This window comes from Lactuca virosa, chromosome 5, assembly GCF_052849685.1.
Source record: "Lactuca virosa cultivar CGN04683 chromosome 5, Lactuca_virosa_CGN04683_v6, whole genome shotgun sequence".
Taxonomy (NCBI): domain Eukaryota; kingdom Viridiplantae; phylum Streptophyta; class Magnoliopsida; order Asterales; family Asteraceae; genus Lactuca; species Lactuca virosa.
This window is the reverse complement of record NC_136430.1, coordinates 155,426,562-155,570,740: the sequence shown is the minus strand read 5'-3', so window position 1 is coordinate 155,570,740 and position 144,179 is coordinate 155,426,562.

The following is a 144,179-nucleotide window of genomic DNA, read 5'->3' as shown; positions in this document are numbered from 1 at the left end:
AAATGTTGAGGTGAACGATTCTGATACTTCTACCTCAAGTGCACAGCGGGTCAAAGTGCATGATGGGCATGAGCAGAACACAAATAATTCTTGTTTTGCTGATAATGATTCAAAAGCTCGTGATGAGGCGAACAATTCTAATGCTTCTACTTCATGTGCAGATAAAGAAGCAGTGCAAGATGGGAGTGAGCAGATCAAAATCAATTCTGAGTCTGCTAAAAGTGTTTCAAAAGCTTGTGATGATGATACTCCCACTGTGGAAAAACCCAAGACACAAAAGTCTGTTAAACAATCTGTTAAATGTTCTTGTGCTTGTGCTTGTGGAGGTCCCTTGAAACAAAATTCTTTTGGACAAGGACCAAGTCACAATCTGATTTATATGAAAATACAGACTTGTTTTAACTGTAGGACTCCCAGTCACATTGCCATAAATTGCCCACATCATTTGTATGTTCCTTACTACAAACAAGGTTGGCAGAACGCGCCAATAGGGAGATCCTCCAAAAGAAATCCTTCGAGGTCACGTTCAAACAATGGTGACTGGAATGCTAAGAAGGGCAAGAATCAAAATCCCAAGGACAGGAAGGGAATGTCTGACAAGAAGTCAAATTCAATAGATGGTTCTGTTAGACAAAGATCAATTAGTTCAAAGTCATCTCGGCGATCGATATCAAGTTCTAAAGCAAGTGATGAGGCATGCATCCGATCAAACAGGAAATGGGTTAAACCTGACTACAGATGCGTACCATAGGTTCATACTCCCAAATCATCTAATGATTCTAACATTTCTTTATCTTCTGTATCTGATAAACAATATATGTCATGGGAGAGAGTACCTTGTGTAGATGATAAAGGTCAACCCAGCTTCAAAATGGACTGGGTTCCAAAGACCAACTAATCCCGCACTCTATGTTGGAGCAGCTATGGAGGAATATCATCAGACTTCGGTTTGTTGATAATGGTTGTTCTAGGAACAAGATAGGAGACATCTCTCAACTGCACAACATTCAGAACTTTAAGTGAGGGCATGTGTCCTTTGCGGGAAAAGAAGAAAGAAAGGATCACAAATGGGGATCGTACTTAACGGCGTGTTGAATTTTGAGTTTGTTAACTTCGTTCCAGAATTGAGACACAACTAAGGATGAATTCGTTGCTGCCTCTGCTTGCTGTTATTAAGTCATCTGAATGCGTCTTCAATTGCTGAATTACGGTTTGAGTTTTGCTTCTCGATACTTCTAAGTTTTTCATAAAATGATTCGTTTTGAGGAAATTTTTTTAAATTTGCTCATTTATTTTGTTTCCTTTCTTCCTCATGCTCAAATTAAGGGGGAGAAATAAAAAAAAATTAAAAAAATACAAAATAAAAAATTACAAAAAATATGTTTTCTTTCGTAAGTATTTTTGGGAAGTGATATGAAGTCTAGTGCTAAAGGGAAATATGAGATGCATGTAATGCACTGAAGTTAAATTGTTTAGACTCTGTGTTCAATGTGCTGGTAGGCACGAAGGATTCAAAAGGACTAGACATAGATGACAATGAAAGGACTAGACAATGTTAACTCATCTGGACATAGATACTTTCATTTGGACTGACCGTACGACGCTTTGATAGATTGAGCAGTGAGATAAACAAGGGAGCCTACAAGATACATTATAGTCATAATTATCTAGAACTATGGCTCAACACTTTTTCGATGTACGGACTTATGTCCTTAATTATGGTGCTGATAGGGCGAATGGGGGTTCTGATAAAGTAGGTCTGTAGGAAATTATTTTCTTGCTTTCTATCTGTCAGTCATATGTTGCCTCCTCTGCACGATTGGAACATATTCGACCTGGAATGAAACATATGCAACTCTATTTCTATGCATCTCCTTATCTATGCTTCTCTCTATCTATCTATGTCAGTTATATGTTGTCCCCTCTGCGTGATCGGAAGATCCGACCTGGGACACAACATATGAACCTTTCTATCTCTCTATCCCTCTATCTATGTTAGTCATATGTTGTTCCCTCTGCGTGATTGGAAGACATCCGACCCGGGATACAACATATGCATCTCTATATCTATCTTCTCTCTCAAATAATTAAGCACTCACCTAAAGTAAAGAGCTCTTTGGAATTCATTGATCACTAGGGTATGTCATGAAGTGGGGAACATGTTCTAGTTAACTTAAAATTGAATTAACTAAAGGTTGTCTGTAGATCTCGATGTTGAATTTAAGTGGACAACAATATCCTTGGTCGTCGTCAGCAAAATGGTCTATTTAGGAATATAGGTGCAATGTCTTGTCACTTATGATCTGTCCAACTTGTCAATATCCTTTGCATTTAAGTGGATCACAATATTGGTGATTGACTAGAGCTAAATATTCAGGTGTGTGCTGATAAACGATATTGAATTGCTTGACAACTTTGATCCCAAAAGTTTCTGTTTTGTACATTTTGTATCTTATTTTTGTTTTTGTTAAATTTGTTCATATTTTTCCTCTATGCACAAATTTAGGGGGAGAATTAAAAAAATCAAAGAAAAAAATCATAAAATTTAAAAATACAAAAAATATGTTTATTTCTGTTTTTTATTTCTTCTTCAGAAAAATCAAAAATCCAAAAATATTTTATTTTTACTTTTGAGTGTATTTTTAATTTTATTTTTATTTCTTAGTTATTTCTATTGTGTGCTAAGTTTATTTATACTTTTATTTTTTATCTCAAAGTCTCGTTTGTCTTAAAAAGTGAATTCAAAAATCAGAGAAGACTCAAGCTGAATGTATCGGAAATTCAAAAAGAAGAAGAGACTCAAGGAGACTGTATCAGAATTTTCTGAGCAAGGAGAAGAACCTTGGACAGGAGTTGATGGTCATTTCACTTCACTCTATTTTCACAAGGAATTGAAGGATTGTAACTGTACAAAATGTCAGTTAGGAAGTTTCTTTTAAAGAACTGTCGTATTTAAGGAATTAAAAGTCTGAAACTATACAAATGTCATGACACCAGGGCGATGCACCTTGCAAGGCACGATTATCGTTGAACGTCTCGCCAAGGGCCAAGTTAACTTGTTTAACTTGAAAAACTGTATTGAGGTCTTTGATCTAGGATATACAGGGGCTAACATCAAAAAGGCCATGAGTAGTTCTCCGATACTCAACAAATCGCAGTGCGTTCCTCCGTGTTCACACAGATACTGCGAGTAGTCTCATTCTAAGCCAAGGTTAGGTCCTTGAACAACTGTGGTGAGAAGGGTCTTTATGTTTCTGTGATCCACAGGGACTTTTTAGTCATGATTACTTTTCAAGGCACAACGGTGACCGTTAAAGAATACTCATTCGAAGGAACAAGAAGTGAAGATTATTTTTCAACATTCAATCTTTCAACCCCAGAAGCAAGGTGAAGCTATACTTGAAGTTATGTGACAAATTGCATTGAAGCCTCCTCAATCAATTTGCTTCTATCTATGAACCTGCTGAAGTGATCCAGAAGAATCGGTCTCTCTATTATTTTCTCTGAAGTATTTCAAAGCTGCAAGTGCTGATTTTCAAGAACCTTTACAAGAAGCCTCTACACCCAATGTGTGTCCAAAGTCAAATTCTTAGAAGGAAGTCCAACTACTAAAGATGAAGTAATTCATGAAGAAAATTCATATGTTCATCTTGAAGTTGTAAAGAAATCGAAGATTAGAGCTGAAAGCCAAAGATCAAGGAAGACTGAAAAGGAAAGAAGGCAATAAACCAAGGGGGAGATTGTTAGGACTACATTATGGTTTCTTCTAAGTGAAAAGAAAGCTATAAACCAAGGGTGAGATTGTTAGGTCATAAATTGTGGTTTATACTTTGCTTTCATAAGATATTAGAGTTCTCGGTCTCGGACCGAAAACACCATGTTTTGGTGTTGTTTGGACCAAAATCACATGTGATTTTTGGTTAGGCTTTATATTGTTTTGTTTGGGTTTTGGGCTTCGGCCTTGTTGTTAGGTCTAGGTATAACTAGTGTTATTTAGTCCTTGTAATTGTTGTTGGATGTTCTTGGGGTCTGCCATATGCAGAGAACACGTTTTGGAGAAAACTAGAGAGAAAACGAATTGTAATCAAGTATCTTATGTACCCGACTATTCAATAATAGTGTGCATTGAAGATTAACATTTTGTTTTCTTATTCTATATTTCATCTTGATTCATTCACTTGATTGGGATTTCGCACCATCAAAGTGAATCCGATTGATACATCAAAGCGTTTTTGGGGACTTACAACATTCAGATCATGATTCCTTAAAATACATCAATGGGCAGCAAACATTGAGAACGAGGCATGCGAAGTGGGTGGAATTATTACAATCTTTTCATTTCTCTTCCAAGTACAAGGAGGACAAGAGTAATGTTGTTGATGATGCTTTATTGAGGCGATACACCTTATTGGCAACCTTAGATGTTCGTTTGTTGGGGTACAAAAGTTTGAAGGATTACTATAGGGATGATGTAGATTTTTGATAATTTTTTTGAAAAATGTGCAGGTGGCCCCAATGGGAAATTCGTGTTGCAAGATGGGTCCTCTTCAAAGGCAATTCGTGTTTGTGTGCTGAAACATGCAATCCATGAGCTACTAGTTCGTGAGGCCCATAACAGGGGATTGGCTGGGAACTTCAGAATCACAAAGACCTTGGAGGTGTTAAAGGAACATTTCTTTTGGCCTAATATGTTAGGGGACATAACTAACATTGTGGGAAAGTGTGTCACATGTAAGATGGCCAAAAGTTCATTCAATCTCGGGTTCTACTCGCCATTACCAGTTCCTGTTTGTCCTTGGGATGACGCGTCAATGGATTTTGTTGTAGCCTTGCCTCGCACTAAAAGGGGTAAAGATGCTATCATGGTGGTAGTGGAAAAAGTTTCCAAGATGACCCATTTTGTTGCTTGCTATAAGACTGCTGATGCGAGCAATGTTGTTGAGTTGTACTACAAGGAGATTGTACGATTACATGGGATCCCCAAGACCATGATTTCAGATAAGGTCTCTAAGTTCTTGAGCTACTTCTGGAACACACTTTGGAGGAAGGTGAATGATAATGCTTATAAGGTTGAACTTCCAGGAGAATATGGTGTCCATGCTACGTACAACATGGTATCGGGAAGGAGATACGTCAAAGTCTAATGGCGACAGGTAGTGACTGAGTGCACATGGTCGCAATGAATCGCAGTTCCTTGTTTTCAGATTAGGATGCGAACCTCGAAAGACTATTGGATGCTAATGATTATTAGATGCGAATGAGGTTTAGATGCGAATGAAGGTTGGTTGCGATCGTGACACCCAAAATGCTATTGGTTGCGAACAACCTTGGAAAGCAACAGACTCTTGTACACTCGGTTGCGAACCAAACATGCTCACTGTCGGATACGAAAAACTACTTATTGGGATCAATGGCACGTGGGGTTTGCAAGATAACTAATGTGAGCTAAGGGCACGAGTTTCTAGCTACTAGTTACGACTTTTTCTCCAATATTTTAGTCCCCAATAAGTCTTCAGAGGCAGTTCCTCTTAGTGGGAAGTTATTTTAGTGGGTAGTTATTTTTATTTTTGTAACGGTTAGTGGCGGCAGGCTTTAAATAGCCATTTAGCTTGCATTTGTAACCAGTCAGTTTTGGCATAATTTCAATCAAAAAACTTTGTGTTCATCGAGTTGTTGCTTCACTCAGAACCATCAATTGTGGGAGGCTTTCCTGATTTTGATAGAGCTCAAACCAATAGGTCTTGGCTTGTTTTCACCAATAAGCAATCTTATCTAGATCGCCTATCAAATCTATCTTTTAGTTCATGTTTCTGCTGCCACCATAGAAAACCCAAATCAAACACCATGTACACGCATCATAATTGGTATCACAGAACTCCTTGAGTTCGTGGGGATGATACAAGTCTGGAAGGTGATGCGTCAAAGTCCAATTGCGACGGGTTGTGACTGGGTGTGAACGGTCGCAATGACTCGTAGTACCTTGTTTTTAGATGCGGATGCGAACCCTGGAAGACTATTCGATGCGAACGATTATTGGATGCGAATGAGGGTTGGATGTGAAGGAAGCTTGGTTGCGATTTTGAAACCCAGAAGGCTATTGGTTGCAAACAACCTTGGAAAGCAACAAAATCTTGTACACTCGGTTGCGAACCAAACAAGCTCACTGTTAGATATGAAAACTACTTGTTAGGATCAATGGCACATGGCGTTTGCATGATAGCTCACGTGAGCTAAGGGCGTGTGTTTCTAGCTACTGGTTACGACTTTTTCTCTGATATTTTAGTTCCCAATAAGTCTTCAGAGGAAGTTCCTCTTAGTGGGAAGCCATTTTAGTTGATAGTTATTTTCCTTTTTGTAACTGTTAGTTGTGTCAGACTTTAAATAGCCATTTAGCTTGGATTTGTAGTCAGTAAGTTTTTAGAGAATTTCAATCAAAGAACTTTGTGTTCATCGAGTTGTTGCACTCAAAACTGTCAATTGAGGGATGCTTTCCTGGTTTTTATACAACTCAAACCAATAGGTCTTGGTTTGTTTTCACTGATAAGCAATCTATAGGTCTAGATTGCCTATCAAATCTATATTTCAATTCATTTTTCTACAGCAATCACAGAAAACCCAAATCAAAAAAACCTCGTACACGTATCAATAAGATTGAAGGAAAAGATAATTGAAGCGGTCAATAGAAGTATCGCGGTTGTCGTTAAGATCAAGCAGCCTATAGCTAGAAGTGCTACGTGCTAGAAAGTGATTATATCATATTAGAACATGAAGGAACGTATCTTCCACTCTGGAATCTGACTCAAAGAGACCTGGGTATAACCATTACATCGTACAATGAAAGGCCATTAGAACATGACCCATTAGCCTGTTGAGATAATCAAAGTAGATGGAGCAGGAGTCTCTGATGAAGATCAAATTTAGAATCAAATTTACATTAGGTGCAAGATTGAGCATCACCAATAGTCAAAAGGTCTAAGAGTTGGAAACTCTATAGAAAAGATGTAAGAATTACGTTTATTAGCTAGGATGGAAATGTAATGTGCGGAGTCATTATACAAACCCTATTTTGTTGATGATTCCGGAACGTAATCATCCTAAGGGGGAGATAATTGTAACATCCAAAATTAGGGCTACTCAATTTGACTATTATAAGCATTAAAATTGAATTTTTGATAGAAAATTATTTAGGATAAGTAATCTTAACCAACACTATAGTATATTTGACAAGGATTCTGCACATATAAAGAACGTCTAAATATGACTTCGTGAAAGGAAGTTATGATTTTTCTAATATTTCAGCATAGCAGTATACGGCTCAGAAACTGAAATTGGAATCGTTTGATTGTTAGGAAAAACAATCTAAACGAGAGTTGAAGATCTCGTCAAGGCCTATCCGTCGATAAAAAGAAAGTCGTGAATGGATATCATACGAGAGAGTTATGAATATTTAGCGGACTTTAACAGTCTAAGCTTGTTAAAATAATAATTTTAAAAATAAATTCAAAATTAGCCGACAAAGTATAAATGAAAGTTGTTAGATCTCGTCGAAAGCTACGCGTAGATATAAAACCCATCGAAAATGGAGCTCGTATGAAAAAGATATGAATTTTATAAGAAACATAATTTCTTCATGCACACCTGCACGGAATGACAGCATACGCGGCACCCACAGTCATTCCACCCATAATGCGACACGTGGCATCATGCAGAAAATGCCAAGTCATCATGTTCGACCAGGTGTGTGGCGCATAGGGGACATGGTGCGTGGTGCGCACACTTTTCAAGGCTATATAAACACCCGAGTATCAGCTCATTTCTCATCACCACTCCACCCGAATCCTCTATATCTCTTTCTACCCCTTAGCCTTGATACTCTCAAGTTCCCGACCCCTTTAGCGAAGCCCAACGGTGTCTGATAGTCGACGATTAGGAACTCACGAGTCAGAGTTTTGCCCGCTTAATTCCTAGTTTTCATCAGTGTACTCTGTAAGTTAAGCTACACTTATTTTATTTAAGTGTAACTTTTAATTATAGTCATAGTCATTATTATGAATCTATAACTAAGATTTATCAGTGATTCCAAGTCATTATACTGATTGATCTACTTACGGAGATGATGTCTAGGCTGGATTTAGTGAGGTATTTAAAGTGAGATTTCCAAAACAGTATACTATGTATACCAAATGGATCATACCTCCGATATAATCCTACCTAGTTGTTCCTTACTTGATAGATCTTGATGTAGACATTGGGATTAGTGAGGAATCTAGACTATCATTAGTCGCTAGGAATATTAGACTAAAACTTAGTGACATTCGTATCTAGGCCAGGACAGAGGAAATGTCAAGGAGCTTGGCGGAGTGTTGCCAAATTCTCCAGTCACCCACCTAAGTCAGGTGGGTGCATACTTACTTTCATCTTACACATAGATAAAAGTATTTAAATAATTAAGTGTTATGTGTGCCTATTATATGTGATTAGAACCTTCTGTGTTAGATGACATTTTAATTGTAATGTATGCAGTAGTGAAGGGTAAAGAGAAATGAAAAGAATGAAGGGAGGCCGGGAGTTTTATAGTACTATCGAAATAGTAATGTAGTTACCTAGTAGGGTATTGATAATGACCCCAGACTATTCTATACAAGTCAGGTCAAAACATGGGTAGGCACACGACCTGTAGTGTCAAATGTTTATAATCCATACATGGGCAGGTTTACAACCTGTAGGTGTTAGTATATCATACATGGGCATGCTTATAACATGTAGGTGTTAATAAATCATTATGCGGGTAGGTATACAACCTGTGGGCATCGAAAAATTGTCCACGGGCGGGTCTACGACCAGTAGGTGCTACTAAACTAAACATTGGCAGGTATGGATTTAGTGCATATTAGATAAACACTGGGAGCTATAGATTTAGTGCCTATTAGATAAACACTAGAAACTATGGATTAGTGCCTATTAGATAAACATTGACAACTATGGATTTTGTGTATATTAGATAAACATTGGCATCTATGGACTTAGTGTCTATTTGATAACCACAGGCAGATGGACCTCGTGCCTATTCCATAGGAAAAACCCTTTGGAATGAATATAGAAAGAAACCTACTTACATGTATTGTTAGGAATTTTAGGTTAGATCCTTAAGGGAGGATAAATGACAAAACGAGGGTGGGTAATCGGGTTAATTGTTTGATGATTAAACATATTAAATATTTTATTGTGGGTTGAAAACCCTATGTACTCACCAGGTTTCCCAACCTGACCCACTTAGTTTACTTGAATCGTAGGTAATTAAATAAAGATATGTGGGTAATGATTTATGTATTTGCTGAGAGATTCAAAGAGATACTTATCATCAGTATGTAGAGACTTTGTAAGTCTTCGTTTATGCTTATGTTTCTTGTATTGGTTATGGCATCCCCAGCCTCAATAAATCAATGGAAACATTTCTTTGGAAATACTTTTATGGGACCAAATTCCGCAATAATGAATAAACTCTATATTATATAAGCATAAATAAAAAGTTTTAAATAATCATGAAATTGGGGATGTCACAGTTTACTTCAAAGCTTGGGCGGTTTTTGGAATAATTTGGAAGGGTATCATTGATGGCTCTCTTTAATATTTGGGATTTACACCTTCTACGTCTTCTCATAACTTATTTCTAATAATTAAAGACTTGGAGGAGTTTTTCTAGCAATTGAAGACTTGGACGGTTTTTTCTTTTTTTTGGTTTGTTTTGATTAGTAGCTTTAATGCATTGATTAGTAGTTTAATTGCTTGTAACCACCAACTCTTTAATAAGGTTTTATATTCAAAATCCTATGCATGCATATCAATATACATGAATTTTTTAGCCAAAAGAGAACACTTGTTTTTTTCGATTGTTGCTATAATCAAAACTTGTCATTGTTAGGAGGTTTTCTTGACTTTAATACGATTTCAAACTAATAGGTATTGGTTTGTTTTCACCGGTAATCTATCCAATAGGTCTTGGGTGCTTGCTACTCTATCTTAAATTACCTAAATACCACCCTGCTCACTAAACCAAGCCCTTACATGTATCAAGAAAAGACCATGACGTGGTTATGAAGAGTGAGTAAATAAAGTAATGTACTTAGAGCTACGACGATGCGATGGAGTTTTTCACGACACGGATTGAAAGTAGATTATTATATGATTTATAACGATAGACCGCGACACGACAAGACGTTTATCATGGTGAGGTGCTTGTTGGAAAATGAATTAGAGTACATATAAATGTAAATCAAGTAATATTAAGAGAATAAATGCCATGAGTATATAAAGTACGAGAGTATGAATTGGAGTAATGATATAACTCCTAAGTTGAGAAGACATGAGAAGTGATAACTAGAAATTTTTTATTAAGATAAGAAATGATTAAATCCAAGAGAGATAAAATGAGAGAGATATTGAATAAGTTAAGATAAGAGAGAGAGAGAGAGAGAGAGAGAGAGAGAGAGAGAGAGAAAGAGAGAATGATGTAAATATAATGAGATTGAGTAATAAGAACTTTTGTTTAAGATCATGAGATTTAGATTATGGATCCATGAGAGGTGATTGGATCTCATTGTATAAAAGATCAGTATAAATGGGAATTTTGATTGAGATCATGAGATTTTCATGTAGAAGATGTATACGAGACTTACATGTTGATCTATGAGAGGTGATCAGATCATTTCATGTAGAAGATGTATGCGAGACTTACATGATGATTTTATGAAATTTGTTATTAGGTCCTAAGAGGTGACTTGGCTTAATCATTGATTATTACGAGATATGTGGATAGGTCTCCAAGAGCTGACGAGACCTAATCCCAATATGAGGTAACTGATTCGAGAACATGATATTGATACGAGTAATCTGTGTAGATGATATTGGTTTGAGTGATCAGAGTAATTGATATAATTGATTAAATAGAGTAATAGATAGATATGGATGATTGATATAAGCGATTAATATTGATATGAGTGATTTGGGTAATTGATCTGAGTAATGTATTTGATTAATTCAAACAATTGAGCTGATTAATTTGCGTAAATAATCTGAGTAACTAATCTAAGTAATATGAGAAATTAAATTGAGTAATTTATCGTTGATCTAAGTGATTAATTTTAAACGATTGATATTGATCAGAGTGATTTGAGTGATTGATCAAAATAATTTGATTTATTGATCTGGGAAATTTATGAGTATTTGAGTAGATTAGCCACACTATGAGTATTAAATAGATTGATGTGATTAAGATTAATCTAAGAGATTTGTGAACTGACAAGAGAGAAAATTTCTTAATTAAGTGTAGCAAAAAGGCCAAGAGAATGACCAATTAGAATTATTGATCAATAGTTTGAGTATTGAGTAAATGTTTAGTTATTAAGAAACGAGTGACAATATTTAAGATAAAATCTGTCACACCCTGCTAAAGCGGAAACACAAGGTACAACAACAAAATGTTCCATAGCATAAGTTAAAAGATAACACCATCCATAGTATTTAGAAAGCATTAAATTTTACAAAATTTTTGAAACAATGTTGTAAGAAATTACAGTACAATCAAAATGAACACATGCATAATGCTTCTACATGTGTGTATCCCTAAGTGCATTCTTACTGATGAGTTCCTGAAAAACATGTTAAAATGAGTGGTAAACTACCGAAATAGTTAGTGAGTTCACCGGTTTGCAAAACATTAGATATACAAAATCCAACTTTGTTTAACATGAAAGTACCAATCAAGAAAGTATACGAAAATGTGTGAGTAATTGTTACGTAAATTTTATAAGCAAAAGTATAAGTACATGCTAATGCATTGAGTCCACAACCAAGCCTAACCGAACTGCCTAATTAAGGTCTATGTCTTATCATTAACATAAGAAGTATATTGGTAATGTTCACTCACGTTTTAGTGTGAGTGAGGCTTTTCAATCTCTAATATCACTATCCTATATGACCATCAGCTCAAAAGAGTTAATAAGTTGTGTAAAGTTCTAGGGTCTAAAGTATGATAGAGTCTTAAGCATCTAACATTAGAAAACGTATAGATGTGTGTGTGTGTGTGTGTGTGTATATATATATATATATATATATATATATATATATACTAGGAACAATTTATCGAGTTCATAAAATAGTACGAACATTTTGTAAAATAAGAACATATTTTTCGCCCCAAAACATGAAAAATGTAAAAAGGGGTTGTAAATACTCACAAGAGAGAGCTTGCGGTTCGAAGCGTTGCAGTTTGACGACTATGGGATCGACTCCTACTAGCGTCCTATGGAACAATAAGATTCTAGTGAGTTTGTGTATACTAAACAATAGTCTAATAACTGTTTATTCAACTAGTTGAGTTACAAAGTGTCCAAAGTTTGTTCGGATTTTTATTGATAAGTATCGAATTTACAGTGCCTTATGTTAAAAAATTCACAAACATATGTAAATGATCTCCAAAAATTATGAAAACTTATTTTCATGGTCAAACAGAAGATATGAGACCCCAGATTTTTTTTTTTTTGTGAATGTTTATGGTTTTTTAACATTTATTCTTAATTTATGCTCAAAATATTACTAATTAAGAATAATTAGTAAACAACTGAAATAATTCATGAAATAATTTTCACAAATTCATGCTTAAAACAATCAATAATTGGCAAATAATTCTCAAAACTACCCAAAACTATTCCAAAATTTAACCAAACTTTATTTTTCAGACCTATGGGGTTGTATAAGGTTTTTGGAAAAAATATTAGAATTTTTTGATATAGGTAACATTTATTTTAAATTATGACTTGAATAATCAAGAAAATTATATAAATTAGTAAACAGCCATGAAAATTTATGACAATTTACCAATTACATTTTCTCATAGTATAATGATTCATGTAAAATGTTCAAGAATTTTGGAATAGCAAAACCCATATTTCTAAAATACCCACTATTAATGGAACAAAAATTAAAATAATTACCAAACAATATCCAAATAATCTGAAAATCTATGTAGAGAAATTATATTTTAAGAACTTTTTTTCCCTCTGAGTTTATGTTTTTAGGATATATTTTAATAAATTCCCAATATTTTCATGGATGATAAAGTCCTTTGAACATGCATCACAAGAACTTAACCCCAGAAAGTAGAGTTGTTGAAGCAACAGTTTTGTGAAAAATGTTTGAAGGTCAAAATCTTAATTTATTTTAGTGAGACCACTTGGGTTTTAAGGATAACTCAAAATAATACATTCTAGAAGAAAAATGACAATTTTTTGTTAAGAAATGAGAGAGATATGATTGTTCAAAGACGGAGGTTGAAATCTGCAAGCATGTTAAAAAGTAGAACTCATGGAAACATGGTTCAATATCCAATTTTGTCAAATAATTTCAGTTTTTTTTTCTAAGTTTGAGATAAAAAAACATTGTATTGAAAATATTCTGTAGAAAACTTGTTTCAAACCATTTGTATTGCATGCAACAAAGCTAAACAAAGTAAGGTTGCAAAAACTCTAAAAATGACCACTTTTAGTTCTTTTTATGAAATGTTTTGAAACCCAAGCTTTGAGCTCGATTTTTACATATGAAAATTTGGTTTGGAGTACATGTATGGAGTTAAAACACATCCATGATGTTCTAAAAAAATATTTTATCCATAAGAAAATTAACTTTGAAGAAGATGGAGGTGTAGAAGCTAATTTTTGAAGTTATATGCACATGCATGGCTTGAATCATGATCTTAGCGTAGTTTTGATCATGGATTTTCACCATTTTAACACATGCAACATTTGGTAGTGAAAATATACAAATATTAAGATAGAAGAAAAGATTATATGCATGGGAGGGGCATAGAATCCAGAAATGGTGAGAAAACAAGTCGAAACTAGTATCAAACTGTAGAGAATGAAGGGGAGAGTAGGGTCTTTTACTTAGAGTTTGATTTTGATCTTGAAGAACACCATAGATTTCGTGGGTTTAATGGTAGAAAATGGGGGCTAATTTCTAGATAGAGTGTGTGGTGTTTTCAGAGAGAAGAAAGAGAGAAAGTGAAATTCTATCTCCCTGGATATCCTATCTCTCTCGTCATATCTTTAGGGTTAAAACCCCCAAAATGGGCCACAAAACTCCTCAAATATAACTAAATGTATGCAAAATGGAATGGATAAGTCTCTCCCACAAAATTTTCTTCTAAGGTCGTCTTTGCTCTCTCTTATTGACATGCAAAATCTGACCTTAGGATTTTGCATAAAGGAGCAAAGTATAATGAGAGAGAGAGAGAGAGAGTATGAGGGTTGTGTTTGGCCGACTTTTTGGAGGGAGAGAGAGAGGGTTTTAAGAGTCTTTTAAAGTTACAACTTTAATAAATATGGTCTCTTAACCATTTTTATAAAAATCATCTTTAGATTTATAAAAATTCTTAGTACATTTTACAAAGTTCAAACGTGTTTTTGTCTTATAAATTTGGTTAATGAAATTTTGTGTTTAATTTAACTAACTTATAAAAAGGGTTAATGTATGATTTGATTTTTATATAATTCAAATTTATATTTCAAATAAATGAAATAAGGTTTCATAATATATGAATGTAGGATTAGACAATCCATGGATCTTATATTTTTTATTCATAATTTGAATTATGATGTGTGGATAACATTTACAACTTGTAATTAAATCATATTATGATTTAATTAATTTGACTTTTTTAAATAATTAAAATCGTTAAGCACTTTATAAGTTCCAGTTGGGCAATTAGGTTATTTAACTTATCTTTGAACTTTGATCTACCGAACATGGTTTTTGTTTTATTTTTAAGATTGAACTTTGGCACTTTATAACCTAGTTGATGTTTTTCCATATCCATGTGAAGGTTTAGTGTAAGCTAAGTCCCAACTAATTGTTCTTAGGTATCTACCGTGTCGTGAGCTAATTCTAATATAGAATCTAGAATTAGTTACATTTACACATGAAAGTTGTGAGGTTCAAGTTGGGTATTAACCGAAGTTTTGACAGATGACACAAAATCCCCCAGTTGAAAGGAATTTCGTCCCAAAATTTAAATCGTATATCATCCTCATCAGTTCTTAGTAAATAATGAGTTTTGATACAAAATATAAGTTAGTTTTTCATAAAAACCACAATGAAAGCTTTTAAAAATTAAAAGTTTATTTTTAAGTTTATAACAAAACGAAACCATCTAGGATCCATTTACAGAGGTTAGAATGATATTAAAAACAACCATATAGTGTTTTAGAAAGACAACCTTTGGAGCCTTTGAACCTACTTGGTTTTGGGGTGTTAATGAAGATAGAAAAATTAAAGAGTATAATTTTCTCTACAAGTATCCACCATCAAGATTAAAGCACTTGGAATGCTAGTTCCTTCTTGTATTCTTGAGTGTCTTAAGCCTTTAAGTACTTAACTCAAATAAGCACTAAAGGATACAACTCTAGAGGGCTTCTAATCATCAAACTAGCTTCAAAAGAGAGAGAGAGAGAGATAGAGAGAGAGAGAGAGAGTTGAAAGGAATAAAGAGGATTCGACTACTAGAAGAAAGAGTAGAAAATCTAGCCAAAAAATGCAAGCACATGCATCCTTTTTATACTCTCATGTAAGACATACATTTAGATTATAATAACATAAAGTATTGGTAGCCTTTTAAAAGCATGGGGACATAAGAAGAAAGTTGACAAGAAACCTCTTCTCTTATAAAAATGATTTTGGCCATACTTAACAAGAATAGACAAATTGTCTATCTGGTTTATTAACCATGGTATGTTAACTTATTAACTTAATCACAGTTAACCAAAGTCTCCAAAACGTTTTACATGACTTATTAAATCATACCATATTATATAATAACTAGTTATACTCTCTTTAGTTATTATTTTAACAAAAAAAATTATTCCTTAAATAAATACAAGAATTTATATTATTTATTAATGATCATATTACTAATAAATATATAAAATGTGTCAACTTGATAAAGGTGTGACCCTATAGGATCATATATTATAACATCCCAAAAACACGATAAAAATTTTCATTTTTAAATTAAAAGAAACCATTTTTTCAATCCTAACCAAACCAAATTAAGTGTCAAATGCAAATAATCCCCAAGATCAGAAGATCATAAAATCAACCAAAATATATCTTCGAAGGATGTATACGATCACCCCTTCGCCTTGCCATGGTCATAAGAAGTACCTAAAACAATAAATTGAAACTATAAGTCAAAGCTTAGTGAATTTCCCCCAAAGTACCACCATACATCATGACATATACAACATTGAATATTGGGTCCAATCAGTCATCAGACTGGAATACCCCTGGCCCAATTGGTCATCAAACTGGAGTGTCTATATACACGCGCCCACTTAGTCATCCGACTGGAATATCATCGGTTGCACTCAGTCATTGGACTGGAATACCTTTGGATCCAAGTTTCTTCACACTTCTAGGATGATCTTCTCTTCTACCTTCCTCCTTCAAGTTCAGCAAAACACACACACAAAGCACAAAATGGCCTCAAAATGGATTATGGATTGCGAGAGGGTCGAGATGGGGCTGGAGGATGATAAAAGGAAAGAGGCTTAGGACATAAGGATGTTTAAGTAGGGTCCAAACCCTAAAAATTAGTGTTTTCACCCTGGCTACATACGCCCGGCGTACCAAATGTACGCCCAACGTACGCACCTGGTGCCCAAAATTACAAAAATGCCACTATGGGCCATTTTGCAACACTTCTCACACATAAGGACTAAAATGCAATAATTTTGATACTTAGTGTTATAAATGGAAATACCTCAACATCAGGACATTACATATATTATTAGCAATATCACTTAATAATGATTCTTGGGCATATAGATTCAAGAATCTCCCGTTTGCACTATATTCATTACAGACTAACATAGACAGTAGTTGGCGTCTAGCAATAGGCTACTGCCCGTAATTACATATGAAGGGTGTTATCTTATCAACAACCAATTCTAGGAGCTCTAAATTACAGTTGTTACTAAAGGTGTGGTATCAGTTATTCATTTGTCTCAATCATCATGTTCAACATAAGATATAGATCGTCATCAATTTCATTTAGTGTTCAACTTTTAGTAATGCCTTAGATGTCTAATTCTCAATGAATAAGAGGAACAAATCCCATCTTAAATACATACGCCCATCATGTAGTTCATGTCATACCCATCGATGACCCTTATGAATGCCTTTTATAGAACAATATTAAACCATGTTAAAGCACAACAATTCCTACACTTCAAGTCCCAAGTGTGTATCTCAGGTCTAAGAATAAAAATATACAACCTTGATCAAAACATCACTCATGACTACGATCCATAAAGTGATTTTCATGCGGGTCGGGTCCAATACTTACTCTCCTAATCAAGTATCTATGAAGTTGCTAACAACTCTTGCTATTTTAATCTCCATGAAAATCAACCAAACCACTCATATTAGTCTTACCTCATAAATGCTCCCACAACTATGAACAACTATGGGAATTTAGAATAAGCTAGTCATTCAAGGATTAAACATGCTATAGAACACAATAATTATTTAATGAAAGACTTTATCCAATATATCAACTCATTATAATATATGTTGCTTGTACTGTACCAATATCCGAATACTAAATTTCAATCAAATATATCTACTTATATCAACAAGGCCCTATAGTACCAGCTTAACTTTCATGATTTGGCTAATGAAGGAGCTTTGTTAAGTAGATTTGACAAACTTGATTTGTATAAAATTTGTGAATACCTAAATGTTCAGTTACATATATATATATATATATATATATATATATATATATATATATATATATATATATATATATATATATATATATATAAATTTTATATAGAGAAAAACTATTGAGAATGTATTAGAAGCTTAAATATGACTTAGATACCAATACTTGCGTAATGGGATTGCTCATAGTCATTATGAACTATACATTAAGCATCTTAGTATGTGGTTCCCCGAACAACAATGTACTCTAACTCTAATGTGTAACTGTAATTAAAAACAACATGGAACCACTATCCATGAAACTTTCTCCTTTATTTAAAATGAGGACACACCCGATTGAGAAACATCTCAATTTATTTGTAAGTTTAGCATAAGTGTAACAACTTAAACATAGCTTCCTTTCAAATACTTCACAGATTAGGAATATTTCTTTAGTTCTCGCAAATACTTTAGAATGTTCATTTAAGTCACACCATGACTTATACTCGGATTATACAGGTATCATTCGAAATGTTCTAAGCATATGAATTATCTGGATTTCAACCAAAATCATGACATATATGATTAATCCAATTGCAACAGCATATTGAATACAATCATATTACCTAGTTCAAAACATTGTACTAGGATTTTGCTCAAAAACATGGCATGCTGTATTTGACAAGATAACCCTCTCAGAGTCCTTTATCTTAATCTCTTTAAGATCCTTGACAATTAATGCAATTTTACTTAATCCTTTAAGTTGCCATGATCTATCCATATAGATCCTTATTCCAGGATTTAGTATGTCAATCACATATAAGACTAGGAATGCTAGTGCACTCCCAGTAGCTTTATAGAAAACACAAGATTCGTCTTCATTTATAATTAAATCACATTATGTAGTTATCTTATAAGAAAGAAGATTCTTACTTTGAGATGTTAGCTTAAATCAGGAAAGATTTTCATTCATGTATGTTTTCTCCTTTGAAAACTCACTTACTCTTTTATATTCATAATACATCGAGGAAGATTAATCAAGCCCATACTTGATAATCATACATGAATGCATCTCTATGTGTTCCATTAGTTTATGATCAACTATTGAGCAAATTCAACAACAATTGAAAACTTGCTAGTTTCAAACTATGATGCATTTAGCTTATTGTTCTTTAGCTCTTAAAGTTCCATATTTCTCCCACTTAGAAAAAGAACTTTCTAAGCACTTGTCTTCTGGAATGACAGTTAGTAATATTAGTAGAAACTTCATCCTAAACAATCATTTGGGATAATCTACATAAATGCAATTAGTAGATGCTAGAGTGGTTAAACTTATTGTCTAACATAAGATCTATACTTCCATACCTTTTAGATAAGGATAAATCATTTCATCCTTAGTCTAATAAAATATTTAATCTACTTGTTTAGTTGGAATATATATATATATATATATATATATATATATATATATATATATATTCAATATATATATATATATATATATATATATATATATATATATTCAATATATATAGTTAGCATCATTCCAAAAAATTTATAAAGTAAATAGTTCTTTAAAACATCATATAATAGACTGTAAGGTCTATGTTTTAACCTCTTCAAAACTTATACTATTGACGTTCACCCAGTAGCCAGGTGACCCTATCCCACTAGATAATTCAAAGGCAACCTCGAACATCATAAGACAGATCCAAGTGACCAAGTGATCTTCTGCCACAAGAGCCATACTAATGATGATTGAGTGTTTTTGACAAAATGAGTTGTGAATCAATTCCACAACTCCTAAGATGTTCCAAGAAGAATTGGTTTACAAAACTCATTTTCTTTATCACAATGAAAGGTTAATGATGGTATCATTAAGTTGTATTTCAATCTTCACTACGAAACAATTTGAGCAAGTCAAAAGGTTTCAACAATAAAGAATAAAAGTCGTCAGTGAAATTGATTAAGCATCTATCACCAAATATGTTCATGGATTGAAAAGATTATATACATCACTTTTGTATAATTCTTTGTCAAGCCATTTTATTCTTTAACTACTAATAGATAATAAAGACACTTACGAATCATCTTCACATATTAGGATTCAAATATATCAGATGAATCAAGCTCATTTGCCTTAAAAAAATCCATCATTTTAAAGTTGGTATATGTGTTTCATATTTATATAGTTATGATGATTATGACATAGATAAGTTTAAATAAAAAATCATTTGATTTTATAGGTGTTATCTTTAGAACTATTAATTTAATGAAAACTTATAGATTTACTTCATAAATGACATTATGGGAAAATATTCTTTAACACAAAATACATCGTTTCAGAACATGAATGTGAACATCCATTAAACGATAAGTAAATCTAGATTTATTCATAAATTTACAACTATTACATGTCCCTATAAAATAGGTACAAAACATCTATTGTTTATATACAGACTATAACATCATTTGTTATATCTTCAGCACGAATTATCAATTGTTTGTAATCAGCTGATTATTTCTTCCAATCATCAGCACATAATATCAATTATTAGTGTCGCCTGAAGTATAAAATGCTCAAGTGAATGATGGAAAGAATAAATAGTTGCATCATATAGATATCTCAAGTCTTGGTCAAGTCATACTTTCTCAGCTTGATGAGATAAGAAGAGTAGTTCCTCTTTTAGTCTCCAGTGTCTTCCACAATAAAAACAACACTAATCACTTTGATTCTTTCTTTATTTCTTGGTTTACGTTGTATTTCCCTTAACTAAAGTATAGGTCTACTAGAGTGCACAATCTCTTAGATCTTCCTTTATTTATTGATTGAACAGGTTTGAAGCACCATATGCTTTTCATAATGAATATTTGCTTTACTTGATGAGACATCTGATTTGTTTTATAATTATCCAAGACTTTCTGCAAGTCAAAGTTAATTACTCAAGTATGATATGATACACATCAACATCGTCACCAGAATACTTCCATCAAAGCATCATGATTAGACTAACTGGCTTGCAGAGGTTATTCAGGTATGGGATCTTTCAATATATATAATTTCTATTTATCCTTAAGGAAGAACCTCAAGGTATTATACCGGTTATACAAATTATAACCATGAAATGTTACCGTCTCTTGAAACTCAAAAAGAGAGATTTTACAATGCGTACGTGTATTAGCAGTTATATATAGAATTTAACAAAATTTCATTTAGTATTTTCAATATTAAGTCTTTAAAATTTAATATCTTTTATTTTTTCTAAAACATTAATTTACTAAATTCTAGGATCCAAGTAACGAACCAAGTAAATGGTTAGGTGACCTTTATCTCATTCACTTAATCAAACTCGGTAGGTAGCGATTACCAACTACACAAGATATGTAACTCCTATATAATGGGATCCCAAACAACTATTGCTTATTTTGGAATGTTTGATCACATCTATGCCTCAGACCTTTCATGCTTAGGTGACTTTTATCACACAAGATCCTGATCAAGTCTTCCTACTTGAAACAACTTGTAGTATTGCAACTAACCAGTGACAAGGTGACCATTTAGTCACTAGAAACTATAAAACTACCCCGAACATCATAAGACAATCCTAGTGGTTAGGTGACCCATCACCCACTAAGACCATACAAATGATACTGAGTGTTCTTCAAAAGGATGACAATGACTTGCATTTTTAATAAAAGGTTTTATATATGTTTTACAATTATAGTTATAAAAAACATGGTCTCATGAATATTGGATGCATCCAACAATTCATGTACCCTTTTGTAAAAACTATATCACTTGTTATAAGGTTCTTTAGGTACCAAGTAAAACTTCATTTTATTTACCATTAGCCACAATCATTTATAAACCAAAATCCAATATTTTAAAGTTTAGTCATAGAGCGGTTTTAAGAACCGGTAATAGTTTTAATAAAACTTCATTTTATACTTAAGACCTGAAGTTTTGGATGAGTTCTAAAATCACAATTTTAAATATCCTTTTAACAATAAAAAATTTATGACTTCATGAATTTGTAGAATAAACTCATTTTATTTTATAACCTCAATTTTATGCATTCTATGATAAAAGTCATATTTTGATAAACCAAAACTTGGGTAATGATACTTATGTTTTAAATCTCATTTGGCATGCATAAAACATAATATCAACATGTTGCATTATGTTTAAAACACTAATATCATATATTAAGTTTCGACGTAAAATAATCACTGGTTTTATTATTTGTCGTTATAACGCTATAAACCGATTTTAGTCTTTTTAATATAATTCCTTATTTATTATAAATATCAATTTATAAACATCTTATGTTATCTTTTATATATTTTTTACTCAAACTCCAAGTGATATTATCTTATGAAAAAAATGTTATTTGACTTGTAAAAACCATTTTTCACACATAAACGTAACATACATCAACATAAAATAAACATCATAAGCATGCATTAAAATGTGTATAAACCAAGTCATGTCTAGTAATAATTTTTGTGAGACATCACAAGAATTATTAAGTCATTACGAAATGACTTAAGGAACTCTTCAAAAGGTCTTCAACCTCCCACTTGCCAAGTCAACTCTTACTTAAGCCCAAAACCAAGAGTAGAAGCTCATGGTTGGGATTATGGTTTCAAATGTTTAAGTCATCTTCAAAGTGGTCATTTCTTCATCTTGTTAAATTTAAAAAGAAATACAACTAGTTTGACTAATTTATTACAATAAATAAACAAATGGAAAAAGACATATTTATTTATTTCATCTTATGAATAAATAAATATCAACCAAACACAACACAAATGTTCAAATGGTTTGTTTATACACAAAAACATATCAAATATAATAACAAAGAACTATTTGTTTTTTCTAAGGCAACTTTTATATAACCAAAATGCATGAAAAGTTGTTATATAAAAATAAACAATTTTAAACTACAAGTTGCCCAAGAAGATAAATATGGATATTTCTTGCTTGTTTTCAAAAACCAAAGATTATCAAACAAAAAAAATCATTCTAACATATAAAAGATAGCTCTGATACCACTAATGCGTTTTGATACAAAATATAAGTTAGTTTTGATAAAAACCGCAACGAAAGCTTTTAAAAATAACAAGCTTATTTTTATGTTTATAACAGAACCAAACCATATAGGATCCGTTTATAGATGTTATAATGATATTAAAAACAACCATAAAGTGTTTTAGAAAGACAACATTTAGAGCCTTTGAACCCACTTGGTTTTGTAGGGTCGAAATATGTTGTAATCAGTCGAAGTCTGTTTAATTGTTCTCTTCGTATGTTTTGATCTCTTCGTATGTTTTGTTATGTATTTGCTAAGGTGTCTTTTGTACGAAGCTTAACGTCTAAGCCTTAGTATTTTTTGTACTTCCTGTTTCCTATAAATAGGGGCTGAGCATTGAGTAGATAGTAAGAGTTTGAGAATGATTGTAAAAGTTCACCCTTTTTACTATCGTTTTTGTACTCGTGTTCATCGAAAGTAATAAAGCTGAAACCAGATTATATTTACTTCTCGTGTTCAAATTACATTTGATTTACTCTGATTTGTTTCATACTCGATTATCACTTCTACAATTGGTATCAGAGCAGGAATCATCACTGTGATCTGATTTTCAGTTGAATCTCTAGTTTTTGAGTCGCAAGTTTGTCTCAAAAGTTTCCGCACTGTTTGATTCAGAAAATCATCTCTGATCTTCAGTTTTGATTTGATTCTGCATTTGATTTGCATAATCGAGTAACCGATTTTGAATTTCTGATCGATTTGTTCATTCAAATTCAAATTTCTTCAAGTTTTTCTGAAAAATCTCATCCGTACATTCATGGCGAATTTCAACATGAACACGATGACTTCATTATCTCATCTGTTACGATCTTCTACGAAGATTCCTATGTTGATTCCAGAGTACTATGATCAGTGGGCTGATCGAATGGAGGATTATTTGAATGGTTTGGACGAGGAGCTCTGGAGCTGCATTACTGGAAATGTTCAACCTCCACCAAATGTTCAACAAATTGGATCATCTGGAACAGCATCTGCAGTCGGCGATCAATCCACCAGGCTGAAGAACAACGAAAAGCGTTGTTTGAGAGAATTGCGAGGTGCCTTGCCACCTGTTGTTTACAATTACATCCGTGGTTGTAAAACTGCTAAAGATATCTGGAATACTCTTAAGGAAAAGTATCAGGGAAGCGAGAAAACGAACATAAACTCTGTTAAGCAATGTCTTGTGGAGTTGAAAGAATTCAGACAAAAGGAGAGTGAAACGATTGAATTTTACTATGATCGCTTTAATGAACTAATCTATTGATGCAATCGTTATGGAATCACAAGGTCTGCTATGGAGTTCAATCTCACCTTCGTGATGGGACTTCGTAAGGAATGGAGGAGTGTAATCATGATGGTGAAGAATCAACAAAGTATCGATATATCATCTCTAAATGATCTGTATAATCATCTGAAAACTCACGAAAGTGAAGTAAACGAGATGGCAGAAGAGTCGAAGCTCAATCTGGGAGGTCCATTAGCTCTTGTTTCAAAAGTACCTGAAAAAGAAGTTGTTGAAAAAGGTGATTCTGATGGTGAAGAGGGGTTTTTAATGAATTCGGATGATGAGGCAATAGCTTTTTACTCGAACAACAGAGTTAAAAAGTTTTTCAAGAAACCATTTAATCCGAAGATGAAGCAGAGTGAGGGAAAAGGAAGTTTCGTGAACAAGCTTGCAGTAGAAGAGAAGAATAAGTTTGAAAAGAAGGATGAGAAGGTTACTGAGGTCAAGAACGAGAAGAAACTGAAAGGAGATTCGGGTGTTGACTGTCATTACTGTAACGGAGCAAATCATTTGGCAAATGATTGCATGCTTCGTAAGAAAGATGAGAAAAAGAATAGGGTCAAGGATGAAGCGTATTATGTGGAGACATTGGAAGAGGTGCGTACGAAGGCAAAAAATATGTCATTGGTTGCTAGAGGTGAACAGGAGGAAGATGGCACATATCAGATCTGGTCATCCGGATCTGATGATGAAGAGATGCGTAATCCTACGCATGGTGCTATGTTTGCGAAGCTGGAGGAATATTCTGACGAAGAGGTGACTGGTCATTGCTTCATGACCAAAAGTGCTGATAAATCTCCAATGACAACCAAGGTACGTGCTATTCTTCAGTCTTTTAACATTCCTTTACAAGCTTATGATTCTGAAATAATTGCATTTGATGATAATGTTGCTTACTTTGATTCAATTGTGGTGTCTGCTAGTAACGAAGCTAAGAAACTAAACATCCAACTGCAAGAGACACAAAAATTGTTAGATACGAAACGCAGCAGGGTAGAGTATTTGGAATTACAAATCACAAATATCATGTGTGATAGGGATACGTTGAGCAGTGATGTTAAAATGTTATTAGCACAAAGAAACATTTACTGTAACTCTGCAAAACGTTTATATGCTAAATTGACTGCTTTGCATCATTCGTCTGACATAAGTAAAGAACAACATAGGAAGTTATTACCTTTTCTTGCTTTCGAAAGAGAAAAAATTGATAGCGTGTCTTATGATTGTGAGAAAACCATAGCAGAATTCGATAAAGTGCCTGATAATCGATTTGCTTATGGTATTGTTAAGATAGATGAATACTTGAATGCTGATGAACTTGTTGACATTGTGAATGATACCTTAACCAAAAATGAACAAATCAAAATTTTGAAAAGAACTGAGAATTCGAAACTTGACTCTCAATCTAATTTCGCTGATGTCGATGATAATTCTGATAGTTTTAGTGAAATCAGTGAAATTGAGGAAGAGGAAAGTGTCGATTGTTCACAGCTGTCTGTCATTAATGTCACATCTAAGTCTAAAGGAAAAGAAAAATGTAATGATTCGTTGGATAAAGTTGCCACTGACAAACCCTCAACTTCGAAAGGTTTTGATTTCGACAATGTGAGTGTCAGAGAGAGTCAAACGGATGTAGTGATGATGAGGATGAAGAACAAGTATCGAACAAATCTAAGCCTGAAAAGCCTGTTTCAAACGAAACAACCACTCCACGAATTGTTGTTGATCAAGTGTATGGAGACACTGAAAATTTCGACAAAGTTATGTCTGAAAAAGGAGCACATTATTTGGAAACAAATCAAGTGATGTATCCAAATTTCAAGTGTACAGATGATGTTGTATTTCCAAATCAAGTGTTTGTTACCACTGGAAATGTTGAAAATATCAAACCAGAGTTCAGCAAAATGGTCGAAGATGACAACAAGAAAACATAAAACGAAGGATTCTTTTCAAATCAAAGCACTGTCGAAAATAATCTAACAAAGAATTCGTATGTTTTTCAAAGACAAAAACCACAACGAAAATGGATTGAAAAACAAGCAAATACAAAAGAATGTTTGAAACAAGAAATTAAAGAAACAAATGAGAATGTGAAACTTAATTCAAACGAATTTAAGGATCGTGTTGAAAAATTTTCGAAGGAACATGGAATTTCGAAAAGACAGGCAAGAAAGAAATTTTTTTGGCAAGTTGTGTCTAATGAAAAGGAATCAAAAAAACCTACCAAGAAAGTGTTTGAAAATGAGTTGTCCAAATCTGTACAAAATAAGTTTTCAAAAATTTCGGATAAAAAGGAAATTCCCGCTCAACCAATTTCGTCTGATTCTCAAAATGATTCTGTGAAGTTTTCAAAAACAAAAACTTTTTCAACAAATGATAAACAACATAATTTTCATCCAAAAAGCCAATCAAAGTATTCAAAGCCAACAAACAATCCAAATCGATTTTCTTCAAATACAGCAAGTCGAAATTTTGATAATTCTCGTCGATTTGAAAATGTTCGAAAATTTGAGAACGTTAGAAAATTTGAAAATGTTCGAAAGTTTGCAAACCATCAAACAGTTGTGTATGCTAAATCTTTAAAAACTGCAAAATTTATACCTCAAGAACCAAATTTTCCAAATCCTTCCGAGAAGAAGAATTCGAAAGTGTCATACACAAAGGGTTCGTCAAATGTGAAGAATATCGATCATTGGCTTGAAGGACAAGGGAAGATGTTTCAATCTCGTAAGTATTCCCAACATCAAATTCACGAAGCATATGAAAAATATTTGAATGATTCTTCCAATGGAAGCTCCTCTTCCAAAGAATCCAATATTCCTGTGAAAACATGGAAACCATTTTCGAAAGCTAAACCTGTTGACAACCAACCTGAGACCAAAAAGGCGAATGTCAGTGACAAATCTAAACCTTCGAAAACTTATGTTTCTACTCCTTTACCTGATGATGTCGACTTAATTGACACTTTCAAATCAAAAGTTTGTAATTGGGTTTTAGGTTCTTCTTTTCACTTGGTTTTCAAAGCTAATAACCAAGGACCCAAACAACATTGGGTACCTAAATTCTTTCATTAATTGCAGGTTCTATGTGACGAGCAATATGATGATAAATGGTACATTAATAGTGGTTGCTCTCGTCACATGACTGGAAAGAAGGAGAATTTACGTGATTATCGAAGTTTGGAGAATGCTGGAGTAGTAAAGTTCGGAAACAATCAAAAGTGTCAGGTGAAAGGATATGGTAAAGTCACAAATGGGAAGTTCACTGTTAAGAGAGTTGCATATGTCGAAGGTCTTCAACATAACTTGATAAGTGTTTCACAACTTGTTGTGGGAACTGGCAATCAAGTGGTGTTTAACGAAGCAGGAAGCATCATTTCGAATGTTGAAACTAACGAAGTTTTGCTCAAATCCAAACGACATGGTGACATGTTTACTCTTGATATCAAACCAATCATCGGCAAACCCTTAGTGTGTTTACTTTCGAAAGCTACATCTGATGTCAGATGGTTATGGCATCGACGTTTATCACATTTAAATTTTCGAAATTTGAATAAGTTGGTGATTGATGATCTTGTTCGAGGTTTACCTGTACTAAAATTTGACAATGATACTTTATGTGCAGCTTGTGAACAAGGAAAACATCATCGCAAAGGACATCCAATTGTCATAGATTCGAAAATTGTTGAACCGCTGGAACTTCTTCATATTGACCTTTGTGGACCATCAACTGTTGAAACTCTCAACAAGAAACGGTACATTTTGGTTTTAGTTGATGATTTTTCACGATTCACTTGGGTGTATTTTCTCAGGTTAAAATCTGAAGTCGCTCAAACAATGATCGAATTTATCAAGAAAATTGAGTTGAGTCTGAAGAAGAACGTTCGAAAAATCAAAAGTGATAATGGTTCTGAGTTTAAGAACAATGTGTTGGATTCGTACTTAACGGAAAAAGGAATTTCGCATAACTTTTCTTCGCCCTATACCCCTCAGCAAAATGGTGTAGTTGAAAGGAGGAATAGGTCACTTTGCGAAGCAGCAAGAACTATGTTGACATATGCGAATCTTCCTCAATATTTATGGGCAGAAGCAGTTTCGACAGCATGTTTCACTTAAAATCGATCTTTCATTCATCCTCGTTTCAATATAACTCCGTATGAAATCATCAATAATCGAAAACCTAATGTCAAATTCTTTCATGTTTTTGGTTGCAGGTGTTTTATAATGAATCTCAAAGATAATCTTTCGAAGTTTCAAGCTACGGCTGATAAAGGAATATTTTTGGGATATTCGACAAATTCGGTTGCATACAGAGTGTTAAATAAACGAACTCGTAAAATAGAAGAAACATTTAATCTAACTTTTGATGATTATTTTGTGAAACAAGTTGAAAAACAATTTGAACAAAAACCAATTCTTAATGAATCAACTGATGAAACTGAAGAATCTAATTCATCTGACTTTGATTATGATTTAATTTTTGGTGCTCCAGACAGGGTTGTTGATGTAACGCCCGTGTTTCTAGGCTAAGCATTAATATTGACTTAATAGTCTAGGTTAACCTTTGTAACTCATTTTGAAGAAATGAAAAGGAATTATGTGAGTATTATGTGAATTATGTGTTTTATGCTTAATTATTAGGGTTTAATTAATTAAGAATAAAAATAAGCGTCGAAAATAAATATTAGATAAAGCCGATATCTATTAAGAAAGTTGTAGTAGTCGTGATAAGGATTCCGGATAGATAAAGAATACCGAAATCCGAGTTATAACGAAGAAGTTATGACCTGTTGAAGTTTCGCGACAAAACCGGCATAGTGCCGAATGACGTAAAAAGTGAGTTTTTGATAAACTACTTTTTAGCCTTATTGATCTAAACGAAAGTCGTAGTGTTCGTTAAACCGAGAGTATGTATAAAAAGAACGCCCAAATCTGACTTCGTATGAGGAAGTTATGATTTTTCTAAGTTTCAGCTTAGTAGTAGACAACTAAAAACTCGAATTTTAGATCGAGTGATTTTTAGCCGACACAACCTAAACGAGAATCGAAGGTCTCGTCAATAGTAGTACAACGGTAAAAAGAAAGACGAAAACGGACGTCGGATGAAGAAGTTGTGATTTTTTAACGGATTTCCTGTCCCGGTCAGTTAAAAATAATAATATAAAAATTAAAGTTAAAATTAGCCGACGAAGTCTAAACAAACGTTGTAAAGTGTAATTTTACCTACGCGTGCATATAAAGAACGTCAAAAACGGAGCCCGTATGCGGAAGTTATGGATTTTAGAAGATTGGGGCACAATTTTTGAGAATTTTCGCATGAATAGTGTCGGCCACGTCACCGCTCTCGCGATCAGCCTCGTGTCCGACCAGTCGACGCGTGCCGCTTCTGGATTCGAGCGAAGTCGCAGCCAACCGGAGTCTGACGCGCCTCGCCCCGTGTAGCGCCCGAACCTCGCACAGGTGGCCCTTCGCATGCGCAATGCGTGCCTTCGCCTCCTGCTGCCACGTGCCTTCACTGCCACCTCCTTCTCGGCCGACCCTCGCATCCTCGGCCTATAAAAGGGAGGCATGCGAGCCTTCTCGGGTAATTTGGAGAAATTGCCATTTTCACCCCTTTTTCAATATTTTTATTATTTTGACTTCCCCCAAAGCCCCGAGATTATTTCCAACACCCGGAACACGCCCCGAAGTACCCGAAGACCCGAAAAATTTTATCTTTTTGGTTTTGAAGCCCAACCCTCGCAGAGCCCGGTTTCTCAATAAAACTCCCGGTTTTATTAGAAACGATCGTTTTAGGAAACGAAGTGTTGTCCGATTATCGTTAAATCAAGTGAGTGTATAGTCACTTTCATCTTACACATATATATGAAGTATTTTATATAAAATACGTGCTATGTGAATATATATTGCTTAGTTATTTGAGATGAATGATTTATTCAGGTTTTTAAACTGTATATGTATTTTTATCTACAAATATGTTGGGTAAAACATGGGTAGATGAATTAGATGATGTGTGATGAAATAAAAATTAATGAGAGGTATCGATGTTTAAGATGATCTAGTCATCTAGCAGAGTATAGACAACGGCCATAGATGTCACACCCCAAAACCGGAACGGCATAAACGTTCTGGGGTGGAGGACGTCATGTACAGTATCATAACAATGCATAATAGTAAAGACAAGCAACAACATTCATTGCATTAATATAATAATTTTAATACAAGCGTGTTCTGTATAGTTTGTAAGACACCAAAAGAATGATCAAAATAAAAGACGAGTCTTGTATGTGCTCCATCTTCTCAAAAGCTTCATCGGTACCTGTCTACTGATGACCTGAGAATACAAGTTATTTTGAAAGAGTTTATCAGCATAACGCTGGTGAATTCATAAGTATTTAGTGTCGTTGCTTGTATGAAAATGTTTGTGACAACGTAGTGTAAATGTTAGTAGCTGTTTGTAAATGGTTGTACTCCCTAGACAATCCTATATTTTCTAGTGAAATGTAGCCTTCTACCAAGACCCGACTATTTGTATGTTTTTTCTTTTGTAAATGTAAGAGTTTTCCCCAGTGAAACTATCATTATGAAAATATAGTTTAAAACCTCACTCATGCAAGATGATTACAAAATAAATGTAATAGGGGAAAAATATAACGTTTTACCCAGTAGTGACACTGCTGGCTAAAAGTGATGAAAATGCAGCCTCCAGGAAAACTCGACAAGGGGTAAATGAGTATCCCATGCCTTCCCAAAGTCGGTCACACAGGCTCGCAACATATCCTCCAAGGTTTGGATAGTCCTCTCACTTTGTCCGTCGGTCTGTGGATGGTAGGCTGTACTCATGTCCAGCCTCGTTCCTAAGGAGCTTTGTAATGACTGCCAGAACCTCGAAGTGAATCTACTATCTCTATCGGAGATAATAGATATAGGAACACCATGCAGTCGTACGATCTCCCTAATGTATGTTCTTGTGAGCTTCTCTATTTTGTCAGATTCCTTGATGGGCAGGAAGTGTGCGGATTTGGTCAATCTGTCGACGATGACCCAAATGGTATCAAGTCCACCCGTTGTCTTGGGCAACTTGGTTATGAAGTCCATAGTGATCCGCTCCCACTTCCACTCAGGTATCTCCGGTTGCTGAAGTAGACCTGATGGCTTCTGGTATTCGACCTTGACCTTGGCGCAAGTAAGGCATTTACTTACGAAGGTCGCAATCTCTGCTTTCATGTTAGGCCACCAGTACGACTTTTGAAGATCCAGATACATCTTATCTGAACCCGGGTGGACGGAATATCGAGTGTTGTGCGCTTCCTTCATGACCAAGTCTCTGAAGCCACTGTGTTTCGGTGTCCAGATCCTGTCCATGAGGTATAAAGCTCCGCCACCCTTGACTTCAAAGTTCTTATCCATTCCTCACAGAGATTCACCCGCCACATTTTCAGGTTTTAAGGCTTCGAGCTGAGCTTCCTTAATTTGTGTGGACAAATGCGAATGGATAGTCATAGTTAATGACTTGGATCTTCGACCAGAATATTCTTTCCGACTTAGGGCGTCTACTACTACGTTGGCTTTACCCGGGTGATAACGAATTTCGCATTCGTAGTCATTGAGTAGTTCGACCCACCGTCGTTGTCTCATATTGAGCTTCTTCTGGTTGAATATGTGTTGTAGGCTTTTGTGGTCTGTAAAGATAGTGATTTTCGTACCATACAGGTAGTGTCTCCAGATCTTTAGGGCGAATACAACTGCTCCTAATTCGAGATCGTGTGTGGTGTAGTTGACCTCGTGTGCCTTCAGCTATCTTGATGCGTAGGCGATGACCTTACCTCGTTACATCAGAACACAGCCGATCCCCTGGTTGGATGCATCGCAGTATATACCACGAAGTCTTCTATCCCTTCGGGGGGGGGGGGGGGGGGGGGATAGTATCGGTGCGGTGCATAAGGCTTGCTTCAGCGTTTGGAACGCCTTCTCTTGTTTCTCTTCCCAGTCAAAGGTCACGCCTTTCTGGGTCAATGTCGTAAGGGGTTTAGCAATTCGAGAGAAGTTCTGTATGAACCTGCGATAGTAGCCAGCGAGGCCTAGAAATTGACGAATTTCTGTAGGCGTCTTTGGTGCTGACCAGTTCTCAATAGCTTTAATTTTGGATGGATTCACATGGATTCCTTCTTCGCTAACCACGTGTCCTAAGAATTCGACTCTTCGGATCCAAAATTCGCATTTAGAGAACTTCGCATAGAGCTTCTCTGATCGTAAGGTTCCTAGGACTTGCCGTAGATGATTGTTATGTTCCTCCTTACTTCGAGAGTAGATAAGTATGCCATCGATGAAAACGATGACGAACTGATCCAAGTAAGGACGGCATACCCTATTCATTAAGTCCATGAACACTGCGGGCGCATTGGTCAATCCGAATGGCATCACTACGAACTCGTAGTGTCCGTAACGAGTTCGAAAGGCTGTCTTCGGAACGTCCTCCTCAAGCACTCGTAACTGGTGATACCCGGATCTCAGATCAATCTTGGAAAAGTAACTCGCCCCTTGCAGCTGGTCGAATAAATCGTCTATGCGAGGAAGAGGGTAACGATTTTTGATCGTAAGTTTGTTGAGTTCCCTGTAATCGATGCACATACGGAACGATCCATCTTTCTTCTTCACGAATAAGACTGGTGCTCCCCAGGGTGAGAAACTTGGTCTTATAAAGCCCTTGCTGAGCAGTTCGTTAAGTTGACCGGACAGTTCTTGCATCTCAGCAGGTGCTAGACGATAGGGCGATTTAGCTACGGGGGTAGCCCCTGGAATTATGTCGATTCTGAATTCGACTTGGCGTTGGGGAGGTAAACCCGGTAGTTCTTCCGGAAAGACGTCGGGGAAGTCGCGTACAACGGGGAGGTCTTTTAGGTCTTTTGTTTCTCGGCTTGTGTTGACAACGTGTGCAAGGAATGCGTGATATTCCTTACGCAAGTACTTCTGGGCTTGAATACCTGAGATGATACGAAGGCTCGTGCTGGGTTTGTCTCCGTAGATCAACAAGGTTTCGTTATTCGGTAGGTTTAGGCGGACTGCCTTCTCGAAGCACAGAATATCGGTACGATGGAGGCTCAACCAGTCCATGCCCACAATGACATCGAAACTCTTGATCGCTACTGGTATGAGGTCGATTGGAAATGAATGATTATCTAGCATGAGGATACAGCCTATGTAAATCTCGTTAGAACTCTCTGTCTTTCCGTTGGCCATTTCTACGACGAAGGTTTCTTTTAGTGCTTGCGGTGATTGTTTAAGTAAGTGTTTAAATTTTTTGGTTTACGAAGCTCCTCTCTGCTCCACTATCAAATAAGATACATGCATATGAGTTATTGAGAAGGAACGTACCTGTGACTACTGTGGGGTCTGCCACGGCTTCATTGTGGCCAATAGCAAGTAGTCTTCCTGCTCCTCCCGCATTCCCAGCTTTCGGACAGTTTCTTTTGAAGTGCCCTGTCTCGCCACACCCGTAGAAGGTCTGGCTGACTCCTGCACCGGGGACCTGGGTGTTAGGTTTGGGACGCGCTCTGCAAAACCGGGCGGTATGGCCCTTCCGGTCGCAATTAGTGCAGTGCATTTCCCGGCAGGGGCCGTTATGATGGAAATTGCACTTGGCGTACTTGGGTAGGCTTCCTGCATATGGTTTGGCTGGTACAGGGGCAACAGGGGTGGTGGCAGCATGGACAGCCACAGTCTGTTGGTTCTTGGAAGAGGGTTGAGCTGATTTTCCCTTCTTTCGGTCCCAACGCTTTCTCTTGTTGTCAGCTGTTTTGGTTGGTGCGGGGGCAGCCATTGTAGTTGTTGTTGGAGTAGAAGGAACCTCGTGATCAATGAGCCTTTAGGCCAATTCCTTGGCACTGTCAAAGGTCGCAGGGTGTGATGCTAGAACGTTCCCTCGATACGGGGGCACTAAACCCCAGATGTATCTCTCGACTTTCTTGCTTTCAGTGGGGACCATGTTGGGACATAGGGTCACCAGGTCGCTGAATCTGGCCGTATAAGCCACTATGTCGGAACCCTTCATCTTAAGGTTCCACAGTTCCTCCTCGAGTTTCTGAATTTCGCCCCTCGGGTAGTACTCTTTCGCCATCAGATCCTTCAGTGTCTCCCAGCCCATAGCGTTAGCTGCTACCAGTGAGAGTGATTTGACATGGCCATTCCACCATGTCAGGGCCCTTTCGGTGAAGGTGCAAGCAGCGAACTTTATCTTGCTTTCTTCAGGGCATGAGCACATCTCGAAGATTGCTTCTGTTCTCTCGATCCATTGGGACAGTGCAATGATCCCTCCGGTTCCGTTGAAGTACGTTGGTTTGCAGCTGATGAAATCTTTATAGGTACACTCCCGTGTACGTGGGTGGATTTCACCATGGCTAGAGTTGGTGCCCGTTCCAGCTCCACTTGCACCCCCAGAATTTACTTGAGCCATGGTTGCGGTCACAGCTGCGGTTACAGCTGCCTGAAACATCACCGCATCGAACTGCAGAGGGGGTGGTGGTGGTGGAGTTTGATTCACAGGCGTGCCTCTGGTCGGACGCTTTCGAGGCGGCATCTTTTACTGAAAGTTTATAGAGATGACGATGATAGTAAGAATCAGTTGTAAGTATGATGAGTGTGTTTCATGGACTAAATCGCCATAGTCCAACTATCAGATAGAGGCATCACAATAGAGTATGGAAACACAAGGGTAAAGACTTTCCCATAGATTAGATGACTGCCAATATTACTGGTATTAATGATGTAAAATGAGTTCGGGAAAAATGACCTAACAGTAGGTCTTACATCAAACCATAAGGGAAAATGTTGGCAGCTTAGAAGTCTAGTTAGAGTACTTTTAAAAGTTAGGAATATTTTACAGACAAGTGCTCCATAGAGCACATAAAAGAAAGGCTATTCCTTATCTCAAAAGAAACGATGAGTCGACATCTTCTACCGGCGACGGGTATCCCTCGGGCGAACCCTCAGATCTACCAATTGACGTACAACCTCTTGAAGATGTCGCTCCTGCGCCCTCTGACGCACTCGGAGTTCCATGACTTCGGCTCGGGATGCAGTTAATTGGCTCTGCAGAGCCTCATTGGTTCTCCTGGTCCTTTCCATAGCCTCTTTGAGTTGACGAATACGGACCGTGTTAATGCCAGAGTTGACGTCAACTTCCATCACTCGGTCGATGGCTGCACTGATAAGTTTTGAGCATTCTAACACTCCTATGGTGTACATGCAACCCTAGAAACCTTGGATCTATGTTTGACTAAGATACATGCAAATAATTATTTTTCCAAGGTTCTTATCCTAACTAGCATGGCATGGGGTACTTGAATCAAATAAAACTAGTAGAATTACTTACCTTGTAGTAGTAGTTGATTGCTTGGAGTTTGAGAGCCTAGCACCAATAATGTGGATGCCTCAAATGGAAGTCACAAATCACCACAAACTTGGAAACTTGAGAGAATAGTCACAAACTTCTTGAAATCGGCCCTCTTAGTTTACACACATCAACTAGTGTTATTTCAAGAACCAAAGCCTCCTTTATATAGTGTGGTGGATTAGGGTTACATCCATGTAAACCCTAATACCCATGTCTTTTCATTTCCATGAGATCCATGGGTTAAAGCTCCATGGAGTATCCATGGACTTTCCATGCAAGCCTAGCCCATTCCAAATAAGCATTAGCCCACACTATATAAATACAAGAGCCCATATTTAATTAGTCATACTTTTGATCTCTAAATTAATTATAGATCAACACTAATTAAATAATATGATTTTATATTAATATATTAGAACTTATAATATATTAATAAATCATAACTTATACTATTCTCAAAAGATTATCCGTAAATTGTTCGGGTGAAGTGCAACCCAAATGGACCATGCCGGGTCGGGTCAACTACATACCAAATATAGTTATGGACTTAGACACTATCTCCAACAGTCTCCCACTTGGATAAGTCTAATAACTATAGTTGCAAGTATGACTTCAGGAACCGATCAACAATCGTAGCTCTTAAAACTCTGTTGAACTATGAAGCGCCATTTTAGATAAGTGATCATATAATCCTCTGTTCTAGATATCAGCCGGACAAATACATGGAACATGGTCTTGCTTATTGTCCAGCATTTGTTTCCCAATTTCTGATTTGTTTGACATAGAAATTAACTGAACACATCAATTTAGGTCTGACCGGGCCCGGTACATAGGTCAAAACAAAATCATCGAGGGGCCCAGATATCGATTCTAATCCTAGAAGGAACAGATAAACTTCGACTCATATGTTTGCTCTACTACTTGTTGAATTACACACAAAAGCACGGTTTATAACATCGAGTTACCAATGCGTTTTCGTACAATCAATGCATAACCAACTCATAGGCAACAAATCATATCTCTAGGCTTGAAGACTTATATGATATTACCGTCTCACGATCACTCGAGATAAATTCCATGAAGTGATACAAGTGAGCGTGGGTTGAATCCAATACTCAGAACTTATGAGCACTCATGAGTGCTGTAGCCCCGCTTTGTCTAACATCTTAGACCTCTACAAGCCAACCCATGACAATCTTGATTCATATCTACTTCCAACATATGACCGACTGTGGAGAGTTTAAATAATATGATATAAACCATAACATAATTATTCTGGAAGTCAAAACATGCAAAAAGAAATAATAGTAAACGATTGACAAGAGATAGCAACACTTTACTCATAAATAACAGCTTTTATTTATCATCAAATGTCAATTACATTTTACAAATTTCAAGATTATCTAACTACTAAAACTAATATCATCCTTCAGCCCTATGCTCCGAGCATGCTGGAGATGCTTAGCCCGAGTCAGTCCCTTCGTGAGGGGATCTGCTGGGTTCTCATCCGATGATACCCTCTTTGCCACGAGGATTCCTTCTTCTATTCGATGTCTGATGAAGTGATATTTTCTGTCAATGTGTCTGGATCTCCCATGATCTCTTGGTTCCTTGGCTAAGGCAACCGCACTATTGCTGTCACATAAAATCTCCATTGGCTCCTTTATAGCTGGTACAAATCCAAGGTCTCCGATGAAGTTCTTTAGCCATATAGCCGCCTTTGCTGCCTCGCTTGCTGCTATATACTCTGATTCACAAGTGGAATCAGCCACTGTCTCCTGCTTGGAACTTTTCCAAGTAATTGCCCCTCCGTTTAGAGTAAAGACCCAGCCCGACTGAGAGCGGAAATTATCCCTGTCAGTCTGAAAGCTAGCATCACTGTACCCTACAACTCTCAAGTCCTCACTGCCAATGAGGGTAAGGACCCAGTCCTTAGTCCTCCGTAGGTACTTGAGGATATTCTTTACCGCAGTCCAGTGTGCCTTGCCAGGGTTCCCCTGATACCTGCTAACCATGCTCAAAGCAAAGGCTACATCAGGTCGAGTACACGTCATAGCATACATGATCGATCCTACAGCTGAAGCATAAGGTATTCGACTCATTTCTGCTATCTCAGCCTCAGTACTAGGGCTTTGTGTCTTACTCAATCTGGCGTTACTCTGGATGGGTAACTCTCCTTTCTTGGAGTTATGCATGTTGAACCTTTTCAACACTTTGTCCACATAGGTGCTTTGACTAAGTCCAATTAGTCTTTTACTCTTGTTTCTCAAAATCCTTATCCCTAGGATATAGGCAGCTTCTCCAAGGTCCTTCATAGCGAAACACTTCCCAAGCCAGGACTTTACTTCCTGCAGGGTTGGGATGTCATTTCCTATGAGTAGTATGTCATCCACATACAGTACCAAAAAGCTGACTATATTCCCACTAGCCTTGACATATACACAAGATTCATCTTCGCATCTCGAAAAGCCAAACTCTTTGACTTTCTCATCGAAACAAAGATTCCATCTCCGAGGTGCTTGTTTCAATCCATAGATGGATTTCTCAAGGTTACACACTCTATTAGGATACCCTGTACTGACAAAACCCTCTGGCTGAACCATGTAAACATCTTCAGCCAACTTTCCATTAAGGAAAGCGGTTTTGACATCCATTTGCCATATTTCATAGTCATGAAATGCAGCAATGGCTAACAGAACCCTAATAGACTTAATCTTGGCCACCGGTGAAAAGGTCTCATCATATTCAACTCCCGGAGTTTGAGAGTAACCCTTTGCAACCAGTTGTGCCTTGTAAGTGTGTACATTACCATCCATGTCGGTTTTCTTCTTGAAAATCCATTTGCACCCAATTGTCTTACGACCTGGTACATTGTCAACCAAGTTCCAAACTTGATTGTCATAAATGGACTATATCTTGCTGTCCATTGCCTCTATCCATTTGGCAGACTCGGGGCCTGCCATGGCTTCCGCATAGCTGTTAGGTTCATCCAGACTTACCAATGTCTCATCACTGATAAGCGTCTCACCTTCTGCAGTAATATGGAAGCCATAATAATGCTCAGGTACATTCCTAACCCTTGTGGAACGCCTCAGAGGTTCAGACTTGTCAATTGGCTCAACAGGAGTTTCCTCCTCAGGTTGAGGGCTAGGGGTTGAGGTTCCTTCACCACTTGACTCTTGAATTTCCTCAAGGTCAATTTGCCTCCCACTGTTTCCTTGGCTTATGAATTCTCTCTCTCGAAAGACTCCTCTTCTTGCTACAAAGACCACATTATCACTGGGTCTGTAGAAGAGGTAACTGAAGGATCTCTGTAGGTAGCCGATGAAAATACACCTCTCACTTCGAGGTTCAAGCTTATCATGAGTCTCGCGTCTCACGAAAGCCTCACAACCCCAAATCTTGATGTGGTCTAGATTGGGAACTTTTCCAGTCCGCATCTCGTGAGGTGTTTTGGCAACCTTCTTTGTAGGGACTAGGTTAAGGATATGGGCGGCAGTCTCTAAAGCATACCCCCAAAATGAGATTGGTAGCGAAGCTCGACTCATCATGGAACGAACCATGTCCAACAAGGTCCGATTGCGCCTCTCAGCTACACCATTCAACTGTGGTGTCCTAGGAGGTGTCAATTGTGAGACAATCCCACATTCCTTAAGATAGTCAAGGAACTCAGTACTAAGATACTCACCACCTCGATCGGATCGAAGCAACTTAATGTTCCTGCCCAACTGATTCTCCACTTCTTGCTTAAACTCTTTGAATTTTTCAAAGGTTTCTGACTTATGCTTGATTAAGTAGACATATCCATGTCTACTAAAATCATCAGTAAAAGTCACATAGAAGCGATTAGCATCTCTTGTGGCGGTTCTGAAGGGTCCACACACATCCATGTGTATGAGGTCCAACAAACCTTCACCCCTAGCACAAGTGCCAGTAAAAGGTGACTTTGTCATTTTTCCAAGCGAACAAGTTTCACAACTATCATCTGATTTTAGGTCAAATGATTCCAAGACTCCATCCTTTTGGAGTTGGCCTATGCGTTTCTTGCTTACATGTCCAAGACGACAATGCCATAAAGATGATTTATCTAAGCTAGTGGAAGAATCAATACACAATACAATATTTCCTTGGTTATCTACAACAGATACAGTTTCATACACACCATCACAAGGTAATGCTTTAAAATAAAGAACATTATTAAAGAAAGCATCAATACCACCATTATTATTATCAAAATAAAAGGTAAAACCTTGTTTATACAATGCATGAAAGGAAATAACATTTCTTGCCATTTCTGGCGAATAATAACATTTATTCAAATCTAATGTAAACCCACTCTTGAGCAATAAGGAATAAACTCCTATCTTGGTGACAGGTGAAGCTTTCCTGTTCCCCATGATCAAGTTTATCTTTCCATGCTCCACATTCTCACTTCTTTTTAGTCCCTGCAAATCACAACATATGTGAATACCACAACCTGTATCAAGGACCCAACACTTAGAATGAGGTGAGTTATTAGACAATATAGTGTATATACCTGCATGGTTGGGTTTTACTTTCCCATCCTTCAAATCTTGCTGGTACTTTGGGCAGTTTCGCTTCCAGTGCGACTTTTCATGGCAATAGAAGCATTCAGCCTCATTAGGGTTAGCAGAAGGAGTGACAAAACCTTTCTTGGTTTTGCTTGAAGAGGAGCCTTCAAGGGTCTTACCCTTGGTACCCTTAGAAGGGTTCTTTCTCTTCTTCCCTTTGCCATGCCCGATTTCCAAGACATTGGCCGCAGTTGGAGGAGTAGAAACACCCGACTTGCCTTTAAGACTACTTTCTGCAGTCTTTAAAAGCCCTTGAAGTTTACTAAGTGTAACTTCTTCCTTGTTTATGTGGTATGTCATTCTAAATTGATCATAGCATGAAGGTAAGGAGTGCAAAATGATATATATTGCCATCTCCTGAGGAAAGTCAACATTTAGTTTCTTCAACCGATCCACAAACCTTTGTATTTTCTGCATGTGGGCCGTGATGGTCTCACCATCCTTCATTCGGGTAGTTATCATGGAGGAGATAATTTCATACCTTTCTTGACGAGCACTTTGATGGTACCGTTCCATCAAATCCATGTTCATCTCAAAAGGGTAGTGGTCCTCATAGGACGTTTGGAGCTCAGCTGTCATAGTGGCCATCATGATGCATGCTACCTTAGTAGCATCCCTTTCATGTGCCTGAAATGCAACAATATCCTCTGGAGTAGCAGTTGACTCATCAATCTCCTTTAGCTCCTTATCAAGGACATTTTCTTTGTCCTCATAACGAGTGACCATCCTGATGTTCCTGATCCAATCCATAAAGTTGGATCCATCAAAGATGACTCTCCCACAAAGATTCATGAGAGAGAAGGAGCCAGTAGGGTTTGAGCCAGAAGCATTGTTATTGGAAGACATCTGAAAAGAAGAAAGAATAGATTAGATTAGATGTAAAGATAGTCCTTAATAAAACACCCAAATGTAATATTAAGGCTAGGACCCAACACAATATTTTATAACTTAGAAGAGGGATGCCGTAATCTAAGCTATAAGATATTTGAAGGTAGGTGAATGACGATTCACCAATTTCCACCATGAAAAACGAAATATTTAATTAGGTTTTAATTGGTTTAGAAACTCCTAGATTCTTTGAGATTCATTGAACTTTTCAATGGCATGTTTCAATCTCGAGTGTGCCCTTCAAGTTTTGTGACTGGGATGCCGAGGATCACAAAACAAGGTGTGAAGTAACCATGCAAATTACTTGGTACCCTTAATGTACTACCCCTCAATCGATGTGTCGGTTAACCACACACGCTCCATCGATACTATGATAAACATTAAGTCACCCTTTGCCTACCTTGATAAGTCCAGGTTAGTGTGCCGGTTAACCACACACGCTCCACTAACGACTTAATCAAAGTGCAAAGTGTAATTTCATGGATTAGCACCTTATTCACATTTTCCTAAAGTAACTAAGATTGGGAATTTAATAAGGGTTTAGTTGCTTTAGTATATTCATTATACTTAAATAAGAATTATAGTCCTTGTCCTACCTTTTCGGCTAACGACCCTCCACCGATCAAGGAAGCGGTGGGTGAGAATGGACACCCATTAAGTTGCCATTTTATAGGCAACAACCTTATACCCCCCTTATAGACCGGCTTCGTGAACGAGGCCTACTAATGGTAAGAAGACTTTGTTCTTATACATATATATATTATTAACTCATAATATTATAAAGTATAAGGGTTGAATTTTAATAATTAAAATTCTAAGGGATGGAACTAAAGTTTTTAATATGACTTTACTTGTTCCAAAACTTGAGGGCAAGTTTTGTAAACTTTCAAAACTTTACATTTCTCATAACTTATGAATTAATTGAGTATTAAAATGAAGACTCTTCATTTTTATAACTCATGTGTTCTTATAATGGTTTTTTAATTAAAGTGTGACCTTTGGTTTTCCATAACTTGAGGACAAGTTATGGACTCCATTAAAACACATAATGATCAAGAATTAAACTACCAAGGAGGTTACAAATAATTCCTATGATCATCTAATCTCATAAGTTCAAGAACATGATTATCAATAATTTCAAGAATCATAAATAACTTATATAAAACTTGTAATTTTTTGATAAAAGCCATTGTAAATGGATTAGCATAAACATTACACCATCTAAAACAAGTTTTATAACACCAAAACAGTTTAGGGTAATGTTTTTAGTCCATTTCCAGCAGCAAAACTCGAAAATCTGGACACTGAAGCCTCTACTCGTCGAGTGTATGAACAGACTCAACGAGTAGCATGCATTTGTTCATGGACTCGTCGAGTCCCCCCAATGGACTCGGCGAGTTCATACGTGCAGTGAACAAAAAAATTCGATTTTCAAGTAATTTGCATCAAGTATCAAGTAAACAAGCCTAGGCTCTGATACCACTGATGGGTTTTGAGCATTCTAACACTCCTATGGTGTACATGCAACCCTAGAAACCTTGAATCTATGTTTGACTAAGATACATGCAAATAATTATTTTTCCAAGGTTCTTATCCTAACTAGCATGGCATGGGGTACTTGAATCAAATAAAACTAGTAGAATTACTTACCTTGTAGTAGTAGTTGATTGCTTGGAGTTTGAGAGCCTAGCACCAATAATGTGGATGCCTCAAATGGAAGTCACAAATCACCACAAACTTGGAAACTTGAGAGAATAGTCACAAACTTCTTGAAATCGGCCCTCTTAGTTTACACACATCAACTAGTGTTATTTCAAGAACCAAAGCCTCCTTTATATAGTGTGGTGGATTAGGGTTACATCCATGTAAACCCTAATACCCATGTCTTTTCATTTCCATGAGATCCATGGGTTAAAGCTCCATGGAGTATCCATGGACTTTCCATGCAAGCCTAGCCCATTCCAAATAAGCATTAGCCCACACTATATAAATACAAGAGCCCATATTTAATTAGTCATACTTTTGATCTCTAAATTAATTCTAAATTAATTATAGATCAACACTAATTAAATAATATGATTTTATATTAATATATTAGAACTTATAATATATTAATAAATCATAACTTATACTATTCTCAAAAGATTATCCGTAAATTGTTCGGGTGAAGTGCAACCCAAATGGACCATGCCGGGTCGGGTCAAGTACATACCAAATATAGTTATGGACTTAGACACTATCTCCAACATGCACGACCTTGCTCGTCATTCTGAGCAATCCTACGGACCATAATGGGTAGGACTCGGTCAGCTGATCCTCTCTCGCTTAGATTGTAAAAGCTCCGGTCCCCATTGTAAGGTATGGGTTGACCCTGTTCCTGACTCCATCTGTTCAAGTTTGTTGCCCACAAAGGTGTGAGACCTTGAAATGTTGGACGAGGCTTGAGGTTTGGAATTGGAACCTCTTGGGGCAGGTTGTTGACCTCTGGCTTGGAGTCAGATCCATCCGAAAAGCCTTCTGCGAGGTGATCATCCAAGGGGATTGGGTGATCCTCTTCTGGTTCCTCATCGAGCCATCCACCAATGCCTTGGTTGGGATAATAAGGATCGCCTGGGAGATGGAAGCCAGCCATGTGATCTACGCGAGAATGGGGAAAAGAATAGTTAATAGACGTACTAATGAAGATCCCTTTTTTTTGCACATAAGTAATTATAGTAACACAAAATACTCCTATAGTATTTTAGGTTTATGTTCTGTTCTAATGTTCTTGTTGTAGTAGTGTTGGTAAGTTTTTAGACTTGTTGCAACACCACAATCATTCTTAGGCACATGCTAGTCACTCCTCGGAAAATATAGTTGATCAGGCTATATCCCCCTAGATTTGACTATATGTCTCTAAACCAAATCGTGTTGTTCAAAAATCGTAATACTTTTCTTCTGATCTAGTATGATACTGACCCTGGTATGAATAGATGTATATATACTTGGTTAAATATTTTATTATTAAAAGTATAAATTCTTAGTCAGAGTGTTTTAATCCCGATGCGTTTATAGTTTGTATATCTTTTATGGGTTGATATACTTGATTCACTATAAACAATGCTCTGATACCAATCTGTCACACCCCAAAACCGGAACGGCGGAAACGTTCTGGGGTGGAGGACGTCATGTACAGTATCATAACAATGCATAATAGTAAAGACAAGCAACAACATCCATTGCATTAATATAATAATTTTAATACAAGCGTGTTCTGTATAGTTTGTAAGACACCAAAAGAATGATCAAAATAAAAGATGAGACTTGTATGTGCTCCATCTTCTCAAAAGCTTCATCGGTACCTGTCTACTGATGACCTGAGAATACAAGTTATTTTGAAAGAGTTTATCAGCATAACGCTGGTGAATTCATAAGTATTTAGTGTCATTGCTTGTATGAAAATGTTTGTGACAACGTAGTGTAAATGTTAGTAGCTGTTTGTAAGTGGTTGTACTCCCTAGAAAATCCTATATTTTCTAGTGAAATGTAGCCTTCTACCAAGACCCGACTATTTGTATGTTTGTTCTTTTGTAAATGTAAGAGTTTTCCCCAGTGAAACTATCATTATGAAAATATAGTTTAAAACCTCACTCACGCAAGATGATTACAAAATAAATGTAATAGGGGAAAAATATAACGTTTTACCCCAGTAGTGACACTGCTGGCTAAAAGTGATGAAAATGCAGCCTCCAGGTAGTATTAAATGTACAATACACCCTGGGGAGTCTGTTTGCCTTTAATTCTTAGTTAGTTAATTAAAGGTTGGAATGTGAACCCGTATGTAACCATGCTAATCGACGGCGGAATAACTGATGACCCTCCGGTGTCATATGTAGTGAGGTAACATTCTGTCACCCCTTGGCCTTATCGGCTGGGACTGTAGCTAGCAGTCGGGATGTGGGAGTGTCTGTCCCGTATAGATCTATACACACAATGCCCGCTCTCCCTCCAGGAGACTCTGGTTACAAAGTGATACAACAATGCAGTGGCGTATCGAGAAGTAGTATGTCACATTCTATTTATAGTATTCAAATGTTTGTGTGGTAAACCATAGTGTAGTAATGTTTTCTCTGTACTAGTGTATAGTATATCCTCTTGTGTAGTGTATAATATGTTCTCTTGTATACTGTATAGTATGTATTGTTTCTCAATGTAGTATGTATGTAGTGACTCGTAAATGTACTGACTCTTGTATGTGTCGTTGTAATAGTAATAGTGAGTAGTAATCCCTTAACTATACCTATTATAGTTAAATAGTAATGTTGTTTGTATGCCTTCGTTACACAAAGGTACTGAACTGAAGTGAAAGCTTTTGTATCCAACACATATATACGATATATAACTAAGATTTCAACGACCTTCGGACAATAACAGGTTACCCTAAGTCCACAACCAAACAAGGAACAGGAAATAAGGTGAGCTATCAGTCTTAAGTCCTTCAAATCTTACTTATATAAATATATTAGTATAGATATGAGTTTGACAATAATGTAAGTTTAAAAAGGTTTGAAAACAGTTTTAGCATCTAAAATAGTTTGATAAAGGGTTTTGAAGTGCTTGAAATTCATAAGTTTGATAGCAATTTGAAAGTAATAGAAAATCTTTCTGTTTGTTCTAGTCATTAATCACATATGATTAAAACAATGGCTAGAATGTTTCAACTTGTATCCCCCCCCCATAAAAGCATTTAAAATCATTTCAAAGGTTGATTTAGGGGTATGAACTCACCTGCAGTGAGTGATTCGGATGGAAGTGCCGGATAGGATGCTAAGAGTCAAGTGAGGACTTGAGCACACACGAATCCTATTTAACATGTAACGGCACATATATGTATCTAATTAGTGATTAAGCAACTAATTAAACAAGCGAAGACACCCTAGGACATGGAAAAACACTTTGATTCAAGTGTTAGAAGTACAAAGGGTTGCATCTAAGGGTTGTAGGACTTTGCTTTTGAGTTTACGGTCCAAGAGTAAACTCTCCATGAGTTTACGGCCTAGGGTTTGCGGCCCTAATGGGTTTACGGCCGTAAACCCATGGTAACTTCTACCATTTTGATGTTCAAGGTCCTTAGTTCAAGTTGGAAGGGTTATAGACCAAGTTTTAAGCCTTAGGAAGGAATAGTGGCACTAATGCACCACTTTGTAGAGTTTACGGCCCATGGTCATTCCCCATGAGTTTACGGCCGTAAACTCATGTGTGCTTGATTCTTTTGTTTGCTTAAGGTCCTATACTCCTCATGGAAGTGATCTAGACTTGGTTCCAAGGCTTTAGAAGGGACTAGGGCTCATAATGGCCCTTTCATTAGAGTTTACGGCCCAAGGAGATTGCCTTGGCCGTAAACACTTATAATCTTGTGTTTCTTGTTGTTTTCTAGTTGTTTAACAAGTGTATCAACCCTATAACGAGCTAAGGTAAGAGTACTTACAATATAGAAGCTTGTAAGTGTGTTTACGGCTCAAGAACACTAGTGTGTGTTCTTGGTGAAATGAAGAACACTTGAAGATCTAAGAAAATGGAGAGATTTCATGGATGAAATCATGTAAGATCGCTAGATGATGAAGGATATCAACTAATCAAGGCAAGAAACACTTACTTTCTTGAAGATCTTGAAGAAAAATCGGATGATACTTGAGAGAGAATGAGTTTCTAGGCTTGAAAATGGTAAAAAGTGAATAAAATGACTAAGTGTCATATTTATACTCCTTAGAGTTTACGGCCGTAAACTCCGTCTTTGGGCCGTAAACTCCAAACTCTTGGAGTTTTGAGACTTTATTGATGCACAATAAACTCTAGAGTATACGTCCTATAATTTCCTTTTTTGAAGGTCTAGGCTGTAGAACACTCAAACAGACTCTAAACAGCTCAAAAGTTAGCAGAAACAAGACTGACTTCTATTGAAGTGAATGGTTGTACAGAATAGAAATTTCGGGTTGTCACAATAGACTACTCTAGATAGTCCAGTGGAACGTTAGCAGACTCGTAATCTGTAGGTATGTTTGAACTATATGTTCATAAGGTGTTTTCGAACTATATCTTCATTAGGTGTTTTTGAACTATGTGTTCATCCGATAGTTCTTCTTTTTGACACTATTACGTCAAAAACGGAGCCCGTATGCGGAAGTTATGGATTTTAGAAGATTGGGGCATAATTTTCGAGAATTTTCACATGAATAGTGTCGGCCACGTCACCGCTCTCGCGATCAGCCTCGTGTCCGACCAGTCAACGTGTGCCACTTCCGGATTCGACCGAAGTCGCAGCCAACCAGAGTCCGACGCGCCTCGCCCCGTGTAGCGTCCGAACCTCGCATAGGTGGCCCTTCGCATGCGCGCCGCATGCCTTCGCCTCCTGCTGCCACGTGCCTTCGCTGCCACCTCCTTCTCGGCCGACCCTCACATCCTCGGCCTATAAAAGGGAGGTCTGCGAGCCTTCTCGGGTAATTTGGAGAAAATGCCATTTTTCACCCCTTTTTCAATATTTTTATTATTTTGACTTCCCCCGAATCCCCGGGATTATTTCCAACACCCGGAACACGCCCCGAAGTACCCGAAGACCCGAAAATTTTTATCTTTTCGGTTTTGAAGCCCAACCCTCGCAGAGCCCGGTTTCTCAATAAAAGTCCTAGTTTTATTAGAAACGATCGTTTTAGGAAATGAAGTGCTGCCCGATTATCGTTAAATCAAGTGAGTGTATAGTCATTTTCATCTTACACATAGATATGAAGTATTTTATATAAAATACATGCTATGTGAATATATATTGCTTAGTTATTTGAGATGAATGATTTATACAGGTTTTTAAACTGTATATGTATTTTTATCTACAAATATGTTGGGTAAAACATTGGTAGATGAATTAGATGATGTGTGATGAAATAAAAATTTATGAGAGGTATCGATGTTTAAGATGATCTACTCATCTAGCAGAGTATAGACAACGGCCACAGACTACTCTAGATAGTCCAGTGGAACGTTAGCAGACCCGTAATCGGTAGGTATGTTTGAACTATATGTTCATAAGGTGTTTTCGAACGATATGTTCATTAGGTGTTTTTGAACTATGTGTTCATCCGATAGTTCTTCTTTTTGACACTATTACGTGTCGGGGTACGGGAGCGTACGGGAGTACTTTATTAGTATTTTCCCTATACTTTTTATTTTGAAGAGCTTTGGAGTCTTCATTTCTTTTATGAAGTGATCGGACGAGCTTCACGAGTCAGCGTTTCCGTTCACGATGCCGGATAGGGTGAGTCTGGGGGTAAAATATCTCACGATATTCTGATCACTGCTAGGCAAAGTTCGATGCTGTATTGGGTGAGTCTGGGGGTTACATACCTCACAATATTTAGATCACTGCTAGGCAAAGTTCGATGATGGATAGGGTGAGTCTGGGGGTAAAATACATCATGATATTTAGACCACGGCTAGGCATTGATAACTAAGGTCCGTGGTAAAACTTATTCCATTCCTCTCATTTGATGTCTTTATCGATCCTCGTTTGCTGCTAGGGAATTTCCGAAGCAGTTTCGTCAGTTGGTTGTTCATATCGATCCTTTAGGCTAGATCTAGTAAGATCACTGTATAGGATCAGTATGTGGGGATCGACGTTTGTTAGTGCTTGTAGTATAAACCTTGGGCAGCGATGGATTTCGTGCCTATTCCTTAGGAAAATTCCTTAGGAATGAGTGATAGATGATTCTTAGGGTAACTCCTTAAGAAATAAAGAAGATAATGGGGTTGGGTATTTGGGTTTATTGTTTGATGTTTAAACATAATAAATTTATTTATTGTGGGTTGAAAACCCTATATGCTCACCAGGCTCCCAAGCCTTACCCACTCAGTTTATTTGTATCACAGGTATCGATACGATGTTGCTTTACACTGAGAGATTAAAAAGGGAAGTAGATCACTAGTGTAAATGAATGTAAGTTTTGTTTATGCTTATATTTTTGTATTGACAATGACATCCCAGTGGTTTAAATGAATAAAATACATTTCTTTAGAAATGATTTGATAACATATTTATCATGTTTTTTTGGGAACAAATTCCGCAACACTTTCAATCAAATGATTACTCTGGTTTTATTTTAAAAATCATAAACGAAATCGGTCTTTTCTGGCCGTGAAATTGGGGATGTCACAGTTGGTATCAGAGCATTAGTTTAAGCGAACTAGGAATTTGTAGGATTTCTAGACTTAAACTTAGAATGCTAAGCGATGATTGTGAGATAAGTGTTTGCTATATTTTAGACACGAGCACAAGTTTATTTTAGGAAAGATGCCTAAAATGTTTTATGTGTTAAATGTTTTATGTTATAGCTATAAAGATGCCTTATATGCTATTATTTGTTCGGATCTATGGTCTGTTGTCGACCGGATCTAGAAACTTTATGTGTTTAGGATTCTAAGCGTATGACTACGATATTAGAACTAGCATGTAAACGTTTAGGAGTGACAAGGAGATTTATACGTCTATCGTAAATAAAGCTTTCCTATCTTAAATTCTCGCCCAATACACCGAACGTCTGCTTGGGTGTACAAAACATTATGGTGAAGACTCGTAGAGAATTGAGTAGATGGAGGAAATGAAAAGCTTATGATAGTGAATGGTACCTATCAGAAGATATCGTAAGAGTGGTATCTTGCCTTTAGAATATGTCTGATAAAATAACGGAACGTTTAGAGGGGTACGGTACGTCTGAAGTACACCTTCGATTGCCAGGATGATGGAACGATTGGTGTAATTCTTGAAGTTGTCCCATCGTCTGGAATTTCCATCACCAACCAAGTTGAAGTAGAATTGATGGATGAAGATACGCATGGAAGAAGTCCTAGTAGAGTCTAGGAAAATTTTATGATTAAATGGACACATTCGTATGTGTTAAATTGTTTTGTGATTTTAGGACTTGGGGACTGCGAGACAATACTTGGGACGAGTATGAGTAGGTGTGAATAGTAGTAGAGATCTATACTACTGGAAGCACAGGACTCACACTTGGATCAGGGAAAGTCACAAGTTTACCAAGAAGCTAGTAATTGATTTCGTTTTTGTTCAAGTATGTCATTACCATCGTTTCGGTAATGACTAGGAAGATAATTGTTATTCCGACCCTAGAGGTCATATCGAATCGAGTCCGACTACGATGAGTTTATTACGTGGTTCAGATAACCAAGTTCAAGGTAGCATTTGACTTAAGCCAAATTGAAGTAAAGGATGATCAAAACGATCAATAGAATTATCGCGTTCGTTGTTAAAGAAGTTGGGTTAGGTTGTGTTCTGACCCAAAGGGATAAAGTGATAGCGTATGCATCGAGGCAATTCAAAGAGCATGAAAAGAACTACCCCACTCATGATCTGGAGTTGGCAGCGGTAGTATTTGCCTTAAAGATATGAAGGCACTATCTTTATGACATTAAATGCAAACTTTTCACTGATCATAAGAGTCTTCAATATCTCTTTAATCAGAAGGAATTGAACATAAGGCAACGACGCTGGCATGAGTTACTCAAGGACTACGACTGTGAGATACTTTACCACCCTGGTAAAGCAAATGTTGTTGCCGATGCTCTCAGTCGGAAGGTAAACCTTGAAAAGAAAAGGCCAAGAGCGTTGAGAATTGAAGTTGTCTCGACAATTGCGGAAAGTATAAAGAAAGCTCAAGAGGAAGCTTTAGAGAAAAATGACCGAAAGGAAGAACATTTGGGCAAAACGTTAATGTTCGGTACAAACGATCAAGGGTTGAAGGTATTCCAAGATAGGATCTGGGTACCTAAGACAGGAGGAGTAAGAGATCTTCTGATGGAAGAAGCTCACAAGACCATGTACTCGATTCATCCCGGCAGTACAAAAATGTTAAGAGGTCTAAAACCCTACTACTGGTGGCCGACGATGAAGCTCGATATTGCTAAGTGTGTGGCCGAGTGTGTAACATATGCTAGGGTTAAGGCACAACATCAGAAACCGTATGGGAGTTTAGAACCTTTGCCTATACCCATGGGTAAATGGGAAGACATCACCATGGATTTCGTGACTAAACTACCCAGAACAAAGAACGGTCACGACATGATTTAGGTGGTCGTTGATCGCTTCACTAAGAGTGCGCATTTCATAGTAGCCAACGAGAAATGGTCTATGGATAAGCTTGCGAATTCTTACGTGAAGGAAATTATGAGGCTTCACGGTGTTCCGTTAACGATTGTATCAGATCGTGACAGCCGTTTTACCTCAAGGTTTTGGAGGAGTCTATAAGAGGAATTGGGTACCAAGTTGTGTTTGAGTACAACTTACCATCCGCAAACCGATGGTCAAAGCGAACGAACAATTCAAACGTTGGAGGATATGCTGAGAGCATGTACCCTGGAATTCCAAGGTAACTAGGATGAACACTTACCTCTAGTAGAATTTTCCTATAATAATAGTTTCCACTCGAGCATCAAGATGGCACCTTATCACGCTTTGTATGGAGAAAAGTGTCGAACGCCGTCATGTTGGCAGGAAGCTGAGGAAAAGCAGTTTATGGGACCTGAAATAGTCCATCAGACTGCTGAAAAGTTGAAAGTGATTAGGAAAAGGATGTTAGCTGCTCAAGATCGTCAAAAGAGCTATGCTAACAAGAAAAGAAAACTAATATCCTTCGAAGTTGGAGATTCGGTTTTTACTTAAAGTCTCACCGTGGAAGGGACTTATAAGATTTGGAAAAAGGGGAAAATTGAGTCCAAGGTCTATTGGACCGTTTAAGGTTCTTCAGAGGATTGGGAATCAAGCTTACAAGCTAGAATTACCAGAAGAACTAGAGGGTATTCATAATACCTTTCATGTATGTTATTTGAGAAAGTTCACGGGAGATGTGCCCGACATAATTCCCATTTCTGAATTAAGGTTGGATGAAAACAAGAGGTTAATTGAAGAACCAGAGGCAATCGTTGACCGTAAGACTAAGAAGTTGCGACGCAAGAGGGTCGATTTAGTGCTTGTGCGATGGAAACATACGAATGCGCCAAATCTCACCTGGGAAACGGAGAGTGACATGATGAGTCGCTACCCGCATTTGTTTGCTGATGTATGATTCTGGGGACGGAATCATCCTAAGGGGGAGAGAATTGTAACGCCCGTGTTTCTAGGCTAGACATTAATATTGACTTAATAGTCTAGGTTAACCTTTGTAACTCATTTTGAAGAAATGAAAAGGAATTATGTTAATATTATGTGAATTATGTGTTTTATGCTTAATTATTAGGGTTTAATTAATTAAGAATAAAAATAAGCGTCGAAAATAAATATTAGATAAAGCTGATATCTATTAAGAAAGTTGTAGTAGTCGTGATAAGGATTCCAGATATATAAAGAATACCGAAATCCGAGTTATAACGAAGAAGTTATGATCTGTCGAAGTTTCGCGACAAAACCGGCACGGTGTCGAATGACGTAAAAAGTGAGTTTTTGATAAACTAATTTTTAGCCTTAGTGATCTAAACGAAAGTCGTAGTGTTCGTTAAACCAAGAGTATGTATAAAAAGAACGCCCAAATCTGACTTCGTATGAGGAAGTTATGATTTTTCTGAGTTTCAGCTTAGTAGTAGACAGCTAAAAACTCGAATTTTAGATCGAGTGATTCTTAGCCGACACAACCTAAATGAGAATCGAAGGTCTCGTCAATAGTAGTACAACGGTAAAAAGACAGACGAAAACGGACGTCGGATGAAGAAGTTATGAATTTTTAACGGATTTCCTGTCACGATCTGTTAAAAATAATAATATAAAAATTAAATTCAAAATTAGCCGACGAAGTCTAAACAAAGGTTGTAGAGCGTAATTTTACCTACGCGTGCATATAAAGAACGTCAAAAACGGAGCCCGTATGCGGAAGTTATGGATTTTAGAAGATTGGGGCACAATTTTCGAGAATTTTCACATGAATAGTGCCGGCCACGTCACCGCTCTCGCGATCAGCCTCGTGTCCGACTAGTCAACGCGTGCCACTTCCGGATTCGACCGAAGTCGCAGCCAACCGGAGTCCGACGTCCCTCGCCCCGTGTAGCGTCCGAACCTCGCACAGGTGGCCCTTCGCATGCGCGCCGCATGCCTTCGCCTCCTGCTGCCACGTGCCTTCACTATCACCTCCTTCTCGGCCGACCCTCACATCCTCGACCTATAAAAGGGAGGCCTGCGAGCCTTCTCGGGTAATTTGGAGAAACTGCCATTTTTCACCCCTTTTTCAATATTTTTATTATTTTGACTTCCCCCGAATCCCCGGGATTATTTCCAACACCCGGAACACGCCCCGAAGTACCCGAAGACCCGAAAATTTTTATCTTTTTGGTTTTGAAGCCCAACCCTCGCAGAGCCCGGTTTCTCAATAAAACTCCCAGTTTTATTAGAAACGATCGTTTTAGGAAACGAAGTGCTGCCCGATTATCGTTAAATCAAGTGAGTGTATAGTCATTTTCATCTTACACATAGATATGAAGTATTTTATATAAAATACATGCTATGTGAATATATTGCTTAGTTATTTGAGATGAATGATTTATACAGGTTTTTAAAATGTATATGTATTTTTATCTACAAATATGTTGGGTAAAACATGGGTAGATGAATTAGATGATGTGTGATGAAATAAAAATTTATGAGAGGTATCGATGTTTAAGATGATCTAGTCATCTAGCAGAGTATAGACAACGGCCACAGACTACTCTAGATAGTCCAGTGGAACGTTAGCAGACTCGTAATCGGTAGGTATGTTTGAACTATATGTTCGTAAGGTGTTTTCGAACTATATGTTCATTAGGTGTTTTTGAACTATGTGTTCATCCGATAGTTCTTCTTTTTGACACTATTACGTGTCGGGGTACGGGAGCGTACGGGAGTACTTTATTAGTATTTTCCCTATACTTTTTATTTTGAAGAGCTTTGGAGTCTTCGTTTCTTTTATGAAGTGATCGGACGAGCTTCATGAGTCAGCGTTTCCGTTCACGATGCCGGATAGGGTGAGTCTGGGGGTAAAATACCTCACGATATTCAGATTACTGCTAGGCAAAGTTCGATGCTGGATAGGGTGAGTCTGGGGGTTACATACCTCACGATATTTAGATCACTGCTAGGCAAAGTTCGATGCTGGATAGGGTGAGTCTGGGGGTAAAATACCTCACGATATTTGGACCACGGCTAGGCATTGATAACTACCCCTGACTTAATTGTCTTGTGGTTCTTTCTTTTATGAACGAAGGTTCATGGTGAAACTTATTCCATTCCTCTCATTTGATGTCTTTATCGATCCTCGTTTGCTGCTAGGGAATTTTCGAAGCAGTTTCGTCAGTTGGTTGTTCATATCGATCCTTTAGGCTAGATCTAGTAAGATCACTGTATAGGATCAGTATGTGGGTATCGACGTTTGTTAGTGCTTGTAGTATAAAGCTTGGGCAGCGATGGACTTCGTGCCTATTCCTTAGGAAAATTCCTTAGGAATGAGTGATAGATGATTCTTAGGGTAACTCCTTAAGAAATAAAGAAGATAATGGGGTTGGGTATTTAGGTTGATTGTTTGATGTTTAAACATAATAAATTTATTTATTGTGGGTTGAAAACCCTATATGCTCACCAGGCTCCCAAGCCTGACCCACTCAGTTTATTTGTATCACAGGTATCGATACGATGTTGCTTTACACTGAGAGATTAAAAAGGGAAGTAGATCACTAGTGTAAATGAATGTAAGTTTTGTTTATGCTTATGTTTTTGTATTGACAATGACATCCCAGTGGTTTAAATGAATAAAATACATTTCTTTAGAAATGATTTGATAACATATTTATCATGTTTTTCTGGGAACAAATTCCGCAACACTTTCAATCAAATGATTACTCTGGTTTTATTTTAAAAATCATAAACGAAATCGGTCTTTTTTGGCCGTGAAATTGGGGATGTCACAGTTGATGCTGAAATACATGCTGCTGATAATCGAAATCCTGAATCTTCAAAACATTCTGATGATTCGACAATCACCTCAGAGACATCTGCTAATGGCGAAAGAATGCTAGATGCTCAAGTTGAGGGGGAGCACTTGACTAATCCTTCAAATGTTGAAGGGGAGCATCCTTTCGAGGGGGAGAATAGCAATGTACATGAAAGTTTCGAGGGGGAGCATCAGGATAACAATTATGTTGAGGGCGAGCATATTGAAACAGAAACCATAAATCTTGACGAAAATGATGAATTTCATGAACTAAATGATAATTTTTCTGTTGCAGGATCCGAAAATGGAGAGATGTACGAAGATGCACCATTAGACTTTGATCCAGCATATCCACCATTGGAAAAGTGGACAAGCAATCATCCGAAAGAGCAAGTCATTGGAAATCCACATGATGGAGTTTTGACAAGAGCCCAAATTCGTGCAAAGAATTAGGTACTGAATACTCATTAAGAATTTTGCATGTTTAATGTTTTTATCTCGAAAATTGAACCAAAGACTGTTAAGGTTGCAATGGAACACTCTAATTGGGTTGTTGCAATGCAATCTGAACTAGCTGAGTTCGAGAGAAACAAGGTTTGGCGGTTAATTCCAAAGCCAAAAGATGTTTCAATTGTCGGATTAAAATGGATTTTCAAAAATAAAACCGACAAGGATGGAAATATCGTTCGAAATAAAGCACGACTAGTTGTTAAATGATATTCCCAAAAAGAAGGTATAGATTATGAAGAAACTTTTGCCCCTGTCGCAAGACTCGAGGCTGTTCGAATATTCTTGGCTTATGCAGCTCACAAAGACTTTGATGTCTATCAAATGGATGTGAAGTGTGCGTTTTTGAATGGAGAGCTGGAAGAAACTGTGTATGTGGAACAACCTCCAGGTTTCGTGAATAAAGAATATCCTTATCATGTGTATATTTTAGATAAAGCAGTATATGGGTTAAAACAAGCACCACGAGCATGGTATGCAACTCTTACCAGTTTCTTAAAACAATCGAAATTTAAACAAGGATCAGTTGACCCCACATTATTTCGAAATAAAGTTGGGAATCATCTAATGCTTGTTCGAATTTATGTCGATGATATTATTTTTGGCTCGACTGACCCTACTTTGTCTAGTGAATTCGAAAATTTGATGAAAAGCCAATTCGAAATGAGCATGATGGGTAAAATCAATAATTTTCTAGGTTTAAACATTTATCAAAGCAGAGAAGGAATTTTCATCAATCAGGAAAAATATACAAAGAATTTGCTCGAAAAGTTTGGAATGACAAACATCACGAAGTTAAGAGTACCAATGGCGGTTGGAACGAGGCTAAATCCTTCGTTAGAAACACCTGCGGTTGATCTTACTTTATACAGGAGTATGATAGGTTCATTGCTTTATCTTACTGCAAGTAGACCTGATATCATGTTTTCTGTATGTAATTGTGCTAGGTATCAAGCAAATCCTAGAGAACCACACATGACTGCAGTGAAAAACATTTTTCGTTATCTCAAGGGAACAACTTCGTTAGGATTGTGGTATCCTGCGAAATTAGGTTTTTTCATTCAGGCGTTTCCGGATGCAGGTCTGGGAGGATGTACATTGGATCGAAAGAGTACAAGTGGTGGTTGTCAATTCTTTGATGGAAAGTTAGTCAGTTGGCAGTCGAAAAAACAAACGTGTGTTTCGATTTCTACTGCTGAAGCTGAATATGTTGCAGCTGCTGCTTGCACTTCGCAAATCATTTGGATCCAGAGTCAATTGCGTGATTATGCCATTAATATGAAAAAGATTCCACTGTATTGTGATTCACAAAGTGTTATACGCATTTGTCATAATCCAGTACAACATTCGAAAACCAAACATATTGCACTTCGTTATCATTTTATTAAAGATCATGTGGAAGATGGCAACATTGAAGTTCATTTTGTAAAAACAATTGATCAGCTTGCTGATATTTTTACAAAAGCATTGGACGAAAAATCATTTGTTCGAATTTTGACAGGTTTGGGAATGATCGAGGCAAATTATGTTCCAGGACTAAATTCGAAAAAATAACAATGAAGTGTTATGCAAAAGTGTCGATTCAGAGGCAAAACCGTTTCATTCAGAGGCTGACAGTATTAACCATTCAGAGGTTACTGTTCACATTCAGCGCTTCGACACGCTTCGAATTCGACATCTAGAGCAATTTGTTTTTGGAGTACAAATTTTCGTTAGTTTGTCAAATTTTCGTTAGTTTATCACATTTTCGTTCGTTTGTCAAAATTTTCGTTAGTTGGTCACATGTTTTTCGTGAGTTAGTATCTTAGTGTTATTTTTGAAAAATTAAAAACTCCAAAAAGATTTTATTTTTGTTTTATCATTTTATTTTCGAAAAATCAAAAATTCCAAAAAGATTTTTTTTTGTAGTTCGTTCTCCTTTTCGAAAATCTTAAAAACACAAAAATATTTTCTTTCTTTTCGAAAAATCAAAAATATCAAAAAGATTTTTGTTCTTTTGTTCTTTGTCTTTTCTTCGTACAGATTTCACGAACGGTATACAAGGGTCTTGCTTGCGTTTCTATGGGAAGGTAAAATTTCGACAACTTTGTACTAGTTAGACTGTCCCTAGAAGCATGCTGCAGCATGTCGACCCAAGCCTCCATTGACTCAATGTGTGATTTTTAAAAGCCTTAATGAAATTTTTCATTCTGAAATTTTTTTCCCAATCAGGCTTCCATTCACATTAGTTTCCTGAGCTACCTTACTCTTCTCAAATGAGTTAAGAGTTATCTGTTTGGTCCAATCATAACAGAGGTACAATTATTTTCGTGAACCAATCTTTTTTATCTCAAAATTCTAACACATTTCACACACAATGACATATGTCCGAGAGGTCATCGATCAAACCAATCATGACTTAGGCATATCAAACTTCTGTGTTAATGATCTAACATCATGAGACCATGATGAAAGTGAAACCCAAATATACGAACTCATTTAAGGAATTGACGGGGAACTATATTCCAGTTTTAACGAAACAATTGTTTCAGTACCAATCCTCGATGCTTCGAATCATATTCAATTCTTTTGAGTGGTCTTGATCAAATGGTCGAAACCCACGACATTTGTTTCCCAACAGGATCCAGCTGAATCTAATTTTTTCTTTGAATTGATTTTCGTTGGAGTATCACTTATTTTCCATGCCACATAATATATCTTTCCAAAGCATACTTGTCACTGACTACACTGGTCAAACAGGTAATTTCGGTTACACTTACTCACCTTATGTTTAGGTTGATATGTAATGAAATTTTTAAGTCACCCACGAAGCCTTGAAAAGAAGCCCTTCGATACTTCTCTATAAGTATTCGATTGAAATTCACGGGAACATACACAAGCAGTTGATTATCTCTCTTGATAATTAACGAAGTAACCTTTGCCCGGGGTTTATCTGCTTTTGTGTCGAATATTTTTTTTGACATCACAGATCCAAATTTTTCGTTAAGTTTGCTTCTTATCTTATCTTTGGCACACTGCACACACGAAATCCTTGAGGTTCTGAGTACTACCAACTCAGGCTGATGATTTCGAAAGTATGGCAAATGACTTCGTCTCTAAACCCAAAGATGAAAGAGCCTTACCTCCATGCCGAAGGTTTGTGACGGTTACTTTCTCGCTGACGTATGGCCGACGAATGGTTTACACGACGTTCTATCTTCTTTCCGGGTTTCAAGGTGATGTGATGGGTACTTTTTTATGTGTGGCTACTTTATCGGGATTTTGGTGCGATTCTCAAGGTGCCACGTCGGATCTCATTTAATGCTGCTCCCGCTTCACATTCAAATTTCAGGGTTACATATAAAAGGGGATTCAAGGGTTCTTTATCAGTTTACATTTTCAAAAGAAAAATCCCCAATTTGTATCAGACATTGTTACTTGTTCTTCAAAGGCTCAAAACCCTAATCATGGCGACTCCTGCTGCTGTTGATGCTCCATCCCAGTCTACTGAAGAAGTTATTTTGCAACCAATTATGAAGATTCAGAGCACCAATTATCAAGTCGAGGGGGATGTTTCACTGTATCCAGAAGAGTTGAAGATGTTGGTTGTCACTTTGAAAAGCTCTGTTCTTTCTACTGCCATGTTCAATTCATTTGTTGTTCCTCTATCTTGGCTTTCCATAGCAGGATCTACTGCATCATACAACAAAGCTCTGGATGTTATCACGTTTAATCTGGTAAACGATAAGAAGATTCGTCTCTCCAAGAAGATGTTCTGTCAGATTCTTGAAATCCATAATTCTCCACCGTACACTGATCTTTCATTTTCTCAAATCATCTATATGTTCAATGAGATGGGTCATCAACCCCCACTCACCAAGATCAGTGATTCAAGAAGTCTGGACTTCCCACTATTTGGAATTTTTTATTTGGTATTTTCCCACGCTGCTTGACTGGTCGCAGTGTTGGATTGGCTAAAGGAAGAATGGAGGTATATGCAATGGTTGTTGGCCTTTACTATGATATTCCAGTTGATTATTCAACTCAGATGTGGAAGGAATTTCAGAAAAGTGTAGAGAACACCAATGTGGTTCAAGGAATATCATGTGCCAGATATTGGAGTTTGATTCTTCGTCATGTTTATGATAAATAAGGAATTGAAGTGCCAGCTGATGAAGATAGGGCTGAATTCTTGAAGTATCACTATCCAAAGGAGGTTACAGATGATGCTGAAGTGTTTTCAAACATTGCTAGAATCCCTGATGCAATATTACAATGTGTTGATCCAACTAACTCGGTATTAGTTGAGTATTTGAAGTCTGTTAATCCTGATGATGAAACAGGAAAGTTGTTGTCCAAAGAGGATGTTGGTCCTTCTAAGAAAACAAGAAAGTCGAAGAAGGATGCAAAGGCCACTCCTGAGAAGCCTGTGCAAGAACCCTCGCCAAAGAAGTCTAAAAAAAAAAGTCTACGACAGAGGAGCAAGTTTCGACTGTTTTGCCAAAGCCTGTTGAGCCTGTTTTTGATGAACAAGCTAAGGAAACAATTCCATCAAAGTCTGGTGTTTTTAGAAGACTAAAACAGAAAGCTCGTGGTTTACGAAAGTCTACAGACGGATCTTCTAAATTTTCTCCAACCATGGTTCATAAACCATATCTTAATCATCAAGGGATTCTTATTCGTGAGGTTCCAGCTCCTGTTTCTCCTTCATCAAAGAAACGAAGAGCTGAAGATGCGGCAAAACATATTTCCAAGAAGAAGATTAAGAAACGAAAGTTGGTTATTCAAGAGGAATCATCCGAAGGTGAGAAAGTTCCTGAAACACCCGAAGCTACTATCTCCAAACCAACATCGACTCCTGAGCAGACTAAGGTCATACCACTTGAAGTTTCGTTAACCAAGTCAGTTCCTGAGGAGGTTCGAACTTCATATATCACTACAAACGTATCTGATACGGTTGTAAATGTCAACATGGGTGAAGGAGATTCGCATACAGAGCTTCCATTATCAACCAAAGGTATTCCTGTATTATCTTACATGGATACTTCAGTTTCTTTACCTCCTTATATCATCCCTGTTTCAAACATAACAAACTCACCTACTTTTGAGCATGTTATCCAAAATCCATTTACTACACTTTTCTCATCCCAATCCACTGATCCACCCAAACCTATTGATGAACCTGAAACTGATACTGACGAAGGAGGTTTTGGAGGTACTTTTGATGATATGGAATTTGATGATGAGGAAGAAAATTTTCCAGATCATATGTTAATGTCTATGAAGCAGTTCAAGATTCTTAACAAGAAGTTGAATTCGATTATTCAATCTCAAGCAGATATGGGGGGGAAGTAATTCGGTGTCAAGTATGGAGATTGATGGTCTGCTCAAAGCTGTCGAAGCCAGAATGATTACCAAATGTTCTGGATTGATGCAAGAATCTGAATCACACCTCATGGAGAAGTTGGACCAGAATGATAAGTGTAATGAGTTACGTGTGAAGTCTCAATCTTCGAGTTTTGTGGGAGAAGTTAAAGATTTTAGACGGTTGGCTAAGGAACGACATGTATTGTTTGTTCAAGATGTGAAGAAGGTCAGGGAGGATGTTAATTTGTAAATTCGAGAACTTCGTGAAAATATGACAAAAGAAATTGAAGTGGTGCAACGTGATTATGCTTCTCTTAATCAGAAAATGGATGTTATTGTTGATATAGTCACCAAGTTTGTGAAATTATACGAAGCAATGAGTCCTCAACTTACTCAGTTGTCTACTCAAGCATCGAACAGTTTAACTGAGATCACTACTCAGTTGACTGAGTTGAAGTCTTTAATCACGAAGTCAAGTTCCTCTTCATTAATAACTTTAGAGTTTTTGTCCCAGAAGTTTATTCAGTTTGAAGCTGTTCTGCATAAACAATTAGCTCCGTTATCCAGTATTTCAAATTTATTACCAACAGATGCCCCGCCAGTTGTCACAGGGGTGCAAGGGGGAGAAATGAAGGTTGGTGATGGAGTTTCGCATGAAGAAGTGAAGGTTGTTGGAAAAGTTTTCCCAACGAAAATTTCAACAACAAAGCCAATTGTTTCAACTGCTGGTCAGGTGAGTTCGACAGTGATTACTACAAAGCCAATTGACAAAGGCATTGTGATTGGTTCTTCAGCTGAAGGTGGTAGTAGTTCAAAACCAAAGAAAGTTGTTGATCATTCTTCGAAACAAGACAAAGGGAAAACGATTGTTGTGGAGAAATCAAAAGAATAGAAGAAAGCCGAAGTTGAAGCTGAAATGGAGAAACAAAGGGTGATTCAGAGTATTATGAGACTTCGTGCGAGTGATCCACCTGGAATGAATAAGGGTGATCCAAGCAAGCATTACAATTATGAAACTATCGAAGCGAAAGTTGCATATAATCATATGTATGCTTTTCTGAAGAAGCCGAAACAAAGCTATGCTGTTGCTAACTCAGATATGAACCAACTTGATTTCCATGTGAATGAGATGATGTTCATCATGGCTCAATACAGAATTGCTGAAAAGTTTGATAATGATGATGACTATACTTATATGAAACTTAGGTTTCATGCTGTTCTTGGGAAGGTTCCGGAGGAGATATGGTCTTTGGTGAAGATAAAGAAGGTGATCAGTATTACGAAGGATGTTCTGTTCGAAGACTTGATGCAGAATTTTCGTTTTCATGTTACAAGGGCGAATGGTCAAATTTTTGATTTCTCTGTTGCTGATTTTCCATTAATGAACTTGTATGATCTTATACAAGTTGCAATGCTTTTGAAAGACAAGAATGTTTCGCATCTTCAAGGAACAGATCCAGAAGTGTTTAGACTTGGTCTTGCCCACATCAAAATATTCATAGATAATTACTATGAGTGTTTATTTCTAACTGATGTGGAGTTGGCTACTGCGAAGGGGTTGGAAGTGAAAGTCCCTATGGAAGTCACCAAGTCTCAACCTGACTTGAAGAAATTTGTTGATGGGGAAATTTGTTTGAAACCATTTGGTTTGGTGTTCGCAGGAAAGGATAAGAATGGAAAGGCCAAAAGATTCTTGTTCCAGGTAAGCGAAGTTGAAAGATATACCACATCCCAGTATACGAACTTTATTGTTCGTATGAATAACTGTTCGAAAAATAACTAAGGGGATAAGAAGGAGTTAAAGAAGATTATTTCATGGTATACGGAGATACGAAGAGTAATGTTGTTTGCTGCACAGATTCTCTCAACTTGAGAAGTTCGACTTGTTTACAAAGGGGGAGATTGTAGGGTCGAAATATGTTGTAATCAGTCAAAGTCTATTTGATTGTTCTCTTCGTATGTTTTGATCTCTTCGTATGTTTTGTTATGTATTTGCTAAGGTGTCTTTTGTACGAAGCTTAACGTCTAAGCCTTTGTATTTTTTGTACTTCATGTTTCCTATAAATAGGGGCTGAGCATTCAGTAGATAGTAAGAGTTTGAGAATGATTGTAAAAGTTCACCCTTTTTACTATCGTTTTTGTACTCGTGTTCATCGGAAGTAATAGAGCTGAAACCATATTATATTTACTTCTCGTGTTCAAATTACATTTGATTTACTCTGATTTGTTTCATACTCGATTATCACTTCGACAGGTTTTGGGGTGTTGATGAAGATAGAAAAATCAAAGCGTATGATTTTCTCTACAAGTATCCACGATCAAGATTAAAGCACTTGGAATGCTAGTTCCTTATTGTATTCTTGAGTGTCTTAAGCCTTTAAGTACTTAACTCAAATAAGCACTAAAGTAAACAAATCAAGAAGGCTTCTAATTACCAAACTAGCTTCAAAAGAGAGGGAGATGAGAGGAAGAAAAAGGATTCGGCCACTAGAAGAAAGAGTAGAAAAACTAGCCAAAAAATGCAAGAACAAGCATCCTTTTTATATTATCATGCAAGACATACCTTTAGATTATAATAACATAAAGTATTGGTAGCCTTTTAGAAGCATGGGGGACATAAGAAGAAAGTTGACAAGCAACCTCTTCTCAACGAAGGCTACCTCGAACATAATAAGACATATCCAGCTGACCAGGTGATCATTTCCTACAAGAACCATACTAATGATGAGTGAGTGTTTTTGATGGAATGAGTTGTGAATCGTTTCCATAACTCCTAAGATGTTCCAAGAAGACTTGGTTTACAAAACTCATTTTCTTTATCACAATGAAAGGTTAATGATGTTTTCATTAAGTTATATTTCAATCTTCACTATGAAACAATTTGAGCAAATCAAAAGGTTTCAACAATAAAGAATAAAGTTTATTAACCATGGTATGTTAAGTCATTAACTTAATCATAGTTAACCAAAGTGTCCAAAATTTTGTACATGACTTATTAAATCATACCATATGATATAATAACTAGTTATACCCTCTTTAATTATTCTTTTCACAAAAAAAGTTATTCTCTAAATAAATACAAGAATTGATATTATTTATTAATAATCATATTAATAATAAATATACAAAATATGTCAACTTGACAAAGGTGTGATCCTATAGGATCATATATTATTAGCAATATCACTCACTAATGAATCGGGCATATAGATTTAACAATAAAGAGTTTTAGATACTTGAACTTTATTGAATCCTCATGTGCTTACATATACTCAGGCCCACAATTTAATTCTAGCGAAATTTCAATATTGGAAATTTTACACCGCTTAAGTTGTTTGGCTTCATGGTCGGGTATTTTGGTACTATATTTGTGACTAACTATTATTTGTAATTTGACTATTGTTCGAAATTTGACTCCTACAACTTTGGTTTGATAAGGTCTCCAAATATATAGTCACTCACCTTTAATACATCTAGAAGTTAAAACAATGACTGAGGACAAATTGAATAACTTAATTATAACTAAGGAATGTGAAATTATCTGGATACGAACTGATCGCATTTTCTAAGGGAAGGATTGTTGTCGAAGTCATAAGGAATGATAGAAGTACTTATACGTTGGAAAGACCGAGCAAGAATATGGACTCCTACTCATTTATATGCAAATTTAAGATTATGAACGGAAACGAGAGGAGACTGTTATCTGCTACGTAGTATGAATTAGAGTAAGTTCATAAGGTACGTATCGGGAGTAGGCAATGAAGTTTTGTTACATCTCAAATGCAAGGACTATTCAAGAGTCGTCTACAAAATTAATTACAAAATGATCTAGGATTTTTGAAACTATAATTACTATTACGGTTACTCACAATATATAAGAACCATATTGGAAGAATATAATCAGATAGTCATTGATTCCAATGAAGGCCATGAAAGTCTATGATAAATTTAATCACATTATCTAGGTTTTATTAGAAAATTTTGAAAAAGACAAGTAACTTCAACATGATGAAAATGTGTAATAGTTCCAAGAGGATGAAAATACATATGGTGACCAACCGAAATAGTCAAGGAATAAAGAAATTTGTTATGGTTAAAGATTTAAGGGGTCAATGAGGGAACCTAATAAAAAAATAGATTACTATTTTAGAAAACTATCCCATTGTTTAAGTCAAGCCAAATACAAGGATACACGTAGTAGGAACATTCATGAAAATAAGTTTAGAAGTTAGGAATTTGTTGGAAATTGCAAATTAGATTGCTACTTTCATAAAATTATAAAAATATTGATCATTGATAATGGGTGCATCCTTAATTTAGTGATTCTAGGGCAACATTCTTTAAGATGATAGATAATCGTAGCATTTAAAACTTTTTATGTTTAAAAAGAATGGAAGAAACGTAAGAAAATTTTGACTCTTCATATATATTTTCGGGATTTAGAAAAATGATAAACATGTGGATATTTATCTTATGTATTAAATATAAGGAAAATACAAGGAAAATGCATTTTTAATAAAAAATTTAAATTTAAAACGAAAGAAAAATAAAAATAAGGATTACTAATTATGGTTGATTTCATAATAGAAACCAAATATATTTGTTAAGAGGTGTAGTTAAATTTATCAAAGTTGACCATGTCAAAATTATGCCTCATGACTATGTAAGTATTAATCGATCAGAACGAACATGTAAACTTCTAGTGTGTATGAATGTGAATATGGTACCAAGGGAAGCAAAAGAGATAAAAACAAAGTTAGACCATGTATTGTGTTATTATGGGTGTGTGAGATCCCAAACCAGATAGAGAGCGAGAAATCAAGAGCGAAAAAATGAACAAGTTTGAAAGACAACACTACCACAACCGACTGTGGTGGCTGTGACAACGTCATGAGATGGTGGTTGTACTAGGGGATTTAATCGTTGTTCACACGAACATCAAGAAAATATTTGGTTTCAACTTTGAGACAATATTTGTAAGTAAATTTAAAAACTAAGTTAAGATATATTGCGAACTTACAATTCTTGATGCATGTTGGTATTAAAATAGATATGTTCAAGTTGTAAAGTGTTTGATAAGATTTGTTAAGAAATCATGATTTATCCATTAAGTTAAACTCTATTTGTGATAAAGTTAGGAAGACTAAAACTGGTAACTGAAAATTTGACAACTATGACTTTTTGTACTAAAGTTAAATAATGGTTTACGAAGAAATTAGTTGGAATATCTTTTGTCTATGTAGAAATTGACTTAAATACATAATGTACTAATTTTAATGAATTAAAAATACTAAGGAATCAATACATTTTGTGTTAGTTAATTTGTTATTAACAGTTAGCTAAAAATGACATTTGTTAGAAGTCTTAAGTTGAGACAAGGATTTGGAATTATTATGACCATGATAAAGAAAATAGTTGAGGTTGTTGTTTGGGACAAAAAGGTTATTGCATGATAACTATGAGTTTAAAACACAAAGTAGTTGATTAAAAGAGAGGGGATGAAATTATTAATATTATTACATAATGAAAAGGGTAAAAATGCCATGTTTTTAGATATTTGTTTAAATAATTTTCGAAACATATAAATAATAGATCCACAATATTTAGAATACTGATTATAAAGTGTTGGAGGAATGTTGGTGGAAATTTTATGGTAAACACTAAGTTTTACAAGGATTTCCATTTTTAGAAATTTTTATCGATTTTTAATCTAAGAGTAGCATAAAATCACCTTAATAATATATGTTTTGAAAGCTAAGTATTAGAAATGTATTAAAACAGGTTTGGACCAGAAAGTTGTTTAAATACCATGCTAAACTTGAGAAAAACACATTTAGACAAAAGTAGATACCTATATGAGAAATACTCAATAAGTTTTAAATGGATAAGTGTTTAAATACATAACCTGAACATCATTGGTATATGTTTGAGCTTTATATTATGAAGTTTATACAACTTTATACACGAAAATAACTAAGTGTTCAAAATAGGACAACAGGATATGTCCAAAATGGTTTATAGTGTTGGGCTTTTATTCAAAAATTAGTTTCAAAAACATGTTTAGCAATGGAAGACTTGAGTATTTTGAAAAATTATAAACTATTTATAGCCAACCATGGATCTTCCTATAAAGTTTGGAAAGAAAACAAGCATCAAAGAAGAAGAAGAACATAACAACCTTTATACTCTTTGAATCCTCAAGGGGGGGCTTGGAAGTTGATGGAGAATGTTGAACCTTTGAGACACCAACAAGCTCTCAACTTGATTTAAGATGCCAGTCTTGTGAAACTCTTAAAACTCTTAATCTTATAGTTCATAACCAAAGTATGAACATCAAGAGCATTAAAGAAGCAAGTAACCTCTAAGATTTCTACAAAAACTAGAGAGAATAGGGGGGAGAGAAGAAGATTCGACCAAATTACAAAAATATGAATCCAAGATTAATGCCTTTCCTATAAATCATAATCTTTATCTAAGGGACTTAAAAGTTTAAGTCAAACATGTGAAAGATCTTGTATGCCCACGAGTCATTATAGAAGGATATTGCTAATAATATATGATCATCTAGGGTCACAGCTTATAGCAAGTTACCAGCAATTGATTATTTATTATTATAATTTGATTATTAATAAATATATCAACACTTGTATTTAATTGAAAATTTCTTATTTTATGAAAATAATATTTTACTAATTGGGATTTATTATTTATTGAAATAATATTTATTGGAGAAATAACAAATTATGAAATATTTCATAAAGTATGATTATTTATAAGTTATATTTATATCTTAATAAACTAGTTATAGTTTATTTATATAAGATGTAGTTTTATATAAAAGAGAAATTTATATATATGACTAGTTATATGCTTTATAAATATATATATATATATATATATATATATATATACACACACACACACACATCTAGGTATATAAAGTAAAAGATGGGACAAACCATGGGTTACTTTTAAGTTGTTTAAAAAGCTACACTATGATTGTAAGAGACATGTTCTTTTCTTTGTTGATTATTTGTTCCATCCATGTAAGAGACATGCTTTTACTTTCTCTTTTTGGTCTAAGGATATAAGCTAGAGTATGGAGGGTTGGAAGAAACTTCTCGCACTTTTTTTCTTCCTCTTTTTGACCTTATGGCCGAGAGCATTTTGGCCAAGATAGGGCTGCCAAAATTTTGTTTTGCAAGCCTTGTTTTTCTTCTCCCTTTCTTCCATTTGTTGTTAAAGAAAAGTATCTTTGTTGGTTTACCTTTGAAAATATATTTTGTATATATCTCAAAGTCTTATGAACAACAAATTACAAGTATATACTATCACGTTTTGATGGTTCTACTCTTGCTTTGGTGGATACTTCTAGAGAACTCTTATTTTAGAGTTTCATGCCATCTTCATCAACTTCCAACCTCCCATGAGGATCAAAGTCTTCAAAGGTTGTTATGCTTTATCTTCTATGGTTGTTATAATATTTCTAAGTCTTGCAAAATTTTCTTTTGGTGGGAATAAAACTAGTTTTATTTTGCTCAAATCTTAAGTCTTCCGTAGCAATGTTTATGATCTTGAAACAAATTCTAAATAAAAACCCAACAATTGGTATCATAGCCATTTTTGCAAGATTAGTTAGATTATCTGTTAAGTTGTTAAAATCTTTGTTTTTGGAAAACATGGATGGTTTTCTCTTTGCAGGAAAAATCCATAAATATTTCTATGACAAGTTTAAAATGTTTATAATTGTTATTTTTTGACTAAAAGTTTACATGCATCTTTTTAGTCATAAAAGTTATCTTAGAAAAACAAAGAGTTGTTTTATATAATTTTGAGTATATAAATGTGTGTGATGTACATAAACTAGCGATGAACCTTTGTGTTGTTGCATGTGTTGATTTATTATAAATGGTTGTAATTAACTATTTATTCATATGGTATCTAATTATTAAATAGATAGTTTTCATTTGTTAATTTTTGTAGGTAATAGATTAGTTTTAGAAATAATTTATTTTTACAAAAATGTAATAAGAATGAAGATGGTGGCCATTTTGAAGGTCAAAAGTTTATAAACTTGATTTTATTAACTTGTCTCTAACTTTATAAAATTATTTTAATGAACTTGCTACAAAGGTGTTGAAGCAAGTGGGAGCAGATGAAGAATTTACAAGATAAAGTTCCCTTATATACCTTTAGGAATGGAATTAATATTTTTGCGATGGCTCACAAATATATTACTAGTTTATGGATTAGTTTATGCACATATGTTTATAGCATTCGTGTGTTGTTTTATATTGATGTTGTTACTATTATGTAATGGTTGATAAATTAGTTTTCAAATGCAAAATAATATTTGAACATAAATAAACATCACAAAGGAGTTTTGTTTTAATGAAAATTTTCTTTTAACATAAGATGGTAAAAATAGATTTAAATAAACAAGCTTTATCGTTAAAACTAGTACCCGGTAAAATTTCGGGATTAAAGTTATATAAGTTTAAAATAGAGATTTATAAACTTATCGAACTCCAAACCTTATTTTATAAAAGGAAGATTAATTAAAAGTTTTACAAATGTTCTATTAGCGTTCACACATCTGACTTAATACTAGTTATTAAAATTTGATCGCGTAAATTTTATAAAAGCGGATTTTATAAAATATTATTATTAAAATGAGATTTTTACATTAAATAGGATTTTTTTTAAATATACAATGGTTTATTGGATGCATGCAATAACCATGATATAATATGTTTTTTAAACTAGAATTATAAAACATCAAAGACCCCTTGCAAACCCCAAATCTATGCAATCCTTTTTGAAGAACACTCATACATCTCTTGTATGCACTGGTGGGATAAATGATACCTAACAACTTAGTGTTATTTTTAGATGGCCGAGCTATTTTCACGATTTCTATAACCAAGTTATAGGCTAATTACACAAGTTTTTCAAATTAGATGATTTGATCAGAAAACTTTTCTGATAAACGATACCTAAGCAATAGAGTTATGAGGCATAGATGGGATCAAACATGTCTAATTAAATGTGTTATTAGAAATCCTATAAAATCTTGGAATTATATAGTAAGATATAATTGATAATCGACATCTACCGGGTTGAATGCAAATGGATGGGATAAAGGATACATAACCATTTATATGTTTTGCAACATGGATCCTAGACTTTGATAATTAATGTTTTTGGAAAGTAAAAGGGTATTAGTTATTAAAGATTAAATATTGAAAATACTAAAAGAATTTCGTTAAAATTTTGTAGATATATATAATCCACTCTCATAATCAGGAATAACATTGTCTTTAAGTGACTTGATTAAATAATAACATTCAATATATACAACTACAATGAATGAGTTCATGTTTTGAGAGACAATGTCGTGAGAGATGTGAAATTGTATACACTTAAAGGCCCAAGTCCTAAACATTTTTTTTTTGAGAAATAGACTTGAACATGATACATAGTAAAGACATCATTATTATGCTCAAGATGCAAAAAAGAATTTTATCATACTCGTGTCATTGACTATGGTCCTTATCATACTCATGATATTGACTATTATCAAACCTTTTCATAAGTAGCTATGATTAGATCAACAAGGATATTATTTACTATAACTTCATATTCTTAATATGAGATATAAAAAATAGATTTCAAGAGATATCGCTTTTCTTAATAGACATCTACTAGAAGATATCTATATAGCTTAGCCTAGAGACATCTACTCGAAGATATCTATATAGCTTAGCCTAGAAGATATCTTAATAGACATCTAATAGACATCTACTAGAAGATCTAGCACATTGGTTTGAGCTAGATGAAATGGTCTATATTCTATTTGCTTGGAAAATGATCCATCATTTATGTCATATTATGAGATACAAACTGAAACATGGTTTAGTTACTGGATGACTATGAGAACATTCTAAGAGTACTTAAGAAGAATTAAGAGAATGTATATTAAATAATTAGTTTAGAATAAAATCTTCATGTAAAGAACTACATATGATTTTGATTTCTAAAACAATGTAGATAATTATGAGTTATAATCAGATTATGACTTCATTATGGAATGAAAAGTAAGTTTAGTTGGAATGAGGTCCAAGCAAAACATAATGACACAATCTACTACAAAATAAGAATACACTACTTTAGAAGTTGAAGTCAAATATGATTGGATGAATGAGTTTATTGAAAAGCTATGTTAATTTCTGCTATTCAAGGATCACATAAAAAATTTTGTAACTTCGAGAGTATACTTAGTCAAGCTAAGAGACTCTATGTCACGAAAGAACACCAATCATATACTCCAAGATATTTAACTATACCTACAGTAAAGTGAAATATGGAGATGATAATATTTGCAAAATTCATACAAATTAAATTTAGTCAAACTCATTAATAAAGTCTTTCCTTTTAAGCTAAATATGAGTGGTCACACTTCAACTATAGGACTTTGTTATTCTAGAAATGGGATTTTGATTTGGATTTAGTATTTGGATATTGGAACATTCTAACAACAACTATTACATAATTTTTTGATATAGTGGGATATGATCACCACATCAATACTTGTTGTGTTATATATTAACATGTTTAATCCATGATTGATCTTATTATTCTAAAAGTTTTTAGTCGGTTATAATTGTGAGAACATGTAACAATTGGCAAAAATAGGAACGATTGTACGATAATATGTTTTGATTTTTAAACAATATGAATATTTTATCAAAAATGGTTGAAGAAATTTAACATGTTTTATTTAGAAAAGTTCTAGTGAAAAATAAAACAAGTGCCTAATAGTTGTGAAGGATCTAAATTTGATAATTATACGAACCAAAATGACGAAATATGGTTAACGATATTTTTAACCGGTTAAATGTCACGAAGATTATACCTTGGTCAATCAATTTTATATTTAATTGATAAAAATATAAAATGGATTATTATAAGGCATAATTAAAATGTATCTAAATGCTTATAAATAAAAGAATCAAACATAGACATTTAAGTTCAAATACATAAAAACTACATTGTTATTTTGTACCAACAATACATATGTATTATTATCTAAGAAATGACTAGTTATGGGTGCATAACATGAAGTGATACATGTAAGGAGTAATATGTCTAGTTCCATGGGATAAGATAAAAATGTAAAAATACTTAAGACAAGCGCCAAGGAAATCAATTAAGCACTTATTTCATTAAGACATTTTGCAAAGATCACTTTTTATTTCTTCTTCTAATTTTCGAGAATTCCATCTTCTCTCTCCTAAACTATAACATCTAACTAATAACTAACTACTAACTAGTTAGTTATCTAAGTTCTATGTCTAACTAACCAAGAGAGCAAGTGCCTAGGTAAATCAAATCTAATCATTTTAAGATAACATCAAATCTTAGTAAAGATTGCTTATTATCTTCTTCCCTCTTCTTCTCCTATAAATATTGAGATCTCTCTCTCTCTCTCTCTCTCTCTCTCTCTTTTCTTCTTCATATTTCTAGCAAACTCTCCATAGAAAATCTCTCATTCTTCATCATATTTCAGCCACATAAATTTCCTTCCAAACCCATCAAAACCGTGAGCAAAAAGAGGCTGTTGTCCCTTGGTTTTTCAGCCACCATTTCACCTCTTTTCACCTTCCTTTTTCTTGATATTTTCACCTCCAAATACCCCTGGAAGTTAGTTGTTATGCTACACAAAAATAAGGACTCAAAACAGTGGCTAAACCACTCTTTTCTTACCCTTTTTGCTGGGAATTTTCGTGACAACAACTAAGCCAAAACAGTGGATGTTTTCGAGCATCAAACTAACACCCAAAAGTCTTCCATTTTGCTGCCCATTTCGAGGTTCAAACTAGCCCATACGATGCTACTTTCAATCACTTAAAACCCCAAAGAAAGTTACCTTTCATCTCTCAAAAAGCTTGTGTTTTCCACCACCTTTTGGCAACATACTTTAGATCCAAGTAAAAGGTAGGTATATTCTTGATTTTTACTCTTTCCTTTTATCATAACGTCCACTAATTCTAAGTGATTTAAGACATGATAAAAGTCTAAATTAGATATAAATATATTTCTTTATGTGTTAAGACATCCAAAAGAATACTCAAATCACGGGCTTGAGTGGAACCGGAAACCGCACGAATCGTTCTCAAACCGAATAACTTTACGCAACAAAAGTGAGTTTTCTAGGACCCCTATTTTATGTTTTACAAGTTTTGGGGGAGAATACACACTAAAAAAATTCTAGTTGGATGATTTAAAGGCTTAGTTAACTGAAAATATAAGTCATGTCACAAAACATATCTAAGCTTAAATTTCAGCTTTTTACAGAAAAATTGTGGTTTGTTCAAGGACTGTTTTGACCTTCTTAAACCTTCAAAACTGTACAATATGCAAATATTTCAGGTCTATACCTTTTCAAGGACTATTCGCACACGTTCATATGATTTTTCTACAATTTATGCTGATTTTTATAAAACTGCCTATCATTTCAGAACATTTCGGACCAGTCTGTAAAAATGGACATTTTCACTCTGGTTAGAATCCACTTAAGGTCAGGGTAAAAATCATGGACAAAGTAGACTCATTTTCTAAGCTCTGAGAGTTTACGGATCCTAATTTCGACTCACGATGATTTTTCTATAATTTTTCTAAAAACAGTGACAAAATTTCCCTTTTGTTTAACCTTGATGTTTAGTCTTTCAAATGCATACACAAAGTATTGTTGTAGATAAGAGAAACACAACTCATGATATTGTTTAAATCACACACTTTAAGGGTCACAAAAATGTTAATTATAATAAGTGTTTCTAATATGATCATGTTGAAAGTCTTATGACATAAAATGATTTGAAATATGTTGGTTTTGGTCACTCACAGCCGGGGTGATGTATAAACTTTGTTTGGTCACTCACACTCGGGGTGCTGTATAAACTTTGTTTGGTCACTTACAGTCAGAGTACTGTCTAAACATTTGTTATGGATACTTACAGCTGACGTGTTGTTTAAACTCGTGTAAAGGCACTTACAGCCGATGTGCTGTTTAAACTCGTATAGGGACACATACAGCCGTCGTCTTGTTAAAACTTTGGTAGCTTTACATTATCAAGCGTTACAACCAAAAGTTTTCAAACACAAACAATTGGGACTTATAACAAGATCCCGGATAGAAAAATACTAATACAAACTAGGATGAGGTTGTATGTAGTATAAATATTGTTTGTAGATTCTTAAACCGATTAGTAGTGTTTATTTATATAAGCACCTAATATTTTGCTTCACAAAAATATGTTAACATATACTTTTATCAAAAGTATTTTAACATGGATACTCGTATCGGATTTTCAAGTATTGGTTCTCACACGAAGCATATCAGTAACATTGTTGACTATGTTTTGGACAACTTATTTTGTTAAACACTCTACGTTTTATAAGATTTCGTTTTATAAAACTCACGGAGTCAAAACCTGTGGAACTCAACAATAATTTTTGTTGACGTATTTTAAAAATGTGTATTCTCAGGTATCTAAGAAGCCGGAGGTAGGTCATCGGTTCTAAGAAAATTATAGTTCCTTTCCTTTGGGAATAAACTTGGCTTATTTTAATTTACCGTTGTATGTTTAAATTATGAAGATGTAATTTCAATTCCAAAACTTAAAGGTTTGTAAAATATTGATTCAAATATGTTAAGTATTCAATATATGTGGCTGACTGTGATCCAATTGTAAAACGTCGCAACCCTGGCGTTTTCCGCCGTCGGTCGGGGCGTGACAGAACAATTATGAAGTAACACTAACATGAATTGGATTGGTTGACTCTTACTAGATGAAAGTAGGCAAGTGGTTGTAACCAAGTTTCATATGTACTTGTCAGAGAACTAGTACTGAACGGACCCACATCAAGATGAACTCATAGATCGCAGTTATGAGTGATACTTGATTAAAAGGTATTATCTTTGTATCCTTAACACTTGAGATATATAGTGAAACTTAAGTGTATGAAGTGATGTGCTTTGTTATGATCAAATGTTGGTCCTTAACCCGGCAGTTATAAAAGCCATTTTCAGGTATGATGTAAACTATGCAAGATGCTTATGTAGTCAAGATGGGATTTATTCCTCGTATGTGTTGATAGTTAGACATCTAATGCACGTTACCCAAAGTTGAATTAAAAATGAGTGATTGCGATCAAAAGCTCATGTTCAACAGGATGTCTGTAACAAACGGAAATTTGATAAACTTACCTTAATGCATCAACTGAAGCTTAGAGCTTTTGGGAATTGGATGTTGATGAATAGCATTCTTCGTCATGTGTTATTGGGGCCAGTGAAATGTTGCTAGACGTTCAACACTGTCCGTATCAATCTATGATCAGTCTTGTGTAAGTTGGAGATTGAATGATCTTGTATGCCTAAGAGTCATTATATAATGATATTGCTAATAATATATGATCCTATAGGATCCTACCTTATAGCAAGTTACCATCAATTAATTATTTATTAGTATAATTTGATTATTAATAAATACATCAACACTTGTATTTAATTGAAAAATTATTAGTTTAGGAAAATAATATTTTACTAATTGAGAATTTATTATTTTTGGAAATAATATTTATTGGAGAAATCATAACTTATGAAATATATCATAAAGTATGATTATTTAAGTTATATTTAAATCTTAATGAACTAGTTAGAGTTTATTTATATAAAAGATAGTTTTATATAAAAGAGATATTTATATATTTTATACATATATATTAGAAATCAATTATATATATATATATATATATATATATATATATATATATATAGTTGTATAAAGTAAATGATGGGACAAAGCATGGGTTACGTTTAAGTTGTTTAATAAGCTACTTCATGCTTGTAAGAGACATGTTCTTTTCTTTGTATATTATTTGTTAAATGCATGTAAGAGACATGTTTTTACTTTTGTTTTTTTGGTCTAAGGATATAAGCTAGAGTATGGAGGATTGGAAGGAACTTCTTGCACTTCTTTTCTTCCTCCTTTTGACCTTATGGTCGAGAGCATTTTATACAAGATAGGGCTGCCAAAATTTTATTTTGCAAGCCTTGTTTTTCTTCTCCCTTTCTTCTATTTGGTGTAAAAGAAAAGTCCCTTTGTTGGTTTACCTTTGAACATATATTTGGTATATATTTCAAAAGCTTATGAACAACAAATTACAAGTGTATACTAGCATATTTTGATGGGTCTACTCAAGGTTCTAAATAACGTAAGGCGTGACTTGGCGGCAATGTCAAGTCTCAAGCTTTTCTAAGCCTTGGCGAGCCACGTCGTAGGTAAGGCGTGACATAAGGCGTAAATTTTGTATATAATTAATATTTTTATATGTATTTTCAACTATTATTCATTTTTATACACATATATGAGTTAAGGCGGTGTGTTGGTAAAGCTTGGCAGCAAGTACAAGCCTTGGAGCCATGGTGCGCCATAGCGAGGTTTTTAGAACCTTGGTTCTACTATTTCTTTGGTGGATACTTCTAGAGAACTCTTATTTTAGAGTTTCATGCCATCTTTATCAACTTCCAACGTCCCATGAGGATCAAAGTCTTCAAAGGTTGTTATGCTTTCTCTTCTATGGTTGTTTTAAACTTTCTAAGTTGTGCAAAATGATCTTTTTGTGAGAATAAAACTAGTTTTTTTTGTTCAAATCTTAAGTCTTCTGTTGCATTGATCATGTTTTTGAAACAAACTTTGAATAAAAACCCAACAACATGCACCTAAGACCTAATCCCCCCCCCCCCCCCCCCGTGCTTTAAGTCATGCCATACATTTTGATCAAACAAGTCAATAGACCATTCTTTTGTCTCCTAATGCATTTCGGCCATGCCTAATAAAAATAAGACTTGAGTTTTTTATTTTTTTAATAAACCAAGTTTATAAAATATAAACTTTGACTTTTTGGTAAAAGACAAAAGAATTTATCTAGTCCAAAATGTTGTGCATGACGTAATAATTCATACCATATGAATTATGTAATTTTACTTGCTAATGAAAATTATTATTTCCTATAAATAAATAATTTCCAATTAATTATAAGAGTTTATTGAATATTTATTACATTAAATTTATAATAAATAATAAATTGTATCAAGTTGTTGTTAGTGTGACCCTTAGGATCATATGTTAATTAGCAATATCACTTTCATATGATTCTTGAACATACTAGATCATTCAATCTCCCACTTGTGCAAGACTCATATTTGACTGATATAGACAGTGGTGAGTGTCTAGCAACATTTCACTGCCCCTAACAACATATGACTTTTGTGCCATTTTATCAATGCGCAATTCCCCAGAAGCTCAAAGCTACAATTGGTGTATAAAGTAAGTTTTCAGTTATTCCTTTGTCACAAATATCATGTTGAACATGAGATATAGATTGCAATCAATCTTATCTGGTGTTCAATTTTTGGTAAGGTGCCTTAGATGTCTAACTCTCAACACATAAGAGGAACAAATCCCATCTTGACTACATAAGCCTCTTATATAGTTCACACCATACCTAAAAATGGCTTTTATAACTGTCTGATTAAGGATCATCATTTGACCATATCAAAGCACAATGCTCCCTACACTTAAGTCTCACTATAAGTGTTAAGGATACAAATATAGTACCTTTTAATCAAGTATCATTCATGATAGCGATCCATAAGATGATCTTGATGTGATTCAGTTCAATGCTAGTTCTCTAACCAGTACCTATGAAACTTGGTTACAACCACTTGTCTACTTTCATCTGGTGAAATTCAACCAATCTAATTCATATTAGTCTTAGTTCATAATTGATCCAAAAATTATAACTGAGTATGAATTTTTATAATAATAATAAGATTATTCATGGATTAAACATGTTAATATAGAACACAATAAGTATTAATGTGATGGTCATATCCCAGTATATCAAAACATTATGTAATAGTTATCGTTACAATGTTCCAATATCCAAATACTAAATCCAAATCAAAATCCTATTTCTAGAATAATAAAGTCTTACAGCTGAAGTGTGGCCAAATCAAAATCCTATTTCTAGAATAATAAAGTCTGCGAGTACTATCATCTCCATATTTGACTTTACTCTAAGTATAGTCAAATATCCAGGAGAATATAATTGGTGTTATTTTGTGACATAGAGTCTCTTAGCTTAAGTATACTCTCGAAGTCACAAAGATTTCTATGTGATCATTGAATGGTATAAATCAACATAGTTTTTCAATGAACTCATCCATCGAGTCATATTTGATTTCAACTTCTAAAGTAGTGTATTCTTTTCTTGTAGTAGATTGTGTCATTTTGTTTTTCTTGGACCTCATTCAAACTAAACTTACTCTTCATTCCATAATGAAGTCATAATCCAATTATAATTCATAATTATCTATATTTGTTTAGAAATATGAACCATATGTATCTCTACATGAAGATTTTATTCTCAAATAATTATCTCCTATACATTCTCGTAGTTCTTCTTAAGTACTCTTAGAATGTACTGATAGTCATCCAGTAACTGAACCATGTGTTTAATTGGTATTTTATGATATGCTCACAGCATGATCATATACTAGGTTTTATGCATAACATGGTAAAAATGATGGATTCATTTTCCAGTCAAATCGAATATAAATCATTTAAGCTAGTTCAAACCTATGAGATATGTCCTTTTGAGATGTTTGCTTTATATCTACAAGTGGATCTCAAGCTTTACCTATTTGCTAGGATAATATGTATTAAGAAAACTTCCGGGATAATCTATATAGATATCTTCAAGTAGAGATCTATTAAAAAAGCGGTCTTTCTTGAAATCTATTTGCTATATCTCATATTAAGAATATGATTTATAGTAAATAATATCCTTGTTGATATAATCATAGATACTTGTGAAAAAGGTTTGATTATAGTCAATGTCATGAGTATGATGCGGACCATAGTCAATGACATGAGTATGAGAAAATCCTTTTATAACAAGCCTTGCTTTAAATGTGTATAGTTATCCATATAATGTATTCTTTCTAGAAGAATCATTTACTCCTTCTAGTCTTGCTATAGGGAGGAAGTTTAATCAAGACCACAATTGATTATTATACATGGATTACATCTCTTGTTCATGACTAAGTCATTTATCAGATTTGAGATTTGATATAACATTTTGGTAGTTGATGGATTTGCCAGAAACCATTAAGAAGAGCTCATCAATGAGAGATTCCATATTTCTCAAGTCATAGGTGATTTCTACCACTAATGCGAAAAATTTGTGTTTGTGAATATCTGTTATTCAATTTTAACAATCCTTGTTAAAACTAGTGCCAACTATTACTACATAAGGTTGTGGTTCTTGCGGTGCTTCAAGTTCCATGTGCCACCCACTTGCTTTGTCATTAGAAGCTTGCTTTCTTCTAACTTAGCTTTTAGAAGAATAAGATAACTTTTTCTTGGTGGGTCTGCATATAATAATCTAATCCATATTTAGAGTATTATATAAATATGTATTTAGTAGATTTTTGGGTTTAAAAGCTTTAGTCTAACATGGGCTTCAAATCCATAAAACATTTTAATAAGATATGGATGGAGCCTTTCCATACAAAATCTTACAAGAAAATGTCTTATCTACTTATTAGTTGGTATTTCTACTAAAAGTACAATTGACAGTGTTCTAGGTGTTATTCCAAGAAAATAAAATGAGGACATTTCTATCGATTAGAAAGTAAATTATACAAAGTAAGATTTAATTTATCCTTTATTATCATTAAGGCCTTGGATAGTTCTTACCGATTTGTATCTCAACTTTATATTTTAACTAGGCGACTGTCCGCGCGTTGCGCAGTGGAATAATTATGTAGTTTAATATGGTTATATATATTATGGTAAAATAAATAGTTTACATTATTTTTAAGCATATGGTTAATTGAGAAGTTATGATTTTAAAACAAATAAGACACTAACATAATGTAATTAAAAAAATTATAACATTATAATTGATATGGTTTAATCTATTGTGAATAGGTTGTACATAAAGATTTTATGCGATTAAATATTATTTATATTTACTAATAAATAATGCAAAATTATAATTAGTTTAAAATTTTAAATGTAATGTTTATGTACACATTAGTATCTAATGTAAGTATTTGATAATTGATTAAATATGGGTTCTCAATTGTGGCCGTATGCGTTTAGTTTCTTAAGTAAACCCCACATGTGTTTGAATCATATTTTTTTGAAAATTATTGAAATAAGATTAGAGAACTTACTTATTGTCTGCAATGTTTGGTAATTTAATACATCTAATTTTCGCATTTTTTCATTGTATATTTTGTAGAACTTCTGAAGTTACGCCATTAAATCTCTATGCTCGAGTTTCTCATTCATTTTTAATGGTTTTAAATCTTCTTTCATTCTTGGAGTTTTAGATCTTCAAGAATCACGGGTAGACCTCCTGTTCTTGCATTCTTTAGTAAGATTGGATCAAATATAGTTCTGGAAACCTATCTAAAATGTAAAGGTTTTGATATTCTATCTTGAGACTTTAACTTTGGTAGAAAATATCGCCTTCACCAGCCGATGATCATAAAATTTGGATTTATTTCTAAGGTATAGTATCTGCTTTAGTTCATCCCCAATCCATATTATCCTATCACAGATGCCATATATTCATAATCCGTTTAGAGAATTTGAAATTGTACAAAATAAAGGAGTGGAAGTTATGAAATGAATGATATAAAGGGATTTAATTATCATGCAGCAGGAGGAAAATAAAGGAGTGGAAGGTATGAAATGAATGATATAAAAGGATTTAATTACCATGTAGGAGCTGGTTTTGTTTCATCATCCTTGCCAAATTTTCATCAGAATTAGGAACATATTTATAAGTACGTAGGAGAAAAATCAATTGTTCCTTCATGCCATGCTCTAAATTTACCATCCATAGTTCCATTTGTAGCTTCAAAATTTCAGTTATATATAAAGTATGTGATGTGTGATTAATTACTTTGGATGTGAAAAATGTGTGGGGGTTTTAAATGCATGAGGTGTTTGGAAATTTGTGTGGGGTTTCAAATGTATGAGGTGATTGGAAAAATGTCTCCTTTATAAGTATAGTATGATAACTTATAATCATTATAAGAAAGAAACTACAATTTATCACTTTTAACTCTTTACAAAATACTCTTTGGGTTGTTTAAGTTAAACTAAAATTTATATTTAAGTTGACCCTGTAATGTTATATTTAAATTAATAGTTTAAGTATTTTATGCAAATTGTTCAAAAGTTGTATCTTTAAAATGATAATGGTTTACATCCAAAAATATATTAAAACTAATAAATTAAGTACAATATGTTAAAAGTTAAAAAACATAACTTTATAAGTAGAAGTAAATATATTCTTTTAATATTGAAATTTAGTTTATATATAATTACACTTTAGGTTTGATATTTATTTAACCTTATTAACCAACTTATAATTATTATTAGAGAGAAACTGAAAAGTCATGGGAGTTTCAAATGAATGTGGTGAAAAGAAAAATGCATGGGAGTTTCAAATGAATGTGGTGAAAGGAAAAATGTTTCCTTTATAATATAGTATGAAGCTTCAACCAAGATTTCACAATCATGCTTTACCATGTGAAATATAATTATAACTAGTATAGTTGTTAATAAAGTTGATTTGATATCTTGTGCTAAATCTTAGAAAATTATTAAAAAGGAAGTCAGACATCACAATGTATAGTTCCTTAATAATTATATTTCTCTACTACTTAGTTTTCAATATCATTAGGATATATAAGTAAGATTTACATTTGTCAAATAAACTACATTATTTGCGAACATAGACCCCTTTCTTGAAGTTGGAATATGTGAATGTCATTTATATAATAAAGATAACTATGTCAAAGATGCGTTTGAGTACGGGTGAGCAGATTTAACTGAACCATTACTAAAAGATATGGTACGGTTTCTATTTTTGATTAACCGAATACATTTGGTTCAGTTATGGTTTTCATCTAAAACCGAACCACTATACACCGATACAAACCAATAATATTAATAAGTGTTTTTAATATAATTTAATATTAAATATATGGTATGTAATTATATTAGGATTTGAAAATTTAAAGGGTAAATATATGGAATTAGATAGGATAAGTAATATTCTATCAATACAATTATATATACACAATTATTTACTTTTTATGACAATGGAATTTATGATTTTCAATTTTTATAGAAAAGTATTTTTATTTTTATGGCATCTTCGACCATTACGGTTAACCGATATTAACCATTAGCCGACTAAAACCTTTAACCAAACTAATATTAATCGGTACCCAATGGCTATCGAAACATATTAACTAATTGTATTGGTTATGGTTCGGTTTTGACCAGTAACCGAACCAAACCGTCTCATACACACCCCTAAGTTTGAATCAAAACAAGTTTAAGTCAAAAGTACTTTTCATATAGAACTTATTATTTATAAAACATTGATATTTACTTTATACTATTAAGAGATCTAGTCTCATAAATTGAAGTTTAATAATTTTTGAATATGAAGGTGATCGTTATAAAAACGATTTAACTAAATAACTAATCATTCATAAATTAACTGGGACAGATATTTAGACAATATAGATTAGAACATACATTGTTTTACAATACAAGTACATTATGTTCTTAGCATAAACTAATCTCTGAGAGTGCAGTTCCAACTTGATTGTGATCAGCTGGTTACTCTTCTATGAATATCTGCAAGGCATTTACAAATATTAGATTAATATTTAAGTACCAAGTACTTGAGTGTTATATGAATAGTAAGAGTTCTATGTGACAAGCGTATATACATCATGCACTTGACCTAATAGTAGAAATTAGGTCACAATCTCTTAGGAACTTGAGTCAAAGTTGAAACTAAGACTAGTATACTTGATTCCTCAATATCACTTGAATCTCGGAATCACTACATAGAAATGCTAATAAACCGACAAAAACAAGTTTCAAGCATTATTTATAACTATAAAAGAGTTATAAGAATAAAACAACTTGAAGTCTCATAAATTCAATTTATTTTGATATCCTAAGATTTAATAAATCCCAAAACCCTAAAAAGCCCTAAAATCCAAATTTATAAACTTTAACATCAAAAACTCCATAAAATTTGTTATTAACCTCATTATATAAAATTTAAAATAAATAAGTTATGGAATTTAATAAAAGATAGTAAAATTTAATTATCAAACATTAATCATATTTTATGAGTTAAAAACAAGGATTTTTAATAAATCAAGATTTAAATAAGAAAGCATTTTATACAAATAAGGATTTTTATAAAAGTTTAGGGTTTGAATTTTATAAAAATGGGAAGGAAATATATTTGAAAGAGAGAGAGTGCCTCCCTCTTAATTTTTCGACCACCCTCTCCCTCTCCCCAAGGTTTATCTTCCCAACACACACACTCACTCCACCTTTCATTTCCTCTAACACTCCATCTCTTTCTCTCTCATTTCTCTCCACCACCACCACCACCACCATTTTCTCTCATCCTCCCTCTCAACTACAAAATTTACAGCAAATAAGACCCATGAACAATCCTTAAACTCGAATTCTTCACCATCTTCTGGTGTTCTTGAAGGTAAAATCGATTTCTTCTTCACTTTCCCTTCAAATTTTACTAGATTTTCTTACTTTTTTCTCCTTCTACACCTTTCTTCATGATTGTTCATATACATGCATTCATAATCATAGGTTTGATGATGATGATGGTGGTAGGATTTCACCTAAAAACAACATGCATGTTGTTAGAAGGTGAAATCCAATGATCAAAACCTAAATCAAATCCATAAACTTGAGTTTTTACAAGTTTTAAAGATAAAAAACCACATGCATCGAGTTTCTCTTTTAAAAACATCATTTTTAACAAAATAAGTCAATGCATGGTCTTCAAAACATGATGCATGTGATGAACATCAAGCTTAAAGGCTTGATGATTAAAGTACATTGTGAAGAATGTTCATAAAAGAATTTAATCCACAAAAATATCTAAAACTCATTTTATGTCTAAACCTGATTTTTCCCTTGAATCTTAGTGGTATAATAAGATGATCTGGAACGGTTCAGAAAATAATTCATTTTTCTCGAATTATTGTATTTTTTGCAAAAAAAAAAATAGAGCAATAATTCACATAAAACACTTTTCAAGGTCAATAAATTATGGCAAAATGCTGAGATGACTTATACAATGATTAAAGACATTATATGAAGTTTCATGATTTTTTATGGATATTTTCTATATATTTCGATTTTATTTTTACTGAAGAGAAATAAATGGTAACATATAGTTATGAATGTCAAAAACCGTTTTTGATAATTTTCACACCTTTTGGAAATTCTCAAACCTTCATAAAAAAATGTAAAGATTTTTCCATGACATTTTCTTATTTATCCCAGATTTAATGAATTTTTAAGGGATTAAATTGATAATAAATAGCTACACTTATCCAAAATTTATAAAACTTTACCATAATATCCTATATTACATGTTAATCATAAATAAAAAGTTTAGTGAATTTTATCTGTCGTTTAATAATGTTTCACAAATTAACACTTATTTAAGAAAATAAATCATGGAAATATGACTAAACTATTCTAAAAATCACAAGAAATAGCCAGACAATCGTACATTACAGTTTAACCGCAGATAAAAAGTTTGGAAAATTTGATAAACTATTTAATTTTTATTTTCATTTATCTTACAATAAATACTCATAAATCATGAAATTGGGTTAACTATTTTAAAAACCAATTTCGATATTTTTTCTAGCTTATATACAATGTATATCAGTGGTACAAAATGTTTGGAGAATTATCTTAGTAGTTTGCTATTTTTTTTGAATTTGTGCTGATTCAAGCATTTAAATAAAAGAAAATTAGCTATACATATCTAAACTTCGTGAAATATTTTTTGAAAGTCTTTTACTGAAAATGAAACACAAATAAAAAGTTTTGTGATTTTTAATTACTATTTTCTATTTTTACATGAACTAATGAATATATATTGAATTAAATGTTGGGAAATAACTAGGCTTGACCAACAATTTTGAGAAGTTACACAGAAAGTCATGAATATTGTTAGGACCAGAAAATGAATTTTCATAATTTTTTTTAACTATTTTGGATGTTTTTGGGAATTTTGAATCATTTCTTGATTATTTCAAACATGAATTTGTAACTGTAGGTCTTTGAATCTCAAAAAAATAAACAAATATTTTTCCCAACCTTAGGGATGTTAGGTGAAACTGTAAAATTTATTTCATGGATTATATCAATGGTTTACTATTTATTTCAAATTTCTTGGTATTAAGCACACTTAAATTATAAAACCGGGTTTTTTTTTGTCAAAAGTGTCATTTAATATTTTTTCTAGTTTAGAGACACTGTGAAACAGTTACATAAAAATTACAAGAATTTTTAATGATTATTTCCTATTTTCCATGAATTTATGATTATTCAAAGAATTAAAAACTATGAAAAATAGTTAGACAAATAAAAAATTAAAAGAAAATTTATCTTATGGTCTTTAACTTCAATTAAAACTGAAATACAAAGTTTGAGAAATTTTAGAACTAATTTGATTTAGTTTTGAATATTTAATCATTTGAAACACCTCCAAAATGTTATAAGTACATCAATTAACATTGCAACACAGGGATTTTCTATTTAACTTTGGTTTTAAACAAATTGATTCATGGGAATTTGAATTTCACAGAAAATGTTCGTAATATAACAACATCAAAATTTTGACATTATATTGGCATTCCCTTATCGTAGAAGTTAAGTATGCTAGTATTAGTTTTCGATTAGAGACTCACTAGTATATACCATTATTGTAGGACATCGGTAGTGGTACGATCGAAACTTAGTTCAAGGCATCGTTAGCATCATCACAAAATAAGTTGTGAGTATTCATAGCCCCTTTTTACTGTTTTCTTGTTTTGGGGTGGAAAAGCATGTCGTAAAATCATATATGCTCATTGTACTTATGTTAAATTGTATAAAATATGATTTTCTATGTATGTGTTTGCAATTGTTCATTCATGAGGCATGTATCACGGTAAATTCCCTGGAATCATTTCACACAACTCATTAACTCTTTTCAGCCCATGGTCATTATGGATAACGCTATTAGGACGTAGACAACTCCTCACTTGCGTGGTTCGTGGAGTGCATTTTACCATATATATTATCCCCTATGTTAGTGATAGACATAATATTCAAGAGGAAACCCCTCAATCATTAGGCTTGGGTTGTGAATTCATGGGTTGATCACTTTGCACATACGGACCTTGTTTCATACGTTGGTATCGATCTTTGCTTCTCATGATGGTAATGAACTTTGTTTCTCATGTTAGCATCAAACTTTATTTCTCATGATAATAACAAACTTTATTTCTCATGATAACAATGAACTTTATTTACTCATCTTAGCAACAAACTTTTAGTTATCGCACTTATTTCCAAAACCGAAGTTCTTGACTTATAAATCTTTTATCTTGTAAACCTGTGAACTCACCAACTATGTCGGTCGTTGACCGCTCATTTTACATGCTTTTTCAAGAACTCATCTATAAGATGACACTTAGGGACACAACACTTGTAGGAGCATTCGCATGGGTTGTTTTTCAAATACATTGTAATTTTTTTTAAATTGTTCAAACTCATTGTAAATTGTAATGCTTTTAATACTATGGTTGGTGTTGTCTTTTAACTTTTTCTATGAAACCCTTTCTAGTAGATACCTGAAGTACTTGTGTCTTCCAGACTTTCTTTCCAGATAAGAGGAGCAGATCTTCTTCCCGTGTCCAGTTTCTCCACAAAGAAACAAGATCCATCTATGTGGGAATTATTGGATTTCTTAGGCTTAAAGGTGTTCGGTCGATAAAATGTGGGCCTCTTAGATCACACAATGTGACTCTTTTTAGCCTTACAAAATTCCATTGTTTGCTGTTAGGAATAACTATTTCTAGTTTGATGTTAGAAGCATATTTAGCATCACAATGATGCCTTTACTAGGTATCATGTTCAGGTCTATTGCTCAAAGCAACATAACAACAATACACATCATTAAATATAAGCAAGTTAAAAAGATACTTGTTGAATCATAACTTGGTTTGCAGCAAAAAACAAGTTATTCAGTGGTGAACCATTAAGTATGAACAAAGAGATATGAATGATAAGGAGACCTGTATTTTGATATGATAAGGTTACAAGAAGGACGGAATCATACACACATTCAAATGTTTACAAGACTGTCTTTTTATAGGAAGAAATACTACGAGTCTATAAATAATATAATATAAAAGCAATTCTGATCTAGACGGCCATGCTTCCCACACTTGGGACTAGACAAACCAATCTAACGCACAACATCAGAAAAGGTGATAATTACTTTTCTGACACTGTAGTATCCACAACGGACAAAAAGCTTTCAACTCTTCGCGTCTCCTTATCTCCGGTCTTCAAGTCTTTAGTCAAGACAATGCACTCAACTCCTTGTTATCACTTCGCTTCCAAACTCTTCACTACTCAGTTCATACAAGTCTTCAGTTTCAAATACACTCCATAGCTGCCGAGGGTCACTTTCGTGTATTAACAACCTCATTCCAACAAAACTTACTCTTCATTCAATAATGAAGTCATGATCCAGTTAAAATTCACAATCATTCATATATATATATATATATATATATATATATATATATATATATATATATATATATATATATATATATATATATATATATATATATATATATATATATATATATATATATATATATATGTGTGTGTGTGTTTTGAAGTTAGCATCTTGCTTAGCTCTTTACATAAAGATCTTCTTCAAAACTGATTAACTCAAATACATTCTATTAGTTCTTCTCAAGTACTCTTAGAATGCCCTTATAGTCATCCAATGACTTAACCATGTAACCAATTGGTATCTTATGATGTGCAAACAGAATGATCATATACCAAGTCTGTGCATATTCTGGCATAAATGATGGATTTATTCGCCAAGAAAATTGAATATAAATCATTTTATCTAGCTCAAACCTATGTTCTAGGTCCTATTGAGGCTACCTCAAAATTATACCATGTGACAACGCCAAGAATCCTCCAAAAAATCTTCTATCTTGATCTCTTTCAAGATATTGTCAATATATGCATAAACATTTAAAAAAACTTTAACATTCAACTGTATTTATCTCAATAGATTTTACATTCTGTAGAGTTCATAGTTTTGTTGTGTTATCTTGTAATGTTTTGTTTGTAATGTCTTTACTTGGTGTGAGTTATATTGCGATCTTGCACTTTTTGTTACCTTGAGTTCGCAGCCTATTTGTTGTCTTGAGATGCCTTTCTTTTATTCGTACGATGCCTATATATAGGGATATTGGATAGAAGAAGGAGTAAGAGTTGGTCTGATAAAATAGTTCCCTCCTTGTTATCGAATTGTTCTGATCCTACTCGTTAATGAAAATGCAATCTTATTTATATCTTGTGTTCTTGTGAATCTTTTGTTTTTTGATTTTTGAATCTAATCGTTCCTTCATTTGGTATCAGAGCGGGAGATTATTTGAACCTTTTCAGATATGTTCATCTTTTTCATCGTGTTCATTGTGTTTTTACAGATCTTGGGCCCTGATGAGAACTTTGATTTAGAAGAGAAATCAAGAAAAAAATTTGTTTTATCAATCCAAAATGATTTCCTGATCAAAGTATTATTCACCCCCTTTTCGATTTTAAAAACTTGAGTTTTCTTATCACAAAGATTTATTTCAACAAAAGATGTTTTTAGATTGATAAATTATTTTCTTTGTTTTCCCATCTTTTTCAAAAAAAAATTATTCGTCTTCTTTTAATTTTGCTTTATATGCTTCAACATTAGCATCATGTTTATTCAAAATTTTCTTTTGAATAATTTTTTTTGTTGATGACGAGGATTTACCTTTTGCAAACTTGGATGAATTAATATTTTGATTTTATCTAGCTCAAACCTATGTTCTAGGTCCTATTGAGGCTACCTCAAAATTATACCATGTGACAACGCCAAGAATCCTCCAAAAAATCTTCTATCTTGATCTCTTTCAAGATATTGTCAATATATGCATAAACATTTAAAAAAACTTTAACATTCAACTGTATTTATCTCAATAGATTTTACATTCTGTAGAGTTCCTAGTTTTGTTGTGTCATCTTGTAATGTTTTGTTTGCAATGTCTTTACTTGGTGTGAGTTATATTGCGATCTTGCACTTTTTGTTACCTTGAGTTCGCAGCCTATTTGTTGTCTTGAGATGCCTTTCTTTTATTCGTACGATGCCTATATATAGGGATATTAGATAGAAGAAGGAGTAAGAGTTGGTCTGATAGAATAGTTCCCCCCTTGTTATCGAATTGTTCTGATCCTACTCGTTAATGAAAATGCAATCTTATTTATATCTTCTGTTCTTGTGAATCTTTTGTTTTTTGATTTTTGAATATAATCGTTCCTTCATTTGGTATCAGAGCGGGAGATTATTTGAACCTTTTCAGATATGTTCATCTTTTTCATCGTGTTCATTGTGTTTTTACAGATCTGTTCATCAAATTTCAGATTTGTTCCGCATTTTGCAAATCGCTTTGCAAATTGATCTTTAATTCCTTGTTTGAGTCATTTAATCTACTCTTTTTCAAGTTCATTGATCTGATTCACATAAAATCATTCTTAAAATGTCAATTGATGATTCACACTCTGCCACATTCAACTTTCCAAGTAGTATTTGTTCCACAATGAGAATTCCAGTTTTATTTCCTGAAAACTATGAAGTTTGGGCTCTTCACTTTGAAGATTATGTTTCTAGGGATTGAAATTTATGGATCTAGCATCTAGAAAGCAATTAAAGATGGAATGCACAAGTATAATAAGACGAAGCAAGAAGTTTTAACTTAAAATGATTATGAGACTATCATTGTTGAAGATAAACAAATTGATTCTGTGGAAAAAGGCAAATTGCTTAAGAACTTGAAAGCTTTGAAAATCATAAGGTTTTCTCTTACTCCTGATACTCTTCGTCTTATTAGCTCTCATGAATCTGCACACAGGATATGGAGTAAATTGAAAGAAATGTATTCTGGAGAGGCTGATCTCACTCCTTCTCTACAAACGTCACTTCTGTCTGAATATGGATCTTTTGAGCAAAAGTCTGACGAAACAATTGTAAAAAATGTCAAACGATTTAATCATATTTTAAGTTGTATGCTGAACATGGGTTGAAGATGGAACCTATTGAACAAAAGGTCACATTCATGAATAGTCTGCGATTAGAATGGAAGATGATTGTTTCTACTGTCAAAGCACATGAACAATTCAATAATTACTCTCTTGCACGAACTGTTGGTATATTGAAATCTCATGAAGATGAAGTACTAAAAGAAGCAAAGTTGGTTACAAGTGTTGGTTCTTTGGCCTTGGTGACAAAAATTGACAGTTCAAAGCAAAAGAAGTCCAAAACTGTTGTGCAAGATTATGAATCTGATATTTCAGATGAAGAACTCACAAAATAAGACAAAGTTCTAATGGTGACAAATCCAAAGAAATTCTTTAAAAAGAATTTTTCATGTTTCAAAAATAACAAAAATGAATCTGCTGGAAATAATCACAAGCAAGGAAGTTCAAATTCAGAAAGATCAAGAAATAAAAGTTTCAAAAACTCTCAAAGAAATGATGAGAACAATGAGAAGAAGCTTCTTGATGATTCAGGCTTTGATTGAAATTATTGTCATGGAAAGAATCATTTTGCCAAAGAATGCATGTTACGAAAGCTGAATGAGAAGAAATAAAAGAATAAGGATGAAGCTTATTACGTAAAGAAGCTTGAAGAACTTCGCAAGAATTCTAGCAAATCAGCTTTGGTGGTGATAGAGGACAATAGTGATGATGGGAACGTGGAATTTTGGTCAACTGATTCGGAGGACGAAGAATTTCATAGGCGAACTCATGGAGATTTCTTAATGGTGGAGGATGGAAAGAAGAGAGGAGACAGATGTTTCATGGTCAAGAGTGCAAGTTCAGAAAGTCAGAGTTACTTCACATATGAAGGAAATGTTTCAGACACATGTTTTTCTACAAAGACGGTGAAGACAGTGAAGGAGCATGTCACAGAATGTGAAAAGGTAATAGATAAGGTACATTCTATTCTTAACTCTCTTGACATACCTATTTCTCGTTATGATTTTAGATTGACCTATTTACGTGAAACTGTTTTTGATCTTAGTGATAGTTTAAAGAGAACTTGCATAAGAAATTCTAATCTTAAGGATTCTCTTAGCAGGATTTCATCTAAGAATGAAGACATGCGAATGAAATAAAATCCTTGGAATTAGATCTTGTTAGGTCTAATGATGATGTAATAAATCTTAAAAAGGACAATAGAGTTGTACTGAAATAGAGAAATATTTTTTTGTCTCATTGCGAAATATCTTTACAATAACATCACACGGTTGCATCTTGATGGGGAAATAGGAAAAAGTTTGCATAAAATGATTTTACCTTCCTTAGAAGTAAAAAACGATGAAATTGATGATGAATGTTATAGGTGTGAATCAATGGTTTCATCAAATGAATCTGTGAGTGATGCTTACAAGGTTGGACTTGAGAAAATTGAAGAATACATTAAGTCCAAAGAAAACAAAAAGATGTTTTAACTGAAAAGGAAAAACAACAAATCAAACTCAGTTCAATAGAGAAATATAACTTGTTATGCAAGAAACTGAATTCATAAGAAACTCTGAAATCTGAGAATTTATATGAATTTGATGAAAGCGAAATGATTGAAACATCTATTGAAGATGAAGCTGATTGTTCATCTTTTGATAATAATACTGAGGAACCAAAAAGAAATTTGATTTTTGAAGATTTAATAGAGTTTGAACAGTTTACTCAAAATGATGGCATGAAAAATTTAGAAATTCGAGCAACAGTTTTTCCAAGAGTTTAGAAAACTCCAAATCAAGTTTTTGTGAAAAAGGGACTGGACAAGAATCAAACATCAAAATTAACATCAAAGGTCAACCTTGACAATGCAAAAGGTTGTGAAGAGTTTTTTTTGGTCCAAACCAATTGACAATGGTTTCGAAACAAAAGAGTTGTCTGAATTAACTTCGTGGAAAGCCAAAGGGAAATACATTTCAAATCAAGTGAATATTGTGAAATCTTCACAACATGAAGCTGGACCAAGTGGAAGAAAAGATGTTTCATTTGAAATTCAAAAGGAGAATGGAATCAAAAGTAATTCCAAAAATGTGAAATATCAAAAATCTATTGAGGAATTGAAAGCAAAAAGAAAAGCAATGAATGCAAGATATAAAAAGAATTTGTATAGAAGAAAACAAAATGTGGAAGAAAAAGGAATCGGATAATAATGATTTTTCAACTAAAATAAAAAATCAAAATTTTATTGGTACGAAACGATCTTCTAATCAAAATATTAATTCATCCACGTTTTCAAAAGGTAAATCCTCGTCATCAACAAAAAAAATTATTCAAAAGAAAATTTTGAATAAACATGATGCTAATGTTGAAGCATATAACGCAAAATTAAAAGAAGACGAATAATTTTTTTTTGAAAAAGATGGGAAAACAAAGAAAATAATTTATCAATCGAAAAACATCTTTTGTTGAAATAAATCTTTGTGATAAGAAAACTCAAGTTTTTAAAATCGAAAAGGGGGTGAATAATACTTTGATCAGGAAATCATTTTGGATTGATAAAACAAATTTTTTTCTTGATTTCTCTTCTAAATCAAAGTTCTCATCAGGGCCCAAGATGGTTTGGGTTCTTAAATCTGTTTAATTTTGTAGGTGATTCATGACGAGCAGTTCGATTCTGAATGGTATATTGATAGTGGTTGTTCTCGTCATATGACTGGAAGGAAATCACTACTGAGAGAATATCATACTTTGAAGGATGGAGAAAGAGTGAAGTATGGGAATAATGCAATTGGAGAAATCAAAGGATATGGAATGATAACAAATGGCGAATTCACAATTTGTAAGGTAGCTTATGTAGATGGATTACAACACAATTTAATTAGTGTTTCTCAACTTGTTGTAGGAGCTAATCTTAAAGTGTCTTTTGACGAAGAAGGTTTGGAAATCATACATAAAGAATCAAAGAAACAATTTTGAAGTAAAAAAGAAAAGGCAAAATGTTCCAACTAAACATGAATCCTATACAAGGAAAACCTTCTGTGTGTCTGCTTGTGAAAGCATCATCATATGATAGCTAGTTGTGGCAAAGGAGACTTTCACATCTTAACTTCAAAGACATCAATAAACTTGTTCTTGGAGATTTTTTCAGAGGTTTACCTTTACTCAAATATGATAACGAACACTTGTGTGATGATTGTAAACTCAAAAAGCAAAGAAGAAAAGTCATTCTTCAATCATGAATACCAAGATAATCGAGCCACTAGAATTAATATATATAGATCTTTGTGGGCCATCTTCGATTGAAAGTATTGGTGGTAACAAATACATTTTAGTCATTATTGATGATTTTTCATGTTTCACTTGGGTATTCTTTCTTAAACATAAATTTGAAACCACAAAGAAGATGATTGACTTTATCAAGCAAATTAAGCTTCAATTGTGAAAGCCTGGTAAGAAGATATGAAGTGACAATGGAACAAAATTCAAGAATCATATTTTTGATGAATTCCTAACCAATAAAGGAATAAGTTACAACTTGTCATTTCCACATACTCCACAGCAGAATGGTGTAGTTGAAAGACGAAATTGTTCCCTGTGTGAAGCTTGGAGAACCATGTTATCTTTTACGAAATTGCATTATATTTTTGGGCTGATGCAATCGCAACTGCTTGCTTTACTCAAAATCATTCTTACATCAATAAACGCTTTTTAATAACTCCCTATGAAATCTTGAATAACTGAAAACCTAATGTGAAATTCTTTCATATTTTTGTTTGCAGATGCTTCATCTTTAACTCAAAAGAACATCACAATAAATTTGATACTGTGACAACCGTCAAAATTCGAGTCGGTTCTAGATTTGACTAAACTTAGTTGCACGTATAGGCACGACACATACTAGACTTTGTAACCAGATGCTAAGTTATAACCTACTAAAAACTAGGAAATAAGTATAATCGAAGGATAGTGTACTTAGATTTCACATTGGTATGTGAATTCTACAACTACTTAACTTTAGTGACTATCCATATTCGGGTCACTCTTTGACTCGATCACCTTTTCATAAATCATATACACACATCATGAACTTGACCTAGTAGTAGAAATTAGGTCCGAGTCTCGTAGGAACTTATGTCAAAGTTGAAAACTAGGACTAGTATACTTGATTCCTCAATTTCACTTAAATCTCAAAACCACTACATAGAATGCCAATAAACCAATAAAATAAATTACAAACATTATGTATAACTATAAAATAGTTATAATACCATAAGGTAATCTAAAGTCTCAAAGATTCAATTTATTTTGATATGCAATGATTATTAAATCTCAAAACCCTAAATTCATTTAATTATGATTTCCGAAAGATTAACTAATCCCAAATTACCCGATTGGAACTTATGAAGTACTTATCTAATTTAAGTATTTTACAAACTCAAACTTATTAAATCATGATATGATTTACTTACAAGTTGGAATTGTTTTCCATATATTCCAACTCGAATTATGAATCAAAAATATAAATTCAAACATTCATCTAATCATGAATTATCATTTATTGAATCCTTATTTCATTATATGAAATATAAAGCTTATGTTTTTTTAAATATAAGTTATAAGCTAATTTACTTATGAAAATTATGAATTAGAAAACAAAATTTATGAACAAAATTTATAATAGCAATCTACATGTTTAAAAATCAAGAATCTAGCCATAAAACTTTATAAAATATATCACAAATCTTTATAAAAACCAACCATTCATTATGTTTAAAGATTTTACTTTCAAGGAAGCCTTTCCCTCTCTTCTCTCCTTCCAAAACCGTCCACACACTCACCCATGCACCATAGAGCCTCTCATGCTTTAAGAAGCTACTCTCTCCACTCATTTAACCCTTTTCCAACTCCACACTCCATCTCTCTCTCATTTCTCTCTCACACTCCACCATACATTTTCTCTCTTCCTCTCTCCATGAACCACAAAATTTTCCAGCAAATAAGTCCAATAACACTCAAGATACTCAAAATCTTCATCATCTAGTGGTGTTCATTAAGGTAGAACATGATTTTCCTTCATTTTCCTTCAAGTTTTTATGGATTTTTCTTGCACTTTCTCCTTCTTCTACTCTATTCTATTGTAAAATCATGAACACTTGCTCACACTCACGGTTTTGATGATTATGGTGGTAGGATTTCATCCAAAAACACCATGCATGTTGTAAATGGTGAAATCCAAGGACCAAAACCTAAGTCAAAATCAACATAATGCACTTTTCTACAAGTTTTGGTGGAAAATCACCACATGCACCCTTCGTTTTCTTTCAAAAACGATTTTTGAACATTTCAAACTCATGAATGGTCTTCAAACCAACATGCATGGGAAGATCTTCAGGCTTAGATGCTAGATGATCAAAGTTAATTGTTAAAAGCTTTGAAATAGGTTTATAAAGGATTTATTCCCAAATAAATATTTAAAACTTCTTTTCTGACCAAATCCGATTTTTCCCAGAATTCCACCAACAAAATAAGATGGTCTGTAAATTTTCAGAAACTAATTCATTTTTCTCGAATTATTATAACTATTGCAATAAAATAGGGAAATAAATCATATAAAATACTTTCTGAGGTCAATAAATCCTAGATAAATTCGTGGATGACCCCAAAAGCAAATGATGACATGTAAGTGAGTTTTATCGATTTTGGTTACTGTCTGTTATGGTTTTGAATTTTCTTTTTGTTTAATTCAAATAAATCATAAAACCACTTTAGGGAATGTTAAAAGGCTAGCTAAGATTTTTCTCATATCCTGCCTCATGTGGAATACTCAGAATAATATTTTCAGAATTTTTCATAATGCATACCTTTTTTTCCCCGATTTTTGTTTTTATAATAGACTAATAATGGGAAAAAATAGTTCTACTCATCCAAAATTCATGAAAGCTTACCAGAAGACCTTGTAATATATTAGAACTCTAAATAAATTTGGATGATATTTCTATTCAGTATGCTATTTTTCTTCTATTTTCTAAGATTAAATACACTTAAATCCACAAAATCGGATTACAGTATATAAAAATCACCATTGGTATTTTTCTCGGATTATGTACACTGTAAATGAAGTTTGCAAAAATTTTTGTAATTTAATTTAACTGTTTGATAATTATACACCAACTAATGATTATTCAAGAGAACAAAACAAAGAAAAATAGCAAAACTAACTGAAAAATATCTTTTATATTTTTCACAGCTTCTATATGTATAATAACAGTGTTACAAAAATTTTGGGCAATTTTGGGAACTGTCTTCTAATTATTTCTATTTTTGTTAGAATAAATGCACAAAAATCATAAAATCGGGATAAACTATTTAGAAACCCATTTTTATATTTTTTCCAGCTTAAGTATCTTCAATGTCAGTATTATAAAAAGTTTGGGAATTTTTATCATCCGGATACTATTTTTCACGAATTTATATAGTTATGAAGGCTTAAAAATTGGGAAAAATAGTTAATGACATCAAAAATTCAAGGGAAAATTTCTGGAAGACCTCTACTGTATTTAGAATTAAAATTCAAAGTTTGAGAATGTTTGGAATCTGTTTGATAATATTTTGGATTTTTAGGAGTTTAAAACACATTTAAATGTATTGAAATACCCTCAATTAACATTACAAAATCTGGAAAATAATATCCAAAATTATCTTAATCACATGAGTTATAAAATTTCACCATTTCAGAAAATTTTTGTAACTTAACAATATTAAATTTTGACACAATATTGACATAATTCTATTGTAGTAACAAGTATACTAGTATTGTCTTTCTATTAGAGACTTATTAGTGTGTAACATCGTGTAGGAATCGATAGTGGTACAAGTGGAATGTAGTTCAAGTCATCATATGCATCATCTCAAAGCATAGTGAGTATTCACGATTCCCCCTATTTTTGGTTTTTATGTTTTGGGGTGGAAAAGCATGTCCGAAAAACTAATTATTGTTCGTTGTATTTAAATTGATTTGTATCAAACTTGATTGCTATATTTTTCTATATTTCTCTATGTATGTCTATGCAACACGAAACATGAGGCCTTATCGTCTTAAGTCCGTTCTCTTACACTTTAATCCAACCATTAACTCTTTGAGCCAATGGTCATTATGAATAGCGCTATTAGGAATTGACAACTCCTCACTCACCCGATTGCTTGAGTGCATGATACCATATAATCCATGGAACGATAAGCATAGATCTTGATAGGGCATCAGTCATAGGCTTGGTTGTGAACTCATTGTTTGCTCATATACATACAAACTTGTTATTTATTATGGCAATAAACTTGTTATTTATTATCGCAATAAACTTGTTTATTAATTATAGCGATGAACTTTGTTTCTCATTATAGCAATGAACTTTGTTTCTCATTACAACAACGAACTTCTATTCATGAAAACTTATTTACTTATTTTAGAAATCAACATTGTTTATGGAAACTGTTATCAATATTCTGATTATCATGATTTCAAACTATATTATGTTATAAACATGTGAGTACTCACTAACTATTTTTATAGTTGACGCTCGTTTTACATGCTTTTTCAGGAATCATCGAGTAAGTGGCACTTAAGGACGCTTCACTTTTACGAGCATTCGCATGTGTTGTATTTCAGTTTACATTGTAATTTCTTTTAAAAATTTGTTCAAACTCATTGTAAATTTGTAATGCTTTTTAATACTATGGTTGGTGTTGTCTTTTAAATTTTGCTATGAAACCCTTTATATTGTCACGCCTCGTGTTTCCGTTTTAGCGGGGTGTGACAAAAATGGTATCAGAGCCGAAGGTTATTGTAACAAATCGTAATTTCAAACATATGTAATAGTTTAGGTCAATGTATAGTTCTTTTTATAATAATAAAGAGAAATTTTAGCATAATGTGCATATTTACATAATTGACCCTCAAAAATAAATTATTTAGCAATCTCGATTGGGATGAACCAAGTGATGGAGATTGTAACAAGGTTTCCAAAAACATAAAGAACACTAAAATCCGAGTTATAACGAAGAAGTTATGACCAATCGAAAATCCGCGACAAAACCGACAAAACACTGTTCAGTGTAAAAATTGAATTTTTGATAAAAGGCTTTTTAGCCTTAACAATCTAAATGAAAGTTGTAGTTTATGTTAATCCGAGAACTTTCATAAAAGGAACGGAAAAATCTGACTTCGTATGAGGAAGTTATGATTTTTCTAAGTTTCAGTATAACAGTGTACAGCTAAAAACTCGAAATAAAGATCGAGCAATTTTTAGCCGACACAACCTAAACGAGAATTGAAGGTCTCGTCGGTAGTAGTACAACGGTAAAAAGACAGACAAAAACGGACGTCGGATGAAGAAGTTATGAATTTTTAACGGATTCTCGTCCCGGTCTGTTTAAAATAATAATATTAAAAATAAAGTCAAAACTAGCCGACGAAGTCTGAACGAAAGTCGTAGAGTATGAGTTTTCCTACGCGTGCATATAAAGAACGCCAAAAACGGAGCTCGTATACGAAAGTTATGATTTTCGCAAGTTTGGCACAAAAATAAAGAAAAAATGGAAAAAAACTGGGCAATTTCGCATGCCACGTCACCCTCGCACGTGGCAGCTGCTGAGTGGACCGAACCCATGCGTGGCACTTCCTGATTGGACCACAGCTGAGGTCCACTTAGAAGCGAACAGCTTCGCAAGAGATGCCCCGGAGACACCCCTCGCACACACCTCGGACCCTCCCCTTCGCACGTGTCTCCTTCCCATTGGACCGAGGGTTGGTCCAATCCGAGCCAGCCAGCAGCGAGCCTCCGGTCCGAAGAAGCCCCCTCGCCTCGCCACCTGTCCGACGCGTGTCACCTTCGCGCAGCTTCGAGTCCGAACCTTCGGACTATATATAGCATGCGAGGGTTCCGGATTTTTTTACACTTTTTTACCCCAAAAATCATTCTCTTTCACATTTTCCACTCCCCTAAGCTCATATACAACCCCTAAAGCCCCGGTATCAAGTCTCGAACCCTAAGCAAGCCTCGAAGCCTCGAGATTCCCGAGAAGTAACCTCTCTCCTGTCGAAACTCTGCCCAATTTGAGCCGGTTTCTCGACAAATAAACTCCTTTTCGTGAAACGAAACTCTGTCCGGTTCAGCATCTATCAAGTGAGTTCATACCCCCGTATTTTCATAATTTCTACTGCTTTAAGGGGGGGAATACAAGCATAACACAAGAACTTTGTGTTATAAAATCATGATTCAAATCATGATAAAATAACATTAAATTATCTAAAAATACTCAACACATCAAACTCTTTTATAATCTTATATTTTTCCCCAAAATTCATATTTGTATATATATATATATATATATATATATATATATATATATATATATATATATATATATATTAATAAGATTTAAAAGGCTTAGGACTGATAACTCATTCTGGGTCCTTTTCCTTGTTTGGATGTGGGCTTAAAGTACCGGTTATTTGTCCGAGTGTCGTTTAAATTTTACTTATATATAAAATTGTATATGTATATAAATATAATAGTTATTTCATCAGTTTAACTACCTTTGTAACATGCTGAGCAAGGGATTACATGCAAACATGGTTAAATACACAATCAGGGAGTACATATAAATTATAATAGGTATAATTTATACATAGAACAATAATTCATGATACAAGTATACTAGAATACACAAGAAACTAGGGTTTTGATACAGAACAAATCAAGGTTTACACTTATCAAATACATGTTTGGAAATACTAATTCAAGGACATACTGTCAATCATTATTTCAGAATGATTGGGTTTTGATTCAAAGAATATATTGTCAATCATTATTTCAGAATGATTGAGTTTTCAAACTAATATACATGTAACGTTTATATGCTTTTTATGAGACACTAGATTCAGGTTGTTTAATTCATTTTAGACAACATAGAAAAGTCCTGACATTATAACCAGAATCTCCAGCCGGGGATCGAAACAAGCGTGTGTAGATCTATATCGGGATTGACAACCCCGCACTCAGGCTGCTAGCTACAGTTAGATGAGTGGCAATTGTTATCACCAGTTTAAACGCCCACAAAGCGTTTGTTTCAGGCCATCAGTTATAGTATGGTTATAATAACTCATTAAAAAGATATTAACAATACGTTAGTGTATAAATAACTAAACGAAAGTACACCTTCAAAGTACTAGTTTACAGAATACAAAATACAAAGATTCAATACAGTTTTCAACAACAGCTGGTGGAGTGGTGGTTGTCGAGGCCAACAAAATTAATAACCCTAATTATTACACACTAAAATAGTGTATAGTGGTAAAGGGATCGAATCCACGGGGATTGGTTCAATTTAATAACTCTATGAAAAATCTCTTTGTAAAAATACTTGGAAAATGACAATAAATTAAAACAGGGGGTTTTGGTGTTTTGAAATACTTGAAACAAACTAGAATTAACTAAGATTTAAATAGACAATTTCAACAAAAATAAGAGTTTGATGTAAAATCAATAAGAGAAGGATGGTTGACTTAAGGTTCCTCACTTTGACTTTTGATGAACATATCATTAGAATCAAATGGTGCAATACTTGTTTTAAACCCTTAATTTGGCTATAGTAATCCAAGGAGCTTGAGATTACCTAGACTTTTCTTAATTGTTGAAATGGTTAGAGAAGCTCATAACAATTTCCTTAGTTAAAGTCACTAATTCCATTAAGCATGTAATTAGTGAAAGTCAACTAGCATTAAGAACCAAAAAAGTCACCAAATCCAAGAGGGGTCAAATGCTTTCACCACCATGTTGGAGAAAATGTTTTTATGATTGTGTGAAGTAAAACTAACACAAGAATCACTTGTTGCTTGCTAATTTGAAGATCCTTTACTTAATCAAGAAATTAGCCAACTAATCACCACAAACACATTTAAACTCATGAAAAAAAACATGCAAGTAATGATAAGATGTTAAAACACAAAACATTTTCATAAAGATTCAAACACAAATTCATGGATTCTTCAATATTCAACAAAAGTTCAAAGGATTCAACAAAAGTCAACCAAGATTAGTTTAGCCAAGCATGACTAAACTCAAGGAAACAAAGTTAGTTAAGATTGTACCAAACATTTAGCAAGAATTAAGAGATGAAATGGTGAAGTTCTTGAGGGTTCTTGGCCTTCAAAAATGCTCCAAACTCCAGAGAGAAAGTATCAAAATCGGACCTCCAAGATTATGCTAAAGAGGCACACCAACCTTCCAAATATAGAGCTCTAAGTAAAATCCCGAAATTGCCCTTGTCAGGAATCCACGCGGGCCGCGGGGAATCTTACGCGGGCCGCGTGACTTCGACGGAAATTTTTGGGCTTCTTCAAGTCTTGGGCCCCCACAGCTAATCCATTGGCCCAGTTCGAATCCAATCTGCTTCTAGCCCATTTCTCTTCAATATTTCTTCAATTTGAGCCCAATTTGTCTCTCCACATCACTCAAAACTTCCGCAAATTCCTAAACATCGATCTTGCACACTCAAGAATTCTCCCGTGGCTTTCAAATTTAAAGTTTAATTCTTCCAACCCTTCAAATAATTGACAATCCCACTCCATGCATCACCTCTATAGCCATCAAGCCTAAAATCCTCGTTGTCCTCCAAGTCCAATTGCTTTCCAAAAGATCCCGCTCCGCTAGTCTCCTTAAAATTTGTAATTAAGCTCACAAAACTCGAAAGAACCCGAAAGTGGTCATAAAATAACAAAAAGAAAAATATGCATGGAAATTATCTAAATTGCGAATGAAATATGCTAAAATAAACTATAAAAAGAAGTAAATAAAATGAAGCTATCATGGAGCCAGACACACTCTCAGTTACAAGTTTTCATAAGTAATACAAATACAAAACATTAATACACAGAGAAGGGTTTTATGGGAATAAAACTACTTTTCATATACAAACAGAAAATATAGGATTTTCTGGAACAGTTTACATATACAAGATACAGAGATACTCTTTCAAACATAAACATTTATGCACTCACTCAACTTTATGTTGATACTCTCTTTTCAAATTACTTGTATTCTCAGGGAAATAATACACAGGTACTCCCCGAGCTTTTGAGAAGATGGAGCTTTGTTGAGTCATATCTTCTTTTGTATAACTATATTTTGGTTCAATATACAATAATTGAACACATGTAAATATTTATATTTTATTAAATACAATGGTTGTTTCTACTTTGATTACTATGATGCATGTGTTGTGATACTACAATTCAAGTCCTCCACCCCCAGACGTTTCCGCCGTCTGGTTTGGGGGTGTGACAGTTATAGAGAATACCGGTTTTCCTTTGGAGAACCACAACTATAGCCAAAAAATTTCAAAACATTTTTAAAATACTGAACATACTACTGGTATAAATAATTCGTGTACGCATTATTCGACTTTAATTAAGTATAGCCTGGCCAACTATGCTTAATTAAAGAAAATTAATGTGAGGCTGGAAACAGCTATAATAGAATTATGTTCAAAACAATTTTCAACTTAAACTTTTGAAAAACAAAATTTTTCGGTGTACGTACGGGCATTGCATATTATAGGCATTCATCTAGATACACTTAGAAACTAAGTGCACTTTTATAACAATGCCTTTATTTAGAAATACTCTTATCCCTTATCAAGTGCTAGGTTAACCACTTAGGTTATATCACTAGCCACTCTAGGATCAATGCACTCAGTACTGAGAATGGGTATTCCTCGGTAGCTATTGACTTTAGATGTAAGGTTAGTAGCTAGATATACACTAGTAATAATCTTAAGTCGAAGCCTATACCAATTATTCCTCAATACCTCTTCATCGTCTTCGTACTAGAGTTACAACTAGGAAAAAGCGTTTCAATACCGACACGAATGATAATTGGAGCATCGCGTAAGGAGGTAGATGAGTCGCCACTAAGTAATCACTTGGATACCATTAGCGGACATTCCAGATTCGAATCACGAGGAGACAGAGAGGTTTAACCCATACGTGAGACCTTATTACTACGCTACGATTTAGCTCTACATTGTTTCCACCTTGAGCTTAAAACTTAACATAGGATGTCCCTTTGAGCTCTATAAAAGGTCGTAAACTGCATTGACACCATAAAACGTTTTCCAAACAATTTTTCTTGTCCTTTATCTTGGGGAAAAAGATATCGGTACGTGCCTTATACTCGCCTTGTAGTGCATTTGTATTTAGGTACGATCAGCTACACTAACATACTTATTCCTTACTTCTTAATCTTCCATCGAAAAGTTATTTCGCTTCATCGGTTTTATTTATGATCGATAAAATATTTTATAACCACTTCATACAACATACTAGACCTTTCCTAACAATGTGAGCCATATTCTCGCTAAAAATCTTTTGACAACTTGCTTTAACTTAACACTTTTCTTCAAAACTCAATTTAACCAATATTGGTTTTAATCTTGCTATTTCAATTTCATTTCAAATCCATTTCAATGGATAGATGTGCTTTTAAGGGCATATGAACCATTTTAAACCTTGCTTACCATTTTGACACGTTTTCGAAAAACTTAGAAACATTTTCTTTTATAAAAGTGTTTAAACTCTATTCTATAAAACTTAAACATATGACATTCAAGTTCATATTATGTGAAAAAGTTTCATCGAATCTTTAAAACACTTTTGTTTTGACACTTTTAACAGCTTCCTCATTTAGACATTGTAATTTACTTTAATGTGTTTTCTCGAAACCCAACATGATATTTATGCAAATTTCTACTTCAGACATGTTTATAAGGCATCTCTAATGCTTGTATTTCAAAACATACCTTATTTGTGTACTTTGCTTCAATATAGTTTTATAATCTATAAAGTTTTTAAAATTTATAGCATTTGAAACCTTAATGTTCACTTTTAAATTTCCAATGATACACTCTCAACAATGAATAATTATTCTTCTAAATATATTGAGTCTTTACCTTATCCATTTTAATCATTGTTGGACTTCAGTCTAAAAAGTCAAAATTGTCAGATTTTCAATTGCCATTTGTAGGGCTTCTTCTTTTTCATAAATGGAGTTTAACTTAATAGATAACTTATGAATTTTTAGCAATCCTTAGCAAACACTTTAAAACTCCCACATGTCTATTTAATCATCAATATACATCAAATATTGAAGTTTGAAATATATCTCAACCTGGTTTTAAATCTACCTATAGGTATTGTTCTTATAATTTTAACAATAACAATCATTGCCGCCGCTATCTTCCTTTTTCTTTCCCCCGAACTTTGTTTCTCGCTCTCCTTCTAATTTTAGATCTCGCACGCATAATATTAACATAATACATTGTCTAACTTTGTGTCTGTCTATTTTGCTTCTCCTGGTATCATGTTCATATACATAAAGTCTAGAAGTCTACCCTTTTGTTTTGAGCGATTAATACGTGTATAGTCGTGAGGCATACTTTTAATTTAGTCAACTTTGATATATTCAATTACGCCTTTTATCATATACATCTTGTTTTTATTTTTAAATCTACAGTACACAAGTAATCCTTATTTACATTTTCTCTTTCGTTCTATATTCGGAAACTTGATTTAAAATGCAAGTTTCATTGTATTTTTCCTTATAGTTAATACACAAGATGAATACCCTTATGCTTATAATTTTTCTATATCTGGAAAATATATGTGAAGTATATGTTTCCTTATGTTTCTTCTTTTCTTTAAATACATCAAAACTTTTGAATTTTACGATTATCTATTCTCTAAATGATTGTTTTTGTAGAAACACTAAATTATTACACCTTTCTTATAATAGCATTTTACGTTGCAATTTTCAGTGAGTTCCTAAACTCTCAAACTTGTTTTCATAAGTATTCTGACTCCTCGTAAACTTGAATTTGTCCTGACTTAAACAATTGGACAATTTCTCAAAAAAAAAATTAATACAAATATTTCTATACAAATTCCTTTAATGACGACATAAACCTTTAACCTTAACTAATCTTTATATTATTTTTGCTACTTCGTTTGATCGCCACACATATATCTTCATTTTCTTGGAATTGTTACACATTTGATAATAGTGAGATTACTTATCGTTTCTAAACACTCAAAATGCTATCTAGATAATGTGATTTAAAATATCATAAACTTTCACCGCTTTCATTAGAAACAACGACTCTCTAACTATATTCTTCAATTACGGTTCTATTATAGTAAGAGTACCCGTAGTAGAAATTATAGCTTCGGAATCCTCGATCGTTTCGTAACTTCTTTTGTAGACGGCGCTTAAATAGCCTTTACATTCGAGATTTACCAAAACTTCGTTGCTTACCCTCAGTACGTATCTTTAGGAACTTACCCTCGATCGCTTCTCTTTCATTCGTGCTACCCCTTTTTATTTAGGAATATATCTTTTCTAGATTTAGTAGCCAACTTGGAAGTGAACAAATTGTTCCTAATCCCTTCTTAATTAGACGGTAAATTTACACTTAGTGCCGATGAGAACACGACTTAAGAAGCAATGCAGACTGAGCACACAATGCAGTTGGTTCTTTAGCAAAACTTATAGCGCTCTCTTAAGTTAGAAAATAACTAACTATATAATCTTTTTCAACTAGGTCGTCATGGTTGGATCATGATTTCCATGATCCTAATTTCTCACAATCTAGACTGTAGAACTCGAATTAAGGAAACACTAATTTGTTGATAGCTAAAGAGTTGGGCTCTTTCCGTGAGGAATTAACCCAAAATAATCAAAAAGCTCTCAAAGTCACCATCTCTCCAATTATATAATTGTATTCGGCTGAGTTCTAATAGAATACGTCACGAATTGAATTTCGGGACGAAATTCTTTCAACTGGGGGAGACTGTGACAACCGTCAAAATTCGAGTCGGTTCTAGATTTGACTAAACTTAGTTGCACGTATAGGCACGACACATACTAGACTTTGTAACCAAATGCTAAGTTATAACCTACTAAAAACTAGGAAATAAGTATAACCGAAGGATAGTGTACTTAGATTTCACATTGGTATGTGAATTCTACAACTACTTAACTGTAGTGACTATCCATATTCGGGTCACTCTTTGACTCGATCACCTTTTCATAAATCATATACACACATCATGCACTTGACCTAGTAGTAGAAATTAGGTCCGAGTCTCGTAGGAACTTATGTCAAAGTTGAAAACTAGGACTTGTATATTTTATTCCTCAATTTCACTTAAATCTCGAAACCACTACATCGAATGCCAATAAACCGATAAAATAAATTACAAACATTATTTATAACTATAAAAGAGTTATAATACCATAAGGTAATCTAAAGTCTCAAAGATTCAATTTATTTTGATATGCAATGATTATTAAATCTCAAAACCCTAAATTCATTTAATTATGATTTCCGAAAGATTAACTAATCCCAAATTACCCGATTGGAACTTATGAAGTACTTATCTAATTTAAGTATTTTACAAACTCAAACTTATTAAATCATGATATGATTTACTTACAAGTTGGAATTGTTTTCCATATATTCCAACTCGAATTATGAATCAAAAATATAAATTCAAACATTCATCTAATCATGAATTATCATTTATTGAATCCTTATTTCATTATATGAAATATAAAGCTTATGTTTTTTTAAATATAAGTTATAAGCTAATTTACTTATGAAAATTATGAATTAGAAAACAAAATTTATGAACAAAATTTATAATAGCAATCTACATGTTTAAAAATCAAGAATCTAGCCATAAAACTTTATAAAATATATCACAAATCTTTATAAAAACCAACCATTCATTATTTTTAAAGATTTTACTTTCAAGGAAGCCTTTCCCTCTCTTCTCTCCTTCCAAAACCATCCACACACTCACCCATGCACCATAGACCCTCTCATGCTTTAAGAAGCTACTCTCTCCACTCATTTAACCCTTTTCCAACTCCACACTCCATCTCTCTCTCATTTCTCTCTCACACTCCACCATACATTTTCTCTCTTCCTCTCTCTATGAACCACGAAATTTTCCAGCAAATAAGTCCAATAACACTCAAGATACTCAAAATCTTCATCATCTAGTGGTGTTCATTAAGGTAGAACACGATTTTCCTTCATTTTCGTTCAAGTTTTCATGGATTTTTCTTGCATTTTCTCCTTCTTCTACTCCATTCTATTGTAAAATCATGAACACTTGCTCACACTCACGGTTTTGATGATTATGGTGGTAGGATTTCACCCAAAAACAACATGCATGTTGTAAATGGTGATATCCAAGGACCAAAACCTAAGTCAAAATCAACATAATGCACTTGTCTATAAGTTTTGGTGGAAAATACCACATGCACCCTAAATTTTCTTTCAAAACCGATTTTTGAACATTTCAAACTCATGAATGGTCTTCAAACCAACATGCATGTGAAGATCTTCAAGCTTAGATGCTAGATGATCAAAGTTAATTGTTAAAAGCTTTCAAATAGGTTTATAAATGATTTATTCCCAAATAAATATTAAGATGGTCTGTAAATTTTCAGATTTTAATTCATTTTTCTCGAATTATTATAATTATTGTAATAAAATAGGGAAATAAATCATATAAAATACTTTCTGAGGTCTATAAATCCTAGATAAATTCGTGGATGACCAATGTTTTAAAACCCGAGTTTTTAGTTGACCCGATGTGATGACCGGTTCACGGGTCAACCGGTTCAACCGCCGGGTCAATCCGGTTTATGGTATTTTTCTATTTTTATATATTTTTACTTTCCTGCATTATGCATAAACATATAAAACAAATAATTTGATGTCCACAAAGTTTAAACATTGAGAAACATTGAAGAAACCACAACCAGCTCGTTGTTTTGACGTTCGCTTCTTGTATCCAACTACCCAAACCTTATTAAAACGGATCAATTCGGTTTTAATCGGTTTAACATAAGTGGTTGAACCGCGGTTTAGGGGAAACCCGACCGGTTCGATCCTATCCGTATTTTTACAAAAAAACCGTTCACAATTGACCCGCCTTCTACCCCGGGTCACGGTCCAACCGGTTGAACCGGTCGGGTCAACCCGGGTTTGAAAACCTTGTGGATGACCCCTAAAGTAAATGATGACATGTAAGTGAGTTTCATCGATTTTGGTTACTGTCTGTTATAGTTTTGAATTTTCTTTTTGTTTAATTCAAATAAATCATAAAACCACTTTAGGGAATTTTAAATGGAGAGCTAAGATATTTCGCATATCCTAAGTCATGTGGAATACTCAGAATAATATTTTCAGAATTTTTCAAAATGCATACCTATTTTTCCTCGATTTTTGTATTTATAATGGACTAATAATGGGAAAAATAGTTCTACTCATCCAAAATTCATGAAAACTTACCAGAAGACCTTGTAATATATTATAACTCTAAATAAAGATTTGGATGATTTTTCTATTCAGTATGCTATTTTTCTTCTATTTTCTATGATTAAATACACTTAAATCCACAAAATCGGATTACAGTATATAAAAATCGCCATTGGTATTTTTATCGGATTATGTACACTGTAAATGAAGTTTGCAAAAATTTTTGTAATTTAATTTAACTGTTTGATAATTATTCACCAATTAATGATTATTCAAGAGAATAAAATAAAGAAAAATAGTAAAACTAACTGAAAAATATCTTTTATATTTTTCACAGCTTCTATATGTATAATAACAGTGTTACAAAAATTTTGGGCAATTTTGGAAACTGTCTTCTAATTATTTCTATTTTTGTTAGAATAAATGCACAAAAACCATAAAACGAGAAAGCGCTTAACTCAGATTTTTCTATCCAAAACTCCCCCTTAACACATGGCATAAACATTTTGCTTCAATCCGGAAAATCAAAAAAAAATCTTCAATTTTTAGCTTCGTTCACGGACCGCCTTTGACAAAACTTCTCAAAATTGGGTAGAAATTGTAAATTTCAAAATTCTGCAGTGTCCCGGTGTGCCCAAAACAGCCAAAATGCGAAAACTCTCCCCCATTTGCGAAACTGGGTACAAAGCGTCAATTCGCATTAACTGTAGGGGCTTGAAATGTAAATGCTTCAATTTCTCAGCATTATAACCCCATTTTCGAAGTTGGGTATAAACAGCCAAAATTTTAAAACATCAGGGACTACTTTCGAAATTTCTGTGTCTTTTCTTTCAAACCTTCGAAAATTAGTCCAAATTTTGAAATGTGTATAAACTGTCAAAGTTTCGAAACTTTAAGGACCAATTTCGAAACTTTTTGTTTCTTCTCCAATTTATGAAACCTTCGTTGTCCCAGTCGCGAAAGTCACCAAAACCTTCGAAAGATTGAAATTTTTTTCGACTATCCCGATCAAAAATCTTCGACGATAACCCAAAATTTTCGACAGTAAGGCAAAAATCTTCGTCCTTCGCGACCAAACAAAAATCTTCGTTATGTTAACACAAGCCGTCGACTCCAAAATCCAAATCTTCGTTAGTAAGACAACCCCAGCTATCGACTTTCGCTTTTCACAGTTCAACCATTTGCTACTTGGCATCTAGTCGACATCACCCTTAAGTATTGTATATCCCTTTGCTAACGAAACCATTGGCCATCAAATCATTGAACTCAACATCAATACTCAAGGCTTCGATCATCGACATCAAATATTCGTTATCATCCACTCCATATCAATCCCAAATTCTTCATTATTACGTCCCACAACTATCGACATCAAAGCCAAAATTCGATCATTGACTATTCATTTTTCACTTCGCGCTTTATACCTCATCAATCAACCCAAGAACCCCTTCACACATGAGACCCTTCACAACATTATTTGTTCGTCATCAAGCATCGACCATCGAACAATAGACGTCATGAAAATTCTCATATGATCTCAGCAATAGCCATCGACATTTGATACTAACTCTAATCCGTCGACATCAAAATTTTGATTCCAAGGCTTTGTTATCTACTAAGCTCCAGAATGACCATTTTCCAGTCAATCTCGACTCCAAAAAAACTCAAATCGAAACTTCAATTCACAAGTTCTTTGAAATCGATTTCACATTATAGACATTCCAATCCTCCGAAATCGATTAAACTCCAAAACTTAGCCTTCCCATTCAACATTAGTAAATAAATTCGATTCCAAAGCTTTTCATTCGATTCTTCGTTCTCAGTCTCACATTTTCGATATCAAAAACATAGACCCAACCAATATTCGAAATTGAACCCCAAATCAAGTATGATTTCGACATTCATATCCCATGTTCAACTTGTATCATATGATTTCAACTTTCAATTCAACGAATCAACTCATAGAAGTCGAGTTTAACTTTTTCTGGGATTGACTTTTCGAAGTCAAACATCAATAAACATGAAATTTACGAATCTAATGTCCAATTTAAGATCAAAAAGTGTTCAATCAACTGTTCTTCACCTCCTTCAAGTGTTCTTGGTCAAGTTCTTTAAAATCAAAGACTCGATTTTACGATTTCTACACTTGAAACGAAACACAATCGATTTTGTAATATAACAAATCTCATATGAAATCGATTTAACAATTCCAGATTATCATCCAAAACTAATCGATTAAAAGAAACAAGAAAACAAGAATAAGAACTCAAGAGCAATCGATTAATGGAACTGATAATACAACTAAATAAAGCATGCGTACAAGTCAATTGATGAACATCGATTTTTAGAGTGAGAAAAAATGACGTCGAATCAAAACAAATATAAGCGGGCATAAGATAAACCAATTATAAACAATATTGGATTGCAATTTGGGCTCAAATCATTTATGAACAATGACAGATTACCATTTTGAACAAGGAATGGATGAAAATTTGGGCTAAATCAAGAGTAATTGGGCTGAATCAAAGAAAAGATGAATCGAATCAACAACAGTTAGGCTCGAAACAAATATGATTGATCATTAAAAAAATAATTGGATCAACAATGGGGTTTGAAACGAAATAGATCCAACGAATCAAAATGATCAAAAAATTGAAAAACGTAACGTACGAATCAACGAGATTTAGAGAGATCATAGAGAGACTCACCATAAATGCTCCAATTGTGATGATTGTAGCCAAACCGATAATCGTTTCTTTAATAAAAATCGTGTTGATCTTCGAAGACCCGCTCTGATACCAAACATTGGTTTGGCATGCGCAATTAAAGAACACACAAAGAACACGGTGATTTCGGTGTTTAAGAGATGCATTCGATTATGTAAGGTGTTACAAAAAAGGATCTAGATCTAAATCTACATAATTAACACACACTAACACTCTCAATGTTACATCTCTCAAGCATACCTCTACAAGTAGTATGAACCCACCTTATATAGAGGTGTTTACATCTCTCTCTCTCTCTCTCTCTCTCTCTATCTATCTATCTATCTATCTATCTATCTACCTATCTATCTATCTATCTATCTATCTCTCATGTCACAAGGCTACTTTACCACATGCAAGTGGGTCTACAAAAGTCAAACCATTTACAAAGTCATACATGGATAACTTTGTACCCAACAATCTTGATCGGAATGAAAAGTAGTTTGCTCTCGACAATGAAGGCAATTCTAAGAGCATTGGGGTGAAATCAATATCAATTTCGGAGCCAATTCAAACTCCTGTTATCTCTTCTCATATGGAGTCTGAAGCAGAAACTTTACTCCACCCATTGTTTCTGAAATCTCTCTATCCACACTAATTCCAACTAGTCCATTTTTGGTCCTGTTTCTCAGCTTTCAATAAAACCTGTTGAGATTCCTTTTTTACTGAGGCAACTTCTGTATCTCAAACCATAATTTATACAGAACCTCTAACAGAGCATTCTACTTTCGAATCCTATAGGGAGGAGAATAGAACCTCAGACATCCCTGGTAATACATCTGATATGGGGCCAAATGTCAATATTGGTGAAAATTTGTCTCAATCACATGTGTCTGCACCGGAATTCACTCTACTCCACCTATTACTGATGATGGTGAAGAAGAAATTCTCATGAAAGATGATTCTGAATCAAATGATGAGTTTGTTGCAACTGATTTTGTGTTTCAAGTGGAAAGTGGTCATGATGATGATGATGCTTCCAATGACCAAAGGGGATTTTCGCAAGATGAACAAAAAGTTGGATGACATTCTTTCTCAGTCTTCAACTTTCATCAATACAAAGTATGAAGAGCTGATTTCTTCTCATAAAGAAACAACTCAGAAGCTGGTTCAAGATAATGATACTACACTTTCTCAATACAAGAAGCTTGTTGATGAATCTATTGAACTTGTCAAGGAAGTTAGTATGCAAGTCTCTACGATTCACACATAATTTAATTCTATTGTAACAAATCAACAGACTTTTATGAATTCATTTCAGACATCTTTTGATACAAATGTTGCTGAGATGAACAAGGCTATTCTTAGTTTTTGGACTTCATTACAGAATGAAAAAAAGGCTTTATCTGAACTTCGCTTTGGGTTACAAAAAGACAATGTTGATCATCACACATTCATAGCCAATTCTATTCTTGCTTTGCAGACAAGTCAAGCTCATGAAAATAAAATAATGGATGCTTTGGATGATTCAACCACGAAGATTAAGGTTCTTAGGGAACAATTGAAAGCTACTGTTTTTGATCTTGGCCAATCAATTGCTTTATGGGTCGTCTCAGACCTTATGATTGGTGTTTATCCCCAAAGAGACCTTTTATAAACACACACAAAGGATTTACTTGTTACTAATATAGCCTAGCCTCTGTTCTTCTTTAGACCCTTTTTCACTCCGATAGTATCCTTGATTGCATCAATGCAGATGAAATGAATGCATTTGTATACTATTAAATTCAATTTTAAGTTAGGTGAACTAGATCTTACGGAGCCTGCTCATGTATGACATGATTCCTATCTGATCATAGAAAAGATTCTCTTTAAGCGAACCGGCCTATCCTCTGTATGGGCTTACATGATGGTTGGAACAAAGACACATTTGGTTGTGAAAGCAAATGAAGAACTTTTGTTGGAAAAAGGGAAAAATTTTCAAATAAATCAACGCTTGGTTAAGATTGTTGAAACAAAAGATGCTCCTTATGCATATTACATTTCGCAGCTTATGGATGCAAAGCTTAAGCCTATTCTTGCCTAATTGAATGATGTTACGAGTAGCAAGGCTACTTCGCAATAAGGGGGATATGAAGTGGTGTTTCCAGAAGTTAACATTAATAATCCTTACCAAACGGGTTCAATGGAAAAGAACAATGTGAAAATCCTTCTGGAGAAGCAATCTATGGAAGAAAAAAATCAAAGAATTTAAGGGAAAAGCAAACTGGCCAAAAGGGTAATGAAGCTTTTGGTTCAGGAAAAGGAAATGTTAAAATCGTTTTTTGAAAAGTTAAATGATTTGAATCCACCGTTAACTAAGGAACAACAAGCTGATCAAGCAAAGCGTGATGTATTTCTGGATGAGCTTAATGCTTTGAATGCATAGCTTAATGCAGAGGAAGCTAAAAAGAAGAATGCATAAGAAATTCTTGCGAACAAGAAAGCTTTATTTCCTCCATGGTCAATTGAAAGAATTTAAGAAGAAGCTCTCAACAATCCAAATCTCTATTGGTTGGAACCTCAAACCTCTTTCTCTGTTGATAACGATGTTGATTGTCAAATGGATTTTCCTATCATTGCGATGGCCTTTTAATTTCGTCGCTTTGAGAATATTCAGAAGATGCCTATGGGAATACAACAATCAAGAGAAAGTTGTTCAATTTTTACGTGAAGCATTCAAAACCGTAATATGAATCTTGGAAAATCAAGAATATTGTTGGTTTGAAAATTGGAAAGTCAGAAAAGGTTGATGATTTTGTCAACATTCATTTCAAGGTAGTTCGTGGTAACAAGCATGAAACCGATGAGTTTACTTTGGCTGATTTTCCGGTATCCTGTTTCTTCACAGAAGTAACAAGATCCATCTTTATGGGCCTTATTGGACTTTTTTGGACCTAAAGGTATTCTTTCCATAAACTATGGGCCTCTTAGATCACACAGGGTGAATCTTTTCATCCTGCATTACTCCATTGTTTGACCAAAATATCATTGTATTGGAGGAATATCTGAATAACCTGTTATATCATCAGATATACATCTATATTATCCAAGACTTCCTGGAAGTTAGGAATAACTATTCCTAGTATAACGTTAGAAACATCTTAAGCATCACAGTGATGCATTTAACATGTATCATGTTCATGTATTGCTTAAAAAGGTGGTTTAGGAATAGATCCTTTATGAGTGTATAATTTCTAGTCTCTCAAGACATGAACCCATTCATTGAAATTGTATTTATTGAATTTTATTGTTTTTCCGATCATTAAAGAAATGACGATTCATGGTAATTGAGAATGAATAATTTATCTACAAAATGTTAACAAAAATCATTTAGTATTTTTGACATTTAATCTTTAATAATTAATACCCATTAGTTTCCAAAAACATTAATTATCAAAGTCTATGATCCAAGTTGTAAAAAAAACATATGGTTGGGTATATTTTATCACATTTATTTGTATCCAACTAGGTAGAAATTGATTATCAACTACATACTAGTGTATAATTCCTAGATTTACGGGATCGCTAATAACAATGTTTAATAGATATGTTTGATCACATCTATGCCTCAGATATCTCTTGCATTGGTGACCTTTACCATAAAAGATTTCCGATCAAATTATCCAACATCAACAACATGTAGAATCGGCACATAACTAGTGGTTAGTTGACCTTTATCCTCCTAGAAATTATGAAACTACATCGACCATCAAAAGATGAATCCAAGTGGTTAGGTGACCTTTATCCCACAAGAACCATACAAGTGACGTACGAGTGTTTTTCAAATCGGATTGCATAGATTTGAGATTTTTCAGGGGTCTTTGATATTTTATAATTCTAGTTTTAAAACATATATTATATCATGGTTATTCCATGCATTCAATAAGCCATGGTATACTTTTAAAAAATATTATTTTATGTAAAATCACATTTTAGCAATGTTCTTTTATAAAATCCAGTTATATAAAATTGACGGGATCGAATTATAAAATTTGTAACTAATATTAAGTTTTACCGTTTGAGCACTTTAAAACATTTGTAAACCTTTAAATAAAACTTCCTTTTTATAAAATAAGGTCTGGAGTTTGACATGTTTTTAAAATCTCTATTTTAAACTTATATTAATTTTAATCTCGAAATTTATGTTTGTTAGTTTTAACGACAAAGCTTGTTTTATACTAAAATTATTTTACCATCTTATGTTAAAAGCTAAATTTCACTAAAACCAAACTTCTTTGTGATTTTATTTATATTCGAATATTATTTATCATTTTAAAACAAATTTATCAACCATAATATAATAATAACAACATAAATTAAACAACACAAACATACAAAAAACATATGTGCATAAACCAACCAAGTCTAGTGACATTTTTGTGAGCAATCACAAAAATGATAAGTCTAAATCTAAAGGGACATTTAAGGAACAAAAAAACTACTAGTGATATTGTTGTTGGAGCTCCCACTTGAGAAAACATTCAATGCTTGCAAAAAAGTTAAAAACTTCTTAAAGGGTAATATTTCAGCAACATGCAACACTTTTTCAGAAAAAGTTGCCTTAGGACCAACACCTATGGGAATTTGATGCAACACTTTTCCAACAACAACAGTTTCAGAAAAGGTTGCATGTTCACCTGCTATTAAAACTTGCAAAAACAACCCTTGGCTCCATCTTTTCCATATATCATGTGCAGTATCCATTGAACTAACGAGTCTTAATGTATCTGGTGGAAGAGCAAATAGAATATATATTTTAGCATATATGTTGTTTTGAAGTCTCTTTTTCTCATCTATGGCTAAATATTTGACATTAACAACCAATTCTTCCAAATCAGCCAGAGTAAGAATTGGTTTAGCATCTTTTGAACATTGATGAGGACCTTTGGTGATAGCATGCCAAATGCTCGAACCCTTATTTTCAATTCCAGTAATGCAATCTTTGAAATGCATAACCCAAACTTCATAATCTTATGGATACAAGATTGGAATTTTAGTAGTAGATCTAATACTAATGGGTAAGTTGAAAGTAACAGAGTGAGAATCGTCTTTTGATATGATTTAAGAAAAATTGAGTAAGAATCAATTCAATGAGCCAACACAAATTTAAAATCAAGACAAATAATCTGAATAATGAATTTCGGATCAAATTGCAAAAGGATTGCAAAATACAGAATAGATCTAAAAACTTCAAAGTTGAAAAATAGAAAACTCGAAGAATACTCAAAGAACGCGAATGAATTTGTTGAAAATGAGCATAATGAAGTCACTGCTCTGATACCACTTGATAGGATCGGAAGATTATATAAGAATGAATCAAAAAATAACATGACGTAATTGAATGAACACAAATAAGATGTAGTTTTTATTTAGAGAGTAAAAGGCATACAGTTACAATCAAGTAAGACACCTCTCAAAAATACTCTCTACTACCAACTATTACCCTTATATAATGCATACAAGGAAGTCGGTTAGGCTCTGACCAATGAGGTCATGACACCTAGGCTAACACGGTTGTCAAAATAAGCTAACACAAACTGTGAAAACTAAGTATACAAAAAATACGAACATCGACTAAGTTGTTCGCATATACAAGTGAAGATTATACAAATAACTCTGAAACACAACCTAGCAAATCTACGAATCCCAACAATATGTATGATATTTTATTATAAAACAAAATCATGCATGTTTTCTAAAAACAAAGATTATACCAAATAGTCTAATAATATAAGCAAGCTTGCAAAAAATGGCTTTGATACCAATTTTTGTGTATAATTCAAATTCCTTTTCACAGAAATGCTAAATACGACAATGGAAGCAATAAAACTTGAATAATTATAAAACCATTTTATAACCACCAATGATCATTTTGCAATCATGGAAATATTGAATCATCCATAGAAAGGAAAATATTACAACCTTCAAAGTGTTTGATTCTGTGACAACCCGATATTTCAAGTCAAAGTAATGACCTAAAAGTCAAAGATTTGTAATCTACTTCTGATATAATAAAAATAGCGTCAAAAATAAAATGTTCTAAAGTCTCAATTAGGATACATAAAATGTTAGATATCGTGTCAAGGTTTCCAGAAATATAAAGAACACTCAAATCCGAGTTATAACGAAGTAGTTATGACCAATCAAAGACCCGCGACAAAACCGGTAAAACACTGTCAAGCGTAAAAAGCGAAATTTCAATAAAGTACTTTTTAGCCTTAGGTATCTAAACGAAAGTCGTAGGTTATACTAAACCGTGAACGCGCATAAAAAGAACGTCCAAATCTGACTTCGTATGAAGAAGTTATGATTTTTCTAAGTTTCACGATAACAGTAGACAACTAAAAACTCGAAACAGTGATCGAGTGATTTTTAGCCGACACAATCTAAACGAGAATCGAAGATCTCGACAATAGTAGTGCAACGATGAAAAGTTTGACGAAAACGGACGTCGGATGAAGAAGTTATGGATTTTTAACGGACTTTTCCAGTCCCGGCCTGTTCTGGTTCGCAGGGTTGCTCGTAATGAGGAACAAGGAAGGGCAGCCATCAACCGGGTCATGGAGGTTGATGCCGATGCAGGAGTCAATACAGTTCGCATTCGCCATCTAGAGGCTGCTCATGGAAGAACCCTGAACCAGAATATGACCCTGCAGAGAGAACTAACTACAACCCAAGCTGAAGTCAGGGAACTTCGAGGTCATCAGGCAATGTTTGAAAGACGCATATTGGACATGGAGCGTCGTCTGGCAGAATCAAGGACTCATTCGAGCGGTTCTCGCCGCAAGTAGAGTCTAGTATTAATTTCATGCTTATGTTAAGACCTTGAACTTTCAGTCGGTTACGTCTATGTACTGTCAAAATTTTCTCAATTCTGATGTGATGTAAGATCTACTCCAAGGTCAATTTTTCCCGAACTTATCACATCTTTGCTACCAATGACATTGGCAAACGTCTAATCTCCTAGGAAATCTTTGTCCAAATACTTTCATCCTTCTATTGTTAGAATTCTACCAAAATCACACTCTCATTTAATGGTTAAATTATGGTGATTGAGTTCATGGATCACTTTTATTATTCTCACTCTTGAATTCTTATCATTATCTCCATCTTCGCAAACTTATTTGATAGATGTTGCCTCTAAAATTAACACCGTCTGTACTCGCAACCAAGAGGAAACTATAGAAACCACAACATGTCGTTACCTTGTTAAAGACACCGAGGAAAAATTCGCGTGAACTTTCGGGATTCGAACTCTCCGTTATGAAGTAATGGGGATCAGTGTTAGAATCGGAAGTAAGACGACACAGAAATTCCATGTACCTACAAAGGAGAAGGACACCATGTAGATACCAAGGGAGAACGAACCATTACCGCTCGGATTAAATCATAGAACCAAGGAAAAACCACGCATGTTCCATACGAAGTGCTTGGATACCCCTTCGTCATAGTAATGACTATTAAATGCCACCTAGTGATTTACTGATTACATTTCTCGCGTTAGGTTTTAAGCTTATCGTCTTTCTGTTATGACTAATAGAAATATATCGGATCACGGAATTCCAGTCGAGAGTGAATAATTCTCAAACTCATAAGTCTACCTTGTGTAGACTCCATAATGTATCACTTTCAAATCTTTTCGAAGGTGGAAAGCATTATACCCCCAATCAAAGCGGATTTAGTTGGATAAACACTTGTCTTCTAACCATTTTAGAAACTTACTCCTACTCTTTACCAGGACTGCATCATAGGGATGTAGGTCGAACCATCGAGAACAGTATAACAAAACGAAAAACTTACATTCGCATGAATGATCAGAATATATCTAGAGCCAACCATAGTCGCTCACAAACTTATTTTCTTATCGTATAACAGAATCATGCCTCCGAAGAAACGTAACCAAACCGCTGGCAAAGCACCAACTCCTCAGATAGATTTGGCTACTTTTCAAGCTGCGGTCACAGCTGCCGTAGCAGCTGTCATGACTCACCTAAATGCTAACAACACAAATGTTAGTGGAAATGTTATCGACAACCCCAATCACGGTGATAACCAAGTACAACAACGAGTGCCTGTTTTTAAAGACACTCGAGACCTCAAACCTAACATCCTGAAACGAAAGTTCGAGAGCGAGAAAGGGAGCAGTTTAACTCAAGGGCCTTCAGAAGAGTATCAAGTTGGGGCAGTCAATATTCCCATCAACCCTGCTATCCCAACACCGACCACACCGTACCTAGGAAACCTCCCACTCTGCAGTAAGTGTAACTACCATCATTATGGAGTCTGTCGAGAGCTGCATTGCAATAGATGCAACAGGAAGGGGCACACGACCCGTTTCTGTAGGACCCCGGTCGAGCTTATCACTTCAACCACCAAGGTGGGCGCCAGTCTAATATGCCACCTTTGTGGTGAAATATGACACTTCAAGAGGGACTGCCCCAACGGAGAGGAATGACGGGGAACAGGGGGAGTGTAACAACGGAACATGAAAAGGCAACAACGAACTCTACTAAGAAGTTCTGGTGCGTATCTAAACCTCAAATATTAGACCCCTGAAATTTTACAGAATTTTACACGTTACGTTATAACTATACCTTCTTGCTCACACCGGTCGATAATAGAAAAACCTAGTAGGGATTACTTCACGAAAGTTCATTATTTCAAATTATCAGAACCCTCGTTTAGTCTGTACTTGTAATTTGTGATATAATAGGGTTCGTAGTATTAATACCAAAGTTAGTCTTCATCCTAGTAATCATTTCTTATTCCAGACCAACATAATATTAAAATCATCAAGAAGTTACGACATCATCATCCGACATGGTTTGGCTTGGTTCTTACCATGCAAAGTTTATGTGCTAGATGAAAAGAACTCTTCCCTTAAACAACCGTCAGGCGAAATTTTTCCGACCCATAATGCAAAACCCTTCAGAGGTACCCATGCAAGGGGTACCACACCCTTCTAACCTACCCAATATCTTTTAGACTTAAAGCGAAGAACACCAATTAATATCCCAGAAGAAGGCGACCTTCCCGACATCTTTCCAGAAGAACGATTAGGATTTCCACCACAACGTCAAGTCGAGTTTCGAATCAACTTAATTCCAGGAACTACCCCTGTAGCTAAATCGCCTTACCGTCCAGCTCCAACAGAGATGCAGGAATGCTCCGGTAAACTTAACGAACCTCTCAGTAAAGGATTTATTAGACCAAGCTTCTCCCCATAAGGAGCACCGGTCTTGTTCGTCAAGAAGAAAGACAGATCGTTTCGTATGTGCATCGACTATCGAGAACTGAACAAGCATACCATTAAGAATAGTTACCCACTACCTCGTGTAGATGACTACTTTGATCAACCAACCGACGAAACCCTGATCCTACACATGGACTCCGTTACGTTCCAAGCCGCTGTATCGGCAGCAGTGGCAGTTGTCATGGCGCAATTCAACCCTAAAAACACAAAAGAAAATGAAAACGGGGTCGACACTTCGAACCCTAATGACAATCATGGAAACCAACAAAAACCTCCGACGAAGTAGTCACGTAAGGAGCACCAAATTTTCTATAACTTTGCTCAAGTACTGCTAACAGGGTTTCCAGGAATACTACTCGCACAAAAAGTTAAGTTCACCAACAAAGACCCCAAAAATTTATGCGATTGATTTAATACTATCAAATGTATACATAAGAGTAGTACGTAATTAAGATTCTACAGGCTTAGAATTGATGATTCCACTTTGACTCCTTTTCCTTGTCTGGATGTGGGCTTAGAGATGAATCATTTATTCGACTGCCTTTTCAATCTTAACTATATACAACTCGTATACACGGAACTATATTAGATGAATCAGGCATAATCCATGCAATGATTTTCATAACTATTTTACCCAAGTCAACGGGTGGTTATGATACCATGTGGGGTGATTGTCGATAGATTGACCAAATCCACACTTTCTACAAATAGAAGAAACCGGCAAGATGGAAAAGCTAACAAGAACTTATCTCAAAGAGATTTTTAGACTGCACGGTGTGCCAATATCTATTATCTCAGTCCGAGATAGCAGATTCACCCCCTCGTTTCTGACAATCTTTACAAAAATCTTTGGGAACTAGGCTAGGACATAAGTACAGCTTACCATCCACAAACGGACGGACAAAGTGCAAGAACGGATCAAACCATGGAAGATATGCTAAGAGCTTATGTGATTGATTTTGGTAAAGCATGGGATATCCATTTACCACTAGTCGAGTTCTCGTACAACAATAGCTATCACACTAACATCAAGGTTGCTCCATTCGAAGCCCTCCATGACCACAAGTGCAGATCACCTCTGTGCTGGGCTGAAGTGGGTAACACGCAACTAGTTAGAGGACAAATACCTGACAGCACTCTCATAGGCCCAGAAATCATAAGAGAAACGACCGAGAAGATTGTCCAAATCCAGGAACGACTAAAAGCTTTAAGAGACAGACAAAAGAGTTATGCGGACAAAAGACGGAAGCCCTTGGAATTTCAGGTTGGAGACCGAGTACTATTGAAGGTCTCACCCTGGAAGGGATTAATACGTTTTGGAAAACGTGGGAAACTAAATCCAAGATATATCGGGCCATTCGAGATCCTTGCCAGGATCGGCCCGGTAGCATACAAGCTTCGATTACCGCAGGAACTAAATAACGTACATCCTACCTTTCATGTGTAAAACTTAAAGAAGTGCTTATCCGATGAGACCCTCGTTGTCCCTCTGGACGAAATCGAAATCAACGAGAGTCTCCACTTCGTAGAAGAACCGGTAGAAATAATGGATAGGGAAATAAAAAGGACAAAACAAAGTCGCATACCCATTGTGAAGGTCCATTGGAATGCCAAGCGAGGACCTGAATACACCTGGGAGCGCGAAGATCAAATGAGACAAAAATACTCACATCTTTTCCCTAGTCCATAACTACTTATCCTAGACTAAAATTTCGGGACGAAATTCCCTCTAACGGGGGGATGATGTGACAACCCGATATTTCAAGTCAAAGTAATGACCTAAAAGTCAAATATTTGTAATCTACTTCTGATATAATAAAAATAGCGTCAAAAATAAAATGTTCTAAAGTCTCAATTAGGATACATAAAATGTTAGATATCGTGTCAAGGTTTCCAGAAATATAAAGAACACTCAAATCCGAGTTATAACGAAGTAGTTATGACCAATCAAAGATCCGCGACAAAACCGGTAAAACACTGTTAAGCGTAAAAAGCGAAATTTCAATAAAGTACTTTTTAGCCTTAGGTATCTAAACGAAAGTCGTAGATTATACTAAACCGTGAACGCGTATAAAAAGAACGTCCAAATCTGACTTCGTATGAAGAAGTTATGATTTTTCTAAGTTTCGTGATAGTAGTAGACAACTAAAAACTCGAAACAGTGATCGAGTGATTTTTAGCCGACACAATCTAAACTAGAATCGAAGATCTCGACAATAGTAGTGCAACGGTGAAAAGTCTGACGAAAACGGACGTCGGATGAAGAAGTTATGGATTTTTAACAGACTTTTCCAGTCCCGGTCTGTTAAAAATATATAATTAAAAATAAAATAAAAATTTTCCGACGAAGTCTAAATGAAAGTTGTAGAGTATATTCTCACCTACGCGTGGATATAAACAACGTCAAAAACGGAGCTCGTATGCGAAAGTTAAGCATTTTAGAAGATTTGGGCACACACTTCGAGGCTTATCCGAAGGGTCACGCCCCGCGTACTTCGGAGTACGCCTAGCGTACCCGATACAAGGCCTCGGATCGGCCATTTCGCCCCTATGCCCTCTACTCCCTTCCCATCCGAAGACTGGCGACCGATGACGTCATCGCTGACGTACGCCCCGCGTACGAGGGTACGCCCAGCGTATGAGCTGCGGACGAGGTACGCCCCGCGTACTTCGGAGTACGCCCAGCGTACGAAGCCTGGCAGCCCCCCTATAAATAAGATGCGAGGCTTCCGATTTTAATTTGCTAATTCACCATTTTCTCTCCCACTTTTTCACTCTCGAGCCTCCCAAAACTATCCCGACGCCCCGGTTCCGTATCCAAGTTCCGATGAAGGTCCGAAGCTCCAAGATTCCCGAAAAACTTACCACTTTCCGGTCTAAGTGTTGCCCGAGAAAAATCTCGTTTTCTTCAAACCACCACATTTTCCAGGTGAGTTCATACCCCCACATTTTCACGTCTTTTTCATGTTTTAGGGGGGAAATACAAGTGAAACACAAGAAAAACTTATGTTAAAAATACAAATCATTATATATATAAGTTCAAATGTTTTACCTACATCTTATGTATAAACGTTAATTACATAAAATAACGTTACTACTAAGGTTATAGACTACTTTTCATACAAGGTTGGTAATACACCAAGGTTTTTCATCCTAACGGAACACCCTTTTTTAAAACTATAATAGGTATAGTTACGAGATATTCATGATATTTTTACATACTATAAACAAAAGAGGAAATACTTATATTCAAAAGGAAAATGGACTTTTCATACGTAAACCTGTGATACCAAATTTTGTGAGATATCTGAATTCATCGAACCGTTCAGTTCGCAGATTAAGTCCTGTTTTATAAGCCATAATCTCTTGTAGGGAGAGCGTGATATTTGTGTATAGATCTATATGGGACTGACAATCCCGCACCTAAACTGTTAGCTACAGTTAGACCGGCAGGTCTGGGGTGACAAACGTCATATCATTCCAACGCCTGACGAACGTTGTTACAGGCAATCTGGGTCAATAGCACGGTTATAAAAACTCACATGGGGTATTAATACATCTCGGTTTACAGGGCTGTTAAATGCCTTAGTGATTATATATACTTATATAAATCTACTTATACTATTTCAAGTATGAAAAACACTTATGCATTCAGTCTTTGGAACCTTTACAAACTACCACATATATGGAAAATATTGGATTTTCTAGGAACAAACTCGGTTATTTTACACCAAAAAGGATTCTATTCTTAAACAAAAACGCTTATGAACTCACCAACTTAATTGTTGACACTTTTTCAAAACTACTTGTATTTCTCAGGGATTCAGTAATACAGGTAAATCATCAGCTTTTGGAGAAGGGACGCTAAGACGTCAGTCTAAAAACTTATTAACTCATCATATTGTAATTTATTTTGAGACATGTATTGTATTCAACAATGTAACTTTTAAATTATATTTATGATGGTTGTGTTTACTTTCTTTACAAATATTCAACTGTTATGATACTACGTGAAGTCATCCACCCCCGAATGTTTCCGCCATTCTGGTTTGGGGGTGTGACAGATTCTCAAAGGAGATTGGAGTTGGATGATGTGTGGCAATAGACTCAAAGTAGAGGCTTTCTATATGTATCCACAAAGCAAGAGTAAAGGCACAAAAGGTGGTAGTCTTCACTTGTATTTAGCACTTATTAAGTCTTAAAGAACATAAACCAAATAAGTCTTAAAAGGAGAAGAAACTAAAGCACACTAATCTTCAAAGACATTTGTAAGAGAGTGAGAGGGAAAGAGCTCTTTAAGATCTCGGGTTTGAGGCCAAAAAGAAGAGAAAAAATTAGCAAGTTTAATTCCTTACTCTTCTTTATATCCTACACTCATGTCATGAAGATCATACTTTCTTTTAATGAAATCAAAGACTTCCAAGCAACATGATGTGTGTAAGAAGTGGTCAAACCAATAACCATCCCATACCTCTTAGATATGGATGGTTAAATGTAACACCCGTATCCTTACGTATGATTCTTTATAATTAATTTAGCGAAGGTGTAAAGTAAGAGACATTATCACTTAGGATGTTTATTAGGTTCATATCTGAGAATTGGATGGTTAATCTTTATGCGTTAAAAGCTTATTATTAAGTTGGCAAAACGACATGCTATGCGGGGTGTAAGTTTGGCTACGCTTAGCTTAGATTGAAGTGTTCCCGTTTTTATCAAAGGCTCCATACTGGGTGTTGAGCATGGTGTACGTTGGGCATAGCATCAGAAGGGAGATTTTGAACAAATTGGATTACTAGTCAAGTGGAGTGGGTACTAGTCTTGGAAGGGTAAAATGGTCTTTTACCCCAGAGAGAGTGATTATGTGCTAAGGCCCTTGAGTGTGAATTATTACCTTAATTTGTAATTAGGGTCTTAATGTGTATTGATTAATGTGATGAGTTCCAGTATCGGCAGCTCGAGTGTGATATTTGTTTGTCTTTAGATGGAAGTGAGTGTTATCAGTATATTGTGTACGAAGCTGTCTTTTGAATCTTGCATGTGTAAGTTGGGCTGAGCCCATTTATTATATCTTGGGTTGGGCCTATTTATTTGTATGTTGGGATGGGCCCATTTATTATATCTTGCGTTGGGCCAAATTATTTGTATGTTGGTTTGGGTCCATTTATATATATGTTGGGGGGGGGGGGGGGGGGGGCATTTGCATGATTGGGTTAGGTCCATTTGTAGGTATGTTGGGTTGGGACCATTTACATGTTGGGTTGGGCCCATTTCTATGGTATGTGGTATTTTGGGAAACTCACTAAAATTTTTGCTTACGATTTGTGGTTTAAACATTTTGTAGATACTTCCAGTTCCAAAGGGAAGGGCCCGACTTGAATGCACATATCCCCTTATGATTTCCGCACTGGTGATTGTTATTTTACTTTGAAGGTTGTAGTACACTTTTAATATGATTGGTTTTGAAGCTTCTGATGTATTAGTTCGATGGTTATAAAAACAAAAAAATTTATCAATATTTTGGGGACGTTATAAATTGGTAAAGTTTTTTGAAACTGAGGAATTCGTCTGAACTCAAACTGAGGAATTCGTAATCTTTTTTGAAAAGGAAAACAAATTTTCTAAAATGACTTTTACAAAGAATGGGGTGCGATGCGTGCAATCAGTCGAGCTCAAGTAAGTGATTCCCAAAATACTCATACCTGAGTATTATGTTTAGTATGCTATAATTTGAATTGAATGCTAGGGATTTCGATCCCATGATATTGATATGATAATATTCCTTAACTATCATACTTGCAAAACCATATGTTACCATACCATAATCATTCCGACCGATCCTTACAGATCCTAGACTATCCTTTTCTACTGATCCTTACGGATCCTAGACCATGATTATCAAGGAGAAATAATATTGCCTAATGAATCGGTAAGATTGACTACACAGCTAGGGGCTTCCTTGGCATACCACTAACAGTTTCCTGATCGAGACCCACCATATCTGGTTATCCCGTACGGAGCTATCGTACATCGACACCTGATAGGGTCATGGAATAGAACTTTACTCTCCATTCCTAGGTTACACACATTCTCCTAATGGGACTACCTAATATCAACTTAATTGAACTAGGTATCCTCCAAAAGTCTAAGTTTATCCCTAGAATAGATTATAGTGCATGTAATCAAGTTTTAATGCCATCTCTATTCTTAGGTGACACTAACCTATCTTAGTGTATATCTATTCTATAAGAGTATTAGGTATTATTAATCATTTATCTTCTCAACAATTCTACTTTGAATATTATTATATAATATTATTTGTTTATCCTAACATAAAATAGAACCATATCTGGTTCACACATAGCACGTTATGTGTGTGTGTGTGTATATATATATATATATATATATATATATATATATATATATATATATATATATATATATATATATATATCCTAACATATAATCTAGTCCATAAGCACATAATTAACATACGACTTCCATCAAATATTTAATATTTTAATTAATACTTATATTAAATCATGTTCATGAAAGGAACTATGCACTCACTTGACTTAGGTGGGAGAGTTTTGCCTAACACATTAGATATTTCTTGACGTGAACTAAGTATAATCACTGCAGAAGTTTAGTCTGGAGACTAATAATAGTCTAGATCCTCTCTAATCCCAATGTCTACATCAAGATCTATCAATTAAGGATCATTCAGGCAGGACAGTTGGGAGACATGATCATTACGGCATAATAGCTTTTCTGAAATCCAACAACCAAGCCACCGTGACCGTTCTAGACACCTCTCTTGTAAATAGATCAATCAGTATAATGACATGGAATTACTGATAAATCTTATTTATCGGTTCATAATAAACGACTTATGACCATAAATATAAGTTACACTAAACGAGATAGAGCATACCTTAACTTACAGAGCTTTTAAGCAGAAACCAGGATTCTAAGCGGGAAAAATATTGACTCGGGATCTCCTTACTCAAAGGCTATTACTCAGATGAGTAGTTAGGGCTTCACCGCAGGTCAGAAACGAAATAAAAATGGCTTAAATGGTAAGATCGATCGAGAGAGAGTGTGTGTAGGGTGTGGAAGTGAAAGCATATACGAATCCAGATAATTATAAGCAATAAAAACCTTGTGCGCCGCGTACTAGGGCCTTGGTGGCTCCATTAGGCTTCTGCCACGTGTCGCGTCGCCGTTTGCCCACCTCGCCCCCTTTTAGAAGGTGACACGTGTCACACTCTTATACAGCCATGTGTCGTGTTATTTTGGGGCAACATCGATGGGTATCTCAGAGGAAGCGGTGTCTGACCATGACACTTGGTGCTCTCTCGTGGTGCCATGTCGTCAGTGTGCGCGACGTACTTTGCACGCACACGAATTTTCTAATTTTCAATATGTCATACCTTGTTCATACGAGCTCCGTCTGAGACGTTCTTTATATCCCCGGAAAGCGCTCGACGAGATCTACAACAATAATTTAGAATCCGTCGGCTAATTTTGAATTTATTTTTAAAGCTATATTTTTAAAAGGCTAAGATTATTAAAGTCCATTAAAAGTTCATAACTTTCTCATATGATATCTGTTCTCGACTGTCTTTATATCGACGAAACCATATGGAAGAGATCTTCAACTCTCGTTTAGATTGTTTTTCCTAACAATCAACCGATATCTACTTCGGTTTCTGAGTCGTACTCGTACACTACTGCGTAGAAACTTCAAAAACTCACAACTTCCTCTTACGAAGTCGGATTTGGACGTTCTCTACATGAACGCTCCTGGTTTAATGACTACTATGACTTTCGTTTAGATCACTTAGGCTAGATAGTAATCTATCGAAAATTCACTTTTTACGATACGTAGAGCCATGCCTGTTTAATCGTGAAACTTCGAAGAATCATAACTTCTTCATATGAAGTCAGATTTCAGCGTTCTTTATATGTACGAAACCTTTTTCACATTTCCTATAACTTTGGTTAAGGTTATTTATCCTAAATAACCTTCTGTCAAAATGTCATTTTTATAGCTTATTCTATTTAATTGACTAGCCCGAATCTGCGGGAGTTACAATTATCTCCCCGTTAGGATGATTACGTTATGCATGTTGTTGGAGCTCCCACTTGAGAAAACATTCAATGCTTGCAAAACAGTTAAAAACTTCTTAAAGGGTAATATTTCAGCAACATGCAACAATTTTCAGAAAAAGTTTCCTTAGGACCAACACCTATGGGAATTTGATGGCACACTTTTCCAACAACAACAGTATCAGAAACGGTTGCATTCACACCTACTATTAAAAATAGCAAAAACAACTCTTTTTTATTTTCAAAATTGGCTCCATCTTCATTTCTTGTTACATTTTTGTACAAAATAAATTATTTATCAAACTAATAGATTACTTACAAAAATACACAAAATGAAACCTAATCTATTTAATTATTACATACTATATGAATAAATAGATTATGACAACCATTTTAAACAAATCAATACAAATAACAACACAAGGGTACATGGCTAGTTTATGCACATCATACATATATATACTCAAAATTATATAAAACAACTCTTTATTTTTCTAAAACAACTTTTATGAAAAAAGTGCATGCAAAGTTTTGTCGCCAAAAATGCATGTACCTTGTCGTTTACCTTCTCACTAGCTTCCACGTCCTCTCTGATAGTTTTTGTAGACATGCACATGTTCGACTCACATCATCATCTGTGAAAATACTCTTGACATCCCGAACTCAGACTATGAACAATAAAACACCTACCACTTCTTGTATCAACCACCTTGTTTGCAACATAGTAGGCTCCATGTGTTGATTTACAAACTTCATTGACTTTTGAATCCATTGACCATACCTCTATATTTCTATTTTCGTTGTCACCCTCTTCAACTATCAACACTTTTCCAGTGAGCTTCAACTTGCAAAAATCTTCAATCTTTTAGACATAATAGGCTTCATTTTTTTTCTTCTCATTTTGTTTCCTTAACATGCAATCTTTTGCAAAATGGTTTTTGTCGTTGCAATAGTTACAATCAAATCCTGAAACTCCGACTAACTTATTTTCTTTCTTCTCATCTTCTCTTTTATACATCTTATGTCCTTCGCTTTTGGTTTTCTCAGAACTTTATTGCTTCCTTTGAAACTATTTCCACCATCGTTTCTTCCAGAGTTTTTGTTTTTGAACTTTGAGAAGTTTTCCTTAAAAAAACTTTTTAGGATTGCTAACCATCAAATCCTTCTCCTCACTGGTGAAGTCATCATCAGTAGCATCCGAATCGGAATCATCAACAACCACTTTGGATTTCTTTCCTTTTCCTTTTTCTTCTTTTGCAACAAACACTAGAGTTCCTGCATTGGAAATTTGCTTCACTTCACTCATGACTTCAGTTTTATGTGATTTAAGAATACCAATTATTCAAGCTAGAAGGTATATTTTGAAATGTTCATGAGTTTTAATGGTTGAAATGATCGATTTCCATTTTGATAATAATTCATTCATGAAAGTCATTTTCTGCTCAATAACTTCCTTCTTTAACTTGTATCTTCATATTTTACTCAAGAAATGATTAAATCTATCAGTAACTTGATCAAGAGTTTCATTTGACTTCTATTTGAAAGATTCAAACTCTGAGAGAAGAGTTGTTTGAGCTGAATGAGTTTGATCTTCATCTCCTGAGTACAATTCCTACAATCTTTTCCATATATCATGTGCGATATCCATTGAACTAACGAGTCTGAATGAATCCGGTGGAAGAGCAAATAGAATATATATTTTAGCATATATGTTGTTTTGAAGTCTCTTTTTCTCATCTATGGATAATATTTGACATTAACAACCAATTCTTCCAAATCAGCCAGAGTAAGAATTGGTTTAGCAACTTTTGAACATTGATGAGGACGTTTGGTGATAGCATGTCAAATGTTCTAACCCTTATTTTTAATTCCAGTAATGTAATATTTGAAAAGCATAACCCAAACTTCATAATCTTCTGGATACAAGATTGGAATTTTAGTAGTAGATCTAATACTAATGGGTAAGTTGAAAGTAACAAAGTGAGAATCATATTTTGACATGATTTAAGAAAACATGAGTTAAAATCAATTCAATGAGCCAACACAACTTTAAATTCAAGACAAATAAACTGAATAATGAATTTCAGATCAAATTGTAAAAGGATTCCAAAATGCGGAATAAATCTACAAACTTCTAAGACAAACAACAGAAAACTCAAAGAACACTCAAAGAATGCGAATGAATTTGAGATTTGAAAATGAGCATAATGAAATTACTGCTCTGATACCACTTGATAGGATCGGTAGATTATATTTGAATGGAATCAGAAAAAAAAACATGACGTAATTGAATGAACACAAATTAGATCTAGTTTTTTATTTAGAGAGTAAAAATCATATGATTACAATGAAGTAAGACACCTCCCAAAAATACTCTCTAATACCAGCTACTACCCTTATAAAGTGCATACAAGGAAGTCGGTTAGACTCTGACCAATTAGGTCATGACACCTAGGCTAAAACTACTGTAAAAGTAAGTTAACACAAACTGCGAAAACTAAGTATACAAAAAATACAAACATAGACTAAGTTGTTCGCATATACAAGTGAAGATTATACAAATAACTTTGAAACACAACCTAGCAAATATACGAATCCCAACAATATGTATGATATTTTCTTATAAAACAAAACCATCCATGTTTTCTAAAAACAAAGATTATACCAAATAGTCTAATAATCTAAGCAAGCTTGCAAAAATGGCTTTGATACCATTTGTTGTGTATTATTCAAAATCCTTTTCACAAAAATGCTAAAAACGACAATAGAAGCAATAAAACTAGAATAATTATAAAACCATTTTATAACCACCGATGATCATTTTGCAATCATGGAAATATTGAATCAACCATAGAAAGGAAAAGATTACAACCTTCCAAGTCTTTGATTCTCAAAGGAGATTGAAATTGGATGAAATGTGGCAATAGACTCAAAGTAGAGGCTTTCTATATGTATCCACAAAGCAAGAGTAAAGGCACAAAAGGTGGTAGTCTTCACTTGTATTTAGCACTTATTAAGTCTTAAAGAACATATACCAAATAAGTCTTAAAAGGAGAAGCAACTAAAGCACACTAATCTTTACAGACATTTGTAAGAGAATGAGAGGGAAAGAGCTCTTTAAGATCTCAGGTTTGAGGCCAAAAGAAGAGAAAAAATTAGCTAGTTTAATTCCTTACTCTTCTTTATATCCTACACTCATGTCATGAAGATCATACTTTATTTTAATGAAATCAAAGACTTCCAAGCAACATGATGTGTGTAAGAAGTGGTTGAACAAGTAACCAACCTATACCTCTTAGATATGGATTGTTAAATGTAACACCCGTATCATTAGGAATGATTCTTTATAATTAATTTAGCAATTTGTACATTGAGGGTGCCCTAAGTTGGGCGTAGGATGGCCTCCTACGTTGGGCATAAGTAAAAGATTCCACACAAGGGATTAATGCTCTATGTTAGGCATAGAGATATCTATGCAGGGCGTAGGAGCGCATGACCTAAGCCCTAAGTATGGGTTTGTGAGTCCTATTTAAAGGCTCTAACTCCTTGAGGGCCTCCCCATGCTCAGACTCCAACCCCATTTTCAGCCATCTCAAAACCCTAGACACCTTTTGAGAGTTTTGAAGCATTAGTGTGTTTTTTTTTATGTTTTGGGAAGAAGGAGTCTATTAAGTCCATTTCTTTGTAGATCCATACTTTCCACTTCATCAACTTTCTCCATGAGGTATAAAGCTTGAATCTTGATGTTTCTATTTTTAGATCTAATTGGCTCATGGTTTTTTTTTTTGCTTTTTGTCCCTTAACCTGGGTCTTAATGAGTACGAGCTACTCCAGACCTTATAAGTATCATTTCCAGTCATTTCTAAGCTTGTAGCTTCATGGTGCTTTGTCGCTCTCATCCATCCATTCATGAGCTCTTGAGCATTAGAGTGTATTTTAGACTTAAGGTTTGGTCTTATGCTATTTTAACCCATGCAAAGGTGTAAAGTCAGAGACTTTATCACTTAGGATGTTTATTAGGTTCATATTTGAGAATTGGGCGGTTAATCTTTATGCATTAAGAGCTTATTATTAAGTTCGGAAAACGGCATGCTACGCGGGGCGGAAATTTAGCTACGCTTAGCGTATATTGTAGTGTTCCCGTTTTCATCAGAGTCTCTACGCTAGGTGTAGAGCATGGTGTACGTTGGGCGTAGCATCAAAAGGGAGATTTTGGACAAATTGGATTATTGGTCAAGTGGAGTGGGTTCTAGTCTTAAAAGGGTAAAATAGTCTTTTACCCCAGAGAGAGTTATTATGAGCTAATGCACTTGAGTGTGAATTATTGCCTTAATTTGTAATTAGGGTCTTAATGTGTATTCATTAGTGTGACGAGTTCCAGTATCAGCAGCTCGAGTGTGATATTTGTTTGTCTTTATATGGAAGTGAGTCTTATCAGTATATTGTATACGAAGCTAGCTGTCTTTTGACTCTTGCATGTGTAAGTTGGGCTAGGCCCATTTGTTATATCTTGGGTTGGGCCTATTTATTTGTATGTTGGGATGGGCCCATTTATTGTATCTTGGGTTGGGCCAAATTATTTGTATGTTGGTCTGGGCCCATTTATATGTATGTTAGGGGCCCATTTGTATGACTGGGTTAGGTCCATTTGTAGGCACGTTGGGTTGGGACCATTTACATGTTGGGCTGTGTCCATTTGTATGGTATGTGGTATTTTGGGAAACTCACTAAGCTTTGCACTTACGATTTGTGGTTTAAACATTTTTCCGGTACTTTCAGCATCGATGATTGTTATTTTACTTTGAAGGTTATGATACACTTTTAATATGACTGGTTTTGAAACTTCTGATGTATTAATTTGATGGTTATAAAAATGAAAATTTTTATCAATATGTTTAGGACGTTATAAATTGGTAATCGTTTTTGAAACTGAGGAATTCGTCTGAACTCAAACTGAGGAATTCGTAATCTTTTTTTAAAAGGAAAAAATGTTTTCTAAAATGATTTTTACAAAGAATAGGGTGTGATGCGTGCAATCAGTCGAGCTCAAGTAAGTGATTCCCAAAATACTCATACCTGAGTATTATGTTTAGTATGCTATTATGTGAATTGCATGCTAGGGTAGGGCTAAGGATACCTTCAGTAATCGCATGCTAGAATAGCCTAATTTGTTTGATGACTTATAGCCTAGGGGGATTGGATGTTATATGTGACATCCTCAAATTTTCAGAACGAATTAAAACTTTTCTATATGCTTTAAAAATCATTTATTTACATTTGCATAAAATCCTAGTACAAACGATCATTTTGATTAAAAATGTTTATTTCCAAAACGCTAAAACCCTAAGGGTGTCATAATCAATATAGATACATAAGGTATAATGTAAAGATCCGATGGTCCTGAATACTATTGCAGATTGTCTCTTAATCACTCAACATCCTAATCACCTTCCAATAGCTTAGATCTTAAGACCAGTGATGCATATAAACTAAGTGGTTCAGGTTGGGGAAACCTGGTAAGATACATAGGGATTTCAATCCCACGATATTGATATGATAATATTCCTTAACTATCAGACTTGCAAAACCATACGTTACCATACCATAAGCATTCCTACCGATCCTAGACAATCCATTTCTACTGATCCTCGCAGATCCTAGACCATGATTATCAAGGAGAAATAATCTCGCCTAATGAATCGTTAAGATTGACTACACAGCTAGGGGCTTCCTTGGCATACCACTAACAGTTGCCTGATCGGGACCCACCATTTCTGGTTATCCCGTACGGATATATCGTACATCGACACCTGATAGTGTCATGGAACATAACTTTACTCTACGTTCCTAGGTTACACACATTCTCCTAAGGGGACTACCTAATATCAACTTAATTGAACTAGGTATCTTCCAAAAGTCTAAGTTTATCCCTAGACTATATTATAGTGCCTGTAATCAAGTTTTAATAAAAACTCTATTCTTAGGTGACACTAACCTATCTTAGTGTATATATCTATTCTATAAGAGTATTATGTATTATTAATCATTTATCTTCTCAACAATTCTACTTTGAATATTATTATATAATATTATATGTTTATCCTAACAAAATATAGAACCATATCTGGTTCGCACATAGCACGTTATGTGTATGTGTATGTGTGCGTGGGTATATATATATATATATATATATATATATATATATATATATATATATATATATATCCTAACATATAATCTAGGCCATAAGCACATAATTAACATACGACTTCCATTAGATATTTAACATTTTAATTAATACTTATATTAAATCATGTTCATGAAGGAACTATGCACTCACTTGACTTAGGTGGGAGAGTTTTGCCTAACACCTTAGATATTTCTTGACATGAACTAAGTATAATTAATGTAGAGTTTTAGTCTGGAGACTAATAATAGTCTAGATCGTCACTAATCCCAATGTCTACATCAAGATCTATCAAGTAAGGATCATTTAGGCAGGACAGTTGGGAGGTAGGTACATTTCGGCATAATAGCTTTTTTGAAATCCAACAACCAAGCCACCGTGACCATTCTAGACACCTCTCCTGTAAGTAGATCAATCAGTATAATGACATGGAATTACTGATAAATCTTATTTATGGGCTCATAATAAACGACTTATGACCATAAATATATGTTACACTAAATGCGATAGAGTGTAGCTTAACTTACAGAGCTTTTAAGCAGAAACCGGGACTCTAAGCGGGCATAATATTGACTCGGGATCTCATTACTCGAAGGCTATTACTTAGATGAGTACTCAGGGCTTCACTGCAGGTCAGAAACGAAAGAAAATGGCTTAAAAGGTAAGATTGATCGAGAGAGAAAGTGTTTAGGGGTGTGGAGGTGAAATAATATACGAATCCGACTATTTATAAGCAAGAAAAACCTTGTGCGCCGTGCACTCTAAGTATGCGCACCGCACACTAGGGCCCGGGTGGCTCCATTGCGCTTTTGCCACGTTTCGCGTCGTCATTCGCCCACCCCGCCCCCTTTTATAAGGTGATACGTGTCACCCTCTTATGGAGCCACGTGTTGCGTTATTGTGGGGCCACGTCGAAGGGTCTCTCAGAGGAAGCGGCGCCCGACTATGACACTTGGCGTCCTCCAGTGGTACCACGTCATCAATGTACGCGACACACTTCACGCGCGCAAATTTTCTGATTTTCAAAATGTCATAACTTCATTCGAGCTCCGTCTTAGACGTTATTTATATCCCGGAAAGCGCTCGACGAGATCTACAACTTTCATTTAGACTCCGTCGGCTAATTTTGAATTTATTTTTAAAGCTATGTTTTTAACAGGCTTAGATTATTAAAGTCCGTTAAAAATTCATAACTTTCTCATATGATATCTATTCTCGACTATCTTTATATCTATGGAACCATATGGAAGAGATCTTCAACTCTCGTTTAGATATTTTTCCTAACAATCAACCGATCTCTACTTCGGTTTCTGAGTCGTATACTACTAAGTTGAAACTTCGAAAACTCACAACTTCCTCTTACCAAGTCAGATTTGGACGTTCTCTACATGCATGCTCCTGGTTTAACGACTACTACGACTTTCGTTTAGATCACTTCGGCTAAAAAGTAATCTATCGAAATCACTTTTTACAATACGCGGAGCCATGTCGGTTTAATCGTGAAACTTCAAAGAAGCATAACTTCTTCATATGAAGTCGTATTTCAGCGTTCTTTATATGTACGAAACCCTTTTCACATTCGCTATAACTTTGGTTAAGGTTATTTATCCTAAATAACCTTCTATCAAAATGTCATTTTTATAAATTATTCTATTTAATTGACTAGCCCGAATCTGTGGGCGTTACAATTATCTCCCCGATAGGATGATTACGTTCCACATGTTTTTGGCAAAGGTGAGTTAATCTTGTGGATTTTTAAAGTACTTTGTTAGGGAATTCCATATCTTAGATGGATTGGAATGGACCTGGGCTATTTAGGTTGCATGTGCCCTATTATATGTGATATGTTATTGGTTACTATATTTCGTTATGTGTGTGAGAATTTTATGAAGCTTAATTGCTTGATTCTTGTTCTTTTGAGGGAAAACTACAATAAAGTTCTTATATATTGACCTCATAATCGATTTAGTCCTTATATCTTTTTTTTTATTCAATTAAGTCCTAAAAACTGGTAATCGTATTCAATTTAACCCTTTTACCCGGTCAACAGGTCAACCAACTTTCAAAAATCACATTTTTGGCCCAGATTTCAAAAATTATTACAAATTTGGTCCAAATTTTACACTTTTGGCCCAGATTTTAAATTTTATTACAAGTTTGGTTCAAAATTCACCCTTTTTGCCAAAATTTTAGAATTTTGTTATGAATTCATCCTAACTTTAGTTTTTTTTACCACTTTTTTTCTCAAAATTTTGTTTCGAATATGTTTTTTCTTTATAACATCACATTTATACAAAAAAAACATATTTTAACATAAAAAATCGTATATTTTCTATACAAAAACGTTTTTTAAAAAAAACTTTTTTGTATAAGAAATACTTATTTATAAAAATAGGTATTTATTAAGTACATAAATTTATACAAAATCCGTTTATACAAATATATTTATGTACATATTTATAAAAACGAATTTGTATATATTTATGTACTTAATAAATACCTATTTTTATAAATACATATTTCTTATACAAAAAAAAATTTAATAAAAGTTTTTATATAGAAAATATAAGTTTTTTTTATGTGAAACTATGTTTCTTTTATTGTATAAATATGATTTTAGAAAGAAAAAACATATTCGAAACAAAATTTTGAGAAAAAAAGTTGTAAAAAAAACTAAATTTAGGATGAATTCATAACAAAACTCTAAATTTTGGGCCAAAAGGGTAAATTTTGGACCAAATTTGTAATAAAATTTAAAATCTTGGCCAAAAGTGTAAATTTTGGACCAAATTTGTAATAAATTTTGAAATCTGGGTCAAAAATGTAATTTTTGAAAGTTGAATGACCTATTGACCGGGTAAAATGGTTAAATTAAATACGATTACCGGTTTTTGGGACTTAATTGAATAAAAAAAGATATAAGGACTAAATCGATTATAATACCAATATATAAGGACTTTATTGCAGTTTTCCCTTCTTTTGATGTGTGTGGTGTGTTAGGGCCATGATAGAAAGAGTGTTTTGTGATGATTACATGTGATGGATAAATGCCATGTTTTTTTGGAAACACTTATCTATGATGATTAGGAGAAAGCATGCTAGTGTTGTTGTCAAGCCATAATTATGATATATGCATGTACTTGTATGTTATGTAAAAGGTTTTAACTTGTATTTACTTGTTTACATGTTTACATAAGAAGTAACTTGGGAAGTAATATGCTAGAAAGAGATGATAATTAATATGCATGATTACTTATGGATGACATTTGTGTTGTCCCTTAAAAGATGAATTAATAATTAAAAGATGAAGTAATATGCCTCGTGGGTTGAAAGATACATATAGGATAAGAGCTTAAGCCAACTTTGACGCCAAATGGTTTCTCTAGACCACCACTCGGGGAATGGTCCTGGTGCACGTTGATATACCGGGACTAGAGTGGTGTTAACGATTGATGGAACGTCTGCGCAAACACCACATGGGATTTCGGAGGTGTAACTTGATGGAATTGGCACTGCTCGTACCAATCTTTAACATAAATGCATGTACTAGTATATGCAACGTCAGATTAGTGAACTCAACAAAATGGGGGGCAATGTTACGGGTGAGATTCGTGCCTCCCTTAATGATTGGGTCGTGTCGGTCACGTTAGTAGTGAATGTGATACTTACCTTGGGGTTAATGACGAATATATAGACCCATATATAGGAAGTATTATAAAAACAATTACAAAGATGATTAAGAGGAGAGTAATAGTTAATGATGGTAATGAAGATTAATATTATTTAATAATATTATAGTGATGAATGAAGTTATAAAAGATGGTTACAAAGATGAATAAGGAAGTGTAACTAAATGAACAAGCTCTAAAGATGAATATATTAATTGGGCTTAATTGTGTCAGATATGTGATGTATGTGATGTCATGCTATGTGAGTGTTTGGATGCATGTTTATATGATGTTTTGTGTGACATCCCCATTTTCACGGCCAAAAAAGACCGATTGTTTATGCTTATTTAAAAATCAGAGTATCCTTTATGAAGAATAGTATTGCGGAATTTGTTCCCAGAAAACATGATAAAGATGTTATCAAAGCATTTCCTAAGAAATGTATTTTATTTATATTAAAACATTGGGATGTCAACGTCAATACATAAACATAAGCATAACGAAATATTACAAGCCTTACAATAATTAAACTAGTGGCTTAATACTCCTTGAATCTCTCAGTAGAATGTATCTTTCGTATAGCTACCTGTGATACAATAAACTGAGTGGGTCAGGTTGGGAAACCTGGTGAGTACATAGGGATTTCAATCCAACAATGTTATATTATATATATATATATATATATATATATATATATATATATATATATATACACACACACACAATTTCACCTCATATAAGAAATTTTACCCCACCCCGTCGATCCTCACAACGACACGGTCCATGCTCTCGGATCTAAAATTAATAGCTTTACCTAATCCATACTCCCAGATCAGGTACATCTAATCCATGCTCTCGGATCAATTACAAATGACTATGACCACTCCATACTCTCGGACTAGGGACGAATAACTATGTCTAATCCATGCTCTCGGATCAATGACAAATGACTATGCCCACTCCATACTCCCGGATTAGGGACGAATGACTATGTCTAATCCATGCTCTCGGACCAATGGCAAATTTTAAAGTTCTAGCCTCCGTGTATATCTCACTCATACTCATAAGACGATACTACCCAATATTCCTCATAATTTATTTAGGTTTACTTTGTATCCTAAATCATCATATATTGTCAGATATGCTCTTAACAAGTATTTCAGGAAATATCAAATATTCCTCACAAAAACATATATTTAATACTTTAAATAATACTTGTATTAAAATCATGTTCATGAAAGGGACTATGCACTCACTTGTTAAAGTGATGACTTAAAATTCGGGCAGCGCTTCGCTTCTAACAATTGTCTTTTCCGTTGACGAAACCTAGTATTATTATCACTAAGTTTTAGTCTATTATTTATTGCGACTAGTTATTAGTCTAGATTCAACATTAACTCAAAGTCTACTTTCATGATCTATCAAGTAAGGAACATCCATGTAGGAGCATATCCGAGGTAGGGTCCATTTGGTATACGTAGTATACTGTTTGAAAATCCCACTTTAAACACCTCACTAAGTCATAGCCTAGACATCATCCCCGTAAGTAGATCAATCAGTATAACGACTAGGAATCACTGATAAATCTTGTTTATAGGTTCATAATAATGATAATGAACTTTAAACATAAGTTATACTTAAAGTACGGTAAGCATAACTTAACTTACAGGTGGTTTAGCGAGAAACCGGGCTCTGCGCGGGTAGAACTTCTGAGCCAAAAGCTCTTCTTCGTGGGGCTTTCCAGCGCTCTGGGGCTCACTTCTAAAACCTAGGAGGTGCTAGAGAAAATCCTTGAGGCTTTGGGGGTGTTTGGGAGGGAGTTGGTTGAAGAGACGTGAGAAATAGAGTGAAAACGCCTTATGTTTATAGGCTGCCAACACCTTCGAACGCGAGGCGTTCAAGAGTTGAACGTCAGGCGTTCGTTGCCCGTGAGGCCATCTCGTTCCAAGCAGTGGGGAAGAAGGTGCGGACCAGATCGCACCACGTGTCACTCGTTGGTTACTCCAGAAATTAATTATCTTTTAAAATCCATAACTTTCGCATGCGAGCTCCATTTTCACGTTTTTTATGTCCACGCGTCGATTGCGACGTAATCTACAACTTTCGTTTAGTCTCCGTCGGCTAATATTGAATTTATTTTTAAAGTTATATTTTAACAGGCTTAGATAGTTATAGTCCGTTAAAAATTCATAACTTTGTCATCTGATGTCCGTTTTCAACTGTCTTTAATTCGTCGAGCTCCTACGAATGAGATCTTCCTCATTTAGGTTGTGTTGGCTAAAAATCGATCGATCTAAAATTCGATTTACGGGCTGTATACTGCTATGCAAAATCTTAGAAAAATCATAACTTCCTCAAACAAAAAGTCAGTTTTGGATGTTCTCTATATGCATGCTCTCGGTTTAACATATGCTACAACTTTTGTTTAGATTGCTAAGGCTAAAAAGTAGCTTATTAAAAATTCACTTTTTACGTTACGCGGAGCCGTGTCGGTTTAATCGCAAAACTTCGATGGGTCATAACTTCTCCGTTATAAGTCGGATTTCAACGTTCTTCATATGTGAGAAATCTTCATGACATATACTATAACTTTGGTTAAGATTATTTATGCTAAATAATCTTCTATCAAAAAATCATTTTTAATGCTTATTATCTCTAAATTGACTAACCCGAATCTACAGGCGTTACAATTATCTCCCCCTTAGGATGATTACGTCCCAAAATCATCAATGAAACAGGGCTTGTATAATGACTCCATATGCTATCTTTTCATCCTAGGTAATAATCGTATCTCTTATGTCCTTTCAAATGAGTGTCTAACTCTTGGACTTCTTGACTACTAGCGGTGCTCATTTTGCATATGCTCTTCGTACTATGTTGGACTTTCAATCGTAACCTTAGAGTTACAAAATCGATCCTTATTGGAGACTCTTGCTCTTTCTTAACAGACTTAACTTAAAATAAGCCCTTTACTTCGATTATCGTAACAGACCGATGGGTCATGTTCTAATGACCTCTCATCGTATGATGCAACGCTTAGACTGTGGTTTTTTTTCAGTAAGATTCCAGAATGGAAGACACCTTCCTTCATGTTCTAATGTGATATAATCATATTCTAGCATGTAGCACTTCTAGCTACAAGCTCTTACTTTAACGGTGATCACGATACTTCTATTGATCGCTTCGATTATCTTTCACTTAAATCTTCTGGCTTAAGTTGGATACTACATCGAACTTGGTTCTCTAAACCTCATAACATACTTATCTTAGTCGGACTTGATTTGATATGACAACTAAGGTCGGAATAACAATCATATTTCCAGTCATTACCGAAACAATGGTAATGACATATATAAACAAAACGAAATCAATTACTAGCGCCTTGGTAACCTCGTGACTTTCCCTGATCCAAGTGTGAGTCATGTGCTTCCGATAATATAGGCCTCCACTACATTTCACACCTACTCATACTCGTCCCAAGTATTGCCTCTCAGTTCTCCAAGTCATCATACAAGAATTTCACATAGTCGTTTTACACATCAGAAAACATAACTAAGGTTTTATATTATTTCTTGAAAAGGTTACATAGATATTCAAGTTCACCCCACACTAGGCATCCTATATTAGGCTACACCACATGATACCATCTATATGTGTACTTTATATCTCGTTCTTCGGGTATCTAGATCCTTACCCCTGATCCCTTGCATCCTCGCCTGCTTCATTAAGGATCATCTGGAATGCTCATGCCTTTGGCTTTGGTGGTACGTTTGGCTTTGTAGCTCCTTACCTCTTTGGGTAGTCTTGCTTGAAGTGTCCTTCTTCACCACACTTAAAGCATAATTCTTTCTTGGTCGTGTATTCGTTAGCATAGTGACCAGTCTTCCCGTATTTGAAGCAGATCACCTCTTTAGAGCATCTCCCAATGTGTTTTCTTCTACACTTGTCACACCACTTTTCTTCATTGCTATCCCCATACCTCTTGTTGTTGGGTCAGACTTCGGGAACCAATTTTTCTTTTCGGATCTTGAATACCCCTTAAACTTTCTCTTCTTTTCCACTTAAACTTTATTGGCTGTTCTGGCTTTGATCATTTCTTCAACAGACTTAGCAGCCCAGATTGCCACCTCAAGAGTAGGTATCTGGCGTACTGGCACAGTGTACTCCCATGGTAGTCCCTTTGTATACTTATCGATTTTTGTTAGCTCATCAGGGACGATGCGCAAAGCAAACTCCATCTTGTCTGTGAAGGCATTTGTATACTCATCAATGGACATGTTGCCCTTTTCAATGTCAGAAACTGGTTCTCTAGCTCTAGCATGTTTTAGGTTGAGCAGAACTTGCGTTTAAAGTGTACCAAGAATTCTGCCCATGTCAGTTGTTGTGGCTCATTGGGTCTTATGATCTTTCCCAAAGCGTTCCACCAACGAACAGCCCCACCCTTAAACTGACGCACATCATAAGTAGTTTGTAGCGTGCCCTTGCAACCACATGTTATGAAAGCTAGCTCCATCTCAGTGATCCAGTCCATAACTCCGATTGGATCTTCTTTCCCAGTAAAAGTTGATGGTTTGTAAGTCATAAAATCTTTATACTTGCATCTGTTCCTTTCAATTCCTTCATCATGGTTATTTCTCCCAACCACTAGTGGTTCGGCTTGACTAACGGTTCTACTATAATTTCCTTCTTCTGATTGTTCAATGTTTAGTTCAGGTGGGATAATGGGTATAGTAGGTTCATTCCTATTATTAAGAAACATTTGCCTCAACTCCTCCCTTTGTTCGACCATCATAGCCCGAATCATTGCTTGGACTCCTGCCGTCTTGATTGGCTCGGGTGCAGCTGCTACCTCTGGTGCACGCTCAATCACTCGTGGTTCAGGCTGTTGGTTTCCATTATCATTTCCTAATCCACTACGAGTTCTCACCATTTCAATCAATACACTCTAGCAGATGTTCAGTGTACATCGATGAGAATTAAGATAGGGAAAGCTTTATTTACGACAGACGTATAAATATCCTTATCACTTCGAAACGTTATATGCCAGTTCTAATACCGTAAATAAAATGTTTACAAATCTGAACACATAAAATTTCTAGATCCGTTCAACAATAGACCATAGATTGATAGCATCATAAAGCATATAAGGCATATTATAACATAAATCATTTAGCACATAAAAGCAATTTAGGCATCTCCCCTAAATAAGCTAGTGCTCGTGTCTATTCAGGCATACATCCTAAATATTGCAGACAATCATCTCACAATCATCGCTTAGCATTCTAAGTTTAAGTCTAGAAATTTCCTAAAATTCCTAGTTCACTTACACTAATGCTCTAATACCAACTGTGACATTCCCATTTTCACGGCCAGAAAAGACCGATTTATTTATTCTTATTTAAAAATCAGAGTATCCTTTTAGAAGAATAGTATTGCGGAATTTGTTCCCAGAAAACATGATAAAGATGTTATCAAAGAATTTCCTAAGAAACGTATTTTATTTATATTAAAACATTGGGATGTCATCTTCAATACAGAAACATAAGCATAACGAAATATTACAAGCCTTACAGTAATTAAACTAGTGGCTTAATACTCCTTGAATCTCTCAGCATAATGTATCTTTCGTATAGCTACCTATGATACAATAAACTGAGTGGGTCAGGTTGGGAAACCTGGTGAGTACATAGGGATTACAATCCCAC